Here is a 144,179-nt window from a genome sequence, read left to right on the forward strand (position 1 = left end):
AGGTAGGCTGAGAAAGATTAGGATCTCACCAGCAGACTCACTCACGTAAGTGTTGTGGGTGCATGTTGTGCCTGATGTCATAGCACTGGCTTCCTCTGTTGGGAGATAATATAATCATTCACCAAGAGTGGCCTTCAGGTTTTTAAAGAATCTTCTGGCTTTTCTTGTCCCACCCACTGGGCATGAATAGATGCCTTCACCCACCAGAAAGTTTATATCATGACACCAGGAAGATGAGGGGGTTGGACTACACAGTCTCTGAGGTCCCATTCAGCTTTGGAATCATGAGAGCCTTGAAGTGTATGAATATACTCACTAGGCTTGTTCCATGGAACTCAACATGTGTAGGAAGACAAAAAGATGAAAGAGAGACAGAGATGTATAGATAGACAGACAGATAAGACCAACAGATAGAGAGGTCTTGATAGATAGCCAGACAGAGAGATGAGAGTAAAATAGAGACAGAAAAACAGAAATGAATGGATAGATGGATAAATAGATGAAACTAACAGAGGCAGGGATAGACAGATGAGACATGGTCATGGAGATGGGATGTCCGTAAGTCAATTAGCCCTTACTATGTGCTAGGCACTGTACTAATGGATGGGGATACCGCTCCCCCAGCCAAAAAGAGGCCCCCCAAATCTCAACAACAAGGGCCCAGGCCTTACCCTGGAAGAGCTTACAACCTCACGGATGAAATGACTCACAGCACAACTGGGTTGAGACCATATTAGGCCTCTTGGCCACTGAGATGACCTGCTTCTCCCTTAGACAAAACTGTCACAAATACTCGTTATTCTGATTTCACAAGCATTCCCACCAGGTGTCTTTTAAAAATAAATAGATAAATTAGTGTCCTCTGATTCCGGAGAATTGCCAGGTTTTGCGGAAGTGTTTAAAGCCCCCGTGAAAATCTGGTTTACACTGGGCCATCAGGTTCTGAGCTAAGAGGGAGAATCCAAGCGAGGGATAAGACCTAGAAGCCCCTCCTGTGCTGCCCCTGACCCAGAGGTGTGAACTGTGGCTCCCTCCGATCTTCCCTGGCCAGGCTCAGTTCCAGCCAAGCCAAAGGCAAAGAGATGGAGTTGAGGAGCTCAACCTCAGAGCGATTGACACCCACAGGAAAGGGGTGGGGGGACACCAAAACAGAGGGTGTCATCGCTGCAGCAGCGGCTGACGGAGCTGATAAAAGGAGGAAGGAAGCTGACAGATGTTGCATAGAAGCTCAACAGGAAAAAAAAAGCAAAACATGAAAAAAAAAAAACTGAGGACAAGTTGCAGCAGTGTGAAGAAGGCCTGTTTGGGGGGAGGAGGGGAAAGTGAGACAGAGACAGAGATAGAGACTGACTCACAGGTAAAGGAAGCCCCGCTATCCATCACTTGGACAATTTCAGAACCACTGTCAGAGTGGGGACTGGGCACAGTGGGTTCAAATTCTCACAGTGAAACATCCTTTCCTTCATTAACTATTGAAGAGGAAGACTTTTTTTTTTCTTGGATGAGGCAATGGGGGTTAAGTGACTTGCCCAGGGTCACACAGCTAGTAAGTGTCAAGTGTCTAAGGTCAGATTTGAACTCAGGTATTCCTGACTCCAGGGCTGGTGCTTTATCCACTGTGCCACCTAGCTGCCCTGAGGAGGAAGACTCTTAATTGGGCTCCCTGCCTCCTGATGCTTTCCTTTCCAGACTATTCTCCCATAACTGTCCATATATGAAGGGATGGCCTTCAGGGGCACCTGATCAACGTAATGAACATCTTAATGAGCTCAATAAGCTTAATGAACCTACTGTGATTCTCCATCAAACCCCCTCCCTGCATATATGTATCAAGGGTTTTTTTTTGTTTGTTCATTTGTCTAGTTCCCTCTTACTCCCAGAATAAAACAGACCCCCTTCTGTTTAATTTTCAAAGCTCTTCACAGTCTAGTTTCAGCCTCCCATTCCACTTAATTGATGAAGACATGTTCCTCTAGAACTCAAAAGATAAAAACAATAACAGTAACAACAACCACAACCACATCCTATTTTAAACCGCTTTGAGGTTTGCAAAGCACTTTACATCATTATCTCATTTGATCCTGGGGGGGAGGGGTAAACGCTATTGTATTGTATTGTATCGTGCATTTTATAGATGAAAAAAACGAGGGAGGGAGATAGACAGACGGACAGACTTGCCTAAGGTCACTAGATAATGTCTGAGGCAGAATTGGAACCTGGGTCTTCCTAACTATTCAGTAACTCACTGAGCACTGTGCCCAGGCAAATTAAGGACTGCTTTCAGGGGATTTAAAAAAATGTTTTAACATTCTCTTTTTTAGGTAGAAATGTGGGGTGTCCTGGATAAGGACACCTTGGGTCTAAGTCTTGGCTGCCACAATGTGTTATGTGCTCCTGGGTAAGTTACTTCATATCTTTGGGTGTCAGTTTTCTCTTCTGGAAAATGAGAGGGTTAGATGAAATGACCTCCAAGATGCCTTATAGGTCTAAACCCCCTGATCATTCGAAAGGTCAAGGAGGCAGGAAGGAAGCTGGACTTTGAGCCTATTTTTTTTAAAATAAAAAACATAGGAACATTTTCATGGAAAGTGCAAAATTCTGGTCATCTGGAGCCCCACCTTAGACTGTGGCACACTGTGTTGGACCCAAGGGCTCTCTCTAGGTGGTTAGAGTTAACATCATGATGACTGCAGCTGAAAAAGAGGCAAAGGTATAATGAGAATCAAAGGAGAAAATGGATGTAAAGCACTTTGTAATCCTTAAATCAATTTGATTGAACAAACATTTATTAAGCACCTACTATGTGCCAGGCACCGAGCTAAACGCTAGGACTACGAAAAGAGGCAAAAGACAAGACCTGCCCTCAAGGAGTTTACAATCTTATGGGGGAGACAATGTGCAAACCGATATAAACAAAGCTGTCTAATACAGGATGAACAGGAAGTAATTAAGAGAGAGAGAGAAAGAGGGGCAGCTAGATGGCACAGTGGATAAAGCACTGGCCCTGGATTCAGGAGGACCTGAGTTCAAATCCAGCCTCAGACACTTGACACTAACTAGCTGTGTGACCTTGGGCAAGTCACTTAACCCTCACTTAACCCAACAAAAACAAACAAAAAGAGAGAGAGAGAGAAAGCATTGGAACTAAGAGGTGTTGGGAAAGGCTTCCTGTAAGGGGGGAAGGGGGAATTTTAGTTGGGACTTAAAGGGATGGGGGGCAGCCAGAGAGAATACTCAGAGCCGAGAGATGGAGGCTCTTGTTTGTAGAGCAGTCAGGAAACCAGTTTCACTGGATCAAAGATGACCTGTTGGGGAGTGAGGTTTAAGAAGACTGGAAAGGGAGGAGGGGTTAGGTTACCAAGGGCTTTTACTCTACAAATTATCATCATCATCCGACCATCACTAGGCCTCTAGTCTGGTGATGACTTCTTTCCCTGTTCTCGTCTTACTCCTGTTAAGTTCAGTCAGTGTTTATAGATCAATACAGGGCTATGCTGGTAAATGCTTAACAACTGGATTTTCCCAGGGGGGGTGGAAATGTTATGTGCATGCACGTTTTTTAAATTCAATCTGAATTATTAAGTCTTTCTTAAGTCTAGACAATCAACAGACCAATCAATCAAGCCCTGATTTGTAGTGACTGCAGATTTCCATCTGAGGCCTGAGTCAGTGTTCACATTTAACAAGCCAGTTAGAGCTGGCTCCAGCATACTCGTGAAGGGAGGGGACCTTAGAGATCATGCTATGTGGAGATGTTTTGCATGACTGCACATGTGTAACTTATATTGAATTGCTTGATTTCTTAGGAAAGGAGGGAGGAAGAAAATTTGGAACACAAAGTTTTAAAAAATCAGTGTGGAGGGGGCAGCTAGATGGCATAGTGGATAGAGCACCGGCCGGGGATTTGGGAGGACCTGAGTTCAAATCCGACCTCAGACACTTGACACTTACTAGCTGTGTGACCTTGGGCAAGTCACTTAATCCCAACTGCCTCACCCCCCCCCCCAAAAAAAAAAAATCAGTGTGGAAAAGAAAAAAGAAGAAAAAAAATCACTGTGAAAAAATTTGTTTTTTACATGAAACTTGGGGGAAATTATGAATGAATGAATAAAAGAGAGATCATGCTTAGGGAGCTGGCCTTGAGGAGTTTCATTCATTTGGCCACATTCAAGAAATATTTATAAGGGGGCAGCCAGGTGGCCCAGTGGATAGAACACTGGCCCTGGAGTCAGGAGGACCTGAGTTCAAATTCGGCTTCAGACACTTGACACTTACTAGCTGTGTGACCCTGGGCAACTTAACCCCAATTGCTTCACCAAAAAAAAGAGAAATATTTATAAAAGCACCTACCTACTCTTAGAAGCAGGGTCCTGTGATGGCTTCAGATGGAAGAACCAAATCATGATTAAATAATCAACCCCACCCCCCAACCCCACCCCCGACTCCTGGGTGGGTGGTGACCATCTAGTAGAGGCCATGAGATAAGGTTAGACTCAGATACAGGGATGGCTCTAGAGTTGGGATTTCAGTGGGAAATACTGGAGGAGGAAACTCCCACCCCCCAAGGTAGATCATCTACACCTTCTCTGAAGCTGAAAGCTGTGAGAGTTGCCTGGGGGCCCCCAAAATCTAAGAGGCCCAGGGTCCAGAGTTTATTGATTAATTGAGAAGGCATATCCTCAAGCTTCACTAGACTGCCCATGAGGTCCAAGGCTCTTGGGCATGTGTATGCACACATGGTAAAATGCTCCTGATTTAGCCTAACCCTGGTCATTTTTTGATTTGGTTATTTTCCCAATTAAGCATTTATTTTCTTTCTCTCTTACTTGTCCCCCAATTGAGCAAATTATTTTAAAGTAAAATAAAGTCCTCATAACAAAAATACATCAACAAGAAAAAAAATTTCCCTCATTGGCCAAGTACAAAACATACGTCTCCTTTCACACCTTGAGTCTGTCACCTGGCTGGCAGGAGACAGGTAGCCGGCTTCGTCTTCTGGAGTCATGGCTGGTCATTGCAACCGTGTTCTAAGTCATGTTTTAAGACGTGTTCACAGTTGTTTTTCTTTCCTTTTTTTCTTTTTTTTTTTTGCAGGGCAATGGGGGTTAAGTGACTTGCCCAGGGTCACACAGCTAGTAAGTGTCAAGTGTCTGAGGTCGGATTTGAACTCAGGTACTCCTGACTCCAGAGCCGGTGCTTTATCCACTTCGCCACCTAGCCACCCCTGTTTTTCTTTATTGTGTTGTTACTGATGTCCTAATATAATGTGGTCTATTGGGATACAGACTATTCTAGCTCTGCTCACTTCACTCCACATCAGTGCACTGAGGCCTTCCCAGTTGCCTCCAACGCTGTCCATTTCTCAGGGTGGATAATGTTGTATTACATTCATATACCATACTTTTATTGTTATTGTTTGTTTTCAAAGAGGGCTGGTGGCATCATGGGTGACATCTTGACTTGGATTTAAGGGAGGCAGAGCTGCACAAAGTCGTCAGCCTTACTCTCTTCCTGAGTCATCAGAAGTCCAGTGACAAGACAAAAGTCAGAATGACTGGTGATGGCTCAAGATGCATTGGGTGACCTTGGCATTTCCATGTCTGACCTAGTTCTAAGGCTTCACAATGCTTAAATCAGCCCCTTCATGGGAAGGGGTGGGGAGAGACAGAGACAGAGAGAGTGTGTGTGTGTGTGTGTATGTGTGTGTGTGTGTGTGTGTGTGTGTGTGTGTGTGTGTGTGTGTGTAGGAGCTATGAGATAAAAACTAGAAAGGACAGGAGGCCCAAGACTATGAAGAGACTTGAACGTTATCCTAGAGTTTGTACAACAAGGCCAGTGACAGAGGAGGCCAAGTAACAACACCTGACGCCCTAGTTTCAAATCCTGCTCTGCCACTCTCTAGCTCTATGTTCTGGAGAAAGTTAGCTACGAGCTCTGAGCCTCAGTTTACTGATTTTGAGGGGCCTGGACTCCTCGTCCTTCTATCTCTAAATCTGTTTGCTTTGTTCTAAAACAGAGGAGTGGTATGATTGCATTTGCTAGACTCTGAGGACTGGGTCTTACTCAGATAAGCCTGATGCCACTTCTAGTCATCATCTCCCACCCGCTCCCCACAGGGGCTCTGCCCCTCAAGCCACCCTGCTCTCTCATTGGTGAGGCCCTTCCCTGGCCAGCTTCCAGCCAGGCCGCCCCGTGCTTCACCCATTTAGCTTCAGCTACTCTGATCAATTCAATGATCCAAGACAAATCCAAAGGACTCCCAATGAAAAAATGCTCTCCACCTTCAGAGAGAACTGATAAACACTGAGTACAAATTGAACTATTACTTTCTCACTTCCTTAATTTTTCTTCCCTTTTGTGACATGGCTAATGTGGAAATATGTTTTGTATGATTTCACATGTATAATTGCTATCATACTGCTTGCCTTCTCAGCTGGTGGGAGAGGGGCTAGAGGAAGGGAGAGAACTGGGAATGAAACATTTTAATAAAGAATGTTAAAAATAAATAATCATTTTTTTTGCTTTTTTTTTTGCAGGGCAATGAGGGTTAAGTGACTTGCCCAGGGTCACACAACTAGTAAGTGTCAAGTGTCTGAGGCTGGATTTGAACTCAGGTCCTCCTGAATCCAGGGCCGGTGCTTTATCCACTGCACCATCTAGCTGCCCTCAGAAATAATAATTTAAAAAAAGAAATTATAGGTCTAACCCCTTCTTCCTGGTAATATATATGTGTGTATATATATATAATATACATATGTTATATAATTATGTAACATATTAGCATATACATATCTGAATTATATTATCCTATATTATAGATACAACTATATAAACAAATATACATTATATAAACATGTATACACATACACACACACACACACACACACATATATATATATAAAAACTTAAAAGCATATTCTCCTATAAGGTTAAGCAGGAGTTTGGTGGATTTTCCTTATAAATAGATATTTGTTCAATGAATGAATGAATGGATGAGGGCTGAGTTCATGGGCTTTACGGGCATGTGAGTTGGCCGCCTCAGATTTCACTCTCTAGTTATAAGAAAACTCCATGACAGAAACCCCTATAGAAAGCCCTTCAGATCAGATCATTCTATGAGTCAGATCACAAGCTAGGTATATCACAACAAATAATACCTCTCCCTCACCCTAACGCACAGAGCTGCAGTGTAGAAGAATGTGTTAGAACAAGGCTCCAAAGGATAATTAATTGAAATTTTCCTAGGTCCCATCTCACGGAAGCTGTGACCCCAAGCTTTATTTTCAGAAAGAGAAAAAGAAAACTCAACCAAGCGGGAAGTCATTAAGAAATCGGTTTTAGGGTTTCCATGGCCTAATTAATATGATGATAGCTTTTGGCTACCACTGTACTTTAATTTCTATGCACAAAAGGACCTGCAGGTCTACTAAAACTGCTGCTAATGACGATAGGAACTGAGCTTTAGCAGGAAATCAAGGCCTTTCATCAAGAACGTCACATCATAAACAGGTTTTAAAGCCAAGGGGGAACAAAGATGCTGAGGCTGCAAGTGAAATATCCATCACAATGATTAAGGGAGATTAGTTCTTAGCACCAAAGTAAAATATAATTATTCAGAACCAAACCCTCTTGGAAAACAGACTTTCCATCCTAGAAGCCAAATTCTATTAACAAATTAGAAGTGATCACTGCCCCCGGCCCCAACACCTCGACCAGGCTGGGCCCAGCTTCTTGTCTCATTCCAATGCCGTAGGCTAACAATGGACAGATTCATTAGGTTTAATTAGAACAACGCCACGTCCGGAGGAGCATGGTTAATCTTGATTAACTGGTAAATTAAACTCAAGGGATCGAGGACAGGCGCTTCCCAGGCCTAGCACAAGGCCTTATCCAAAGGAGGTGCCCATTGGTTGAAATACTATATTAAAATCGATGACCATCCCTGGAAAGGTGCTTGCAGATCAGCCATGACCAAGGTGTGCAGGGATTCTGGCTCAACATGGGGCAGGGTTCTAGCAGTTCTAGCAGGATGGGCTGCCTGGGAGGTTGGGGAAGACTAAGAAAGTGACTCCCTACTGTTGGATGCAGATGACTTCTTAGGGATTTTGCACCGAGATTCATGCTTAAAGGAGGGATGCCCTCGGAGATCCCTTCCAAGGTAACATCCCATAGTCTATGTAAGGTCTTTTCTACCTCTAAAATGCTATGTTCTCAGGTGCTAAAGTCCCTTCCAGCTCTGACTTTCTGGGCTTCATGGTCCCTTCTAATTCTGACACTCTAGGTTCCAAGGGCCTTTCCAGCTCAGAAATTCTGTGTTCCAAGGTCCCCCATAGCTCTCATGGGATGTTTGAAGGTCCCTCTTGGCTTTGACAATCTGTGTTTGAAAGGCTCTTCCCAGCTCTGACATCCTGTGTTCTAAGGACCCTCCCAGCTCTGACACCCTGTGTTCTAAGGGCCCTCCCAGCTCTGACATTTCTGTGTTCTAAGGTCGCTTCCACCTCTAGAATTCTATGATTCTGTGAACAAGGTTGAATATATTTCTTGTATTCTTGCAGTAAACCAGGAATCAGGGGGCCTAGATTCTAGATAGAGTGTAGTATAGTACAAAGTGTTGGACTTGGGTTCAAATCTTTCTTCTGACTCATACAAATTGTGTAAGCCTGGGTAAGTTACAACCTCTGAGGCTTAGTTTCCTTATCTATAACACGGGCACAATAACCCTTGCACTAACTACCTCATGGGGATGCAATGAGGAAAGTGTTTTGTGAACCTTCAGGTCCTATTAAAATGTGAGTAACTATTCTTGGCTGGTGACTGTTTAGCATTGTAGGTACAGTGTTAGAAAGGTCAGAAAGACCTGGGTTCAAAACCTGCTTCTGATATTCACTGTGTGACCATGCCCAAGTCATTTAGCCTCTCTGAGCCTGAGCTGCTACAGGCTGGGGATGCTCTGCCCCAGAGCGCCCCCTCCTGGTGGTGAGGGCAGTGATGCTCTGATGTTGGTCTAGCTGCACCAATGGGCAGAGCAGGCCGAAAGGGGCATGGCTCTGGGTAGAACTTAGAACATAGAACTGGGTAGAATGCAATTTGTTTGCAAATTCCTGGCTGTACTAGGTTCACTTAGGTGGACTGAGGTCCTTCTGCCTGGAGTTGTTTGTTTTTTTTGTTTTGTTTTTTTTTAATGGATCAAATAACCCAAGATCCCAACTCATGCTTCATATGCAGAGAGACAGGGAGGGCACTCCCAGTGTGGAAACTCCCTTCACCCAAGGCAGATCCTCAATTAGCTTAGAAATTAGTCTTGGGGCAGCTAGATGGCACAGTGGATAGAGCACCGGCCCTGGAATCAGGAGTACCTGAGTTCAAATCCGGCCTCAGACACTTAACACTTAACTAGCTGTGTGACCCTGGGCAAGTCACTTAACCCCAATTGCCTCACTAAAAAAAAAAAAAAAAAAAAAAGAAATTAGTCTTAGAGAGTTGCCTTGGACACGAAGAGTTTAAGTGACCTGCTTGTGGTCACACAGCCTGTATATGTCTGGAACCTAGGTCTTCTTGATTCCAAGGCCAGCCCTCCAGCCACTACACCATGCCACCTCCTAGACATTTAGGACCTGGTTAATACTGTCCAGCCAGAATGTATAGTCCCACCTCTTCCCAAATCCGGTGAAATTGTGGGCGCCTTCCTTCTAAGATCCAGGCCATTCCCATGTAATTATGGTGAGGGCTGTCCCTTACCTGTATACAGGTATCCCTATGTGACTCAAAGGGAGGCGGAATACACATCTCTAGCCTCCTCTCCCCTCACCCTTTTCCAAGGGAGACTTTAACTCTTGCCAGGAGGAGAAGCAGGAGGTGGGGTCCGGGATTGAATGTGTTTTCTTTAGAGAGAGGGGATACTAACTAGGCTAAGATCTACTGGCTCCCTTAAATATTATTTGTCTGAGCAGCTAGGTGGCACCGTAGTACATACAGCATCAGGCCTGAAGTCAGGAAGACCTGAGTTCAAATCCAGTGTCAGACTCTTCCTAGCTTTGAGATCCTGGGCAAGTCACTTGACTTTTGTTTCCCTTGGTTTTCTCAACTATAAAATGGGGATAATCACAGCACCTCCCAGAGTTGTTATGAGGATCAAATGAGATAATAATGGTAAATTGTTTAGCACAATGCCTGGCACAAGGTAAGTCCTATATAAATGTTAGCTATTATTATAGGGGGATGTGATTTTCAGGTTTAATCTAACCGCTAGTCACTGTTTCATTCACTGATTCAGTAAGCTTTTATTAAGGGCCTGCTGTGTGCCAAGCACTATGCTAAGTGCTGGGAATTCACAAATTGGCAAAAGATGTTCCTGCCTTCAAGGAGCTTACAGTCTAATGGGGAAGACAATGTGCAAACAAATATATACAAAGTAAGCCATATACAGGATAAATAGGAAACAATTAAAGGAGAGAAAGCACTAGAGTTAAGAGGGGTTAGGGAAGGCTTCCTGTAGAATATGGGATTTTAGCTGTTATTTCAAGGAAGCCAGGGAGGTCAGCAGTTGGAGAGGAAGAGGGAGAGTGTTCCCAGGCATGGGCTAACTCCTCTGCTGGTTCAAGAGATCCCACTCCATCCCATCTCCTCTAACAGATTGCTCTTTCTGGCTTCTCCAGTCTTTCACTTATTTTCAATCTCCCCTTCCACCGGCTCACTCTCTCCTGCCTACAAACATGCCCTATCTCCCCTATCCTGAAAACACCCTCTCTTGATCCTTCCATTCCTGCTATCATCCCATATCTCTTCTGCCCTTTGCAGTCAAACGCCTCGAAAAGGCTACAATAGACTGTCCCACTTTTCTCCTCTCATTCTCACCTCAACCTCTTACAATCTGGCTTCCAACCTTGTCACTCTACTGAAACACAAGTGGCTGAGGAGAGTGGCAGAGGTGTATAAGTGATAGGAGATGAGGAAGAGGGGAGAAGAGGGAGTTCACAGCAAATGGCTTGAATGTTTTCTGTAAAATAGGAGGCAAGGTTCTCAGTGCTGGGGGGAGGAGGAACCATGACAGGTTGGAGGAAGGATGGAAGGGTTTGGAAGAGCTGCTGTGGAGAGGGAGCTGAGAAGGGAGGTATGGTGGGACTGCCTAGCAGCAGTGAGGGCCCAGGCGAGGTTGTGTCACCTAAATTTGGAGTGGACTCAATCACAACAATTTTGTGGTTTTTCTCCTTTTGGTGGTGTGTATGTAGGGGCAAAGGCAGCAAATGGTGGGAGTGATTCAGGGATGAGCCTTGGTAGGGCATAGTTGGTAAGGGAAATGATAAGGGCTAGGGATTGAAGAGAGGGGCACAGCGTAGAGGTGAATGTGGGACCAAACGTGGAAGAGAGGAGAAAGTGGCTAGTGCAGGGGAGGTGGCTTAGGAGAGAATTGAGAGGGCAAGGTATTGGAGGTCACAGTGTGGACAAAGAATAGGGTTTTGTAAAGGAGGCAAACTGGTGAAATCTAATAGGTTTTGTTTGGATAAGGGGATTTTGGAATTCTTGAACGGGGAAGGTGGTAGATTTGTGGGGGGTGGCAAGATCAAGGGTATGACGATCTTGTGTGTGGCTGATATGGAGAGGTGGAATGGGAGCCCCCTGTGGGGCTCATGGGAAGTGAGTCGGTTGAGGAATTGAGTGGTCAGGGCGTTTGAAGCTGAGTCAGCATGTATCATGAGTCCCCTAGTATGAGGGCAGGAGTTAGGGAAGGGAAAACAATTGTGGGTCAGGTATCAAATTCATTGAGAAAGGAAGGAAGGGGGCAGCTAGGTGGCACAGTGGATAAAGCACCAGCCCTGGATTCAGGAGGACCTGAGTTCAAATCCAGCCTCAGACACTTGTCACTAGCTGTATGACCCTGGGCAAGTCACTTAACCCTCACTGCCCCGCAAAAAAGAGGAGGGGGGGGAAATGACCTTAGGATCTATAGACAGTAGCTGCCAGGGTTGTGATTGGGTGGTATCTATATGAATAGCAATGAACCTCAAAAGAAGAGAGGTTATGAGTGATGGAGGAAAGGGGAGGACCTGGAAGTGGCAATGGGCAGCAAAGAGTATTCTAACTCCTTTGCCTGGCCCAGTGAGCTGAGCAGAATGAGGGAGGGTGCAGCCAGTTCTAGGTGGCCAGGGAGGCTATGTCATCAGGGGAAAGCCCGGTTTCAGTAAGAGCTAGTAGATGGACGGAGTGGGAAAAGGAATGGATTTAAGATGACAGGACGTTTGTTGCCTGTGGAACTGGCATATTAGGGGCCACAGTGGAAGGTCTGGGTGGAGTTAGGTTGAAACTTCAGGGTAAAATTGTTGAAGGAGATGGGAATGAGGAATTAGGTGGTAAGGGGGTGTAATGAGATTTGAATGATGATCTAGAGTTCAGAGTTCCTGGGAGGTAAAGGGTATGACCAGGTGTGAGAATGTTCATCACCCTGTGCAAGGTGCTACTCCTCTACCCTCGAAGCCTGAAGCCAGAGGAAGGGTTGCTCATCTTTTCATTGGTGGTTCTCTACATCTCTGCTGGGAGACTGGACTGGCAGCAGGAGGTGGGAGGTTCCTTGTGCTGGGACAGATGGAAGATGACCAGCCTGACCCTAAACAGCCTTTCCTCAGGGAACATGCTGCACCAAGCAGGAGATGGAAGCACATTATTGGGGAAGGAGGACCCCAACTTTTATATCCACAGCTTTACCCTTTTCCCCACTGAATACCAGTTCCACAATGAATGCATACAGCAATTAGCCAAGAAACATATTTATCCAAATCAGTAGCAAAGCAGGAATCAGAGAAAGTAAACCTAGGACAATCTATACCAGACAATACAGAACAAAGGAGCTCTCCCCCTGGGAGCGAGATGATCAGCTCTACCAAGATAGTCCTGGATCTCACCCAAGGGGACGCTCCAGAAAGCCTCTAGTGTAGCAAGCTGGGGATGGGGACGTGATAGAGGCTGCCCTCTATTCTCATGTCGGTTTCTTTTCCAGAGTCTGATTCTCCCTTCAGTAACATAAAGTGAGGTTAGCAGCTTCCATCTTCTCTCTTGAAGCTTGAAGAGAACCCCAAACTCTCTTCTCTCTCCTCCCCTCACCAACTCTGGGAGCATAGACCTAGTCGTGATATTTATGGATCCAAAAGTATACAGTTCAGTAACTTTCTGGGCATAGTTCCAAATTGTTTTCTAGAATGGCTGGACCAATTCACAGCTCCATCAACAGTGCATTAATGAACATGTATTCTTGACACCTCTTCAGAACCTGTGCTTTTACTTTTTTGTCGACTTTGCCAATCTAATGGATGTGAGGAACCTCAGTTGTTTTCCTTTGCATTTATCTAATTATTAGTGATTTGGAATACTTTTTCATATTGCTTGGATTTCTTCCTCTGAAAGCTACCTATTTGTAACCTCTGAATGTTTATCAATTAGGAAATGGCTCTCATCTTTATACTTAAATCAATTACCTATGTATCTTGAAATGAGACTTTTATCAGAGAAACTTGCTACAAAGATTTCCCCCCCAGTTACCTGCTTCCTTTCTAATTTTAGCTGCACTGGCTTTGTGTAAAACCTTTTTATTGAGTATCATCAAAATTGCCCATTTTATTTTCTGCAATCTTCTCTACCCTTTGTTTGGTCTTGAATTCCTCCCTTATTCATAGATCTGAAAGGCATTTTTCTTCCTTGTTCTTCTTTGGCATCAGATTTTATATCCAAGTCATGTACACATTTGGAACTTATCTTGTTCTACAATGTGAGATCTTATTACTAGTTTCTGCCAGACTACTTTCCCAATAGCTGAGTTTTATCAAGCACTAATCTACTATGCTTGTGTGGCTCTGTATATTGTATATCTAATGTATTCCACTCATGTATCTATTTCTTAACTACATTCAAATCATTTTTAGTGACTGTTGCTTTGTAGTCATTTGAAATCTGGTCTTAGATCTGTGCTAGTTGGTGCACTAGGCCTGCAGCTGGAAAGATCTGAGTTCAAATCGCACCTCAAACACTTACCAACCATGTGACCCTGAACAAGTCAATTGTCTGACAGTTTCTTCATCTGTCAAGTTGAGATAAGAATAGAACCTATCTCCCAGGGTTGTTGTAAGAAATCAACTGAGATATTTATAAAGTGCTCGGAAAATAGTAGGCTTGATATAAATATTAGCTATTGCTCTTTTTTGTGATGGCAAGGAATTGGAAATTGAGGCAATGCCCATCAATTGGGGAATGGCTGAACAGGTTGTGGTATATGAATGTAATGGAATACTATTGTACTGTAAGAAACAAGGAGCAGGCAGGTTTCAGAGAAACCTGGAAGGACTTACATGAACTGATGCTGAGTGAGATGAGCAGAACCAGGAGAACATTGTACACAGTATCAACCACATTGTGTTTTGATCAACTGTGATAGACTTGACTCTTCTCAGCAATACAATGGTCCAAGATAGTTCCAAAGGACCCATGATGGAAAATGCTCTCCAAATCCAGGGGGAAAAAAGAATCGTGGAATATAAATGCAGATTGAACTATTTCTACTTTTTTTGTTTTCCTTTTTTTTCCCTTTTGTTCTGATTCTTCTTTCACAGTATGACTAATACAGAAATACGTTTAATGTGATTGTACATATGTAACCTATATCAGATTACTTGCTGTCTTGGGGAGGGGAGAGGGAGAAAAATTTGGAACTAGAAATCTTATAAAAACAAATGTTGAGGGGCAGCTAGGTGGTGCAGAGGATAGAGCACCGGCTCTGGAGTCAGGAGTACCTGAGTTCAAATCCGGCCTCAAACACTTAACACTTACTAGCTGTGTGACCTTAGGCAAGTCACTTGGCCCCAACTGCCTTACTAAAAAAAGAAAAAGAAAAACAAACAAAAAAACAAATGTTGAAAACTATCTCTCATGTAACTAGAAAATAACAAATACTTTTATGATTTAAAAAAAGGTCATTGTAGATGAAAAAATAAATACTAGTTATTATCATTTGCTACCTCTACTATTGGGGGGGGGGTCCATTTTTTTTTCCTTTACAAAAAGTAAAATAATTTTATTTTTTTCAGCTCTATGAAGTCCTTTGGTAGCTTGATTGACAAAATTGACTCATTGAGTGCTGTGCCAATTTTCTTATGATGATGTGGCCTACCCATGGGCACCTGCTATTCTTCCAATTATTCTGGTTCGTCTTTATTTGTGTAAAGAGCTTTTTGTAGCTGTATTCATATAATACCCATTCTGTCTTGGCAGGCAGACTCCCAAGCATTTTGTTCATTCTGCAGCTATCTTAAATGGAATTTTTCCATCTTCTCCTGCTGGGTTCCTGTTTTGACTTGTTTTTGTGTTGCTCCTCCCTCTCCCCCACTCCAGAATGTCAACTCCTCGATGATAGAAAGAACGGTTTCATTTGTCTTTGTCTCTCCAGTGCCTGGCGTATTCGTATCAAGCACTTAAAAAATTCACATTGATTGGAGTGTAAATGGAGTGAAAATCTTAAGCATTACATGAATATAAGATTATTGTTGGTCCAATGCAAATTCATGACTGAATTTGGGTTATTTGGGGTTCATAGGATTTTTCTTAAAGTGAAAACTATCAATTCAAGTTCTCCCTATTGTAGTAAATGCTTCTCTAAATGAATGTGTGTGTTATGTGTGTGTGGGTGGGGTAAACCAGTAGTCACAGCAGGAAAGAAAACCAACACTCCAAGCACAGAACTCATCACATCCTAAAACATTGAAGGACATTGTTTACAAGCAACCAAAGCCTCAGGAGGCTTAGAAGAAAGGGATGTTCTAAATCTTCAGGTCTCCTTCTTGAAGCATGCCTCGACCTTATGCTTTTATTTTTATTATTTGTGTGTGGGGGAGGTGGCAATGAGGGTTAAGTGACTTGCCCAGGGTCACACAGCTAGTAAGTGTCAAGTGTCTGAGGCTGGATTTGAACTCAGGTCCTCCTGAATCCAGGGCCAGTGCTTTATCCACTGCACCACCTAGTTGCCCCATGCCTCTATCTTCTGGGCAGACAGACGCAATGTTGAATCTGCTCATGGGGATGCAGCAACGAAGCTAGCTTCCTAGATTTCTCTTTTCTTACAGGAAGGGTCCCTGATTGACATCAGTGATGTCTCACCAGTCTTCCTCATTTCCCATAGGAGTGATTAGTGGGGGAGTGAGGTATTATCTGTAAGCTCTGCACCAAAACCTATGCTTTGGCATTTGAGGACTGCCATTAGAATGAAGGATGTATAAAAGGAAGTGGGGGTGGGAAGGCTGGCTCTCCTCATGAATAACTAGAAAGTTATCGGGTCTGTTCTTGTGGTCTTTTCTGGACTCTGAAAACAATTACTTGTCAATTTTCCAGAGTCCAGAGACTTATCCCTCCACGGACAGAGCTATAGTTTCTTAGATAAGGGGTTTCAGGGAATTCAACATGAGAAGAGGAAAAAAAAGCATCCTGAGCCTGCCTCCAAACTGTACAACATGGCAGGGTGGGGTAAACAAGCCCAGAGTTCACTCACAGATGTCTCCCCAGCTTCGGCCATCATCTGCACCAGAGCCTCGGCTCCCTGGCCCCTCCGATCGATTGCCCCGAGCTCTGAGAAGCGACCTTTTTTTGCCTTCTTTTGCCCAGAACCAAGTCTCCACCTCCCTTCTGGGATACCAGCTCTGAACCATGCTGGCCCGTGTGGCCCACCAGCCACACTGGCTTCTTTCCCCGAGAATGTAAGTTCCTGGGGGGCAGGAACCGTCTTGATTTCTCTGTCCTTGTTTCCCCAGAACTTGGCCCCTTCACTGCACAGGGTGCAGCAAATGCTTATTAAATGCTCCCTCTGCTCCTCTTTTCAGTCCTTCCCATCCTGGGCTACCCTGCCTCTAGGAGATGGAGCCAGAGACAGTTACTGAGGGTTGGGACTGCCCCCAGTACAACCTCCCTGCGGGGCCTCTCCAGATACTTGGGCATTACCCTCCCTTCTTAGAGCAGTGACACTGCTTTAGGGGATTATTCCAACACGTTGCTTTAACATCCCAATTGTAAAATGTCACTTGTTACTCCATGAAATGTCCCAGAATCAGCCACTGAGCTGGGCGAGGACCTCAGCCTGCCCTTGGCTGGTCCCCGTCACCACTAATTACAAAGGGTATCCCCAGCTGACTGGATCTTTCTCCCACATTTGCTCTTGACACAAAACAACAACGTCTTAAAAGATGTAGATGTTTTGCGGGGGTTTCCTCTGGCCACAGAGGGAAGAAAAAGGAGAGCCTTTTTTTGGTAGTGAAAATATAATTTTTATTTTTTCAACAATAGCTGCCAGCAGTACACTGGTATATCTGTAAAAGAAGTTCCAGAGAGAAAGGAAGACAGAGGCCTACTTACTACAATACATTTTTCATTGAACTGTTCAAGTAATTCTGCAGAAAATACTCCAATTCTGTCCAATGCTATGGCTGCAGGAGCTGAGACATGAGCCTGTTGGCAGGAGCCTCACTCAGCCATGGAGGGGCTGACGCACACACACGACCTAGCAAACCGGCCGCTTTGAATTAAATGCTGATTATAAATAGCACAAAAATGGCTTCATCAGCACACTTAACCACAAGATGAGATGGGGATCAAAATAGGTATAAAACAAAATAAACATCTTTGCTCTAAATTTTGCTTTTTTCTTGCTAGTTTCTAAACGGATATGAACCATGTGGAAATAAATGATCCAACGACTGCCTTAACTCTGGGGACACTTGACAACAGCAGGGATGGAACAAGGAGAAGAGGAGGAGGAGGCCCTGCCTCAAACGGGACCATTTTCATGTTTCAGGGACAGAGGGTAGGCTGCCCGGGGCATTCACCCCTAAGTGGCATCACCGAGGTGGGGAGAGCCTGCAGGTGCACTCCATGTCTGCACTCTCTCCTGAGGCTCTGCACTTGTCGGGGGACCAGTAAGGGGGGAGTCTGGCAGCCACATCCTACGCCATTGGGCCAGTCTATGCTGTCTGAGCCAATGAAGCCAATTTTCACTCAGGGCTGATCCTTTCCAGACAACAAGGTACAGGCTCTGCTCCCATCCTCCAGGCACTTAGCCACAGACCTCTGGTGACAGAGATGGGCCACAAGCACAACAGAAGCGGATGACAGACAACAGTCCTGGAACATTCCATTTTTCAGCTTGAATCCATTTGCACAGACTCAAGTTTCCTGGACTATTTAATATCCTTGTTTAGATGGAGAGCTAAGTGGGGAAACCCATGTTCTTCCATAGAGAAATCTGGCTCCAGCTGAAGTCGTGTTGGGTCAGTTCTCACAAAGAAGGGAGAGAAGAGCTGATGAAAAAGGCCGGGGTGGAGCCACTCAAGACGAGGCATTAGGAGGCTCTCTTTCCCTGTCTGCGCTCCCTTATTCTGCAGGACCAAAGTGACCCTGGGCTCTCCAATGCTGCGCCAGGGGGACACAAGCCCCGGCCAGTGTTACGCTAAGCTGGGCAGGCTTCTCTATGGCCATGGGCCACAGGCTGAGCGCATCTGCGGGAGTCCAAGGATCAGTTTACCAAAGTACGTTCAAAGAACTCACAGCTTCTGGCCCGGGCAGCCAGGACACCACTTCTCTCCCTTTATCAGCTCTCAGCTTGGACGACTCCTCCTCTCCCTCTCTCTCTCCTTTCCTCCACCCCCTATGACTCATGGGAAGGGAAATGCCACAGCTTACAAGGGGAGGTGATGGTTTGTGGGCATGCCCTGGTACAAATGCAGATGCAGCCCTCTGACCAAGGAACATGGGAAGGACAGGGGTCCTGCTGGTTCTTCTGGAACTATAAGAGTCTCTGTGCATGGACAGGGAGACAGGGAAAAACCCAAGCCTATTTGCCAACGTTCGATCTGCAATGGGGCTAATAACAAAAGCGAGACCAAGGCATCTTCCTGAGCCAGCTGGACATGAGACAGACCTTTTGTTGTTGGTATTTTCCTATGCTGAGTTAACTTCACGGTATGTAAAGTAGCACAAAACAAACCCTGAAAAGGCAGGATACTCAGAAGAGTCAGGCTGTTTCCATGAAGCCCAAGCTTATGAGACGTTAGCATATAAAAAGGTGTGAGTGTGGCCATTTTAAGCAGTATGTTGGAACCCCCCCCCACCCCCCAATCTAGCCTAGGAGAAGTAGCGCTTCAAAGGTTTATAAAATACAAAAGGCCATGACCAAATCTTTTATAAACATAGTCATATTCTCTGGAGCAGAACTCAGACCAGCTTTAATTGGGCTAATAAACACTGCAAATGTTCCCTGGCCCCCAACCCACTTGCTCTCCATCCCTCAGGAAGACTTGGAAGAAAGGCGATTCGCTCTGGTGGCGTGCTCTCTCTGGGTGGCTGTCCGAGACAATTCACAGAAGAGCCATGATCATGATCACATCAGGCTTCTATGCACACCAACAGTGGCTATGATAATGTCCCCAGAGCCATGACTAGGCCTCTCTCCCATCAAGGACTCCACTAGCCTAGGCCCAGGGCTGGGAGGTCTGTTGCAGAGTTTCAGGCAAGGTCCCCTACAGCCAGGATGCTCCCCAAACCAAACTAAATACAAGACTCCCTTGGGTCCCTCTGAGCTTCTACTGCTCAGTCTCACGTTGCTGATCACTGCACTTCTATCACCACACAGAGTATCTATATCTGTGTCACCTAGATTATAGTTTCCAAGTGAATCTACTCACAGAAATTTTCATCAAGGACCTATAAAGAGCAAAGGTTCTTTGCCCCTTTTGATTCACACCAAACTGGACAATCCAGTCCTGTTTCCAAACCAATGGCATCAGGTTCTGTTGTTGGGACTAAAAATGCAAAGTTAGAATTTGCTACAGGAAGCCTGATGAAGCATTGCTTTGGGAAGGCCTGGCACCACCAGCTCTCCCTGCAAACAGTCGGTGTATACCATAGTGGCAGAGGGCTTACAACTGGAATAAAGACATTAATCAATGCTCTTGGTGGGGAGAAGAACAACGATGTCTCTACAAAACAAAGTCTGGAAAAAGCTACTCTGGGAACAGCTCTTTTTCTCTGGGAGCAAGTATTTCCATACACACACAGGGAGCCGAGATGGGCCCAGCTGGGTGCTACCTTTCTGCACAATCTGGGTAACAGTAGAAAAGCCCAAATCTACACAGATTCTGTGCAGCACACATCAAGGGTTCAATGGTTTGGGGCTGAGCTGTGGAGTTCCCATCACCACTTTAACAAAAGTAAATCCAATTCTTTATCACTCTGTGTCACCACAGGGGACAGGCACAAGAGCGAGGGCCATGGAAAGATGATGAACACCTACAGATGAATACATTGTTGTGATGGAGTGTCTCCAAACTCATCAGAATTTGGAGGGGGCAGGAAAAAAAAGGGGTTAAAAACACACACCAAAAAAGACCACTTCAACACTTCGTAGGAGTGTATATTTTTGATAGCTACTGTACCTGGTCTACCCTTTATCCTAATTTTGAGTAACTGCATATTCATGCAAAATATGACCTCTACATGATAGGAAGAGGAGCGGTATTCTGTTAAGAAGCGTGTTCTGTTAACAGGGGAGGGCAGGAAGCCATCCCTCTCCCAAAGCTGCTTTACTTAGTGAGTCTTTTGGCTACATCACTATATGCTATCTCCACCTCCTTATCACTAGGACAGGTGTTGGTGAACTCATCCCGGCTGTATGCGTTGGTCAAGTAGCGCCAGATGCCAGTCATGTCCTTCGGGATAAGGAAGTTGCGATACTTTTTGGCCACCACCTAAAACACAAAAATACACAGACACCCCAAGTGAGCAGATTTGCTTTTCCCATGTTCTGTATAAGACCACTGAAGCCCTCCTCCAGTGACCGCCCCCCTATGGAGGGACCACGCCAGGGCGGCACAAGCTCTGGCTGGCCAGGCCAAGTGAAAAAGGCGTACAGAGGTGGGTGAGCCCCAAATCAGGGAGCCAGCCCCTGAGCTCATGTCCTTGAAGTATTGAAGGATCAGCACATAACCACTTTTCTGTTGCTCCTCCCTGTCTAGTACTGAGTCTACGGACCCTGCAGACTTGATTCTGCCAGTCACGGGTAAGCACAAATGAGGGCCCTGAACATCTAACTGTAGGGTGAGGCACAGATGCAGCTTGAATGCTGGCTCGTAACAGTTACTACCTCACCACTTTTTCTGCCCAAATCCAGATTTACTCCTGTGGCTCATAGGAGAACATGTACAGAAATAGCTAAAATGCATCCCCGATCTTGAGGAAGCCCAAGGCACGGGACCTCCAACCCCGCCACCCCCCCGTCTGGAGGCTGAGGAGTCCAAGACCCAGGTTAGTCGAGTCAAGCTCTGTCTTAAACCACACAGCCATTGGGAGGGGGCCGGGCCTCCATTTCATGCTCCCCTGTCCACAAGTTCATCCCCAGCCCTCACGGATAGGGCTGGAGGGCCATCCAATGCTATCCCCTCCTTTTACAGAGGAGGGTCAAAGTCCAGAAAGGTAAGCAACTTGGTCATCCTGTAGCAGAGCCAGAATTTGAATCCAGGTCCTCTGACTCAAGGTTCAGGGCCTTTTGACCACCTCCTGCCATAACTCAAACTCTCTACATCATGGCAGTAAGTACCAGAAAATGACTATGGTGACCTTTCCTTTGCTCAACTCCATCCACCAGGGGCAGCGCCCTAGCATTGCCAACAACAACAGTGATGAGTACAAGGATTCAGCCCGGAACACTTCTTGGGGCCTCCTGACTGAGGGATACCCAGCTTTTCCTGAAGGGCCTCCAGGGGGTGGGGAAGGTATTGGAAGGGGGCGGGAGGGGCCCCAGCTCTGAGCCAGTTATCCAAACTGTCTGTAACTGGGCTTTCTCGTCTATGAAATGGAGACAAGACCTGGATTTGGTGTGCCTTACTCCAACCTTTACACCTTTAGACAAGGCTAATCCTTAGGAGATTTTCGTCACTGGGTTCTCTGGATAGACAATGTCTGACAGAGGGAGATGGGGGCCCAGCCCAGCACCAGCATGGGATGGAGCAGGCTCACCTTGACAATGTGCAGCTTGGGCAGCAGGTTGCAGTCAGCTAATGTCATCTCGTTGCCATCCAGGAATTTACGGGTGGAAAACTTAATGTCTTCCATGCTGTTCTCGTCGATCTCATCAGGAAGGGGAGAATTCAGGTAGTCATCCAGTTTCTGCAGTGTTTTCAGGAGACTCCGTTCCAATGCTGTAAGGGGGAAGGGAACAGTGTGATTTTAGACCATTACTCTGTAGCTAATCACACCATGGCCTGATGCCACGCTGCTCAGCCTGGGAGAGGGGACTGCCAGTGCATGAAGAGTGGAATGAGTGCGAACATGTGGCATCTAAAAGCATGCTGGGCTCACTCTCGCTTCATGTTCTTGCAAAATAAACGACTTTATAAAAAAGAATATAAAAAATGCATGATACAAAACACAAACAACCCACATATGCAATGTAAAAAAATCAGAGTAGAATCATAGATTGGTAGAGCTAGAAGTGGACACAAGGTGGCGCCATATTGCATAGCTTCTTAAACTGGATCTCAATCCCACATGGGGTCATGTAACTGAATGTGGGGTTCTCGAAAAATTTGGCAACAGTGAAACCTTATGTATATATATATATACCTATACATCCAGGTTTATGTAGAAACATCTCAGGTGGGGCAGCTAGGTGGTATAGTGGATAAAGCACCAGACCTAAATTTGGAAGGACCTGAGTTCAAATCCAGCCTCAGACACTTGACACTTACTAGTTTTGTGACCCTGTGTAAATCACTTAACCCTCATTGCCCCGCAAAAGAAAGAAAAACAAAACAACAACAACAAAAAACAAAAAACTTCTCAGGCAAAAGGGGGTCGCAAGTAGAAAAAGTTTAAGAAGCCCTGGGCTAGAACACTGGGCCTGGATTCAGGATGACCTTAAATTCAAATCAAATTCAAATCTGACTTCAGACACTTCCTGTGTGACCCTGGGCAAGTCACTACACCCTGTCTGCCTCAGTTTCCTCATCTGTAAAATGAGCTGGAAAAGGAAATGGCAAAACACTCTAGTATCTCTGCCAAGAAAACCCCAAATGTGATTATGAGGAGTAAGACAGGACTGAAATGACTGAACAACATAGAGCTAAAGATGTTAGAATCTAGTTCAGAGTCCCCTGGCTTGGTCCCCTTGGAGTCCCCTCGACTCCTTGGCCAGTGCTATTGCTGAGAGGCTGGGTCTGGCTGACAACACTGCCCCCAAAGTGACCTGAGTCACCTCTAGAACTTACAACAGGCCAATCACTTCTTCCAAAGCTGAGGAACCTGAGGCCACCCCCACTTGGGCAGCAGAAGGGTATGTGGGAGCGGTTCAGCCTTCAGGAAAGTGACCGGCGTGAGGAAGCTTTCCTGTCCAAAGGCAGCAGAGGGCGCTAGAGATCACCAAATCAACCAACCCTCACTCTCCCAGCGCAAAGTACAGGGCGGTTGGGCTGGGGTGATGGGGACTGCTCAGTGTTGTTCTTCCCTCTGCCTGGGCTCCTCCTCCCCCTTCACTGCTGCTACCCTCCGGTCCCGCCCGCCATAGGGCTTACAAGTGGAATAAAGAAATTAATCAATGCTCTGAGGGGTGCAATGCTCTGGGCACTAGGGATTAAAGGGACTAAGGGAGACACCAGGTACTAGAAAGAGCAGGACTCTAAGACTCGCCTTGGACTCGGGACATTTCATGAAGTGGGCAGCTGGGATGGGGGTGCAGGACGATCTGGACTTGGGATTTCCAAATTGACAACTATCTATGACTTGAAAGTCTCAGGGAGCTGTGGATAACCACACAGACAGGCTGGACAGGCTGTGTCCGAGGCAGGCCTGGGTCGCGGGGCCTGATTCCAGGGCCGCCTTCTATCCCCTGCAGCCCACAGCTTCACAAGTGGGCACTCTAGAGGCCGGCCAGTGTGAGAAGCCTTCAGAGCTATAGTGATCCACAGGATCACTTGCCAACAGCCACCAGTCCATGAGAATCCTCACATAAATATAAATCCTAACAAACAGAAGCACTTGGAAAACAAGGCTCCCCCCACCCACTTCACCAGCATTCGATTTTGTTTTGAAGAATGAAGGGCAAGGATGGACCACCTTTTTAAAGGCCAGGCATCACAATGGTGGGAACACTGCGTATGGCTGCTTCCCCAGCTGCCCGGGCAGTGCCACGTCCCTCCAGAAGAAGCTACCTCAAAAGTTGGAGGGGAGGAGTTGTGGCCCCTACATGCAGTGCCACACCTACTTCAGGCAGGTTTCCTGACTAAAGAGCCTCCCAAACAGTGGCCAACGTCCCAGGGGGCAGCCAGAGGCCTCCCAAGTAGGAGACAGAGCCTGAGTGACCAGTCAGCTCCCTGAGTAGTGCCCTCTGCCTTTCTTGGTATCCTCAGAGCTCGGCATCGAGTCTGGCTCAGAGGGAGTGCCTAGTCATGTGGCGGAAGTGAGAGGACACGGATTCAAATCTTGGACCTACCATTTATTACCTGGTGACTTGGTCACTTTACCTTCTCTAGACGAGTTTTCTCCTCTGTAAAATAAGGGGGTGCTAAATAAACCCCAGTATCTATTCCTAAATCATAACATTGGTACTTTTCCTTGCTTCCAGGCAAAGACACATCTAAACCAGCCCAGAGAGGGCTTACCCTTCAATAAGATTCCATGATCTCGTTTCAAAACTCTTCTCCAACAAACATTTATTAAGCACCTAGTATATACAAGGCATCATGCTCGGTTGCAGAGATACAATACAAAACTAAGGCAGTCCTTGCCCTCAGGGAGCTTACATTCTACTTGTTGGGATACATGTAATCTCAAGATAATCAAAAGTTGAGAAAGATGAGGGCCAAGGAGAAAGCCAAGAAAACCATTGTAGCAACGATATCTAAGGAGAGGAGACTTTCCCAGGAACCAGGGGATAGGGGAAGGTCAGGAAAAGCTGGACAAAGGCAACAACAGGAAGGAAGAAAAGTGTTCAGAAAATCTGAACCAATAATATGACAACAAAGGAAAATAATAAATGTTGGAGGTGTGGAAAAACTGGAACACTAATACATTGCTGGTGGAGTTGTGAACTGCTCCAACCATTCTGGAGAGCAATTTGGAACAATGCCCAAAGGGCTATGGGGCTGTGCATACCCTTTGACCCAGTAATACCACTACTAGGTCTGTATCCCAAAGAGATCATAAAAAAGGGAAAAGGACCCACATGTACAAAAATATTTATAGCAGCTCTCTTTGTGGTGGCAAAGAATTGGAAATAGAGGGAATGCCCATCAATTGGGGAATGGTTGAACAAGTTGTGGTATATGAATGTAATGGAATACTATTGTGCTGTAAGAAATGATTAGCAGGCAGATTTCAGGAAAACCCAGAAAACTTAAGTGGGCCGATGCTGAGTGAAGTGAGCAGAACCAGGAGAACATTGTGTGATGATCAACTGTGATAGACTTGTCTCTTCTCAGCAGTGCAATGATCCAAGACAATTCCAAAGGACTCATGATGGAAAACGTTCTCCACATCCAGAAAAAAAGAACCGTGGAATCTGAATGCAGATTGAACCATAGTGTTTCTACTTTTGTTTTGTTTTGTTTTTTGAGGTTTTCCCCTTTTGTTCTGATTCTTCTTTCACAACACGGCTAATGCAGAAATATGTTTAATGTGATTGTACATATATAACCTATATCAGATTGCTTTCTGTCTTGGGGAGGGAAGGGAGGGAGGAAGAAAAATTTGGAACTCCAAATCTTATAAAAACAAATGTTGAAAACTATCTTACATGTAACTGGAAAATAATAAAATACTTTTATGATTTAAAAACAAACAAAAAAAACCACCTGAGCCAAGGAAGGAGAGTATTCAAGAACGAATCTGGGCCAAGGCATGGAGGGGGAATGTCAAGTTGGAACAACAGCTTCTAATTCACTGGGGCTGGAAGACAGAGAGCATGAAGCAGGGTTGTGTGGCATAAGACAAGACATGGGGCAGAGGGGAGGGGAAATGTAGAAAGAAAGCCTTGAATGTTAGACCCAAGAGGTCTGTTTTTCTCTAACACCCAGGCAACCTGTGGGCATGATGAACCATCATAAGACATTTGTTTGATTGAGTTTTTCCTAAGTCCTGTCACTTCTGTTTCTGCCTCAGGAGCCCATTGGCCCAGGGGCATATAGTAACAAGTCACTGACCCTCCCGGGCCTGGTAAATATCTACTAAATCACTCAGAGTTGGGCCTCGTGTGAGAAGAGCTACTTGGTGCCACGGCCGAGGGGCCCAGGATCGTGTCCTAGAGTCCCTGCCCTGGAGTCAGAAGCTCAGGGGTGAAGCCCTAGGTCTGCTGTGTCTTGGGGTAACCAGGCAGGGCACTCCATAGGAAGACAGCCTCCTTGGGTTGGAACCCAGATGTCCCTCCAAGGCCCTCCAGTCTGATACCTTCATTTTACAGATGATGAACATCGAGAGGTGAAAGGGCCAGAGGCAGGATTTGAACCCAGGAGGGAAGCCCTTTACTAGTTTACAGAGCATCCTACAAAAGCTAGGCATCTTTCTCTGAGGCACAGACAAGGCTTCATGTGTTAAGGTCTTAGGGTCTCTTTGTGTGTGTGTGTGTGGGGGGCAATTGGGGTTAAGTGACTTGCCCAGGGTCACATAGCCAGTAAGTGTTAAGTGTCTGAGGCCGGATTTGAACTCAGGTCCTCCTGACTCCAGGGCCAGTGCTCTATCCACTGTGCCACCTAGCTGCCCCTTAGGGTCTCTTTTCAGGACAGCTCTCCAGGACACCCTCAGGCTCTACGGACATGCAGGGCATCCTTCAGATGGTGCTTGGTGAAGGGGGGTGGCTCTGGGAAATCCTGGATCGCCCAGCTCATAAAAGGATCTTAATTGCATTTTAGAGAAGAGAGGCCTCCAAACAAAAGTCCACCAGGGAGACCCATACACTCCAGAGTGAGCTGGCAGATTGTTTGCTCAAGTCTCCCTGCACTTAACAGGTCCCCACGGTGGGCTGTTACTTAGCAACGGGCACTCTTACTTACCAATAGGTAATTTAATATACAGGTCTCTAAAGCCCGCACTGGGCGGCCCATTGTGCTGGCTCTCCATGCACTCATGGCCGTGAGGCCAGCCAAGGTGGCCCATCTACTTCAGGTAGCAGCAAATTAATAAGAAAGTACAGTCACACGGGTCACTTCCTGCCACCTTCCCCCAAAGACACACAAAAAGACAATTGTTTCTAAAGAGGGGAAAAGGCTTTCTTCGTCAGTATCAGCTGAAATTCAACTACCCTCCAAACCATAAATACTGTTTTAAAATTCCAGTGGTCAGAGAAAGTAATTAAGATGTGAAAAAGGGAAGGCTGAACAGTGGGAATTTCAACCAAGAACGAACAGAATCATAGAAATTTTTTTAACTCAAGGTCATCTTAGCAAAGCCTCCTCCTGGAAATGGAGGTCCCATGTATGTGCTCCCAAGTTCTAGTCAGTAACAATGCTGGGAATGAGAGCCAGGTCCCCTGCCTTGGAGTCTAACAGAAGAGAAGGGGACAGCGGCTACAGGGAAACCAGCTCTGGATCTTTTGCCAAGCCCACGCAAGGGGCCTGACATGGTAGCAGCACGGTGGGTGAGCCCAGTGAGCGGGAGAAGGCTCACAGAGGTGGCTGCTGGATCGTCAGCACACGCTAGTCAACAAATGAGTCAAACCCAAACTGCTATTAGAGCAAGTTTAGTGAGTGGGAATGAGGCCTGGCCTCCAGAAGCACCTTCCTTTTCTTCTAATTGCAGGAAAACATTTCACAAAATAGATGTCTTAAATCCCAGATAAAAAAGGTTGAGCTTCAATCCCCCAACTGAGAAGTCCTAAAATGAATGGCCCCTACTTAATAATCAGGACAAGAAGTGTCCAGCTCCCCTAGATGTCTGCCTACCCACAGAGTGGCCTAGGGCCCAATACTGCCAAGTGGCAGGGCCAACTTTACTTTAAAAAGCAGCCCTTCACTCCTGGGGGTCAGCCCTGATGTTTTCTGTGGACCCTCTCCAGCATCCCACCAGAAGCTTGCACTGAGGGCCCTTAATTAGCGCATCCTCTGGATGGAGCCAAGTATTTATAGCCTAAGACAAAAAGAGCTGATCTGAGTCTGTTCTGACCAACAACATTTCCCATGCCAGGGGCCTTAGAAGAAGAATGGGAGGTAAAATCAGGAAACTGAGGTTTAAGAACCAATATATTAAGATGGGACCTATTTTTTCTGCGCCCAGAATTTAGAGCTGGAAGGACCTTGGAAATCAGCTGGTCCGACTCCCGCATTTTACAGAGGAAGAAACTGAGGCTCTGGGAGGAGGAGTGACTCAGCCAAGGCACCACAGGTGAGCTGGGGCTGTCACCTAGGTCTCCTGACTCCCAAGACCATGGCCTGCCCACTCTACTGCAGACTGCCCTGCCTACCTCATTAACCCCTTCTAACCAAATTCTACTGACATGTTCTTAATCTTTCCCATGACACTGGTTCTAGAGAACTAGTACTTTGGAAGAACCAGTTACCCTTAGGCAGGAGAAGCCCATATGTTAAAACTGAGGAAAGGGAGGAGACCACAACAGCCGGGCTCTACATGACCAAGCACTGACCTGGGAAGCGGAAAGGCCCAGGGCTATCCTCAGAGGCCAGAGAAGGGACCACCCTCTCAGGGCCTCAGTTTCTTCTCCTGTAAATGAAAGGGTCCAATATGAAGTTGCCTGAGCCCCCTTCTGATACTAACTGGAGACTCTCACATTCAATAATACTGACTTCCTGTACAAACCCTCTTATAAAAAGATACCGTGTTTGGGGGCAGCTAGGTGGCGCAGTGGATAGAGCACTGGCCCTGGAGTCAGGAGGACCTGAGTTCAAATCCGGCCTCAGACACTTAACACTTACTAGCTGTGTAACCCTGGGCAAGTCACTTAACCCCAATTGCCTCACTAAAAAAAAAAAAAAAAGATACCGTGTTTGGCATTTTAACCCAAGAAACTGTCATAAACAGGCGGCCTTTCATACGGGTGAGAGACTGAGCAGGCTAACCACTGCTCTGGCTCTGCTGGGAGTCAGTCACCAGTCAGCTTGGGCTGGGAGGTGACCCCCCGGGAGCCTAGCGCCAAGGGCAGTCCCAACCAGATCCATCTGTGGGTTGGCAGTACACTAACGGTGCTACTCATTCTAATTCAGGGAATGCTGTGGGGTTTTGTGCAGTCTTTCCATTTCAAATACAGCCTGATTTAAGAACACTGTGAGCTGGGAGGGAAGAGAGCAGGGCAGCTGGCTCCCAGGCCAGGGCCATTTCCACTGAATCCCAGGTTTTCTGCACTGGCTTCACTTTTATAGAAGCTTCCTATGGAAAGCTCACGGTCAGTTCACAGAAGGAGAAAGGGGGCATATCTCTATTAACGATCCTCTTAGAGCCAGATTTTAATAATCATATGGGCACACTGGATCATCAGCATCGCCATCACTGGCACAACAGTCAGTGTTCTTACCTTCATTAGCTTCTGGCCTTGAATTCTTAATAAATGCAGAAAATTTGGCAAAGATGTCCATCCCAGCAGTGTTTGACTCTGGATGCTTTGGTGCAAGCTTTAGGTATCTGCACAGGAAAACAAGGATCAGGGTTCACACAAGGGCCAGAGAAGCTCGGGCTCTGTATTTCTGGAAGCAGATCATTTCAGTCACAAACACACCCTGTGCTTTCCATCCTTGGTTACTTTTTCACCCAAGTACAGTCCAACTCTCACCTTCCCCACGAAGCTTTTCCTAATTTCCCTCCCCAGATGACAGTGACCTCATCTGATTTCTTTTTAATTCTGAACTTAAAAACAAAAAAAAAGAACATTTCCATATCCACAGAAAACCACAACAGAGATTATATGTTAAAGTGTGAATTTCCGTTTCACATTGCTTACTTTTAAAAACCACATATAATTCATTCCATGTGTTACTTTCAGAACTGCCCTCCTTGCTGTAGCTGGTAGAACAGTGGATAGAACACTAGGCTTGGAGGCAGGAAGCCCTGAGTTCAAATGTGACCTCAGATGAGCCTTAAATAGTTCAAAGGAAAGAGAGTGGTAGTCACAGCTGGCTATCAGTAGGGGAACTCTCATTACTAGTAATAAAGACACCCAACCCCTCAAGGGTGCCCCTAGAGCCCTGAGGGGGACGTGTACAAAGCTTTGTTCTAGGGGCATAGTGAGCTCAGACCACAATGACTACACTAAAAATAAAGGGAAAAGGGCCTACTGAGCCTTAGAACTCCATTTAAATGTGAATTCTGTCCATCAAAGTAAGAAGGGTCTCTGCTACCCTGGGTAAATTGGGAGAGGACAGGGGGTGCTAAGAGGTATAAGGGACCTTCAAGATCAAGTCTAATCCCATAAATTAAAACAATGATGCAATGAAGGCTCCAAGAGGGCAAGTACCTTGGGCAAGGCCATACGAAGGCTTCTCCCCCTCCAGCCCTGCTCCTCTTTCCAGAATTCATGGAAACCTCTGATAAATGGTGAGTGTGCTGTGGCCAATCTACAGGTGTTCCACTGAACTGAAGGGAAGGGGCAGGGAACAAGTATTAATTAAGCACTATATGCCAGGCACCGTGCTAAGCACTTAGCAAATGTTATCTCATTTGATCTTTGCAATAACCCTGGGAGGTAGGTGTTATTATTATCCCAGTTTAACAGCTGAGGAAACTGAGGCAGGCATCAGAGAAGTGACTTGCCCAGGGTCACATAGCCAGATTCAAATCCAGGACTTCTGGCTCTAGGCCCAGTGCTCCATCCACTGCACCACCCAGTGCCACCAGTTATAAGAGTTCAAGTCCTGCCTCTGTTGTTGACTGAGAGGCCTTGGATAGGTCACTGAGGCTTTTCATTTATAAAATGAATACTTCCAAAGCCTCCTGTTTCACCAGGTTGTAAGAATCACAGCTTAGATTTATAAAGTGTTTTTAGGATTCTCTAGACGGTACCATCAAGCTTACCAGCCTCATTTTACCAAAGAGGAAGTTGAGGCTCAAAAAGGACCAAGGGACCTTTCCCCTAGTCATATGCATCTGGTAAGGGTTGCAGGCAGGATTTGAACCCAGGGCTCTCCTGACTCCTTGTCTGGGGTTCTTCCTACTATGCCATGCTACGCTCTTAATGTGTCATGTGGATCTCAAGCTCAGAGGATAGGTAGGGATGGAAATCAACACCGGGGCATCACTTACTGAGAGGTGACAGCTGAGAATGTAGAAGTGAATGGGAAAGAACAACACCCATCTGTGTGGAAGAACTCTGGCCACAAAGAGCGGGGCACCACCCTAGCGGCCTGAGCTGTGCCAACTCTCAGGACAACAGGCCACAATGACCAGGCCCTTTCCGGCCTATCTACCCCAGCAGGCTATACGTGAACCAAACATCCTTTGTGGTGCCCTCCTTGGGCACTAACGTGGGCGTGGCCAGAGCAAAGGGATGACCCGGCCGGCAGGGTCAGCCTGTCCCCCCCAGCTCCCCTCTGGCCCTGTGGCCAGGAGTCGGGGCCAGGGAACTGGCAGATACCGTCATCGAAGACGGGCCAGCTCCAGGGCCGGCACCAACACAGTGGATGGAGCTCTGAGGCTCCCCCAGATGCCTGGGTGATGACAGCTGCTTCTTCCCAGTGACGTTACCAAAGATTAGCCTCTGAAGCTCTTTATATTAAAAATGGGAGCCAGGAGTTTCTGAGTGAGAGTATGACTTCAGCTCGGCCATCAGGAGATCCACGGGGAGGAGACGTGACCAGCCCAGGCCTCAAGCTCAGTGTGGTCACTGTGCTATATCCTTCAGGCCCTGGAGATTCCATCTCCATGAATGTTCCCCAGCTCACACTACTGTATATTCACTGTGTCCTTGTCCCTGCAAGTCATCTCCCAGCTCCACCCTTCCCCAGCAGACTTATCTCCCTCCCCTGCACCGAGCAGAGTACCTGCAGGCACACAGCAGGTGCTTAATAAATGCTTACTGACTTTAATTGAGCCTTTCCCGTACTCCCAGCCTCAGGCATTCTACCATGAGGAAAGCACTTTGTAAAACACAAATCTAGCACAAGAGAAAAATGAATTCTTACTAATAAGACTTGCCCACAGTGCTGTTAACATGCTCAGGTCTCCTGATTCCTAGTGCCGATCTCTCTAGTACTGAGAGATGGAATGAGGTCAGACTGGGGGCGGGGGGGGGGGACCCAAAGGGGTTTGTTGTAGAGATGATTCCTGATCAGGTTTGGGGTTGGACTAACCCAACTCAAAGATTCTATAATTCTATAAAATCACAAGTCAACAAACCCTCTAATTTGTCTTTATCTTAAATTCCTCTAGAGAGTTTCACTCTTCTCTAGAGAAGAGGCCTCTGTTATCAGATCACACAGCCAATGAGGAACTGATCGATGAGTATATTCACCAGGCAACTTCCCTTCCTCTTATGTTCCCAGTCTCTTGACTTTTTGCTAAGGAAAGGGGGGAAGAGAAGAGCGAGGGAAGAAGCTAATCAATCCCATTCCCTTAGACTGTGAGGCTGATCCCCCCACTTCGTGAGGAAATAGCTGGCTTTCAGTTGAACTGCTTTGATCAGTGACTGGATAATGTAGCTACTGACTCGTTCCAAACAGGGAATGGCACGGATGATGTCAAGGACATAGGTGTCTCAACACATCTGCAATTGTCTCCTGCCAAGACTCCACATCACTCCTCCCCTCCTCTCCCACCAACATTTTGCTCTGTTTCACTTTCTCAGACTGGTAAGATCTCATTCATTCAGAATAACTGAGAAGGAAAGCCAGCTTGATAATGTGACATGATACTGAATTCAAACATTTATCAAGCACTTCCCATGTGCCGCACAGTGTGCTCAGTCCTGGAAGAGATACAACAAAAGTATACGTGATCAGTGCTCTTCACTGGCATGGTTAGTGCACCGAACAGTTATAGAGGGTGGGGAGGGGGGTACTTAAGAGAGCCTAAGAAATGCTTCTTTGGTCGATTCGTGGAGGTGGCACCTGAGCTGGGCACCAATAGCTGGGCAGGCTGCTGAGGTGCCTGAGGCAGCTGTGACTTTCAAGAACATACCTGGGACTCTAAGCAGGGTGTCTTAGGCCTTACCTGAATGACTAGATAAGTGTTTCCGGAAGGCAGGGCTATAGCTCAGAGACCTCAGAGCCCAAGCATCCACCTGCTCATCTTATAGACAAGGAACTGAGGCCCAGGATGGCTAAATGGCTGGCACACTGCCATTTGGGAAACAAGTGTAAGAGGCAGGATCTGAACCCAGGTTCTCCAACTCCAGAGTTGGGGCTCTTTTTACTCTGCTGTTCGCCTTTCCTCTATTGATCATACCCCAAGAACCTACTCTAAGTATTCTTTGAATAAAGTGGGGAAGGGGCAGAAGAGAATGAGCTATGGTAGAGGGTGACCTTCTATGACCTGTATGACCCACTGCTCCCAGCTCCCCCATACACACACACCTTGAACAGTGGGAGATGGTGTAAATGTTCAGCTGAAATGGGAGATTCTGGGGTGGATCAGTCTACTTGGCTTCAGGGGTCAGGCAGGATCAGGCCATCCAGGGACAAACACAACACAAGAACCCTGGCTCTTCCACTGACCTGTATGACCTTGGGCAAGTTACTTAACTAACTCAGGTCTGTTTCCTCATGTGTAAAATGGGAGGGTAGGACCAGACAGCCAGAAGACCCTTCCAGCTTGAAGTCCATGATCTATGGCCTGGGTTTCTGTACCACAACAGGCACTAGCATCCAAGCATTCTGGCATTCCCTCACAGACCATTCATGTTAGGTTAGCAAGTCTTCCCTCACCCTTTCTGCCTGCTAAAGGCCTGTGACTGTGAGTTAGCATGCCTGGTTACCTGAGGAGCACTGACCAAGTAGGCTAGAACTGCTAATACAAGTGTCCTGGGGCTCACAGCCATTTTCAGGGCATTAGCCACTATAATCACATTCTCTTTGGAAAAGCAAACACTGGCCAGACGTGGAGCCAAACCAGTTCTGTCCCTCATTAGCGAGGCAACCTTGGATGGCTTGCTTCCCCTCCCTCAGTTTCCTCTTCTGTACAATGAGGAGCTGAGCTAACATCAGGCTCTCCAATACTACTGGAGACCACCTCCCTTCTCAGCCTCCCACCAGAGGGAAGGCGGGGGATGTGGCCTTAAAGACCAGTGTTGGCCATCCTGCTTCCCTTGTCTTTCTATCCACAGACCCAGCAGAAAATCCAGCCTCAGCCGTCTTCTAACCTTGGCCCACTCCTGCGGCCCCAAACCCAAGTCACAAACCTTCTCTGAATCAGCTGGGGCAGAGAGGAAGGCCTTGCCCCAGAGCAGAGAACTCACTGTAGTGACAAAGAAAGTCTGTGGTCAAGCCTGTAATGACACAGCCTGGGAGAAGTTGGCTCTTCCACCCAGGGCCCGAATCCCGACCCTTCTCTAGACAGAGAACACTTGGAGTAGAGCCTTTCAGCAGCCTCTTAAACTGCTTCAGAGCCTTGGTTTCCTGCCCTGACCCTTCTGCCTGCTGCCATCAGCGGTCATGACGAAACAAACACGAGTTGTGTCGAGTACACGCTTCAAACCGTGATCAAACACCCCCATCTCAGCCACCGGCAGCCGCTGATGGGCACCAGCGCCTTCCTCCCTCAGCCTCTCCTTTGTTCCTAAGGGAAAGGCCAGAACACTGGGGCAGGACGGTCCAGAGACGGTGGCCCCAGAAATGCCTCCTCTTCCTGGAACTCTCCAAGGAGAAGGAGCTGGGCAGGACAGAGATCACCGCTGTTTGCTCTGCTCTCCGCACGAACGGCTGCAGGCCAGGCACAGGCGATGCCTCCTCGACCCCAACGTGCTTTCTAGAAACCATCTCTTTTGTTGAATTCAGGACACAAATCCCATTTCGGAAGTTCAGTCCCATCCTGCCTCACTATTTCCTCCTTCTGCACCGTCCTCCATCTCTGGGATTCCGTTTAATTCTACCTCAACAGCTATCAAGCACCTATCACGTGGGACTGGGCTTCTGCCTGTGAGTCGGCTGCAACAATGACCGATGAAGAGTGCATAGAAGGAACACTGGGTGTGTAGGAAGAGGCTCGGACTCTGCTGCTAAGAGGTCAGTCACTCTGGCCAAGTGACTGGCCTGTCTTGACCCTCAGGACCTCATCTGTAAAGATGACAAGATGGCGTGCCGGTCATCTAGTGAGACAGACAGTACACACGGTCCCCTGCTACCCACATGATGTTGAACAGGCCAGACAAGGCTCCCAGAAGGCTGGGGGAAGAGCACACAGATTGGGAAGGTGTGGAGAGGATGAAATCTGCGCTGTTGCAGGATGTCCCCAAATCAATGAGATCACAGGTTCATCAGGGCACTGAGGGAGGCCCTGTGGGACAGGCTGTGGGATCCCAACATAGTTAAGTTAACAAGGAGTCCTGGGAAAGGATGATATGCAGTTGCTATGAGAAATCTGAGGAGAGAAAAAGAAGGGAGGGAGGGAGAAAGGCTTCAAGAAGAGACAGTACAAAAGCTGGGTCTTGAACAGGAATCATGAATGTGAATGACAGTAGACATTTATACAGTGTTCTAAGATTTACAAAGCACTTTTTGGGGAGGAGGCCTAGAGCAAGCACAATTATTCCCATTTCAAAGATGAGAAAGCTGCCTTGTCCAGGGTCACCAGGCTGGTATTATTCAGACACAAGCACCAAGTCATGCTGTAGTGCCTCCGCTTGAAGAAAGGAGGCATCTGGGCCTGGGAAGTCTTTGGGAAGGAAGCAGCTCCTGAGCTGGCCCTTGATTGAAGGCACAGAGACTGGCAAGAGCAGGTAAGGGGGGAAGATTTATTCCAGCCGAGACGGCAACAGTGAGCTAGGACTAGGAGACGGAATAGAAGAGCAAGAAAACAGAACTGAGAACTGTCTCATTTGGTCGGAACAAAGAATACGTAAAGGAGAAAGGCACACGGGAACCAGGAATCACCCAGGCCCTGAAGTGCCAGGATCATTTTCTTGGGAAGCTGGCAGGGAAGGACTGAAGTTTTCTGAGTAAAAGACTGTAGACCAGAAGTAAGATTACTCCCAGCAGTGGTGGGAAAGAGGCTGGAGAGGGGATCGGAGCCTCTAAATGGGCTTCTAGCTTTGATTCTAGTCTACCTGTCTACGCCAGTGCTCTCCATCTTTTTCTGAGTGCATAACCCTACCAGCACAAAAGGATTTTAGCATCCACTCCTAATATATGTGGATTTATAGATTATGTGCATGTACCACTTTATTAATATAGTTAATTATATTTGAATCTATTATAATTATATGGTTAATTCTATTAGAATCTATTACAAACATTAAAATTGACATTTTAAAGGATGATAAAATATTTAAAAATTTTATTAATAATACAGAAGGCCTTTTTGTTCTCACTAAAATATTTTTAATAGTGAGAACATGACTGAATATACTTCATTTGTTTCCAAAAGTCCCTAATTATGTCCTAGGGGATAAAGTAGATTCACAAATAGTATTTATTAGTTATTAATCCAATTGATTTGATTACTGTAACTACCATACAAGTCAATACCTTTTAAATGTTATTGAAAGATAAATATATAACCATTAAATAAGAGGCCCAGAACAGCTTTTTAGCAGGAGGCTGGTTTCACCTTGCATGGGTATTTACCACACACTATACAAAAAGAAGCCAGAGTTCTCTGCTCTGAACTCTGCAGAAAGAAGTGGCCAATAAAAATCGGCTCCTCTTCATTTAAGAGGCTCTGTTTAATGGGTGATAGATTTGGCTGTGTGGGAAAGGGAGAACAGGAATTTCAGGTCCCCTTGCTGCCTGGCATACCTCACTGCTCTAGGGCAAACACATTTCCAGGCCTGCCCCAAAGGCCAGATCTTTTTACTTGAGGAGTCTTCTCTGGAGCTGGTGTCAGAGAACTGAAAAGTCAAGGACAGGACAAGATCTACCTACTCAACAAGACCCTGGAACAGAAGTGCCCATTAGATGCTGTGGTCAAGGGAACACCCTCTGACTTGGAGGTAGTTGTGAAGTGAATAGTTCTGACCTGAAACTAAGGGATAAATGTGGAGACCAGACTCCAGGTAGCACCAAGTTCAGTCTAGAAATTAATCAATGCACTGAAAGCCTCTGTCCATAGCCTCTGGCCGAGCAATGCCAGCAGGAGGCCTGTGCCTCCCAGCCTCCCCAGAGATCAAAGAGAGAGGCCGAAGAGCCACATAAATAAAAGCAAGGCAGTTCTTGGTGGCTGCAGAGATCTACAAATGAAGGGGGCCTTCCTCTCCCGAACAAAAGCTGGTATGTGGAGGTCATGGAATATTCCTGCACTGCAGGAAATGTTGCGAGCCCGGGAAGATATGGATGAGTGAAGGCAGAGTGAAGAGAGCAGAAACAAGGGGAACAACGTATACAATAAGAACATTGTTAAGACAAAACATTTTGGAAGGCTCAGGAACTCTGATTATTGCAATCACCAACCATGATTCCAGAGGACCAATCATGAAGCACACTGGTGATTGTAATGATCAGAGCACCTCTGGACAAAGAGAGGATGGACTCAAGATACAGAATAAGACATCTCTCTAGTGATGGCCAATGCAGAAATCTGTTTGTTTCTTCTTTTTTTTTAAGTATCCAAAGTTGTTAAAAAGGACTTTGTTTCTCTTTTATTAAGGGGGTATAAAAGAAGGAAGGAGAGAAAATAATCGTTAATTAAAAAACAGTAAAATAGGGGCCAGCTAGGTGGCACAGTAGATAAAGCACCAGCTCTGGATTCAGGAGGACCTGAGTTCAAATCCGACCTCAAGACACTTGACACTTACTAGCTATGTGACCCTAGACAAGTCACTTAACCCTCATTGCCCTGCAAAAACAAAAAACAAAAAACCCACAGTAAAATACAAAACTTTTTTTAAAAGCCTATGCTAATAAGTGCACATTAAGGAGGGGCCCCCTGAACTTGTTTTCTTGAGTTGCCTTATTTTCCAGCCCCATCCCCACTCCCACCCCCCCACCCCCAGGTTACATAATTTGCTACTTTCACCCCTATATCAAATTCTTGCTGTCTTAGGGAGGGGAGTGGGGAGGACAAGAGAGAATTTGGAAGTTAAAATTTTAAACAACTAATGTTAAAAATTATTTTTTAAGTAACTGGGGGAAAAATAAGATTTGTTTGTTTGCTCGTTGGCTGACTTATTTATTTATTTTTAAGGACCTATGCTAAGAACTGGCCAGTAACTCTATAACGGTATGTTTCAGCTGAGCGATGAGGTCAGAAGCCCCGCTGCAAAAGCCTGAGGATCAAGTGAGAAAAGAGGAAGCTGAAGCAGAAAGTGAAGATAAGGAAGAGCAGGTATAAAGCAACAAGTACCTAAGGGAGAAGGCGATGTCTGGAGGTCATTTTTAAGGTTGCTTGAAGGCCTTAGGGAAGATGTCAGTTGGTAGAGAGTGGATAAAGAACAGAACTTGTGTTCTTCCCTTAAACTCTCCCCTCCCCAACCTTCCCAGTTACTGCAGAGCAAAGCTTCTTAAACTTGGGGTTGTGACCCCCATGGGGCCAGGTGACTGAATGTGGAGGTGGGGAAATCTGGCAACAGCCTATGGTTATACACACCTCTTTGACATACCCATATACCTGGGGTCATGGGAAGATTTCTCAGGCGAAAAGGGGTTGCGAGTGGACAAAGTTTAAGAAGCCCCGCTGGAAAGGCCACCATCTCCTCCCCATCCCTCAGGCTCCTGAGCCAGGAGTCATCCTGAATCCTTGCTCTCTCTTACCTCCCACAGCCAGGCTGTTGCCTAGGTCTGCTGATTCCCCCTTTGCACCATCTCTCCAGGACACCCCCTGCCCTCCACTCCTCTGACACTGCCAGCACTCTGGTGCTGACCCTCATCACCTCCCACCTGGAATAGGTCTGCCTGCTTTAAGTCTCTCCCCAATACCATCCATCCTCCTGTTCAGCCACGAACGTGAATTTCCTAAAGCACAGGTCTGATAACATGTCCCCACCACCACCAGCACAACTCCAGCAGCTCCCTACGGGCTCCAGGATCCCATACGAAGTGCTCTGCTTGGCATTCAAAGCCCTTCCTAACCTAGCCCCCTCCCACTGTGGGAAGGAGGGGTGTAGGGGAAGATGGCAGGAGGGTGCCGGAGGGCTTGAGGAGAGGTTTGGAGTTGGGCCCCTCCCAGCTCTGCCTTCTATGACACTATTTGTCAGTGGCACTAGTAAAAGACCTGTTAGAGGACGCCAAAGCTATGGCCTAAATTAAGTCTGAAATGATCTTCAGATTTAAATTATCCAGCTGAACATTAAGTACTTCTATACTAGGCAAGGGAGATTCTGACATAACTAAATTTCAGTCCCTACCTCCCAGAGCTTATATTCTAGTAGGGGAAAGAGAAGACTAAGATAAAATATAAACGTGTGCATATAAAAAAGGGGTAAAAGCTGAGATGAGGAAACAACCAATTCCAGTTAGAATGAATTATCCAACAAGAAGAACTAACTACAGATAAAACAGGGATCATAACACGTACATGACCTCATTAAAGGGCAGTGGTGGGCAAGGCACTTCCCAAGTCATTGCTGCTGTCTGACGGGCATCATCCAACCGTCTGCTTCTGCTCGGCCCTCACTGGGCCCCTCCTGGGTCTCTGGCTAATGGCACCGGTGGGTGCCACAACTGCTCCCTTCCCCTTGGACTCTGTTTTGAACCAACCTTTAACTCGTGCTTCTCCATGTTCCTTCCTCAAACCCACCCAGGCTTTCTTCACCTGTCCTGACACTTTAGGCCCTTTTCTCTCTGGGCCCTCTCTTGGATCCAGCCAACCCTCCTTGATGTGGCTCATCCTACCCCATCTACACCTCAGCTCAGACTGCCACTCAGTTATATTTAACTCAAAGTCCATATTCCTAATATGACTACTGTTCAACTTAAAATAATTTGACATTTGCACATTAACCAGAAGTTGTCTGTTTAATGTGTCAGGAGACAGGCTTCTTCTCTTTTTCAAAGACCAGTTGTTCCATCTATCCAATCAGGAGAAAAGGGAAATTCAACAGTGGCACTATTTCCATGCATCATTTTTATTTGCTACTCACTTGGGTGGGCATAAGATTTCCTCAAGGAACTCCTCAATCTTGTTCACATCCGTTTTGACTTCACTGTTGAAAGTTATAAAGGGTGGGTGAGTCCCTGGAGCCAAGTTCTGCAGGTCTGCAGGCTTCCTAGTGGACCAAAAAAGGAAAACAGAAAGTGTCAAAACTGAATCATTCCTTCTCTTAGTCGAGAATTTGAATGTTCTCCAGCTCCCCAGGAAATGGCTTTTGCAAAGAAAACTGATTACACTATAGACAATGAAAAGGCAAAATTTACTTCTTTAATTACGTGAGCCGCCTCCAACTTCACTCGGATGAAAAACAAATTTACATTACACTAAATAAAGTTCATGATGAAGGTGTGATATTTTTCATTATAGTAAATTCTCAGAACTGAATTGATTGTCCTGATGAATTAATTCCCCCAAAGCACTTTATTGCACAGTCCCATAAATTACATTTCAGGTCCTGTTTACCCTTCATCACTCCACCATTAAGTCTAGCAGTACAATCGTACATGCATGTATAACCCACATCTGTTTGTTTGCCACCTTGGAGAGGGGGGATGGGAGGGAGGGAAAGAGGGATAAAAATTGGAACTCAAAACTATAAATAATAATGTTTATCATAAGCCTAGTGGTGCCTCATCTTTTAGGATCCCTTAGGAGGCAATAAGAAAAATGAGTGAATTCAGTCCCCTACTTATGCTGTGCTGTCCGTATCCCTTCCCAAATCAAGAAAACACATTTTACAGCAGATTTTATAGAATCTAGTCTTCAGTTACTTTTTCAAAAATTGAAAATTCTATCATTTTCTTTGACTTTCCATTCGCCTCCTTTAACCATGACTTCAATTATGCACTGTTTGAAATATTATGTGTGTGTACATAGAGTAGTGTGTCTGTGTATTTCTACATATGGGGGGGAGGGAGGAAGGGAGGGAAGGTGGGGTAGAGAAGGAGAGAGAGACAGAAACAGTGACAGGCAGAGACACAGAGAGAAAGGGGGTTTAAAGTTAAAAGGGTACCTGAAAGTTAAAAGCATACCTGTCAAGTTTAAGGTACCCTTTTAACTTTAAACCCCCTTTCTCTCTGTGTCTGTTTCTCTTTCTCTCCCCCCTTCTCTCCCTCCCTCCCTCCCCCCTCTGTATATAGAAATACACAGACACTCTACACACTACTCTATGCACACACACATAATATTTCAAACTGCATAATTGAAGTCATGGTTAAAGGAGGTGAATGGAAAGTCAAAGAAAATGACAGAATTTTCCATTTTTAAAAAAGTAACTGAAGACTAGATTCTATAAAATCTGCTATAAAACGTGTGTTTTCTTGATTTGGGAAGGGGTATGGACAGCACAGCATAAGTAGGGGACTGAATTACTATATACAGGTTATAATGAACAGGATACTATCAGAAAAACCTGGAAAGACCTACATGAACTGAAGCAGAGTGAAATGTACTGTATACAAAATAACAGCAATAGTAGGGGATGATCTGCTGGGAAGCATGTGGTTATTTTCAGCGAGGCAATGATCCAATATAACCCTGAAGGACTTATGAAAATTGCAACCCATCTACAGAGAAAGAACTGATAGTATCTGAAAACAAATGGAAACACATTTTTTTAAATTTTTTTGCCTCTTTTGACAATTCCTTAATCTGAAGTTTGGGGGGGTTTTGACTGTTTTCTCTCACAACCTAGCTAATGGAATGTTTTCCATGACTACTCATGTATAACTTATTTTGAATTGCTTAAGTTCTTGGGGGTGGGGGGTACGGAGGGAGGAAGAGAAGTTGGAACACAAAGTTTTTAAAAATTGATGTTAAAATTTGTTTTTACATATATTTTGGAAAATAAAATTCTATTCAAGAATAAAAAATTAAAAAGAAAAGTTAAAGGGGGCCTTAGAACACAAAATGTTTTAACTAGAAGGGACCTCAAAAAAAGCATCCACTCTAAACTTCTTTATTTTACAGACCAGGAAACTGAGGCTCATGGTGGTTAAATGGCTTGCCTAAGGTCACGCAGGTAAGTAACCAGCAGAAGTGGTATAACAAATACAAAAAAATATAATGCAAAATTATGGGAAAACAGGAATCTTGGATTTAGAAAAGAGAAATGAGTCTTCCAGGCATGCTACTGGGGGAAATAGTAGTACATGAAATAGTAGACAGAATACTAGACTCAGCCACTAGGAGACATGATGATTTCCATCCCCAAACGCTGCCACTTAATGATATGGGCACAGTCACTTCATCTTTCTGATCGACATAATGGAAGAAGCACTGGACTTGAAATCCAGAAGGCATGAAGTACAGTGGGGATAATAACACACCACAGGATTTTTGTGCACTGTACCAGGAGCCATTTATTTTTCATCTAAATTATGTCTTAAAAAAGTTTTTTTCTGACTGTAGACCCTCTTGTTCTAGGAAAATGGAGATGATGCTTATGGCAGCCACCTTTAGGAGCTGATGGACCAAAAGACAGGAGATATGGGAAATGCCTTGTAATAATAAAGCACCACATAAATGCAAACTTATACTTACCTGGTGGGGAGGGGTGTAGAAAACCCCAGGCACTCTAAAGAGGAATCACTTTGCTCCTAATCAGGCCTTTGCAATTTGTTACTCCCTTTCACTTATCACTGAGACCACCTGTTTTCCCTTCCCTTGATCACTATAGGGTGGCAGCGTGTGAAATGACAGCCCAGACGTCATGTGCATGTTAGTTTACTTGCATTGCTTGTTGCTCCCTTGGCTCTGGGAGTGCTCAGGCACTGATCAAAATAGTGCAGAGACTCAAACACTTTAAGCTTTTAACTTTCGTTTTACTCAATATTCAAAAGTGAGAGGGTCTTTTTTTTAAAAGGGAAGAGGAAGGGGATGATGAAAAGAAAGGAGAACGGTGCCTGAATAAAACCAAGGGGCTGTTCACCGTGCTTCATTCACATAAAATTAAAAGACACAGAAAGCAGAAATCCCATTCATGGAGGTGACGGTCTAGAACGGTCCAAGAAGTCTTGCTTTTGAATCTGAGGTAGGAAGGCTAACTTCATTTCTCACATACAAACTGGGATTCCCTCAAAATCCTTTATCATTACTTGTTCAGTCCAAATCATAACAAGTTATAGCTGTCCCTCATTTTATGACAAACTGAAAGGTCAGTAAAACTCAGAAAGCCAGAAGGCAAAACATGAAGCCCAACAATCCCTGTGTTCAAACAGTAACACGCCAAATTCTTTTGAGTAAGCTTCAAGGCAGGTAAATGCATGTTTTAGCCTCATTCTACACAACTCAACTCATTACCTTTTCCCCAAAGCCCTCCCAACTTCCCTCTTCCTCTCCAGGGCACCACCGGGCCAAAGCCCAGGCGTCACCCTCAACTTCTCATTCTCTCTCACCACCACATCCAATCTGTAGCCAACACCGGTCCAATTCACGTCCATCAGACCTCCTGTATACGGCTCCTTCTCTCCTCTAACATTGCTGTCACCCCGGGATGGGTTCTTACCACCTCACCAGGGGACTATTGCCAAAGCCTCCTGGTTGCTCTTCCTGCCTGTTCCCGCTCCAATCCATCCTCCAATCATCTGTCAAAATAATCTTGCCAGAGCACAGATGTAACTATATCCCCCCCACACACACCCCCCACACCCCCCAGGATCAAATACAACGTCCTTGGCTTGGCTCCTCCTCCCCTCGCCCCAGCCTGCCCCGCCTCCCTTTCCAGTCTTCTCCCATGCCCCTCCCTTCAGGGTCCCCTCCTGGCTCCTCCTCAGACAAGGTTCTCCATCTCTTGGCCCCAGGAGTGTTCACAGGCAGCTGTCCTTCACATCTGGATCCCTCTTCCCCTCCTTGGCTGCCCTACCTTCCTTCGAGTCCCAGCTAAAATCCTATCTTCAAGAAGCGATTCCTGACTCTCCTCAATGGCAGCGCCTGCCTTCTCCTGATTATCTCCCATCCACCCGGGCTGGACCTTTGTCCTTAGCAGTTTTCATGCTGTCTCCCCCCTAAGACTGTGACCTCTTTGTCTATGCATCCCCAGCACTCAGCACAGTGCCTGCCATGTAGTAGGTGCCTCACGAATGCCTCCTGACGAAAATGCATGGAAGAAGACCCTCGGGGTAAGAGATGTTACTTCTCTGGTGGCCCATTTGCTCATGGGCAAAATGAGGGTAAGGATGCCCCCACTATGTGTCAGCAAGCTAAGGGACCTCTATTCTGTGGAAAGTAGTGGCCAGGCCCGGCACGATTGCATGGAGTTGGAAGGACCCTGAGTGGCAACTCCTGCCACCACAACTGACCTCCCAGCCTCCGCCGAAGCTCCCCAGGAGCATCGCCATCACTCCTTGAGGCGGCCCATTGGGTTTTCAGACAGAGCTCGTGGTTAGGGAAGGTTTCCTGGCCTCAAGTCTAACTCGGCCTCTATTATTTCCACCTATTCCTTTAAGCCCCACAGACACTGTGAAGACAGCAGCTCACCTGCATTCCCATCACCTGGCCAGCCCCAAGTGTACCTTCTCTAGGTTAAATGCTCCCACGCCCCCTCTACAGGCATAGACTAAAAGGCCATTCACTATCTTGGCTACCCTGGGGGTTGTTGTTGTTGAGTCATTTCAGTCATGTCTGACTCTCTGTCACCCCCTTTGGGATTTTCTTGGCAGAGATCCTGGAGTGGTTTGCCACTTCTTTCTCCAGCTCATTTTACAGATGAGGAGACTGAGGCAAACAGGGTGAAGTGACTTGCCCACAGTCACACAGCTAGAGAGTGTCTGAGGTCAGATTTGAACTCAGGTCTTTCTGACTCCTAGCCCAGCACTCTATCCACTGGACCACCTAGCCACCCCTTATCCTGGTTATCCAGATTATCAATGTCCTTCTTAAGCTGGGCAGTCAGAATTGAACCTGACATCCCAGATGTTGTCTGACCATGGCAGAAGACAGAGAGGCCATGCCCTCTTTGTTTCTGGAAGCTGTATGTGCCCCTTAATGCAGACCCAGCTTACTAGGACAAGGCATGTGTACAGATAAGTAAATCTGAATAGGAAGTGCAATCACAAGTGGGGGAATCAAGGAAGGCTTCATGGTAGGGGAAGATTGTCAAGGTCAAGGGAAAGCACTCTGTAATCCTTAAAGTGATATCCATGTGTGAGTTATTGTTATTAGTGTCTCAACTATTAAATACGCAGGGAGCAGAACTCAAGGCTTGAAGTAAGAGCACAGCTCCTTCCCATGGTCTGGTTGTTTTTGTTTTCAAATTTCAGCAGGGGTGGTGGTGCAGCTAGGTGGTTCAGTGGATAAAGCATCAGCCCTGGATTCAGGATGACCTGAGTTCAAATTCAGCCTCAAACACTTGCCACTTACTAGCTGTGTGACCCTGGGCAAGTCACTTAACCCTCAATTGCCCTGCCCCCTCCCCAAAGAATATAAAATTCTAGAAGGGCTAAATTATTCTTTTCCTTCTGTTTTGGTTCTGAAATAGAAGAAAGGGGAGATTTGGCGCGGGGGGGGGGGGGGAGAGAATAGCCAGGGAAGGAGAAAGGAAGGAAGGTCAAGAAAAGTCAATAGGAGAGGAAAAAGAGTATAAAGGATGGGGGAGGGGAGAGCAAAATTGGAAAGGAAGAAAAAGATAGTGGGGAAGGGGAGGAGGAAGAGGAGAAGGAAGGTGAGGCGAGGGGAGAAATGGGGAAGAAAATGGCCATCGAAGCAGTGTCAACTCAATTAAAAATTAGCTCGGTGTGTTTCTGGCAATCCCAAGAAGTTGCTGTGGGGGTGACCCGCTTCCAGGGGTCTGTTTCAACCAATCCAGTTCCAAGCTTTCTAATGAAAGCCTAGCTGTACAGTTGGAGGACTAATAGTGCTCCAAGTGGAAAAGGCACACACTTAACATGATGTCATGGGGACGTTTTCAACCCTAATTCTTTCACATCTTAAAAGCAAACCCATTCAAACAAGAGAGGTACAAAACAAGAGTTAACAGAGCCCTAGATTCAAGGACTAGTGAGCAAAACCATCTATTTCTATTGCTTGAGTCATCCTTCCAACATTCTGATTCCAGTGAGGACTCTGGTAAGTGACCGTACTGAAAAGAGGTCTGTCTCAAAGGGACCAAGATAACATCTAAAGGTGTTAGCTGATTTTAACCGGATTTAGTGCACAGCTGCAAATGCACCTCTAAAGACTGAATTCCAACTCAGTTTAACAAGCATTTATTAAACGCCACTGTAAAGATGGCAGTTCCCCTCCAGAGGCTGGGAATCTATTGGAGCATGACCACGGATAAGCAGGAGATGCTCTAGAATGTGACAAAGAAAGGTGGACCTGGACAAAAGTGATGAAGGAGAAAGGAAGAAGGAGGCTTCGTGGCAGAGGTAACATCTAAAGAAAGGATTTCTGTAGGCAGAAGTGAGGAAGAAGAGCCCTCCAAGAACCTGTGACAGCCTATGGAAAAACAGAGCTGGAGAAATGGCGAGTAGTGCATTTGGCTGGAAATAGAGCTGAAGGGCTGTGACTACAGAGGCCCTCAGAGGAAACTGCCTCCCACCACAGGTGAGCGCCACACCTGGGAGGCAGCAGACATCCCAGGCACAGCTCACGCGCTGATGTGCTTTTTGGACTTGACTTACTTCAAACAGATGAGGTTCTGTTTGGGGGCAGAGTGTCAGTGGGAAGGGACAGAAATGTGAGCAAGGAAAGAGAACCGAGAGAGCAGGAAAGGAAAAGCCTAAAAAGGTATGGAGAGGCTTAAAAGCTGGGCTCGGTTTCCTTTCAACCTATGAAGAGAAAGCCAGTGGATGTTCTAAAGTAGGGGAGGGACGCACAGCAGGAACGAGGCCGGAGAGGGCGATGTCAGGAGACCTTTCAGGAAGCCACAGCAACACTTGGGCATCAGCCTCACATCCTAAAAGAGCCTCCAATGAACCGCTGATCGAGCATGCTGCTCTAGTCTTAGTGGGTGACAGCCTCAAAGCTATAGCTTTCACCAACATTCATTCGCCAACATTTCATGGAGACTTTCATCAACATTCAGCTTTCATTCAAATAAAGGCGACAGCATTTCTACTAAAAAGCAAGGTTCCTGGCCCATCGTGGGGGCAGGGGTGGGACAGTAGAGGCCCCTCCTGGGAGGATCGAGACTTGTTCTCTTTGGGCCCAGGAGGCAGGACCAGGAACAAGATGGGGAAGCTTCAGAGAAGTCATCATCGGCTGGATACCGAGAGAGACCGGCTGTCCCTGAGAGTCGCCCAGCGGGAGAGGGCTGCCTCAAGGCTCCCCTGCCTGGGGACCCCCTGTCAAGCATGTCACAGTGGGGATTCCTTCTGTGGATGGGCCGGAACCAATCCCTTCCAACTCTCCAACTCTATGATTCTGATGGAAACAACTCTGGTTGATGGAGAAGCCATGTTATATAACAGAGGACAGCCCGCCTGCCACCTCATCAGGTCATTTGGCTTCTTTTCTCCTGTGTTACTTCTAACAAAGAGGGGGCTGCACACCCCTTAGGGAATGGGCAGTGACTTTGCTTTAAGCATTTAAGCAATGATGAAAGAGGAAACCAGAAGGACCTGAGCAGAAGCCTAACAGTTTATAACCAAAGACGCCTCACAGGTCCTTCTCTCTGGCCAGCCCTGCCTGTCAAGAACACAAGCGCTCAGCTCAGAGAATGGGAATCCCAATTCCCTCTCCCCGCAACAGGGAGGGCCCCACACTCCAGTCCCATAATCTGGAGTGAACTGCACTTGTTCACCATCACCGTTAACTAGGTGAGAAATCCCCCTCTGAAGAATCACGGAGAGGCTTGAGAGTTGTAGAGCACCTTCTATGAGCTCTTTCTTTTCCCCCTCAAAACAACCCTATCTAGTTCAGGGATGATTGTCCCCATTATACAAATGAGTCAAATGAGTCTCAAAGTGAGTGATATATATCCAGGGTCAAGGTGCTAAAAAGCAGCAGAGCTGGACTGAAGGCCCTGGTCTTCTCTTCCCTCTCCATCACGCTACCTCCCCCTGGACTCTGGTGGCCTTCTGGAGACATCACTTGTTCAGGCCACAAGGAGATGCCCGTGAAAAACTGTCCATTGAGAAAAGGAATCTGTGGAGTGTCCCGTCCCCGCCCCCCCCACCCCTGCAGCATCCCAGGCACCTCTGGGGGACAGGACTGGGAGGAGGTGAAAGCACAATGCAGACACTGTGGAAGCTGCCTACTCAAACTGGACGGCGACTTCCAACCTGGTTAAGAAGCGTGTTTGCTGGGATTTTGTGCCTGAGGAGAATGGAACCTGTGTGCCGCCTAGCTCAAATCTCTGCAAGGCTGCCATGTTTCATCTCACGGGCTCTCCCTGTAGGGTTCACTCAAGAGAAAGGAATGCAACAGGCTTTCCTATTTGTCGCAGGAGTTCTGGGCACCTCAAGTCATGAGATGATCAGCAGGCAAACACCTCAAGTAGCTCTTCACATCCTCCTCAATGAGCTAAGAACTCTTGATCCTGACATTCAAGGCCCTATGCAATCTGGCTCCCATTTCCCCTTGAGCCTTATGCTCATATCTCATACTTCTTCCCATACCAGACATACTAGAGCTTTCTGCCCCTTATTTTCAAGCTGCCCTCCCTGTCTCTGTCCCTCTGCTTGTCCCCACTCCTCACACTCCCACCCCCAGTGACACTTTACCAGCTCTCTCCCCAGACCACCCCACTGTCCTCTGTTATCATGTCTCACCAGCCCCTTAGACCGCAAGGTCCTCAAGAATAGGGTCCAGTGTTCACCACTGATCAAAGAAACTCTGAGGTATCGCCTCACACCTATCAGAGTGGCAAATATAACAAAAATGGAAATTTGGGATGTTGGAGGGGATGTGGGAAAGCTGGGATGATAATCTGCTGTTAGTGGAGTTGTGAACAGATCCAACCATTCTGGAGAGCAATGGGGAACTATGCCCCAAGGGCTATAGAACTGTGCATCCCCTTTGACCCAGCAATACCACTGCGAGGTTTATATCCCAAAGACATCCCCCAAAAGAGAAAAAGACCTATTTGTACAAAAATATTTCTAGCAGCTCTTTTTGTGGTGGCTAAGAATTGGACATTGAGGGGATGCCCATCAATGGGGAAATGGCTGAATAAGCTGGTGATGGACTATTATTGTGCTACAAGAAATGATAAGCAGGATGATTTCAGAAAGGCCTAGGAAAAGTTTGTATGAACTGATGTATAGTGAAGTGAGCAGAACCAAGAGAACGTTGTGCACAGAGACAGCAATATTGTTTGATGAAGAACTGTGAATGACCTAACTATTCCCCCCCTTTTTTTTTGGTGAGGCAACTGGGGTTAAGTGACTTGCTCAGGGTCACACAGCTAGTGTCAAATGTCTGAGTCCGGATTTAAATTCAGGTCCTCCTGAATCCAGGGCCAGTGCTTTATCTACTGCACCACCTAGTTGCCCCATGACCTAACTATTCTCAACAATACAATGATCCAAGACAATCACAAAGGGCTATTGATGAAACACACTATCCACCACCAAACAAAGAACTGATATTGAAGGAACACAGACTGAAGCAGGCTGTTTTTCACTTTCTTTATTTCATTCTTTTTTCTCTTATTCATTTTCTTATACAAAATTACTCATATGGTAATGCTTTACATAATTGCACATGTATAACCCCCCCACCAAAAAAATAATAGGATCCAGTGCCTCTATCTTTGCATCCCCAGTAGCCAGCACAGCAGATGCTTCCCCAAGGCTCAGTGGAAAGCATCCTTCTTTGTGCCTCAGTTCCTGAATTCGGCCTCTACCCACCAGAGAACCACTTGGAATGACAGCAGAGGCAACAAACCCTAAGAGAAGCCCTTAAAGTGATTGCCATTTAGGGTACACGAATGACCTTTCAAACAAGCCAACTGGAACCTGACCCCCCCTCCTGCAGAGACATCGGCACATGCACTGATGAGTCACTAACCGGATGTTTGGTTTTGGACAGGAAGGAACTCTGAGGGACAGCAAAGGGATGAGATCACTTCTCCCTCTGGCCTCTCCCACTCCCAGTGCACTGCCCTTGCAAAGAGGTAACACTCAAAGAGGAGCCCTTTGCCAACTTTGTTTCTGATTCTGAACTAGAAAAACACCCCCAAACCAAACCAAACAACCCTATTACTTCTTCCCTTATTCATCCCCAGTAATCTTGGACAGCAGAAGACATCTTCTCTTTAGTGATGCTGTTCACATCAATAATTCTGAAAAAGGATGGGCTGCTTGTACACACGCCATTTGCCATTCTAATCCTCGTTTCTCCAGACCAGAGTAATGGATCCCTCTACCACGTCCCAGCAGCTCTTCCCTGGGCCTTCACACCCCCCATCCCCTAGCCTTCGGAGTGAGAAAGCCTGGATACAAATCCAGTTCTGCCTCCCTTATGCACCTGGCCCTGACTCTCTAACTGTTGGAAGTGAGTAGTATTAGCAGACACACTCTGAGGGATCCAGGAACACTGGTGTGAATCTTCTTCCAGAGGCAGTTCCTGGCCCACACAGTCTTTGCACTTCTGCCATCCCTGCTCTTTCTCCTGAGGCCTCCCTTCTGGGCTGGGGCCCAGTCCCATTGCTTTTCTCCTGCTATGTATCCTGAGCATCATTCTCCATACACAAACCCTCCCCGTAACACACCACAGCCTAGCACACATCAACCTTTGGAGCCACCAACAATTCTGCTGCTTCTTAGATCCCAGCACTCTGTGCTCACCAAAGCCCACCAGCACTGGGAGGTGCCTGGGCTGGCAGTGGAGGGCAGCTTTACCCTTTATCCCTCAGCCAAGGGCAGTCCGAGTCTTTGACCATGTCAGTGGAACTCTAAGTTCTCTATGTGCAGTATGAACAGAAAATGAGGCTGAGATTTGGTTTTCTTCTTTTCCATAGAAACAACTCCCACAAAAGCACTCAAGGTACCAGCCATGTTTATACTGGCAATCAAGCTAAGGAAACCAATTCAAAGACTCCATAGGGTTCTATGAATGCCAGCAGTCATTAGGTACAGACGGCAACTGGAAAAGGATGTCCCACAGGGCCAAGCATGGCTGGGAATGACTTGTTCTTATGGATAAGATGTCATGTGACAATCATCTTATTCACATGTAGAATGGGTTTCTAAGAGCCCCTTCACTCCCCATTGGTCTCTTTAGGGGACTGTTTTTATCTCAAACCCTCTAGAATCAAGCACTTATCCTTAAAGGCAGAAAATGGAGTGCACCATAGGCCTTTTTTCACCCACACACGAAACAAAAAAATCATCATTTTTTTTTAACCTAAGACATTTTACAAAAGACATTTCAGGCTCTTTATGCAACACTGTTAATAACCCCAAAGCCTTACTGATACAAAAGTTCATCTTTTTAAAACCAGTATTCTCTCCTGGCTGGAAATCACGGCCCACCATGATCTCAGAAAGCCAAAGGGCCATACTGGTAACATTACCAATGATGCATTGTACATGAGACGTGATGTAAAGGGCTTATCAAAGATATGTCTGCTCAGAAAAGGCCAGTCATGTGTCGAAAACAAGGGGATAATGAGTGAACAGCTACTCTGCTCCTCCCCTATTAAAGAACGAGAAGGCCCAATGGGTAGACTCCTTATGAAGGGCTGATAGGACATGGGTAAGACCTGCAGGAAAATATGAGAAAAAGGAACCCCAAGGGATGAGCTCAGGGTCTCATTGATATACTAGAGCATTTTAGGCTACGAAATATTTTTTCTCTCAAATGATTTCACTGAATATGGGTTTTAAAAGCAATGCAGTGCATGTGTCAATTCTGTTGGCCTCTTCACTTTTCCCATGTAAACTACAGTGTGCTTTAAGAGCTATTTTGTGAGTGTGTTGGGAGAAAAAAAGATTTCTAAAGCCAAGAATTTAAAGGAAAAAATGAAGCTAGAAAACTCTACTTGCTCCAATACAGTGTTCTCTAGTGTTAGAGGTGTTTGTGCAAGTTCCTCAGCACACAAATATGTCCCTATTTTAGTGTCAACCAAATGGAGAATGCAAAGGCAAATACAGCATTATTCAAATGCCGGGGTAGGTCTGCGGCCTTTCTGGAGCTGGATTTCCATAGTTCATTTTAGAATTCCTGGGGAGAGTGTCACAATCGAGCAGTGTCCTGAGTAAAGCAGCTCATTCAGAGGACAGCCCACCCACTCGCTCCAGGCCAAGAATGGGATAGGAAAAAGTGGAGTATTTTCAGACCAAGCCAGGGCGTGTGCCTGGTGGCAGAGTCTATTCTTAGGAGTTGTACTGGGATGTTTCCTTTTGGGGCTGGGATCCATCCAGTTCCAACCTGGGTCTCCCTGAAGAGATCTCAATGGGTAGGAAACTCTCTCCAAATGTCAGGGCGGCCACATTGGTAACTGCCTCCCTCCAGGAGCTTGCTAGGGAGGTCATCCCCCTCTGGAGGTGTGTAGTTAACACTTGCTCTGGCACACAGAGTGTAGCACAGACCCCTGCACACAGAGCCTAGGCTAAGAGCTGCTGCTGCTGCTCAGAGAGGTGTGACTTCAGCCAAAGCACTTCATTTCCTGGAGGATCCAAACTTCACAAACAAGGTTGGGAAGAGGAGAGTTCTTTGTGAGTCTGGCCATTCACCACATGCCCTAGCTGTGAGGAGGGATCATTTCATTAGGGTTTTCTCTGGTGCACCTCACAAGTTGCCCACAGTCTCATGCTGTAGCTGCCTATTATAAAAACCCCTTGGGGTCCTCCTCTGTTCCTACAACCCAAGTTTGCCTTCCAGTGAAAGGAGAACTAACAACAGCCAGGAGAGATTTCTTTCCAGGATTCCCACCAGCAGCAGCAGGAAAGAGAATTAGACAAATCAGGGCAACTGGGCCACAAAAATCACTCAGAGGAAAATATCTTCCCCTGTCTGCTTTAAACAAAATTCCACGTTTGGGAAACATGAGGGAAGGAAGACAACTGTGGAGGACAGCTTGAGACAAAGATTCTGGATGACACCAGGACAGTTGGGAATGAGATAGGCCACCTGCTGGCCGCTCTGAGCACAACGCCATCAGAACACCACCCATACAGCAAGAACAAGAGTGAACCAGACGGAAGCCACCAGACACATGGACGATGTCTCGGTGGGCATTACTGCATTCATCATTCACCATCCTTCCTAAAGCTAGCTGACACGAATGCAGAACCTCCCACGCCCAGCCCTCTGGAGACAATCCCCGATGCTCTAGTGGTCTTGGCTGGTCGTTTCTGCCAGCATTCCTGCCTCGGGTTTGTTTGCTACACAAGCTCATACCAGGCCAAGCACTGTTCAATGGGCTGCACGTGCCTCCTGACCATCTCCCAAGACCTCTTCCTGGAGGCTAGAAATAGCTCCCTCCACAGGAATGGTGAGCTCATGGACAAGGACTCTTATTTTAACATGACATAGAAGCCAAATCTCTTTCAAGTCCCAGGGCAGATAATTCTGGCTATGCTCTACCCAGTCCTTAGAAGCAGCCATTTTCTCCATCTGCACATTTTAGAAATGGAGTCGACCCAAGAAATTCCTCAAGCCCCTCCCTTTTGAAGATGAAAAAAGGTGGGCCCCGGGCGGGGGTGAGGGGATGGGGGTGTGACTCAGCCAAAGTTGAGGGAGACCCCAGTCCAGTACCTCTCCCACTACACCAAATGGCCTCTGTTCCATGGTAGGGAGCTAAGGGGACACAAAAGCGATGTACCAGAAGCTCAGCCTGTCCCACCCACTGCTGGTGTCCAGACAGCCTGGCAAGAAAGCAGCCTTCTTCTTATGGGCTCCCTGCTCTCCTTGGAAAGTATCCTCAAAAAGATTTCATGGTCTTCAAGCTAAAACTCAGCTCCCAGGAGTGCTCAGTAAGACTCTGCTATAACTGGAAGAAGCTTCTGGCAGGAGCATTTGGGAGGGATGATTTATAAGTGGAGGATTCTAGAGACTGAATCAGGTTACGTCCAAGTGGCTCCAATCCACCCTTAGTGTTCCTGCTGTGATGTTTACAGATAAGAAAATACCCAAGCAATGTTTGTGAAACAACTCAGGAGAGGTGGAGTTTATTGGAGAGAAGTTCGCTCTTCCTTACCTTTTCAGATCAACAGTCGTGACACTGAACACCACACCTTTCAGCCAAAGGATCATGAAGAGCCTCTGGGAGAAGGGACAGTTCCCTATGCTCTCACCATCACTGCCAGCCTGAAAAACACAAGGGACCAGGGTTAGGTCAAAAATTAATGCAGTGTGAAGGGGAAAGGAGGTAGGCCAATTGGAGCAATGACAATTCAATCAGATTATTCATTATGAATCTACTGCCATGCATTCCAGACGCTGCACTAGGTGTTGAGAAGGATCAAACACAGAACCTCAGAATTCAGAGCAACCTCAGGGCTCGCTGATCCAACCCACACCTGAACAAGGACTCTCTCTACAATATACCCTTGTCCCCAGGGAGAGTCTACTCTACTGGGAGGAGAGAAAATGCATCCACAGATAGAGAGGACACAATTGAGAACAATTACCACTTAAATGGAGTGCAGTGCCACGAGATCAGGAGTCAGAAGTTTGAGGCAGGAGGAGCAGGAACAGAGATAGCACTCTGGACATGGCAACTGGGGAGATGAGGGGCATCTCGATAGGCCAAGATGGTTGGGAGAGGGGGCTGGGGAGAAGAGGGCACCGTGGCTGGCACAGGGACTAGCAGGAGCAGAGACATGGAGATGGAAAAGACTCACAGGACTCACAAAGTCAAAGTCAGACCCCAGGTTCTTAACCCCGGGGTCTGTGAACTTGTTTTTGGAAAAATTTTGATCACTGGATTTCAAGAGAATGGGTTTTCTTTGTGCTCCCATGTTTTATTTTATGCATTAAAAACATGATTCTGTTATGAGGCCCACAGGTTCTGCTGGACTACTAAGAGGTCTTAGGCTAAGAACCCCTGAATCTGAGGTGGAAGGGGCACTCAGCAAACATCTAGTCCAAGCCTCTCCTTCTACAGATAAGGCTGCTGAGGTCTGAAGAGGCTAAGGGACTTGCCCAGCGTCACAGAACTATGAAAAGTCAGAGACAAGATTAAAACTCAGGCCTTAGTTCAAAACTTTTCCCATCATACCAATCCAGCATATGGAAGGGAATAGAAAAGGCAAAGCGGACCCAGATAAGAATGCCTCAAATGCCAGGCTATGAAATAAGAACTTCGTTTGTTAGACAACAAGGAACCATTGAGTGTTGCTTACTAAGAGTCCTACTGTCCTCCATGAAGTCTAGGGAAGGTCACCTGGACAGTATTTTTTTGTGTGGTATACAAGAAAAGGAAAGGAAAAGAAACCAGAAGGAAAGACCTGCATCACGAGGCAATTCCACAGGCCAGGAAAGAGGCCGGGGTTTTTGTTCTGTGATGTGCAGGGTGCCCAGGTGGGGAGCTGCCTCTACCAATGCTATCTGAGCTTCTGGTCCGAGCGAGCCGCCTGGAGCACTCTCCAGAGCCACAGAACCAATACTTGTCAGGTCTTCCTGACTCCACGGCCAGCTTTCTCTCCATTATGCCACTCCATGCTGCCTCTTGATAAGTTTAATCAAGTTTAAAGGAACAGTAGCAAACAGAGAGAAGCCAAGAGGAAGGAAGGGTGGGGAGATCCAGGCCATTCTTCTTCCCATTCCCCAGTCATGAGAGGTGTAAATGAGGAGGAGAATTGGCCCCTTTGGGGAAGCTTTGGGTCTGCCTATGGGCAAGAACTATATTTTTAAGCTTTATGAAGCAACATGCAATTGCACATACCACATAAAGACTAAGTGCTGAGATAACAACAACAAAGAACTCATTTGTACTTTAAAATGTCATAAAGCACCTTCCCCATTCTGGGTGGAAGTGTTATTATGCCCCTGCTTAAAGGCTTGGCTGTGAGGGTCCTCCCTCCATCTGTGTGGCTCCATCATCCCTAGGCCTTATCAGGTGATCTCAGCCTGAGCTGCTCAGGCTGGAAGCTCTGGCGTCCCACAGGCAGCCCAGTGATGGGCCTTCCTGGCCTTAGCTAGGCTGAGCCAGGGCTCCATGTCCCACACCCTCAGGAGACCCCTACAGGAATGGCCAGGGCTTACAATCCACTTGGGACAGGCCTTTGGCAGGGTATTCTTATCCTCATTTAATTATTACAGGCAAGGAAACAGATGCAAAGAGGTTGTGTGCCTTTGGTCAGTGGCAGGGTTTAAATCTGTGTTTAAACACTGTCTCCAGACTGCAATTCTGGAATTCTTTGCACTACACCAATGAAGAGGATGCCTTTTCAATATAAAAAAGTGGGGGCCCTGTCAAAATAACACTTGTGCTGTTAGCATCCCTTGTGACAGAAAATACCTAACAACAAAAAGCTGCTTTGATAACTGGGGACTTGCTTTCTCCTGCTGCAAAACTACTCTTGGCATTCAATGCCGCCTCACTAACGTAGTAGTGATGGCAGTGGCAGTGGCTCAGCAGAGGGCAGCGGCCCCATGAAAACAGTCCCTTGACATCACAACTGAGTCACGAACATAAGAAAATTAGTGAAACGTGAGCCACTGTGATGTTTAGGAAATTTCCCCCAAGTTGAGTTGAAGGAAAACAGCTGATCCTTAGTAGATTTCTTGCAAATGAAGGTTGTGGGCATTTGCAACTCCATCTCACTAAGCCCTCTGGAGTAAATCACTTTTTCAAGCTTGTCTTCAGTCTAGCCACATGCTCTAGAAATATGCAAATTCACTGCTAAGGATGAATCAAAGTCCTTGCAGAGAATCTGAACCTCTTGGGGCACAAAAGGAGAAAAGCAGGCTGGGAATAACTATGAACAGCTAAGTTATTCTAAGTATTATAAATACTCAAATCAACTACAATGGACCTATGAAGGAAGATGCTATTCACCTTTACAGGAAAAAACCCCGATAAATAGAAGTATGCATAGTATGGCTTTACATGTGTATTTATAAATCTGTGTCAAGTGGTGGCCTCCTCCAGTGCAGGGTGGGGAGGGAGACAGGGAGACAGGGAGACAGTTTGGACCTTAAAGTACAACAAAAATAAATAAATAAGTTTTTAAAAAAGGAAGAAATCCCATGACAAACTACAACGAGCGACTTTTCCTAGGCCAGAACTGCATAACAAGTCAACCATGTGCTCACAAGCAATAGAAAATCAAGCCACCAAGGCTGGCACCTACCCAGGCAAAGCAGACTCCTATCTCCTAACATGTCCAGGGACAGGTCTGGGGACCTTGGATATCCTGAGGAGTGGCAGGGAGCTGTCATGGCAGCGCTCAGACTTGGACAGGACAGGTCCCCAGAGTCTTTAAGGTCACTACCATTCCATCCTGAGAGACTATAAAGGATCCTGAAGATCCAGCACTCAACCTTGAAGATGCAATGATAACCCAGCCCAGAGGGTGGAGGTCGGCTGGTGAGTCAGGAGGGGCAAGCAGGTCACCCAAAACAAATCAGATGATAGAGCCTGGCCCTGGCACAAAGCACCAACTCAGGCACTAATGATGGAGAGAGGAGTAAACAGACTCCAATCAGCATTTTTTTAAAGTATTGCAAATCTAAAGAGCCCAAAGAGAAAAAGCAGATTTTCCACAAGGACAACATAAATACTTGGACTCAACTAAGAGACTAAAAATAAAATAAAAGGAAAGAAGTAGGACACAAACTGATTGAAAATATGGTGTCTGAGAATGGGGGATTTGGATGGCTGGAACAAGGCTTAAAATACAAAAGTAAGTGGCTTCTGGCCAGTGATGGAGGGCACCTAACAAATGCTGGGAATGACATTATTTAAATAGATGAAACTGAATATTCTCAAATTATAATAACCAAGCACGCACCCAAAGAAAGAGGTGTGAAAAAGCACCTTCCTCCCTTTTTTGCAGAGGGGGTAGGGGGAAAGGGGAATGACTGTGTGTAACAAGGCAGATAAATGTCCAGCTTCCTTGATGCATTGGTCAGTTTTGCTCAAACGTTTTCTTTTCTCTTTTTTGTTAAAAGAGATAGATTTCTGGGAGGAATAAGAGAGGGACAAATTGGAAAACATAGATGATGCGAAAGCAAAGACAATTTTTTTTTTATTAGTGAGGCAATTAGGGTTAAGTGACTTGCCCAGGGTCACACAGCTAGTAAGTGTTAAGTGTCTGAGGCCGGATTTGAACTCAGGTACTCCTGACTCCAGAGCCAGTGCTTTTTATCCACTGCACCACCTAGCTGCCCCAAATTTTTTATTTTAAATACTCCTATTGCCCAGAGTTTTGCACATCTAACCAAAAGGGCTTTAAACTAAAAAGATGGGAGGAGGCAGGCAATTGTCTATGAATAGCCAACAAGCAAGATAAGATAGTAAATAGCTACACTGGACATATAATAGCAGCTCCTGTTCTCCAATGCATTTAAGAACTCTGGTGGCAAGTGAGCCATTGCTGTCCTCATTATTAATAATACTTTAGTAGCAAAGTAGGAATATACAACTATTTCCCCAAGATAATTCATTTTCGTTATCTGAGTATGTCTTAGCCCCTTCCAGATGATAACCATGAAACATAGGCCAGCTGCAAATGAGATGGGGCAGGAAAAGCTTCTAACCTCTTTCTAAAGCGCGTCTTTCAGTGTCCACAAAATACTGGGATGAGCGGCTTGGCTAGGCTCCCCTCACAGCTAGAATTCTTCTCCAAAGCTCGGCCCCCACTTCTCCTAGCCACTGGGGATTTCCTCCACGGTCCCTTTTCCTTATTCTTGCCCTGCTACACAGAACACAGCAACCACTTGCTGTCCACCTTGACGAGCAGCCCATCAATTTGGATCAAAAGAATAAAAATTGTTAGAGACCTAGATCTCTTCCAACCCCCGCCGCCCCCCCTCCCACACACACCATCTTACAGTAAACCACAGCCCAAAAAAGTGAAGGGGCTTGCCTCCAGTCACGCAGCTGGGCACACTTCTCCAGCTCAGCCATCTCCTAACTGAGCTAGGCTGCTCTTCAGAGGGGGAGCCATACAGCCTGTCACAGGTCCACACTCTGCCTCTGCAACCTGGTAGGGAATGCCCAACACTGCACTCTGCTGCCACAGCCTTGCTGACAAGCCATTGGAAAGTGCTTTTAGGGGAGGGAAGTGTGCTTTATGTGTCTAAAAGGAAAGGGTGGCTTCCACTGTCTTGTTTTCTACCAGGTTTTCCCCCTCCAAATAGCAAAATAGACAGTATTCATTGAGCTCCACGAAGGCTTACAAACTAGCCTTTGTGGGCTAGGCTGGGAATCTAGCCACCATTTAGAAGGCCATTTGTGGAAATGTGTTCAGGATTCCAAACACCTAACTTACAAGTGAACCTGAAGAACAGAGTTCATTTGTCAGCTGGAGCTGCCTGTGAATCATATTAACAATCGGCAATACCACTGGCACACAATTCCATACCTAATTACATTTAGTCAGTCGACAGTCATCTCAAACTCATCATGCCCAAAATAGAACTCATTTCCTTCTCCCCAACCATGCTCCCAAGCCCTGACTTCTTTGAGGGAACCACCTTCCTCCTCATGACCCAGGCTCACAACCTGAAAGTCACTCTTGATGCCTCATTCTTACTCATCCTGTCTGCTCTGTTGCCAAATTTTGTCATTTTTACCTTTACAATATCTCTCTTGCACATCCCCTTTGCTCCATTCACAAAGCAATCACCCTTGTACAATAACCTCCCATCAAGCTCAGCTGCCTTTGCAACCTGGGAGATCCCTTTCACCCCAAGGGCCCCACCCCATCACTGGTAAGCTCCTAATGGAACCACCATTTGGAGGAAATGCCAAGGCCAGCCATGCTTGCTCCACACTCCTCTCGCAGCTCTGCTCCCCACAGTCCAGACTTCTCCAGCATGGCCCTGGGGCCCTTCTCCTCTCTCTTCTTCCCTTTTATGTGTCATCCTTTCCCACTGGAATGTAAGCTTCCTGAAAGCAAAAATGATTGTTCTCTTTGCTCAATTTGTGTTCCCAGCACTTTGCACAGTGCTGGCACATAGTAAGTACTTAGCAAACACTTCGGGATGACTAAACGTCTAGACTCTCCCTACTCTAACATAGCCTCTAGCCAGCTGTCAAAGTGATCTTCAGAGGGCACAGGTCAAACCAGGGAACATCCCCTCCACTCAATAAACTCCAGTGGCCCCTCTTATCTCCAGCATCAAATCCAACGTCCTCTTTGGGGCATTTAAGGTCCTTCACAACCTGGCCTCTTCTATCTTTCTAGACTTGTTACAACTAACTCCCTACACCACTGGCCTACTTAGAGCTTCCCAAACATGACACCCTGTCTCTGCCCTGGCTGTCCCTGCGTCTGGCAGCTCTCCCCTCTTCACCTCTGGTTCCTGGCTTTCTTCAAGACTTGGCTCAAATCTTAATTTCAGCTAGTGCTTTCTCTCTGAGATTACCCCCCCCATTATACATACACACATACACATATATCTTATGTATATCCTATATATCACATATGCATATCTTGTATGTTACCATTTTTATGTTGTCTCCCCATTAGAATGGAAGCCCCTCGAGGTCAGAGACTGTTTTTGCCTTTCTTGGTATCCTCAGTGCTTTGCACAGTGCCTGGCACATAGTAGGTGCTTCATAAAGGTTCGTGGACTGACTTCATTACAGTTAATCAGTATAGAGGACCTACTTTGTGACAGGGGATGTGCTAGCCACGTTGCTACACATTGTGTTTTTTTCTTAAGTGTAATATGCTCTATTATTTCATGAGGGCAAGGACCATCAGATTTCCCCCTAAACTTGCTCCCTATCTTCATCAATGGCAGTATCAATATCCCTCTTACACATGCCTACCACCTCAGTCATCTCCTGGCTCCTCCTCCTCCTTCATCAGTAGCCAAGTCCTGTCAATTCTATTTAAACAATCTCTAATTTTCCCTCCTTATCACTCTTATGCCACCAACTTCAGCCCGGGACCAAGTCCTAGGTCATTTTTCTTCCCACCAACCTTCCAATCTATTCTACATAATTAATTTTTCCCATTGTCTATAGCTGGTCACACAACAATTAAAGTAAAACCCAGGCATCTCATCTCCAAGTCCAGTGGTTTTTCCACTATATCACACTGCCACTTACTCTGTCTATCTTCTAGAATTGTTTCCCAAATAATGCAGATGGATAACTGCATCTTACCCTGAAATTGATTACCAGGAGATGATGGCCTGAAACCATCCATTGGTAGTTTGGACCATACCCCCTGCATAGGTGCTCAGTTCTCTTTGGCTGACTGAAAGATCATTCTGTGTAACAAGCTCTACGTAAGACAAGGCTCCCAAAGCTGCTGTTCCCCATCCACCACAGGCAGTCCTAGTGATCTGAGTAATTTAATAAGCCATGGAAGAAAAAAATGGGTGCACCAGTTTAGCAGTCATTCCACCTGAGCTGGCCAGTCACTGAACTAGGAAGCCAAATGTTCTTCTCACACTACTTTGTAGTTCTCAGAGATACAAATGCTTCATTCTGGTTTATCGCTTAATTGTGCAAATACAACACACACAGAAGTATTCCAAAGTTTAAGTACCAAAGCTGCTCTCCCAAAAAGCCTTACAAAAATTATTCTATATGATGTGTGATACTTTCCCTGAAGGGGCATACTCAGTCACTGGCAAAAAAGGAACTGGATAATATCAATTCCTGTTCCATAATTTTCCAGATGACTCGAGGTTATTACGATTCATATATACAAATAACATCTGCCTGTTCCACCATGACACAACAGTGCAGAACTGTTCGAATTGGGAAGGAGTTTGGAGGCATGATTCAAAAGAGGATCATAAAAAAGCAATCCTCTCACTGTACAGACAAGGAAACTGACACCCAGGGAGGTGAGTGACTCACCCAAGGCCATGCCGCTGTGTGAGCAGCTGACCAGTCTCTATCCAGATTCAGGTATCTGATCTCTACATACTGTGCATTTGCACACACCTCTCAGAGTTGTGAAAGGACGTGGTATTATTCCTACCCCAAACTATACATTTCACTCCACCTATTAAACTTCTCCCCATTCATCTACCATAGAAACACACTCCTGTTCCTAAAAGAGAGCTGAAATTATGAAGCTATGAATGGACTCACTGTCCATAGGATTAATCGGGATTATTAAAACAATGCTTTGGACCAGATGTGCCGCCAGCAATGACAGATTCCACAGATAAGAAACAGTGGATATTATAGCATATGGATGTATCCCATGCTGGGATACGTGAAATTTTTCACTTGAGGAGATGTTCACAGATTCAGAAACATCTAAGCACTGAAAGGGACAGTAAATAGGGTCAGACTTGTCTGCTTTGGATCCAGGAGAATCTTCCAAAATTTTTTTGCTAAAAATGCTACAGCATGGGGCAACTAGGTGACGCAGTGGATAGAGCACCGGCCCTGGAGTCAGGAGGACCTGAGTTCAAATGCAGCTTCAGACACTTAACACTTACTAGCTGTGTGACCCTGGGCAAGTCACTTAACCCCAAGTACCTCACCCCCCCCCAAAAAAAAGCTACAGCTATTAATACTGTTTAACGTTTTAACAAGGACAAAGCATTTTTCATACCACACACTCAGAATGTTACCTCTCTACAACAGGGTCTGGTACTTCCAAGTTCTCTACAGACACATCAGCATGGTGATGAACTAGAGTTCAAACCACAGTTGTACCAGCAACTTTGAAATAGTCTTGGGGATTGTAATAGTTTTCAAAAGAAGATATGCAAGCTATTAGCAACAGTATGAAAAATGCCCCAAATAAAAAATAAAAGAAACACAAACTCCAACAACTCTGTGGTTCCACTGCTCAGATTGGTGAAGAGGACAAAAAGGAAAATGGACAACTGGTGCTGGAGCTGTGGGGGAGCAGCACAGTGATGCACTTCTGGCAGGGCTGTGAATTGGTTCCGCCATCATGCAAAGCAATTTGGAATTAATTATGCCTCCAAAGTCACTAAATTGTGCCTATGTTTTGACTAGCTCTATATCCTAAAAAAAAAAAAAAATCAGAAAAGGAGGAAAAGGACCCATATGTAGAAAAAAAAAATTAGAGGAGTTCTTTCTGTCATAGCAGTGGACTAGAAACCAAGAGAGTGAAAGGGAAGTGGGAAGGAGACCAAACCTATGGTTTCATTGGCACAGTAATAATGCTTACATTACATTATTAAAAATACAAGAAAATAAAAAGAAAAAAGAAAAGTGTCAATGAAACAGAAGAGAGAATTAAGTTCAGAAAGAGAAAAGCAGAGCAGTGTCAGTCCTTTCATGTCAAATTTAATATATAATTTAAGACAAAAAATATATACATAACAGATTCACAGTTTCATATATACTCCTTTTTCTATTATTCTTTGTATATGGAAATTTTTACTTATTAATGTTTCTTAAATTCATTAAAAAAATTAAAAATAAAACAAACTGATCTTGGAAACAAATGATCAAACCATATTCAATTTCACAAAATAATTACAAAATAGCATTCACTGCATGAATGAGGAAATGAATTTGTCAAAACAGTTCAAATATCTTGACGGTAAGATGAAGAAATGAATGAAGAAGAATTTACTAAGGGTTTCTCATATACCAAGAATTGTGCTAAGAGAGCTATGAAAGTGATGAGCACTGTGTAGCAGACAAGAAAGGGACATCTGGGTCACATTGTAGAGGGGAGACTGTGTCACCATGTCCCTGTCCAAAATTTCTCAGGTTTTGTTCAAGATCCTTGGGCAAGAAATATGACATCTCCAGAAGGTATCAAGTGCCCTCTAAATTGTTAAGTATACTTTTAACAATCCATTCTGTCTCCTATCATCCTTTATGCTGAGAGGGATCAAATTTCCCTAGACTCTTTTCTAAAAGTACAGCCGCTGGAAGAAAACTTGAACATTAGAAAAGTAACTCTAACAACATACTCAAGCAAAGGTAGCTGAGTAGGTCAGCCCTCTCTTCACATGTACAGATATGACTAATAAAAGCAAAACAAAAAGTATGTCCTAGTGTTGGCCTCTGGTTTGTGTATACACATGTGTACACACACACACACACACACACCATGTGACCACACAGCATCAACTTTTTTACTGTATGTTCTCACCAAGAGAAAACAAGCTCTCTAACAACTTTTCATCTAAAAAATTTCTCAACCCAACAAAAAGATATCCTTGTCCTATCAGTTCCTTGTATCTAAGTCAACAAGGAGCCCGAGGCTTTCCCTTTCTACTGAATGTGTGCAATGATAACTCTCTCTCATTTCATTAGTGCTTTAAAAATTCTAAAGTGGGGGCAGCTAGGTGGCGCAGTGGATAGAGCACTGGCCCTGGATTCAGGAGGACCTGAGTTCAAATCCGGCCTCAGACCCTTGACACTTACTAGCTGTGTGACCCTGGGCAAGTCACTTAACCCCCATTGCTCTGCAAAACAAACAAACAAACAACAACAAAAACCAAAACAAAACAAAAAAATGTTAAAAAAAAATTCTAAAGTGCTTTTCTCACCCCCAAGACTCTATGAGGTTGGAAACTGAGGAGTAGTTTGTCACCCCCATTTTAGAGAATAAGGAAACTGAGGTTCAAAGTAGTGAAGCCACAGAGCTGGGAAGGGTCCGTGCTCGCACCAGGTCTCCTGGTGCCAAGTCCAGCACACTCTCCATTCCACCCCACTGCCTACCAGGGAAAGAAGGAAGGAACGAGGAATGGACACGTAGACTAAAGTGCAAGTCCAGGATGAGCCATTTAATAAACACTGCTCACTCCTCCTCTCCCTGGCTCCCTTCCCCAAAGGGCTGGGATGAAACCACTGTGCCAATTGTTAAGGGCCAAGGACACATACTCCCTATTCTCTTCTAAACCAGGAAACTTGTCTAGGAATGAGGTGGAGGTAGACCGGATAGAAGAGAAAGGGCAGCAATGTTCTCCTCAGACATAGGACAGGAGCTCCAAGGTGACCTGGAGGAATAAGCCAAATCCCTTCAGAAAGCTTTGGTTCCCCCAACAATGTAGGAGAACTCCCCCCTCTTAGCTCGACTGAATTCAGTGGGTTACCCGTGTTAACAGCTTCTTGACCTAAAAGGATGTTTTCAATTTAGTTACCCTCCTTGAAAAAGCAGCCACGTAGCTGGAGTTGCAATGTAGTGGTAACAAAGGTGTCTTATGTTTGTTTCTGCTATTTGAGACCTTTATCAGAGGAATTTACTGGAAAGATTTTTGTTCTCAGTTTCCTGATTTTCTTCTAATTTTACATGCACTGGTTTTGTTTGTGCAAAAACCTTTTAGTTTTATGTAATCACAATAATTAATTTTATTTCCTGTGAATATTTTCTCTAGGTTGATCAAGAACTCTTTCTTTATCCATAGACATGACAGATAATTTCTTTCACATTCCACTAATTTGCTTATGATATCAGCCCTTATGCCTAAATCATGTACCCATCCTGAACTTATTTTGGTATATAGTGTCAGCTGTTGGTCTATGCCCAACTTCTGCCAGACTATTAGATTTTGTTGATTAGTGAGTTCTTGCCCTGATAGGTGGGATCTGGGGGTTTATCAAACACTAGGTGGCTGTGCTCATTTGTTTCTATGTACTGTGTACATGATCTGCTCTACTAAGCAACCTCTCTATTTCTTACTCAGTACTAAAAAGTTTTTATGATTACAGCATTATAAAACTGTAGTATAATTTTTAAGTGTTTAAGTATTTATTAAAGAGCATTAGGATCAGAGAGAAAGATAAAAATCTAACTATTTCTAAGAGCCATCATCCCACTCACCATGGCAAGGTCAGGAACCAAAAGAGCCAGAATCCCTCCGTCAGTGTCTGCTTCCTACTTTGTGTCCTCCTCCCAGAAATGGGAGGCTCCTCAAGTTGAATGACTGGTAGCCTTGATAGACAGTACCCCCGAGCAAATGTCACTTCCTGACTCCAAGGACCTTGACCACATGGCTTGCCCTCAGAGGCCTTCTCCTCATGGCGGAGCTTTTCTACAGTAAATTGTAGTATAATTTGAGATCTGGTACTCTTCCTTCCTATTTTTAAAAATTAATATGCTTGAACATTTGTTCCACTAGATGAATTTTGTTATTTTTTCTAGCTCTATAAAGTAATTCATTGGTAGAGCACCGAATAAATAAATTAACATGGACAGTATTGTCATTTTTATGACATTGGCTTGGCCTAAGCATAAGCACTTTATATTTCCTGAATCTAAGCCTATAGCCTTTGCCTTCTGAAATACCGTTTTCCAAGCCCTGAGCTCCTATATAATGGTGGGTGATAAATCTTGTGTGGTCCAGACAATGATTCTGCAGTACTTGGATTCTTCCTGACTACTTACAGTATTTTTCCTTTACCTGGGAGCTCTGGATGCTGGCTATGATATTCCCGAGAGTTTTCATTTCAGAGTTTCTTTCAGAAGATGACCAATAGATTCTTTCCATTTCTACTTTGCTCTCCAGTGCCAAGATGTTGGGATAGTTTTCTTTTATGATTTCCTGGAATATGATATGGTATCCAGTGATTCTTAAATTAGCTCTCCTCAATCTGTTTTCCAATTCAATTGTCTTTCCTATGAGACATTTCCCATCTTCTTCTATTTTTTCAGTCTTTTGATTTTGTTTTATTATTTCTTAATGTCTTGGAGTCATTAGCTTCCATTTGACCAATTCTAATTTTCAAGTAGTTATTTTCTTCAGTAAGGTTTTGTACCTCTTTTACCAAGTTCTCTTTTCTTTCAGGAGAGCAAGGGACCTGGTCACAGTTCCAAGGCCAAGAGGAATGCTAGCGCTTGAGACTGCAGGAGAGCAAGGGTCCTTCCTAACTAGAGACCAGAACACAGACTAGGAGAGCAGTGACCATGCCTCTCCTTGGATCATACCACCTTGGAAGCACTAAAAACTTTAGACACTCAGAACTAGTTCTGAAAATAGTAGCACACAAAAAAGCCTTAAGACTGGGACAGTGCCTGTCCAACCCCAGGTAAGCAAAGCCCAACTTTAACATAAAGTTGAAAGAAGTTGAAAGTCTTAAAAAAAAAAAAAAAGGCTTGAAAAAAATGAACATACAACAAAAAAAGGATTTGACCACAAAAAGTTACTACGGTGGCAAAGATGACCAAGACATAAACTCAGAAGACATCAAAGGGGAAACAGCCATAAGCAAACCTAAAATAAAAAGTGCTAACAGAACCCAAGCCCAACAAGAATACCTGGAAGATTTCAAGAAAGAAAGGAAAAGTTGGGAAAATAAATGAGAGTGGTGCATGAAAATTATGAAGAAAGTCAACAGCTTGTTAAAAGAAGCACAAAAAATATTGAAGAAAATAACACCTTTAAAAACAGAATTGTTCTGATGGCAAAAGAGGCACAAAATTTCACTAAAGTAAAGAACTTAAAAACCAGAATAGGTCAAGTGGAAAAGGAAGTACAAAAATTCACTGAAGAAAATAATTACTTAAAAATCAGAATTGGGTAAGTGGTAGCTAGTGACTCTTATACTTCAAGATACAATTTTTAATAAAAAGTCAAAAGAATTAAATAATAGAATAAAATATGAACTATCTCACTAGATAAACATCTGACGTAGAAAACAGATCAAGGAGAGATAATTTAAGAATTACTGGGGGCAGCTAGGTGGTGCAGTGGATAAAGTGTAGGCCCTGGATTCAGGAGTACCTGAGTTCAAATCCGGCCTCAGACACTTGACACTTACTACCTGTGTGACCCTGGACAAGTCACTTAACCCCCATTGCCCGCCAAAAAAAAAAAAAAAAAAAAGAATTACTGAATTAAGAATTACTGAAAGCCATAATTATAAAAAAGAACCTAGACATCATATTTCAAGGAATTATAAAGGAAAACTGCCCCAATATTTTATATCCAGAAGATAAAATAGAAATTTTAAAAATACACCAATTACTTCCTGAAAGAGATCTCAGAATGAAAACTCCTAAGAATATTAAAGCCAAATTCTCAGGTCAAGAAGAAACATTGCAAGCATCCAGAAAGAAACAATTAAAATATCATGGTGCCACAATCAGAATCACACAAGATTTAGCAGCTTCTACATTAAAGAAGCAAAGAATTTAGAATATGATATTCCAGAAAGCAAAAGAGCAAGGATTACAACCAAGAATCACCTACCCAATATGGTTATTTAATGAAAGAGAACTTTCAAATGTTCCTGATGAAAAGACTAGAGCTGAATAGAGAATATGACATTCAAACAGAATACTCAAGAAAAGAATAGAAAGGTAAACATAAAAAGAGTAATAATAAGGTACTCAAAGTTAAAACGTTTACATTCCTATATGGGATGATGATGATACATGTAACTTCAAAGAACTTGTATCATTATTAAGGCAGTTAGAAGGAATCTACATAGAGAGCATGGGTATGAAATGATTATGTTAGAATGACCTCCAAAAAAATGAAAAGGTGAGAAGGAGGGATGTGCTGGAAGACAGGGAAGGGAGAGGCAGAATGATGAAAATTTATTCACATATAAGAGGAATACAAGGAAAAAAGGAAAATGGGAAGAGGTGGCTACTGAACCTCATTCTCATCTAAATTGGTTCAAAGAAGAATGATATGTGCACACACTCAGTTGGGCATAGAAATCTATCTTACCCAACACGGATATAGAAGGGGAAGAAGATGGGATATAGAAGGGGAAGAAGATAACATATGGTGGGGCACAAGAGGGGTAATATAAGGGGCAGATTAAGGGAGTGTCAAGTGTCTGAGGCCGGATTTGAACTCAGGTACTCCTGAATCCAGGGCCAGTGCTTTACCCACTGCGCCACCTAGTTGCCCCTAGACACATTCTTGAAACAAAAAGATATACACAGAGTTAAAAGAAAGGGCTGGAGAAGAATCTATTATTCTTCAACTGGGGTAACACTCATGATCTCAGACAAAGCAAAAGCAAAAATAGAACCAATTAAAAGAGATAATCAGGGAAACTACATTTTGATAAAAGGTACTATAGACAATAGAGTAATATAAAAACATTTTACACCAAGTTTCTCTGATAAAGCCCTCATTTCTCAAATGTATAGAGAACTGAGAAAAATGTATAAAAATAAGAGCCATTCCCCAACTGATAAATGGTCAAAGGATATGAAGAGGAAGTTTTCAGATTTAAAAAAATAAAATTTATCTACTATATGAAAAAATGCTCTAAATCACTACTTATTAGAGAAATGCAAATTAAAACAACTCTGAAGTACCAGTTCACACTTATCAGAAATGACAAATGTTGGAGAGGATGAAGAAAAAACTGCTACACTAATAAACTGTTGGTAGAGTTGTGATCTGGTCCAATCATTCTGGAAAACAATTGAACTATGCCCAAAGAGCTATAAAAATGTGTATACCCTTTGACCCAGCAATACCACCACTAGGTTGGTACCCCTGAAAAGATCAAAGAAGAAGCAAAAGGACCTATATGTACAAAAATTTATAGTGGCTCTTTTTGTACTGACAAAGAATTTAAAATTGAAGAGATGCACATCCATTGAGGAATGGTTGAACAAGTTGGGGCATCAGATTGTGATAGAACACTATGGTGCTATAAAAAATGATGAGGGTGGTCTTAGAAAAACATAGCATGAATTAATGCAAAGTCAAGCTAGAAGAACTGGAAGATCTCTGTGCACAGTAATGGTAATGTTGTAAGGATGATCAACTGTGAGATTTGGCTACTCTGATCAATACAATGATCCAAGGCAATTCCAAAGGACCCTCAATGAAAAAATGCTATCCACCTAAAGGGAACTGACAAACGCTGAGTGCAAACTGAAGTGTAATTTTCTTGTTTTGTCTTCTTGCTTTTCTTGTGATGTGACTAATTATGGAAATGTTTTGAATGATTTCACATAAATTGATATAATTTTGGTTGCCTTCTCAGTGGGTAGCAAAGGGCTGTGAGGAAGGGACAAAATTTGGAACCCAAAATTTAAAAAATAAAAGAATGTTAAAAATAAATAACACACACATCTATGAATGCATACTACTGTGCTATAAAAAAGGATGAACAGGATGCTTTCAGGAAAACCTGAAAAGATTTACAGAAAACCTGAAAAGACCTGAAAAATGAAATAAGCAGAACCAGAAGCACACAGTGCATAGTAACAGCAAAATATTGTATGATGATCAACTCTGAATGACTAAGCTCTTCTCAGCAATACAATGATCTAAGAGAGTTCCAAAGGACTTTTGATGAAAAATGCTATCCACATCCAGAGAAAGAACTGATGAAGTCGGATGTAGATCAGAACATACTATTTTTTCCATTTTGGGGGGGGGTCTGTGTTTTCTTTAACAACATGATGAAATAAAAATGTGTTCTGCATGACTGCATGTATATAAGCTATATCAAAATGCTAGCCATCTCAGGGAAGGGAGGGGGAAAGAAAAGAGGATGATAATTTAGAATGCAAAATTTTTTTAAATGGACGTTAAAATTTTGTTTTTACATGTAATTGGAAATTTTAAAACACAGAGAGAGAGAGAGAGAGAGAGAGAGAGAGAGAAAGTAATAAACCAGCCCCAAAAGGATCTTCCCCAACAGAGCAGGACTTTTTATTTATAAAGCTCAATGATACTATATCAGCAAAGCAGTCCTTACCAGAGGCTGGCTGGCTGCTGAGCCCTGGAAATAATGTTCTTAAACAAAAATCTATATCATAAATGTCATTCATTAAAATGAAATTTTACCCATTTAATTATATGGGAAAGAAGTCCATTAAGGGAACAACTGTGCTTAAGAATTTGTAGAACAATTCTTTGGTTGCAACATTCTGCTTTAGGAGACTTCTAGCTCAAATAAACATCCATTTTCTGAAATACTGCCCAGGACCCAAAGTTCTATTTCCGGGCAAAGGAAAGTTGCCACTTCTGAAGTCAAGTTTCGGAGCCCTAAGAAGGGCCCTTGTTTTAATGATCTGGATTTGTCACATGCCTGACCAGCACTAGGAAAGGGTGAGTTTAAGGACATGAGCAGGTGAGGATTGAAAGCAAAGCCGAAAGAAAAACAAACCCCTTCAAACACTGTTTTGCTGGGTCCCCAGGGTCAGGATAGTGCAGGGAAAAGAGATCTGGACTGGGCTGAGAGTAAGTCTGGAAACAAGCTCCAGCTCCCCATTCCCAGATGCCCAGAGAAAAGAGCATCGTCCTCCAGGCTGCAGACCTGGCTTTGAGACTAGCATGTGACTAAGGACCAGGTTCTCTAAGTTCCACTTTCTCATTCATAAAACAAATCTGAATCCTCTGGGCAGCACCCAGAGCTACAGTGGTGGAGAACACTCTATCTTTGCTCAGGACGTCCCTTCTCTCATGCAGAGTCTGACCCAGCCCTGCTTTCTCCTACTGGTAATTCCTGTCCTTGGATACCCTTGAATCCTCCATCGAAGGCTAGACCTATGACCCTGACATGACCCAGCCACCTCCTTTTCTCAGCAGGCAGTTGTGAAGAAAATCACTGGCATAGTGAGTGTGAAGCACTACAAGTCTGATCTACTGCTAGTCTTACTATCAACACACTTTGAAATCAAAATTTACTGATGGAGGTGTTTTATTTTCTTTTTGAAATAGTATTTTATGGATGTAAAATTATGTGCAAAAAAAGCACTTAAAAACACTTTCTGATTTAAGGCAACTTTGTTACTACTTATTCAAATATTTAAAAGATTTTGTAAGGGAAAAATAGCATCTTCAACATAGCCAGAATTTACCAAAAACAAACAAACAAAAAAACCCCAAAAGAACTTCAGCAGACTAGAATGATAGGTTGACTCTCTAATAAATCATAATTAAAGAGAAATAGGCATCTACTCCTACACTTGGGTTCAAACAAGCAACTGCACTTATATAGGATAAACCAGATAGAAACCTGGACTTCATCAGTTCATCAATCAGCATTTATTAAAGGCCTACTGTATGCTGGAACAAGGAAGTTGATGACCAAAAAAAAAAAGCCCCATAAATTCCAAGATATTTACTTACAGTGACACTAATTGCAGTAACTAACAACAAGAAAGATGCCCATCAACTGTGGAATGGTTAAACAAACTGTTGTCAACAAATGTAACTGAATACTGTTATTTTGTAAGAAACCAAGAATGTGATGAATACAGAGAAGCAGAGGAAGACATTAACTGATATAAAGTGAAGTAGACAAAAACAGGAAAACATACCCATGACTACTACAACAATGTAAATGCAAAGAACCACCACCTCAAAACAACTGAGACGGAATGCTGTCAAATTGTAATAAAAACCCTTGCTCCCAAAGTCACCTCTCCCTGCTTCTTTACAGAAGTGGGGGACCACAACTGTGAAACACACCTACAATGTTAGAGGTTAGCTTGGCTGAACTCTGGTTTCTTCCTTTTAAAAATTCTTCCTTAGAAGGGAGGGCTCTCTGGGGGCCAGAAGAGAGAAGCAGTGGGAAATGTGAACACTGTAAAAAAAAAAAGTCATCAATAATTGTTTATAGCTAAACAGAAGACCTTATATTTCATTCTAGATCCAAGAGGGAGCCATTGGAGTTTAAGTATGCAAGTGATACAACCAGACCTGATTATAATTTTGGACAATCATTTTGGCAGCTGTGTGCAAAAGGGATTATTTGAGAGGGGAGAGATCTCAGATAGAGTCACCAATTAGGAGATGTGGACTAGTCCAGGGAAGAGGTGATGAGAACTGAGGGTAGTGATTGTGTTACTAGAGAGAAGGGACAAATGCTAGAAATGTTGTGGAGGTAGAAACAATAAAACCTGGCAGTTGATTAGATATGGGGGGGGGGGTCAAGATTGGCACCAAGATTGTAGGGATATTAGAAAGATGGCAGTACTCTTGACAGAAATAGCAAAGTTTGGGAAGGGAAAGAGGGTGGGAGGAGGGCAGATGAATTTAGTTCTGTATACACTGATTTTAAGATCCCTATAAGACATACAGTTTGAAATATCCAATCGGTTGTTGTAGATGTGGTTCTGTGGCTCAGAGAAGAGACTGGGGCTGGATACAGAGATCTAGGATTTATAATAATTAATGCCAATGGGATGGAAGAGGGCCCAAGGCAGAGTTGGGAGAGGAGCAGACTGGTAGCAGAGCCAAGAGACAGCAGTGTGATAAAAACTCAGAAACCCAGGATTAGAGTGATTGACAGTTACAAGTGCTACAGAAAAAGCCAAGAAGGATGAGAGAAGCTCATTGCATTTGGCGATTAAAAGACCAGTGGTAACTTTGGAGGGAGCAGCTTCAGTTGAATGGGAAGGTTGGAAATCAGCAAAGGGTTGAGCAGAGGAAGAAAACCTGAATACCGGCTCTATGACAATAAGCAAATCATTCAACCTCCCATATTATTGGTTTCTTGTAAAATAGGAGTGACACCTATCTCTTAGGATTGCTGTGAGGAAAACACTTTCTGTTAAAAACAAAAAAAAAGACCTCTCAGTTTGAATAGGCAACAAGTCCAATGTGTAAAAAGTGTAGCCTGGCAGGTAAAAATGAGATATTACCCCAAATAAAAAAGTAAAGGGTCCAGAACAAGGGTGGCAATCTCTGACCTGGTCGGACCGTGTTTCTGGGCATCACATTTTAGGAAGGACAATGACAAATGAGCTGGTACCTAGAACAATGTCCAGGACAGTGAGAGAGCTAGAAACTGTGCCCTAAGAATTATCTGCAGGAGCTGGGAACATTTCGCCTGGAAAAGAAGACCATGTGGTGGGGGTCTGGAAGCTGAATTAGAACAGCCAAATGGAAGTTCAGTGTGGCATGGCCCCAGAGGCCACAGGAGAAGCAGGTTTTAGACCTACAGAGAGAACAATTTCCTAACAATCACCAATGTCCAAATGTGGACTGGGGAATGCCACTAGAGGTAACTGACTGCCCGTAACTAGAGAAAGCTTCGAATTGAGGACCCACTCTCAAGCATGCTGTCCCCAGGAGTCCTTTTCATGTAAGGACCAGATAGTTTCTAAAGTCTCTTTCAACTCTGAGATTCTATTACTCTTTTAGTCTTCCAGGATTTAAAGAAGGGTTTTAAAAATCTTTCCATATGGGCTTCCTCTTTGAAAGTCACTGACTATCAGAGTCAGAGTCCTAACCCTAACCATGCTCCACAAAAGATGTTGTAATACCTACTGGAATTTGCACAACACTCCAATGGGCCCAAAGGCCAACGGATTAACTCAAGCACTGCCCAGGGTAGAGAGGGGGCTACTAGCTGATGCCATAAATATTTTAATGTTTCACTCATTCAAGGTTAAAGGATTGCTCATTTGGAAAACTGAGCTTAAACCATCAAGGAAGGTTAAAACATTGGGGCAGAGAGGTGAAAGGAGGAAAAAGAGGCTCAGAACTGGACAGGAGAATGAAGTACCTCGGCAGTTAGATTAGCTTTCTCAAAAGAGGACAGGGGGCAGCTAGGTGGAGCAGTGGATAGAGCACTGGCCCTGGATTCAGGAGGACCTGAGTTCAAGTCTGGCCTCAGACACTTAACACTAGCTGTGTGACCCTGGGCAAGTCATTTAACCCTCATTGCCCCGCAAAAAAAAAAAAAAAAAAAAAAAAAAGAGGACAAACAATTGTGGGATTGTGAGATTTAAAATTGAAAGGACTTTAAAGACAGTAGAACTGCAGATGAAAAGATGGAGTCCTAAAATGGCAATGTGAATTGACCAAGATCACATACAATCTTTTTCTTTTCCATTCTATACTAGGATTGTAGTACAGTAAAAAAAAAAAAGTAAGTTTAGAACCAAAATATCTGAGGCCAAATCCCAGCTCTGCCCCTGACCAATGGAGAGATAAAGATGACACAAATTACTAAGAGGACCATTAACTCCCTTGGCCAAGACTATTGAGCTGTGTGGGCAGTGTCTCCCATCTTGATTTCAGATAACCTAGAAAGGCCAGTCCACTCTACCCACCATGGCAAAAAAGCAGCTGAGCTCTTTTCAGTTGCCAATGGGTAGAAGCTCCAAAGAGGCAAGTTTAGAATGGACACAAGGAAAAGCTTCCTAACAATTTTTGTTGTTGTTCAATCATTTCAGTGGTGTCCGATTCTTCGTGACCCCATTTGGGGTTTTCTTGTCAGAGATACTGGACTGGTTTGCCATTTCCTTCCGAGGCAAAGAGGGTTAAGTGACTTGCCCGGGGTCACACAGCTAGTAGGTGTCTGAGGCCCAATTTGAACTCAGGAAGCCTATTGCTCTCTCCACTGCACCCCCACCTTGCTGACCTAACAATTAGAGGAATCCAGAACCGGAGAGGGCTGCCTCAGAAGGGAATGGTTTCCCTCTTACTGGAAGTCTTTGAGCAAATGACTGACCCCTTGTCAAGTACATGGTAAAGGAAATCCATTTTCAAGTCCAGGTCTTAGGTGCCCTCATCTCAGAAATCCTGTGGTCCTATCTTTGCAGAATCGGAGTTTCAATCACCTGCTGCAGTGAATTTATTACTGCAATAGGGACTTCAGTAGTTATCCACCATCATTAATTATACCTCATGGATCAGAGGTAAGAAGGGGGCAACTCCAGGTCCTTTCTTTCCTTTTTTGGCCTTGCACATACTAAGTACTCAATAAATATTTGTCGAATTAAAAGAGGGTTTCAGTGACTGCCCTGTTAGAACACTTTAAAAAACTGAACTGAGGCACTATGCTTTGAGAAAAAAATAACTCTCTTGTGTGAGATTACCCAGACTCATGGAGGAAGGAAAGGGCAGCCCTTATCTTGCCTGGAACTGTATTCCTCTCTGACACAAAGGAGGAACTGTCTTCCTTCCATAAGCACATCATAAACCGTAACCAAGAAATAGTCAAGAAGTCCAAGGGCGTGCATAGGATGAAGGATTCCCATGTCCCAGGCCTTGCTGTGTAAATGACATCCAGCCAGGGGCAGGACACTTACAAAGCCTCCCTAACAAACAGCCTGCCAGATAAGAGAGGCAAGACAGAGGACCTCTTGAGTGAAATGCAGGTGAGCCTTCTGATCAGTTTGGAATGGCATGGGGGAAAACAGATCAGTGTGGATAATGAGACTTTAGGTGCCAAAGACAGGAGCCGTGATATGGGGGGTGGAGCACACTGGGGGTATGAATGGGATGAGCAAGAATATAAAGTTGGTCTTACTTCCCCAAGTCTTAGAGTACTTAAGGGGCTGCTACTAGAAATTGGGAATGGCTTTGTTCTACCCAGAGAGCAGAACAAGGTACAACTAGGGGAAAGGAAAACCCTAACAGTTAGGAACAACACCAGAATGGGCTTCCCCTTAGTGGATAAGAAGGGTGGGGGCTGGGCTCAATGGCGTCTCAGACCCTTCCAATGGGGGGTTCTGTGCTTCCCCTTCTTCCAGGTCAGATGGGCTCTGACGAGCAGGCTCTCATGGCTGGAAGTATGAATACAGGAAAGTCAAAGAATTCCGATTTATTTCCAAAGCCCTTTCCACAACACAACTCTGAGAGGAAACAAAAAGCTCAATTCTTCTTTGCCCCAAATCTAGATTAGAAAAGTACAGTGGGGGGCAGCTAAGTGGTACAGTGTATAGAGCACTGGCCCTGGATTCAGGAGGACCTGAGTTCAAATCCGGCCTCAGACACTTAACACTTACTAGCTGTGTGACCCTGGGCAAGTCACTTAACCCCAACTGCCTCACCAAAAAGAGAAAAGAAAAGTACAGTGGGAAAAACACCACACTTGGGAACAGAAACCCTAGTCTCAAGTCCCATCTCCACCAATTACTGACCACAACCTCGGACAAGTTATTTTAACCATGCCGAGACTAGGTTTTTCATGTGTAAAATGAGACTAAAACCCACAACTCTTACAAGGCTGTTGTGAAGAAAGTGCTTTGAAAACTTTAAAGAATTATGTAAAAATTCATTTTAAAATCATCTTAATCATCAACAACAACACCCTCTGGAACCAAACGCAAACAATGTCCCTAAAGCACCCGTCACATGGCAGGCTCTGCACTGGGTACAAAGGGAGGCTGTCCATCCCACCTTAGAGGTCACAGACATAGGAGTGACCATGAAGCTGAGAGAAGGCGCCTGTGTACAACAGTAGTGCATGGTTAAGTAAATACAACATGCAAACAAAGTAAATTTGAAATAGACAGGGAAGTAGGGAGGGCCCTACCCAGTTGGGAGGATCACGAACAGCCTCGGATACACTTAAGCCCCTAAAAGGTGAGGCAGAAGTCAAGAGAGACAGGCTCTCTGCAAGAGAACAGGCTGCATGTGCAGAGGCAGAGAGAAGAGAAATTGCCAGGTCTGGGAGCAGCAAGCAGGCTACTTCTGCAGGACTTTAGGGAGCATGAAGGAAGCTCTGCCCAACGCACCCAGAACCTGGCTGTGAAGGAAGGGCTTTAAATATTCAGCACAGGAGTATACATTTTATGTGGGATGCAATAGGGAGCCACTGGAGCTTCTTGAGCATGGGAGCAGCACGGCTGGAGCTGGGCTTTAGGAAGAAAGAGGCTGTGGGGTAACGTGGCAGATGTTCCAAAGGGCAGAAGGGTGATGGAGGCATATTTAAGGAAGAAAATGCAACAAAGGCATTTAAAATGGGGAAGAGTTTACTCATTAACTCTGAATTCCTTGTGACACCATTTGGACTCTGCTCTGTTGTCCAGTGACCTGAATATTTTCCTTCCTTCATATTAGCTTTTCTCAAACTAAGGCCAGCCAGGAGAAAACTATCTAAGTTCTAAGCCCAAACGTGAAGGCATCATGGTCTGAGCCAGGACAAGTAAAAAGGGAGATGGATGTCCAAGTAACAACATACACTGGAGTTACAACAAGGAACATATTTAAGTGTTATCTTTAAAAAAATGAATCCACAAGCATTTAATACTAAAAAACTATTTTCTCCAAGCTATGTATGCAGGCATTTATCTTGTGAAGTGTCAAGTTGTATTCCATGATAAAATTTTCCTCCAAAACTTCATTAACGCTTGGAGGCAACATGGTTTTCAAAAGGTTTGTGTCAATGGAGCCCAAGCTCTGGCAGGGCCCTGGTGCCTGTCACCTGCAGACCAGTTGGGCTGAGCTAAGCTCAGAGAGGCTCATCACCAAGCTGCCTGCAGGGGAACACCATTTTTTCAGCTCCAGCATCCTAGGAAGGCTAGTTTCTAAGGTCCAGATGATGATCATTGCTGAGAGTAGCACAGCTAACTTCAATTTAGAGCAGGTGCGAGGGGGAACCACTCAAAGCCTCCAATGCCCAGCCCAACAGTGTGCCTCTTCCTCCTCTGGCCAGAGGAAGAGAAATGCCTTATTTTGCTGCCATCCTGAGGGCACTCCCCTCAAACTGAAATCACAGGTGAAAACCTTCAGAAGCAAAATGAACAGTAGCAGATCCTGCTAAGAGTTGAGCACAACACACAAGCCATCTCAGTAAACCCAAGAGGATCCCAGATATCCACTGACAAACATGTCAAGTGTGATGGTGTGATCATTCTAGTCTGCAGCTCCCACAATACAGGCCACTGATAACAGAGTTTAAGAAACCCAGCTATGTATGGGGGCAGCTAGGTGGTGCAGTGGATAGAGCACTGGCCCTGGAATCAGGAGTACCCGAGTTCAAATCCAGCCTCATACACTTAACACTTACTAGCTGTGTGACCCTGGGCAAGTCACTTAACCCCAACTGCCTCACACAGAAAAAAAAGAAAAAGGTAAAAAAAAAAAAAAAAAGAAACTCAGCTATGACAAGATAAAAAAAAAAAACAGAGACCCAGAAAAATAACATGGAGAGGGTGGAGGCATGGGAGCAGGGCTTCTACCCACCCTGTCTGTTCAACAGACCTGCAATATCATTCTGAGTGTTTTAGGACAACTACAAGTAAAAAAACAAACAAAATAAACCATGGTCTTCACTTACCTTTCTCATAAAAGTGCCTTTAAACAGAGTATCACCATATCTTAAATCAATATTCAAAGACATCAGAAAATAGAAATATTTTCTAATCAAACTGAAATTGGGGCAGCCTTATAAGCTTTTCTAAAAAGCTTATTAATGAGCTAGGTAACACAAAGCAGAGAGCTGTCTTAGGTAACCAGCCTTGTAGGTTTTCATCTTGTTGCTACAAGAGCATATAAGATGCATCTCGGATAAACACAGGGATCAAAAAACAGTTTATATAAGATTATTGTTGGCACAGATAAAAGGGATCCAAGAATTCATAGGACAAGTGGGGAAACTGAGGCCCCGAGAGACTTTAGTAACTTCCCAGAAATCACAGTGAGCAAGATAGCCAAAATTTTATCCCAGGTCTTCTAATTCCAAATCTAACACTTTTTTAAGTACCGCACCGACTTCCTCAGAGAAATATCGAGCAATATGGTACTGAAATAACACCTGATTCAATCCACTCGTTCTGATTGGCATTTAAATCCAAACCTTCATTGAAAGCTTCACCCCCTGCCTTGGAGTTAGCAAACCAGAAGACGCACATGAATATTGTTCAGAGCATTTCTTGATAAATGCCTACCACTGATGAAAATGAAGAATAAGGAAAATACGAGAAAGTAATTGAAAACCCAACCAATTCCTCATTTTCCACCCCCAAAGGGTCACTTTTCTACTCAATCGATTTTGGCCATAAGAGTTTTCCACATGATGCTGTGAGACTTTGCTCTCTGATGTTTGTAACCTCAGTAATATCCAAAAGAACCAGATTCCAAGATGTGTGCACACTCCCCCTTTCCTTGTTCAAATATCGCTCTGGGGTCAGCTTGGCCCCTGTACTGAGGCCCAGCTCCCTGACACTCCAGGCTGATAACGGAGGTTCTCATGGTTAATAAGCTAGCATTTTAACCTCACGCTGGCTAACAATCAATCTTTCCTGTAATCACCTCTGACTTCTGCACACACAGTGATGGGCAGACAACCTGTCAGAGTGAGGAGAGGCCCAGCCATGGAGTCAGGAGGACCTAGGTTCTCAGGCCCTACCTCTGACTCCAATAATCAGTAGGGCCCTGGGCAAGTCACTTAAGCTCTCACTGCCCCTGGTTTCTCCCAGGCCTGGAACATTTTTCCCTCCTTGTCTCTGCCTTTTGGCTTCCCTGGCTTCTTCCAAGTCCCAGCTAAAGCGTCACCTTCTTCCAGAAGCCCATCCTGATGCCTCTCGATGCTCTTGCCTTCCCTCTGTGATTACCTCCAATTCATCCTGTCTGTATAACTCGCAGGTACATGGGGCTTTGCATGCTGTCTCCCCCATTAGACAGAGAGGCCCTCGAAGTCAGGGACTGTTTTTGTCTCTTTAGCTTCTCAGTGCTTAGCATAGGGCCTGGAACATAATTAATGCTTGATGACTCAACCTAAGTTACAATTCAGTTGCAGATTTACATGAGTATAGAAAGTTTCCAAAACAGGAGCTCCCCACAGTGATAAAATCCCAAGTCCAGACAAAACAAAAGGCCCGAGCCCCCTGTGCTATGTGCTTTATTACACGCTGTCTCCACTTTCTTTGTTGTAATGTTACTGCCGTGGGAGGACAGGGCTGTGCTGATCTGCTCTTCCTGGTTTTCTACAGTTGTCACTGGCCCCACCACACTCCCTCCGCCCCCCCATCCTGCAGCTGAGGTGGCTGGCTCTCTCCCTTGTCTTCACATCTCATCGGTGCCAAGTGCTACTTTATCTAGAGAATCCCCATCGTCCTCTCTTGCCATCATCCTCTCTTGCCATCATCCTTGGCCTTCTCGTGCCAGCCCACCAGCCTGCCTTCTCTAGACCAGGCTCCCCTCACAGGCAGGCACCATTCTACTTCTGCTTGCGTTTCCAGTGCCCACGTCCAAAACCTCCTACACTGACCCACCACACTGTAGGTGCCTTTTAAAAAAGCATTTGGGGAGTGGCATTGAATGTCACTTACTGCCTTTATAACAATGTTAAGCACAAAAAAAGTCAAGAAGTACTTACTGTAATGGAAAATTAATGACACCAGAGGCCAATACCATTGAGAGCTTGAAAGAATTCTACACCATTTGGGGAAGATGCTAAAGATCAATACAAGAAAAGAACCCAATCCACATTTAAAACAAAAAACAAAAACAAAAACACGACCCAAACAATCTGAAAGGCTTTAACCAGGAACATTTTTAAAAGCAAAAATTCCAGTTTTATAATATCGTAACAGCTGAAAGACTGCAATCCATAACATCACCTCAACAGCCAGACTAGCAGGGCCCAAATCATCGTCATTATGTTTTCTGAGGAGGATCCAAATCGCATAATTAAACATCTCTATGGTTAATGAGGGCCTCTGCCCCTCATTCCCGCCCTACCCCCATCCCCATGTAATTGCCCTTCCTTGATAACTCTGCTTCACTCCATCAACACGTCTCCAATATGGTCTGGGAGCCAATTCATGTAATCCTGGAATGAGCCCTGGAGATGGAGGCTCCCTGTAGTAGCTACTACCTCTCCTGAGTAGGGCTGTTGGGCCTCAGGAATGATCTCCAATCATAAATGCCAGAGGAAAAATAGTGCCTACACACAAACCGCTCTGAAGGGGAGGTTGGAAGAGGGGTAAGTTCTCAAATTCTAGTGGTCCCTAAATCAATATGTAGAAAAAGAAAGGAACAAGGATTCTTAACAACAATATAATAACAATGCCTGTCTTTGAGGGGCAGGATTTATAAAGCAATTTCACTGAGCTGGAACAGCCCAGACCCTCTGAGTGGCCAACCTCGATGTCACCAAACCCAGGCACCAAAGCTCCTAAAATTCCCTCAAGCCCTAACAATGTATTTCATCTTAATCAGAAATAACAAATTAAAAGGGGAGGGAGGCTGGAAGATGACACCCTGACGATCGGGACAGAAAAATCTGCTAGAACTCCAGAAGCCGAATGCCTGTCCATCACCAGACCACCCCATGGCCTAACAGCCACGCTGACCCCAAGCCATCCAAGAAAGCCCCCGAAGGCACCGACTGATCTGCCCCACATCCTGGGGTACAAAATGGCTGGCCCCCTTTACACCCCACTGCTCTGGCGCAGGGCACCCACCATGAGCCCATTCCTTAGATATCTTCTCCCAAAGATAACACCCCCATTAACTAACCACGCCTTCCCTTGTTTACTTGAGGAAGCCTCCACAGCAGGAAAGATCCAAAGGCTGACTTTCTCTTCTATCGGAGGAAGCTTCTAAGGCCCATTTCTAGCTGTTCATTGTGTTAGACAGTCCATGAGAAAGATGCTGGGCCTGGTGCTGACCACTGAGGTCTATAGAGACAAAAGCCACCAGCTGCATCTACTGCAGCTCCCAGGCTTTGTGGGTGAGCCTGTGCTCACCCGATTCATGGGGCTTTCTACCCCACCAAAGGTTCTAACCAGAAAGTCCCCTGAGCCCTCTCCCTGAGAAGAGAGTTCAAGGTGGGGCCCTCCCTCTTCACCCAAAGGCGACAAGCAATCCAAACTTCAGGCCCATCAGAAAACATTTCCATACATTCACTGGATTTATAACATCCTGCAAAAACATCTGTCTCAAGCACTCACAGGGGTACTTCTGGCAGGTAAAGGACAAAGGGCGCATGTGTAGATGGAAAGACCAGTAGCTGTGAAAAGCCTGTGGTCATCTTAGCTGGACTATGCCCAACTTGGGCTCTCCTGTTTGGCGCCCCATAGCACTTGTATTAGAATTTTCTATTCAGCATTTCAATTCACAGACCCCTCAAAACAAGATAAAGACAAGTACTAATACAGATTTTTTTTTTAATCTTTTGGAACTACATGAATTAACTGGGAAAATATAACCATGTCTTCTGGGCAAAAATAAGTCTTGAAACATCTTTTCTATGAGAAATGTCCCACCAATCCATTAACAAGCAAGAAGTGTGCTAACAAATAATATTTATCCCCAAATAGCAGGCATCTAATAATGAAAGGCAGTATAATAACGGAAAGGAAAGAAAACTTAACATTAGAAGTCCTGTGTTCAGATCCTGACTTTAGGCAATATGCCTTTGGACAAGTCACTTAACTAATACTTTTATCACCTAGCTGAGAAACTTGTGGGGAAAATACTTGGCAAATCTTAAAGGACTATACAAACATGAGCTATTATTAATGACAATTTTATTTTCTGGATCTAAATCCTTCAAGCTCAGGTCTCTACTCTTAGTTAGCAAGCATTCATTAAAATAATCGATACATTTTAGAGTCTGTGCTAGGCACCAGGGATACAAAGAAAGGCAAAAACAGTCCTTGCACTCCATCAGCTTATGGGATGTTAGGTGGGTACAAATGGAAAGCCACCTAATGGGGAAAGGATTTTTGCTAGAGGTGAGATCTGAACCGAGTCTTGAAGAAAGTTAGGAAAACTGAGACGAAGATGAGAAGGTAGAGCACTCCAGGAAGGGGGAAAGCTGTGCAAAGGCCAAGGGTAGGAGGACCACAGCAGGTCAGTGGTGCTGGAGCTGCTCAAGTGATGGAGAGCTGTCCATACCCAACCCAGTCAGACATACATCCCTCTTAAGAAAATCATCTGAACAGTCAAGTGGGACAAAAGGCAGTGGTGGTGAGCCTGAGCCAGGACTCTGGCTCTGGATGGAGCAGACCTGGGGGGACTTTAGAACATGACACTTTTAGAATAAGAAGATCATCTGTTTGAGCCTAATTTTCTCAGGAGAAAACTGAGGCCCAGAAGAACCCCAAGTAGTGTGGTCAGGACCTGAGACAGATTCCTGACTCCCAAGGCTCTCTCTTCTCTCTACATCACATGGCCTCCTGGCAATTTTGCTTTTGTACATAAATTAAAGACAACATTATTACATGATCATCTATCATCCAATGACAGAAAAACACATTCAATATTACTCTATAGAATGGAGGAGAAACTAAAGGGAGAGCAGTAATGGTTGAAAGGGCTGCCCAATATACACTGATGCCAAAGCAGTGGCTAGGAAGCTAATCAGAAAACCCAAATTACATGGCTTCTAGGTCCGATGAACCAAATCGTACTCCTTCCTTGGGCCCTAATCCATTCAAAGGCCACAAGGTTGAAATGAAGAATTCCCAACACTGATCTATGTCCTCCACCTTTTGAAAATAAGAACATGACCATCAGAAACCACCACCATCCCCTCACATTACATAAAGGCTACTCTGAGGGGTCGGGTGGAATTTATCAGTGGTCCCCAGGAAGTCCTTAAAGGAAGATTTAGTCAGTCACTCAACAAATACCTTTAAGCACCTGTGTGCAAAGTACTGTGCTAAATGCTTGGGAAGTAGGCCAGATCACAGCTAAAGGCTTCTTCAGGTTGATATACATCTTGCAAATCAGCCACAATAAGCTGTGACATTTCCCAGAATCCCATTCACAGCTAACACTTGTAAGCACTCTAGAGACTGATGGATTGATTCTCCAGTGCTCTCCCCACAAATGCCCTGCGAGTAGGAAGTGCAGGAATTATTAATCCTGTGGCACAAAATCAAGCAGAGTTGGAAGGAACCTTTGAGAACCATCTGAGGTAACTCCCTCACTTTATAGATGAAGAGACCAAGGCAGAAATAGAACTACTGGCCCAAGCTCCTGCTCACTTACTCAGTGGCAGTGGCCACAGGTCCTGTATGACCCCCTGACCCTCCCCCCAGCTTGGCTACTCTTCAGATAACACCAGCTAACTCCTGCAGCTTCCAGCAAGCTTCTAAAAGTGTGAGGGCTTTGGGGGTGGGGGGCTCAGTAACGGAATGAGTTGTGCCAGACAGGAGGCCCACCACCTTTCTGCTCCAGCAGAATTTCTCATTATAGCTAATGGATCAACCAGCCACAGCAGAACCACCCTGCTTCCACTCACCAACATCGCGGGCCTACTCCTGAAGTGGTGAAAGCTGAACAAGTCAAGAGTATGGCTGAGCAACACAGATGGTGCTTGCTCAAAACAGGAGTGCCCAAGCTGGCAGGAAACCCAACTGCCAAGAAAGTCAACCAAGTTAAAGGGGATACAGATCCAAACCTCAGCTATACCACCTATCCCAATAGCCTGCATTTCACAGAGGAGGAAACAGAGCCTTTTAGAAAGGAAGTGGCTTTGAATAAGGTCCAATCAAAAGTGAGAGAGTGCCCACATTGGCACCTAGGTTTCCTGACTGCCACACTAATGATCTTGCCCCTGGACCAGGCACACATGCACTTCCAAGAAAGTGGAAGTTCTTAGTCTTTTCCCATCATTCAAAGCTGCTAAAATAAATCTACTCTTGATTTTCTCTCTTTTAATTCCTCTCTTTCTTTTATTCTCCCCAAATAAGGGACAAAAGGAAACGGACTCTAGAACTTGTCAAGTTGGTGAAGTTTTCAATGAGCCAAAAGTGAGACAAAAATCTGAAGCTGACCCAAAAGTACCCACTGATCTCACTAGCCAAGCACAAGAAACTTCCCAGATGTGACTTCACCCTGGATTACACTCCTCTATTTAGTTTATACCTAATATGGATATTTAAAGTCCAAAACTGATAGGCATTTCCTCCAGCCAAAAAAAGAAACTGCTTGGCTCTTTGTCAACAATAAAAGGATTAAGCTTGAGCTCCTCAGAAGAACACCCTGCAGAGAAGACTGCCAAACGATAAACAAGCAGCTCCCTCAGACAGCAAGACCCCCACATCTCAAGTCCGAAAGACAGTCCCCCTGACCACCAAATGAAAATCCCACACCGAGGCAGGAGCTACTAGCCAGTCTCTTTAGAAGTACTGAAAAGGCCTTTACAAAACCCTAATTAACCAGGCCTTGGGAGCACACAGGCAAAGTAATGGAATTTTCCAGTTGGCTTCCTTAGCCACCAAAGAAGAACCCAACTCATCCGGCGCCTCCTCTGCCTGAGCCAGCAAACGCTGTAACACTCTCCTGACTTGTTTGCACAGGGCCTTAGTGCTTTGTTCCTGGCTTTATCCTTCACCAAAGTCTTCCTCTGATGCTTCACTGTGGATCTGCCAGCAGGACACAAGTTATAGGGAAGAGCTGGACAGACTTGGACCATAGACCTAACAAAGAATATACATGTATCGCCCTTTAGCCGTCCATCAGCTGGGTTCAGAAAGGCTCATCCCCAGACCAGCCATAGGAACTCCGAAGAAAACTGACCAGCACTTGGCAAAAGGAGCACTTCTACCAACAAAATCACACGACCTCAAAATACAATTTGCAATGATCCAGAAAGGGAGAGCACCAGTGAGGTGGAAATTCAAGATTCAAACAAATATTTAGAGAAAAACAATTCACACACACACACACACACACACACACACACACACACACACACACATACATACACGACAATGGGGGAAGGGAGGACAGCCTGGCCCAGCCTTTGACTGGATAAACAATCCAATTAGCCAGCAAGCACTGATCAAGTGCCTACTATGTGCCAGAACTATGCTACGTGCTGGGAATACAAGGACAAAAACAGAGCTGACACCATGCTCTCAGGAACAGATACATGTTCCATGGGCACATAAACAAAAAGTCACATGAGGATGAAGAGTTGTACTAACAATAACTATAGGGGTCTTCAGCTAGAGTCCAAGAACGGAGGGGAAGAAGGGGGGCATTGCAAGGACGGCCCAGAGAACACCATGGAATGCTGTGTGCTAGAAACAGGCTGACTGAGACAGTTTGAGTGTGCTGCAGGGTATATGCTAGGGAAGCAGGGGAAATCAGACTAGAAATGTCTGTGGGAGCTAGACTGTGCAGGGAGTCATGGAAGGCAGAATTCTGGCAGAGGTAATGGTGACCTTTGTTTTAGTAACATAAAGATGACAGATGTTGAAGAAGGTGGTGCAGAGAAGGGAGAGACTGGAAGCAAGGATACCACTTAGCAAGCTATTTCAGTAGTGAGTGATGAGTGATGAGAACCAGTAGGGGAGTAACTGTACTGATGGAGAGAATGGGACAGATCCAAGAGATTTGGGGGAGGGACACTAGGCAAGACTTGGCAAGGGATAGCTAGGGAGAAGAAAGAGTCAAGGATGACAATCAGGCTGTAAACTAAAGGGACAGAAAGAGAGAAGTTTGGAAGGGAAACATGATGAGTTCTGATCTTCAGATGCTGATAAACATCCAGGCAGAGATTTGCAGCAGGCCACTGCTGGAAATATGGAAATAGAGTTGAGGGGAAAGAGAAAAGATGGATATGGAGATTTGGGAGGCATCTGCACATAGGCTACTGAATTAACAGGCACTAAGATCATTACCAAAAGAACACAGAGAAGTAGAACTCCTAAGGAGAGATCCTTCAAGGATCCCTAAAAACTGACGGATAGGAAAAGGATGAGGAGCAAAGAAATCTGAGAAAAAAACAAACTGGTAGGAACAGCCAAAATCCAGATCTCGAGTGTGAAAGAAAAAAATATTGTTAAGTATTTTTAAAGTGGGGGAGGGGAAGTGAAGTACCAAAGAATTACAGCCAGGCTCACACAAGTCCTGTCAGCTACTTCTTATAAATAAGAGGGAATCCTTGAATGTAATATTCCAAAAAACAAAAGAAACGGGTTTGTGTCTTACAACCAAAAATAACTTACCCCACAAACCAGAGACAAATTTTACAGTGGGAAAATGGATTTTTAGTGGAATATAGGACTTAGAAGCATTTCTGATACAGGAAGGAAACTATGTGCCAGGCACTGTGTCAAGCATTTAACAAATAGTATCTCAATTTGATCTTCACAACAATAATGGGAAATATCCCCAATTCGTGTCTGAATATTATCTCTATTTTACAGTTGAGGAAACTGGGGCAAAGATTAAGTGATTTTCCCCAGGGTCACACAGCTGGTAAGAGTTTGAGACCAGAACTGATGCTGAGCGAGACCAGCAGAACCAGGAGAGCATTGTACACCGTATCAACAACATTGTGTGTTGATCATCTGTGATAGACTTGACTCTTCACAGCAATACCATGGTCCAAGATAGTTTCAAAGGACTCATGAGGGAAAATGCTCTCCAAATCCAGAAAAAAAGAACTGTGGAATCCAGGTGCAGATTACGCCATACTATTTCTACTTTTTTTGTTTTCCTTTTATGAGGTTTTCTCCTTTTGCTCTGATTCTTTCACAGCATGACTAATGCAGAAATATGTCTGATGTGATCGTACATATATAACCTATATCAGATTGCTTGCTTCTTGGGAAGTGGGGAGGGAGGGGAGGAAGGGAGAAAGATTTGAAACTAGAAATCTTATAGAAACAAATGTTGAAAACTATCTCTACATGTTAACTAGAAAACAATACTATATTAAAGAGGAAAAAAAAAGTTTGAGACCAGATTTGAACTCAGATCCTCCTGACTCTAGACCCAGGGTGCTATCCACTGTACCAACTAAGTGCTAAATGCAAACACAAGAGTCTAGAGAAATCTAGAAAGCTGCAAGAAGCCAGGCACGGACGGGACTGAAACACAAGTAAAGGTTAGTCATTAAAACTCATGAAAGAAGAACCTATTTTCTGGTAAAGACACGAGATCAGGAGATGGGGGCAGGGGAAAGTCTGGAATAACAGCAGTTGGAAAGCCAGTCAGGAAAGAAAGGCCGGACCCACAACAAAACTGACATGAAAATATTTGTAATGGACAAAGTCATCCCCATTTCACGACCAGGATTCAGTTACACAGTAAATTAAACAAGAGAAGGTGGGAGGATGGGGATAAAGCCAGGTTTGACTTCCTGGGGACTGGGGAGGGCAGAGAGGGGGAGAACAGCTGAACTGGTCTATAAGGACAAGACTATAAGGCAGGAAAGTGAGAGCAGAGGAGGGATGAACGCCAAGAAGAACATGGGGTGGGGGGCAGGGGAAGTGGAGACTGTGATGATCCTAAAAAGTCGTTTTATGAGAAAGAAGGCAGAGGAGGAAACTGAAAGATAAAAGGTTCTGATCAGGAAGAGAATTTCAGAATCCTGGCTAAGAGAATCTGACCTGGCCCTAACACGGGATGATATTAAGAATGGGGGGTGGGGGCAGCTAGATGGCACAGTGAATAAAGCACTGGCCCTGGAGTCAGGAGTACCTGAGTTCAAGTCTGGCCTCAGACACTTAACACTTACTATCTGTGTGACCCTGGGCAAGTCACTTAACCCTCATTGCCCCGCAAAAAAACAAAAACAAAACAAAAAACAAGAATGAAGGAAGAGAAGCATTAGGCAAATCCAGGTGATTACCAGGGGATCCTCAGGTTCCTAAGTAGACTCAATAGATTCCAAGGTTTTATCCCGAGAGCCAGAGCCACCACGGGTATCATGGTGATACTCCCTTTGCTATGGCATGACAGCATTTACAAAATGCTTTCAGTAGATGTGGCCCTACTAAGAAGTCTGGGAGCTAAGTCTTACTGATGAGGACGGGGAAGCTCAGAGAAGGGACTAAGAAACAGATGAGCCAGAACTCAAGTGCACATCTCCTGGCTCCAAAGGCAGGGCTTCCAGGAGGGCACAGGGCACAGCCGCTGGAGGAGCTGCTCCAGGAGAGGCAGCCCTCATGTAAAAGGTCACAAGGCCTCCAGGTACTTCCTCTCCCCAAGCCTCAGCTTCTCCACCTGATCCCCTCAGAAGGGGTCAGAATGCTCTTCTGTGAGCTCTCCAGTCCGACAGGCAGCGCGTGAGCTACTATTCCTCCCACGTGCCACAAGCAAGCCACTGGACAGGCCTGAACATGCCCCGTCTCTGGTAACTGCCATCGCCTGCCTAACAGTGATGTTTCATCTCTTGCTACAAGGTCTGAAGGACCGTGCAGCTGCCCCAGGAGACAGAGGCTGCAGACTCCAACCTCACTGTGCTTTCCCAAGCAACCTAGTAAGCAAGGGACGGGCCACGGTTTACAAACCACATGTCACCAACGTGTACAAGACTAAACCAGGAATTTATCTGTGCTGAGCCTTCAAATCTGTTCCAATCCAGAGCAGAGGAAGCTCCCTACTCATTTCTAGTCGCAGCCCAAAAGAACCCACAGGGCTGTGATACAACAACAAAAATATCCTCTCTCAGGAACCTTCTGGTCCCTCACACAAAATACAGGTAAAGTGGGCCCCATGCTTCACTTGGGACACTCTCCTCCAGGCCTGTGATAGCCTCAGCAGATCTAGTCTGTCACAGAAAGGAGCAATCTGTAAGTTTGTGGAATAATTCTCCATGTAGGGATCCCTACTCTTGACAATGTAAGGACTTGATACAGGGACCACAGACGTTGCTTCACATCAGAAGCACCTGACTCTGTATCTCCCCTCTCTACATGCAGCCCACCTGTAAAGCCATTGGGTAGGCCTTCAAACTCCAAGTACACCACAAGCTTTTTTACTCCACAAGTCACTCCTCCTCTGGTTTTTCCTAGTTTTCTCAAAATCAACAACATTCACCTGCTCATATCTGATGTACCTTTGGCTCCCTGCTCTTCCTCACCTCCCACTCCAAGCAGGCCATGGTGATCCCAATGTCTGAAAATGTTCTCCCTCACACATCCCTCCTCCTCCTTTCTAGCTCAACTTAGCCCATCATTGTCCAGACCACTCGACTACCAAAAAAGCTTCCTAACCAGTCATCCTGCCCCACCCCAGTCTCTCCTTCATGCCAATGCAGGCTTCATACCACCACCAGATTTCTGTTTCTTATTCTTATTTCTGAACAATAACTTCTTAAGCTCCATCTCAGACCTTCCCCAATCTAGTGCCCCGCCTTGCATGGTCTATCTCACTCACAGTTCCCCTCCACACTACATCACGTACCTCATGCTTCAGCTAGACTCAACTACTTGCTATCTGTTCCCCCCATAGCCTATGCTTTCCTGCCACCAAACCTTGGCTTATATTATTTAGCTATGCTTGGAATGTCCACCTTCCAATTCTCTTAAACTGTGCTCATTCTTAAGACTTAACTCAATGCTACCTCCTCCATGAAGAATGCTCTGATTCCCTTGGTTGAGAATGATCCCTTTTGGGGGCAGCTAGGTGGCTCAGTGGATAGAGCACCTCCCTGGATTCAGAAGGACCTGAGTTCAAATCTGGCCTCAGACACTTGACACTTACTAGCTGGTGTGACCCTGGGCAAGTCGCTTAACTCCAATTGCCTCACTAAAAAAAAATACTTGTTGAGAATGATCCTTTTCTTAGAATTCATGGACTGCTTTTCGTGCTCTTCCTTAAACAAGAAATTCTGGCATCCATCAGGTTGTTAGTCCTAAAAAAAAAGGCATGTTCTAGGACCAGGATGCTCCACTTGACCATATGGAGGAAGCTGCTACCATTATAATCCCTCCTGCCAGAAAGAAGTCAGATCTCAGACTTGGAAGGGAGCTGGGAGTTCCCCTAGTTTATATAGAAGCAGACAGAGCTATACACATACATGTGCACATGTAACATTACATAGCATGTGCATATTACACACACATACACACCACTGTGTGTCACACATACAGATGTGTGTCTATCTCAGTAGGTGAGGTGCCCGGCTTCCCACACCTGATGGTCCTTCCCTGCTCTTCGCTGCCATCTTACTTTAGGTCAGCTCTAACTGTCAGAAGGGCCTGCTGGTTCTTCCCTCTACACCGAGCTCACGTCTGCCTCTCTTCGGCTCCCATCCAGAGGTTTTAACCTCTGGAGCCAAGCAGAATGAGCTGAAGTTAACCCTTCTCCAGCACAGTAGCAGTTCAAACAGCTGAAGACAACAATCTTGCCCCCCTTCAAGGCTGAACATTCCCAGAGTCCCACGATCTCCCTCTGGAATGCCGTTTCAAATGTCCTCCAGATCCCAGCCATCCTTTGTACAACTGACATGGTCTGGAAACTTTGCTCCCAGGGAGGTCGGCCCTGGCCCATCGCCTCCCTCATTCCACCTGCACTAAGGCAGGGGAAGATCATGCCAACTTTGGGCTCTCTGGGCTTAGAAGAAAAAGGGGGCAGGAACAGGGCCCAAGTGAGCAGTTCAGTCACTTGCTTATCATTCACCCACACTCCTTCCCCTCAAAGGTTGGAGGATTAATCTGAATAAGGAGAAAAGGAGACTCCCCTCCCCCACCCTTTGGGCTAGAATCAAGACCTGTTAATATGAACATTCATCCATCACTTAAACTGTATAAACCCCCCCCCCCCCCCCCCCCCCCCCCCCCCCCCCCCCCCCCCCCCCCCCCCCCCCCCCCCCCCGCGAGATTCCTGCTCAGCTGTTGTCTTTGGCTTCCAATACAAAATGAAGTTAATGGGCACATTCAAGCAGTGATTCTCAAACAATCATACGATTTCTCCCTTTCTCCCAACCCCCACTGGAAAGATGCCATTAAAGAACCTCTGCTCTAACCCCCCCTGGCTCACACTAGTCACAAATATGGTGAAAATATACAAGCTCAAGTGGAATCCGCCCATTCTAAATAAAGCAGGCAGGCTGGAGAAAAGATATCCCCTTCTGCAAACTTCCAGGAGGTTCAGTGTACTAATAATTAATTGGAAAGTAGAAATGCAGCCTGAGGCAGCATGATGCAGGAGAAACAGTAGAAAGCACACCAGATCTGGAGTCCAAGGGCCTGGGTTCAAGAGCTGGCTCTGACACTTCTAGGGATAAATAGCTATGTGACCTTGACCAAGGTCTGGCTTCTGGACCAGAACAGAATCCAGCTGGCTCACATCTTCTGGGTTCAAGATTCAATCTGCTCTCCCAGAAGTCCTAGAACACCACAATGAACCTTCGGTCCACTCAGATGGACACATCTTTTTCAGATGACCTACTGTCCCCTGCCACATCTTCCCCACCTTGTACTTGGAGAGCTGGTTTTATGAACACAACTGCGTATCCACATTTCTCTCTATCGGGTTCAGGCCAGCATTCAAACCTGTTGAGATTTTGAGGGGTCAACTTTTCTCTGTTCCAGCTCCATGCCCACGGATTGGTCACTGAAAAAGGAATCTCCCATTGAGAAGAGCAAGTGCAAAGCTAACATGGTGCAGAGGCTCCATAGCACACTAAGCCATTCTTGGCACGTCCTGCCTCCTCTTCTGCCCTTTCGACAGAAGCCAACAATGGCCATGCAGGGCTGGAAGCCATTCTGGATTTCTTTTCATTTCCCGAGTGGACACAGCCAAAGGTAAGATGTCTCTCTGTATTGAGCTAGGCTGGTATAATCTGGTAATACGTCCATACTCAAAGGGACAACTAAATGGTGCAGCAGACAAAATTCTGGACCTGAAGTGAGAAGACTGAGTTCAGATCCGGTCTCAGACACTTACTTGCTGTGTGACCCTGGGCAAGTCACTTAACCTCCATCTGCCTCAGTTTCCTCAACTGTAAAGTGGGTATAATAAGAACACCTACCTCCCAGGGTCATTATGAGGATCAAATTATATTTGTTTAAAAAATTTTAGGGGGCAGCTAGGTGGCGCAGTGGATAAAGCACTGGCCCTGGATTCAGGAGGACCTGAGTTCAAATCCAACCTCAGACACTTGACACTTACTAGCTGTGTGACCCTGGGCAAGTCACTTAACCCTCACTGCCCCAAGAAAAAAAAAGAAATTGTAAGCATTTAGCACAGTGCCTGGCACATAGTAGGCACTATATAAATCCTTATTCCCTTCCCTTTCCTATGATAAAACCTGCCAGAGCTTCAATTTTGTTAGCATAGCCTTCAATAACCCGAGGTAACAAAAGGACCCTTCCCATTCCCAGTTTTTCAAGGATCACCAAGAGTGAGTGACTCAGAAATCAGATGCACCAGTTCTTTCAGTCTAGTTCACCTGGACCACATAACTTCAATGCATCAGAGGCTATTAGATCTCCCCGATCAGCCATTTGTTTTGCGCTTTCTGGTCCAAAGATCATTCTCCTTGGCAAAGGAGCCAGACTCAGAGGAAGAGGTCAGCAGATGGGCCTCGATTCTGTTGGCAGCTCTCTGCTCTTCCTTCTGTGGTCCTCTGGCCCTGGGCAGAGCCGTGGAAAGTCCTTCTTTGCCCTCCTGAGCTCTCTTCCCCAGCCTCCTGACTCAGCACTCTCAGAGGATTCAACTAGATTTTTAGAGAAGAGCCTTGAGGGCAGGAGCTGGTGCCTATCACGGTGCCTGGCATCTAGGAGCTAAAGAATGCTCAGTGAGTTGAATGAACTGTCTTCAGCATCTGTTCCCTGCCCCTGTGTCCCAATCTCATGCGCATCTTGTTGGGTTTAAGAGGCAGGCAGAGTTCCCCATAAATCCAAATCAAGTGAGCCCCAAGGTCTCCTCCAGCTCAGCTGGTATCTCCAAGGAAATTCGTGGGGAAAGATGATGATCACCATTTCTCTAGGGCTCTCGAAACAAGGCTTGGTGCAACCACCACTTGTGTTCTGCTGGGCCAATCACTCCGTTTCTCTGACGGGAGGGGCTCAGAAGGGGGTGGACCAGGGGATGGAGGGTAGGTTTGGTCAGTAGTTTGGGGCACCCAAACTTTGACTTTGGGTCAAATTGATGACCTCTCTGTGAATCTGAAAGCACTGTAGAATGACGGACTATGAGGAAAGGAGGCAGGAAGAATGGGCACCCAGAAACCTCAGAAGTCTTCCAAGGAAGGCACGTCAGTTTCATTTCACCCATGACCAAGTGTCACTTCTGAAGTGCAGAAGACGTCATTCTTAGAAGATTATCCTTCAGCTAAGAGCCTTCTCCAGAGATAAGCTTATCTTCAAGAGCAGAGCCAGGCCTGGGCTTCAGGGGAGAGCTCACAGCTCTGGAAGGAGCGCTTCCTAGAGCAGCAGCTGAGTGGAAGAGGTGATCAGGCCCAGCTTTCAAGAACAATGAAACAAAGTTAATAAGTGAGTTCTGTCTCTGGGTAGTGAGGGCTCAAGCAGCACTAGGCCAGGATATCACCTCTGATACAGGCTAAGAATACAGCAGATCATTAGGCCACAATGGCCTTTCCTCTCCAGTCAACAGGCAAGTTTGGTCAGCTGTTTTTGGCACAACAGCCAAACTTTGACTTTGGGGCTTCCTGCAATTTAAACTGATAACCTCTGTTGAAATTCTCCTTCTGTGTCCATCAATTGGGGAGTGGCTAAACAAGCAAGCTAGGGTATATGATGGTGATGGAATATCATTGTACTATAAGAAATGACAAGCAGGATGATTTCAGAAATGCCTGGAAAGATTTGTATGAACTCATATATAGTAAAGAGAGCAGAACCAAGAGAACATTGTGCACAGTGACAGCAATATTGTTCAATGAAGAACGTAAATGACAACTATTCTCACCAATACAATGATCCAAGACAATCCCAAAGGACTAATGATGAAGCATTTTATCTGCCTCCAAAGAAAGAACTAATATTGATTGAACACAGACTGAAGCATGCTGTGGGTTTTTTTTCACTTTCTTTAATTTTTTCCCTTTTATTCAAGTTTTCTTGTACAAAATGACTAATAAGGTAGTGTTTTACATAATTGCACATGTATAACCTATATCTGATTGCTTTTGACCTCAGGGAGGGGAAAGGGGAGTGAGAGAAGGAGGGATAAAATTTGAAACTCAAAACTATAAGTAAAAATGTTTATTATTAGGGAAAATAAATAGATAAATACACAAAAAAATTTAAAAAAGAAATTCTCATTCTGTTACTTGCTACTACCTCTGTAGCCTTGGATAAGTCATTTCTCATCCAGTTGATGTTCTCTATTTCCCCTTTTCAGTTACCATGTCCTTCACTGGTCCAATGTGAAGGGGCAATGCTGGGCACAGAATCAGGAAAAATAAGTGTGAGTACCCTTTCATGGACTATCTGGAAATGCAGGGATTGAGGCCTAAACAATCCCCATCTCACCTGAGAGCAAACAAAAAAGGAAATAAGCTTTCTCTTCAGAGGAAAAAAATGGAGTCTTAACAGAGAGAATGAGCCTTCCCAACTCTGAGCTCAAGGAAACCCTTGAAAAGGGAAATAAGACAGGTTGGCAAGTTCAAAACACCTCAATAGCACTACATAGCAGCCAAAAGAGCTAGGAAGTCTTAGATTTCATTCAAAGTTCCTACCTCTGATTCAATCTAGAAGTTTGGGTATGCCACACTCTAAGAAAAGGAACACCAGAAGCTGGAATGAAGGAAGAGGGTAATCCTGCATCTTGCCTTGTTCAGGTCAACAGAACTGAGGACATCAACAAGGTGGATCATGTCAAAATGAGGGAAACCAGGAAGGGCAGAGGCCTGGAGACCGGGCCATTAAAAGGATCGGCTGAAGAAAATGGGGTTATTCAGGGTTAGCCTGAAGTAGAAAATAATTTCCGGGGGGGGGGGGGTCGGTCGGAAATGATAGCAATAGTTCAGTATCTGGAGAGCTGGCCTGCAGAGGATAAGAAGCGTCGCACTCTGTTCTGCTTGGTCTCAGAACCTGAGGAGAGGAGTCAAGAGAATTCTGGCTCAAAACAAAAACTTTCTAGATATTAGGAATGGTCCCCATACCTGGGTTCCCTTCCTCCTCCTTTCCCGACCTGATACGGCTATATGAGAGTGTCAGCTCCAGCAGGCCTCTGAGGCAGGAAGAGATGGGCTGAAGCTCTGGCTCATACACATACTAGGGTTGTAAGCAGCTCAACCTTTGGTGCCCAGACAACTCCACAAACAACAACTGATAGATGGCAAAGGAGATTCTGGGCTCCACTGGCAGAGACTTCTAGAGTCAGAAGGAGTCTGGCAGATGTGAGCCTAGTCCGTCAGAACTCCAAGGGCTCCAGGCTCTCCTCAGGGTGAGTGCCTCCCCCCACCATTGTAAACCACTCAACTGTTCTCATCCTTGCGGGGGAGGCAGAGGAGGCCAGGCAGGGGCAATTCCTTACTGAATGCTCCCTACAAGGAGGAAATCACCAAGAGATTCAAGTGCAGACTCTTTCAAATGGCAAAGTAAGTTCCAATCATCATTGGCAGAGGCTGAGCCTCCTTACTCAAAGTCTCAAGCTGGGTCCATCTCCTCTCCCTCCTTCTCCTCCCCCCAAAATAAAACAAAAGAAAAGGGCATGGGTAGGAAAGATGAGAACACTAGGGTGGCTTCCCATCTCTGCCATGGGGGAGTATCCATAGTGACATCCATGAGCAGCCCCTGGATGCCTGAAGCATATAGGCCCACATGCACCAGAATTCACTTCACCAGTGTGGGCAACTCCTTAGACTTGGCAGATCACAACCCTCAATTCATGGCCAGAGAAGAGCATGGAGACGATCCTGGATTGATTTTCAAAGACTTTCAGTAAAGCCTGAGCTCTAGGCAATCCTACCGGAAGGAAAGGACCCAACTATGTGTCCAGACACTGTTATCTGAGAACGTGATGGAGAAGTTCATCCACGATGAGGATTTATTAATCATCTAATAACAGCCAGGAACTCTGGGGCACACAAAAAAGGGCAAAAACAGCCCCTACTGCTATAAGGGCAGACACCATGGAGATAAATAGGCAGGTCATTCAAGATATAGGCAGAGTAGATGGAAGGTGATCTCAGAAAGGCCGGTCTGCTACAGAAGGCAGAACTGAGCTGAGCCAAAAAACTGGCCACCTGGAAATTTGTGGTTTTTTGCACGGCAACCCATAAAACACATGCCTGGTAGACCAAAGTAGGTTTAAATAGAAATCAGAGCCTGTCACTTGGCCCGACACCACTGAAGGAAAAGCGTTTTCCACTGTAAAATGAAGGGGTTGGACCCAGTGGTCTCTGAAGTCCCTCCAGCTCGAATCTGGGATCTTGCAAAGCTGGACATTTATGGTCGGTACATTCGGACTAGCCATTAGGCCATCTTTTTTTTTAAGGACATCATGTGCTTTGTTTTTCATGGAGTGAAACTGTGCTGCCCCAAGAAAGAAGAGCATGCCTGTAAATGCCTTAACTAAATCCATCCTGAACTGCTTTAACTCTCCTTTCTCCTGAACAATGAGAAAAGATGTCAATCCTCTTCCAGGCTGTTATTTCCATGTTCCCAGCCAGTTGGACATGAGAAAAGCAAGGTGTTTTAGTTCTGTTGGAAAAGAACAGAGACCTGGGAGGTCTTCAAGACAAAAGTTGGAGGGCCACTGGTCAGGCCATGACAAGCAGCCAACCAGACTGGCTAAGACAGCCTAGAAAGTCCCTGCCAACCCAAAGAACCACACCCAACCACACTGTAACTCCACCTCAATTTCATATGCAGTCTTCATCTTTAAACCAGAGACTGTTACATGTGTGGTGGAATAATCATCTGATTGGATAAAGAAGGAAAATGGCTGCTTAAAGTTACTTGAGAAATGAGACTTTTCTTGATCTCATCTAGCCCCAAATTTCCTGTTCACTGGCTGAACTCTCAGGTCTACAAATAATTCAAGAAGCATCTATTAAGCACCTACTGTGTGCCAGTGTGTGTGTGTGATTCCCTGTGATTGCTGGTTCTATCACACAGATGTTCAAATGAAATCCAAACACTTATTAATCACCCACTGTGTACAGAAGAAACAAAAATGGGAACCACGGGCACTGTCCTTGCTGAAAAGAGCAAATCACACAAGGACCTTTCTGGCTTGTGAGAACATCCAACTGACAAAATATCAAAGTCTACTGCACAAAAACCAGAGTAGTGAGCGAGGTGCCTGAGTGGGCCTCCATGCCCCTCCTCCTGGGTGCTGGCTGCTTTTCTCCATTCACTCCCACTCAGAGAAGCCTTCAAATATTCTGAGTAAATTCTCAATCAAATAAGACACACCTGCTCCCAGGCTAGAAAGTAGAGGGGAACACATCATGACTGTTCCAGGGAAAGCCAATATGTAACTCGGTAATTAAAAGGCGAGTCAGCCCAACTGCCAAGAGGCATGGGTGGGTTGGGGGGTGGGGGCCTTCTGATACATCCTGGCTGCAGCATCCTGGGAAGGTCACTTAACCTGCTGGGAGTCCTTGGGCAACCCTAGCTTCTCAGGCCTGTCCAGAGAAGAGCCTCCTCTATACCAATGAAATTGAAGAGTGGGGCCCAAAATATTTTTAAATTAAGGCTCCCCATAATTAAATTAGAGGGAAAAAACAAGATGGTTTGTTGACCATCATGGATTCTTATAACAGTACAGGCAGCCATGCTGGGCATCCCTTCTGCATTTCTGACACCACTAGCTTAGAACTGTCATTCAATTCCCTCATTTAGACACAAGGAAACTGAAGCTGAGGGGGTAGGGGAGAATAAAGTGCACTGACGTTTTAGAGTCAGAGACCTGGAGTGAGAATCTCAGCTGTCAGTCTCTCTTACCTCGCATGAGTCACTTGAGGCTAGGCCTCAATTTCCTAACCTGTAAAATAAAGGCCTATTTAGAGGATGGTCTCTGTGATCCCTCTTCTTGCAACTGACCAGTGACCAGGATTCACACCCAGGTCTCTGGACTCCTAGGCCAGCCCTTTTTCCGTGGGTTAACTTGGGGGTCAAAAAAATCACAATATTATGACTTTGTTTTTTTAATACAATCCAAACAAAGCACATACTAAGTACTGACTATGGACAAAACCCTGGGGCTGGACTCTGGAAACACAAGGACAGAAAACCAGTCCCTGCTCTCAAGGAGTAAAGCCCTATTCCAATAAAATCCCTTGTTAAGCTTGTTCTCCTCACCCACCCTCCCAAAACAGACTCCCCAGTTCAAAGCCTAGTGTGGCTCCTGGCTAACGCCTGGCATTGGGGATCACTGGAGCACTCTGAGCCTAAGGCTTTCATCCACAGAACTCCAGGGCTTGGCTAATCAACCTTTTATGCTCCTTACAGCTGTGAATCTATGACCCTCCGATAGATGCCCCTTAAACATATTCAGTTACTGCAGCATCTACCCAGTTATCTGATTTTACATTGTAAGGGGCTAAAATTCTAGCTATACTATTTAAAATCTAATGAGTGGTCGCCAATAAATTATAACCTTTAGCAAGAGTCAGACTTTTAAGCATTTATTAAGGAGAATAAGAATTTGGTGAAGAGAGAGAAAGAGGCCTAGATTCAGTTATGTATCTCGGGGAGCTCTCCACAAGAGTCCTGGCGAAAGAGAGTGAGAGAGCCAGCCTCACCCCTTCTTCCTCCCACAAGCAAACGTCACTTCCTGATGCCAAAGAAAAGCTGCATGGCTTGCCCTCAGAGGCCTTCTCCTCATGGCAGAGCTTTCCTGCAGTAAGTCTCCAGCAGGTGGCGTCATTCCAATCGTTACAACATACACTGTGCAGACTCTTCCCTCCTACCCCCCCATATTTATTATGCCCCCCAGTGACAGATTTCCCACACCACTGCACCTCCTAGTCAGAGGTCCCTCCAAGTATAAATCATCCCTGAGTAAGAATCCAAGCATCTAGCCTCTGCAGAAAGTCTTCCAAGGACAGGGAAGGCAGTGAGATTGAGTGAAAAGAATATATGCGGGTCCTGGAAAGTGGCCTTTGCAAAGAGCCTCTCCTTTGATCTTCCCAAGCCTGTGGGGTGGATGCCATGATGCTTCAGAAGAGGTAGCTGAGGCTGGGAAAGGTTACTTTGCCCGGTCACACAGGTAAGAGTCAAACTCAGGATAACATCCACACTTCTTCCTCACGGGAGAGCTGTGGGGCAAATGCGTGGTAAACCTAACACTTCAATCACTGTTCTCTCCCAGCTCCCCTTGAAAAGTGCTTCCAAATAACAAGAAGTGATAAAGTCCTTTCATACTGACTTTATCAGTGGCCCCGGCAGCCTGCACCCCTGGTGCCCTCTGCGCGCCCAAACCTAAGGGACTACAGAGCCGCAGCAATTAATGATGCACAATCAACAGCCTGTGGGGGGCGGGGCAGCTAATGCTCACCCCATGGATGTAGATAAATGTGCTCCCTCAGCTCTAGGCATCTCTGTAACTGGAGCCATTTGCAGGCCCCTCAGAAGAGGGGGCGAGGCCCCAGGAGCCGCTCCCCAGGTTGGAGCCTGTATTCGGGGAAGGTGGGGCAGCACTAAGGCCCCACCTGAGCTCCACCAGGCCTCCCCAATACCACAGCTTCCCTTCTCAGGAGGTTTCTTTGTTACCAGTGAGTGGTGCTCTCTCAAGGCTGCAATTAGACGAGCTGTGCTTTTAAAAAACACCACCAGAAGAGAAAAGGGGAACGAAGGAAGAGCATAAAGAGGACCCAAATAGGGCTAATTGCTATCCCCACTACCAGTGCCTAGGGCTGGGATCCTCAGATCCACTTAGATTGGTTAGTTAACCAGTTAGAGCTCATTTTCAGATTGAAAAAATGAAGACAAGGTACAAAAGTAAGATTTAGGACTAGCTCCTAAGTACACAGCTCCATGACCCCATTTAGGGTTTTCTTGGCAGAGATACTGGAGACGTTTGCCATTTCCTTCTCCAGCTCATTTTACAGATGAGGAAACTGAGGCAAACAGGGTGAAGTGATTTGCCCAGGGTCACACAGCTAGCAAGCATCTGAGGCCAGATTTGAACTCAGGAAGAGGAGTTTTCTTGCTCCAGGCCCAGTGCTCTATCCACTGCAACACCTACTTAATGACATGTAGGTAGTTTATAGTTAGAAACCAAGGCAATCGTGACCTGGCTGCTGGCTGCTGTTTTCCACCAGCTATTTCCAATTCTTTGCAAGGCTGCTTAGTGGTTCAGTTCTAGAACTGCCAAACCCATCCTGACTTTCCCCCTACTTGGAAGAAATTTTTATTCATGTCTTAATCACTTCCTGTCCTGCCTAATGCAATTCCCTTTTATGGCCTTTCTAAGTCCCTCCTCAAGAAAATCCAAGCCACCGTGGCTCCACAGCTCCACAGCTCCGACAGCACAGGAAGTAGGCAGGTCAGTCCTCGCCCTCCCAAGTCTGTCAGCGCACTATATCCAGGTTTTCCTCTCACCTCTACTAGAAATGTTCAACAGGATTGCGAGGTGGGGCAGAATTTTTCATTTATCATTTTGCCTCCAAGACTCAGAGTGAACTTCCCACTTTATGCAAGCCGATCTGGGCCTCAATTTCCTCATCTGTAAAGTGATCGCAACAGACTGGATGACCTCTAATGGTCAGTCTAATGCTGAGATTCTGTAATTTAACTGAGATTCTGTAATACCGTGAATTCATAATTCACTGTAAACTGAATTAGAAAAAGCCAACTGAGTTTAGAACCTTTCTTCTCCATTAAATTCTCTCATCTTGGGGGGGAAAAAAAACCAAGCCATACCTTTGCTCCATTAAAAGAACCCACTGATAAACCTTCAAAGATAGTCTAGGCAAAAGGAAAAAAGGTGAAGATCCTTGCCATTCTGGCAAGGGGAGCAAGAACTTCAAAGCTTGGAAGCCTGAGTTTTCCCTCAAGAAGCCAACAACTTGCCAAACTCTCTAGACCCACGATAACATTCTCTCCAACTGAGCTAGTGTTTTCCATTCAGTTATGTCACTACCTTCTCACAGAAGAGTTCTCCCCCTCGTCACTGAGGTAGGATCTTGTCTGCTCTGGCCACTTGTTCAGTCCTGGCTGCTACTGACAGGACAGTCTAAGACGCAGAAAGAAGGCTGTGCCCTGACAATGGAGCTGAGAGGTTTTTCCGAGCCTTGTCGGCACCGTGGCTTTATACACAGCCTCGCCGGCACCACAAGTTTGAATCGTTCCCATCCTCAGCCTTCTTCCTTCCAAGGCTATCAATCTAGCAACAGTTTCCTGCCCCTACATGATGTCAAGAGCCAGCCCCCGGGCCATTCTTGGCTTTTCCTCTTTCTATTGAATAGTTTGCCCCCTCCTGTGCACTCGGTACAGTTTAGTTCAACAAACATCTCTGAAGCACATATAGTACATAAGATCCATAAATGCACCACACACTGACCTCATAAAGACAAAAAACCTGAAGGAGCTGACACTTCACTGGTGGAGGAAAATCCTATGGAATCACATACATAAATAGGAAATCAAGGGGGCAGCAAGGTGGCACCAGCCCTGGATTCAGGAAGACCTGAGTTCAAGTCCAGCCTCAGACACTTGACACTTACCAGCTGTGTGACCCTGGGCAAGTCACTTAACCCTCACTGCCCCACTTTAAAAAAAAATAGAAAATTGTTTGTGGAAGGAGAATGCAGGAGAAAGTCCCCCCTGACAGAGGGGAAAGGTTCTCCTCAGGGGATGGTTTCTAAGCTGAGCCCAGAATGCATGGGAGGAGGAAGAAATGGGGGAGGCAGCTGAAACAGAATGGGGAGTTTGGGGGACAGCAGTTAGGATAGCTGGGTTGGAATGCAGTGTATGCAGGGGAAATATGGATTGCATTTAGAAAGGCAAGTTGGAAGCGGCTCTGGAGAGCTTCAACAACAAGCTGAGGAGTCTGTCTGGTCCTAGGCACCATGGGGCAGGGGAGTGATATGAAAGAGCTGGGTCCTAGGAAAGTTATTCTGGAAGCAGTGTCAAGGATGAACTGGGTAGCGAGAAGGCCAATTAGAAGATAACTACAATAACCCTGGGAAGAGGGAATGAGGACCTGAACTGTTCACAATTACAGAAGGCTAGTGAGAGGAAGATTTAAAAGTACCTCCAAGCCTGCAAACCTGAGGTTGGGACTGGAAAGAAGGTTTCTGCTGGTAGGGCCCTAAAGCTCAGGGTTTGGCCCTGTGCTGTTTATTGCTTTTACCAATAACCTGGATAGGCTCAGACAGCATGCATTCCAAATCAGCAAATGCCACAAAGCTGAAGACACACAGATTTACAGCCAGCAGCCAAAGAGCCAACATTAACTGATTAAGATGAAATTCAACAGGGATAAATGTAAAATCCAACACTCAGGAACTCAATTTCACAAGTAAAAGATGGGGAAATGTGGTTAGAAAGCAGCTAAGCTGCAGTTAAAGGACCGGGGATCTTAGTGGACCAAAAGCTTGGGAGAAGTCAAGCAAGTGTTACGGCAGCACAAAAAGCCAACATGATCTTGGGGTGCCATAGGAGACACATGGCTTCCAGGCAAGGACCCCCACTGTACTCAGACCCCAGCTGGAGTCCTGTGGCCAGTGGTGGGCACAGGAAGTTGATAAACTGGAGAATGTTTGTAGCAGGGCAAACAGGAAGGTGAAAGGCCTTGAGTCCATGCAGGCCTAGAGAATTTCACTTAACAAGTGTGAGCTAGGCAGGCCCCAAAGGTCATCCCTAGTGACTTACATGTCTCCAGGCCCATGCAGTGCTGGGGATTTGTCTGTGGTAGAGGAAGGCCCACACTCATGCGCACTCCCTCTCCTCAGTACTGTGCATGATGCACATGACATACTCAATGGCAGTGGTACTGACTGTTCTGGGCTGGAGGAAGCTTGGAGGCTCTTGGGCACACGAGAGCTGTTTGGAAGGATTTGAAGGGCTGTCTCATTCGACAGGAATAGAGAGATGTGTTCTGTTTAGCCTCCCAAAGGAAAGGCTGGGAGTGGCATCAGGGGGCTTGACATGAGGAAAACCTTCCTGATGGTTGGAGAGAGGGCGGGCTTCCTTGGGAGACAGCAGGTTTGCTTCAAGGGATACCTGTTTTTAAAATGTCTCATTTTTAAAATGAGAAATGCCCACATCCTCCTTAGGATGGACCTCCATAAGTCCTACTATAATGACCATCTCTCCACAATCTGTGTGGTCTTCTATTAGAATGTAAGTTGCTAGAGGGCAGGAACTGTCATTTGCTTCAATTAGCAAAATGCCTGATTGCCATGTTTTTTCACGTGAAAAAAAATGCTCTAAATCTCTATGTGTTTCAATTTCCTTCTCTGTAAAAGTAAGGGGCTTGGAGTAGATGAGCTCTGAATTCTTTTCTAGCTCTATACCTAGGTGGCACTTACAATAGCAGTTCACAGAACTAACTCAGTGACTCCTCAACAAGCTACAGGATGAGATATAGAAAGTATAAAATAGCTATTTTAAACAAGCTACAGGATAGATGGGACAGTTATGAGTATTCCTTATTTTATGGATAAAGAAGCTAGGGCTCAGAAAAGTATCCTGGCCAAGCTCATAAGAAGCAAAGAACTGGGATTGGAACCCAAATTTTCTGTCTCCAAGTCCAGTGTCCTTCACTGTCTTATACAGGTTATTCAAACATCTTTCCTCTTTCTCCAAAAGACATTCTTTTCAATCCTTTGATCCAGGTTAGATGCTTTCAGTATAACAATCACGTTCTGCTACAAATTCAGAATAGAACAAGTCTGTAAACACTACCGCTGGCTAATATAAGGACAACAGCAATCTCCCTCTACCCTCATTGTCCTAAAATGTACTATACTGACTTGAACAGTCCCACTATTATCACCTCAAACATTTCCCGGGGCAGCTAGATGCTGCAGTGGTTAAAGCACTGGCCCTGGATTCAGGAGGACCTGAGTTCAAATCCGACCTCAGACACTTGACACTTACGAGCTGTGTGACCCTGGGGAAGTCACTTAACCCTCATTGCCTCCAAAACAAACAAACAAAAAACATTTCCCGCAGGAGAATCTGAGAAAAGTAACACGCCCGCCGTGGCTCCCCGGGTTTTTTAACTGTTCCTGACGGCTGTCACATACAGAAGCTTGCCTGGCATGCTCTCTCCCCATCTCTACACCTCCTGACTTCCTTCAAGCCTTCTGCAAGAAGCCTCCCCAACCTGGTAGACATCTTGTATGTTCAGGGTTGTTTGCATATAATCTCAGGAATCAGAACGTGAGGGCGGGCATTGTCTTTTGCCTTTCTTTGTATTCCCAGACACAGTAATGCAGTCTGACTGACAAAACAATGAAAGATAATTGGCCCCTATCAAGGTGATTCAAGTGTGATCAAGTTAGTCTCTCCACACTGCACCGTCTTTCCTTTTTCATTCAAATTAAATATGAATTTAACGAGAGATGGCAAACTGAAGAGGAGGCTTTTGGCACTCAAGGAGAGAAAAGGTTCAGAACCTGCCCCTGCCCTCCGAATACTCCCTTCTCTCCTAATTTCAAAGGTTTGGTTTTGTTTGTTTGTTTGTTTGTTTTTGCAGGGCGATGAGGGTTGTGACTTGCCCAGAGTCACGCAGCTAGTAAATTCTGAGGCTGAATTTGAACTCAGGCCCTCCTGAATCCAGGGCCAGTGCTTTATCCACTGCATCACCTAGCTGCCCTCTTCAGATGCTTCTGAAGGGAAGATTTGCCACCCGAATACCTTTGAAACCTGGAGCTGCTTAACTGGCTGGTTCTTCTCTAACCAAAACCTTCCATTTGGGAACCTTAATATCACTTGCAAAACAGCAGGCTCTCTCCCAAACCAACCCCTAGGCCCTGCCTCTTGCTCAGAAAATTCCTAAGAGGAGAAATATGAATTCAAAACTTCAAATTACATTGTTATTGGAATGATAATGGCCAACTTCCATAAACTCTCCCCTAGCCATCCTCTCATACATCACACTTGTTTTGAATTTCTTTGTCATGTAACATCATATATTACAGTGTCTATGCCTTATGAGGGTGGAAATCGTTATCTCAATGTTTCATCTCCCTCCTAAGGTGGCCCAAAGCACAACTTGATATTCAACTGATCGTCATTAATAAAAGTTTGCTGAATGAGTGAATGTTGAACCAATTGCTTTAACGTCTACGTGAAATCTCCGTTCTTTAACAAACCAGGCTAAGAATCTCAAAGAATAACTTAAAGAGGCTGACCACAGACCTGGATACTTGTTAAATTTCTCTCCCTCTCCCATTTTAGAGTAAAAATATCAAGAACTTTAAAAAAAAAAAGGAAAGCTGTTTTGAGTAATTATTCTGATAGTCTAGAAACTGCAAAAGTTGTGAAGCAACAAGGGGAAAAAGAATAGCAGTATAAAGCCCCCATCCACATCAGCTACGAATGTTTTTGTCATCCCAATCTCTCAGCTAAAACAAAAGACAACATACAATTGGTCCTGTGACAGCAACACATGCTACAGTGGCCAAAATGTTGAATCATGCAAATACTCGATGTTTGAGAAAGAAGAAAACCAGATGGTCAAAGAATTAACTAGGAAAGTTCTACTATCTTTTCCAGAGGCTAGGGAATTGATACATTTTTATAGCAATTTTCCAAAAAGTTCTATTTTAATCCCAGCCAGCCAAATTAGCTCAAGAAGAGAGATACAGAAGCTACTGGGGTTTTTTCCTAATGCTATGAATCACAAGGTATATTTATACAGAACTTTAAGGTCAACAAAATTCTGAATATACTTTATCTCATTTGAGCCTCACAATAGCCCCATGAAGTAGACACCTGAGGTATCATTTATACCCATTAATCAGATAAGGAAACTGAGGTTCAGAAAAGTAAAATGACTTAGCCCAATCACATAACTGTGAAATGTCAGAAGCAGAATTAGAACTCAGCTCTCTCCGGACTAAACCCAGAAATATTTCCACTAGATTGCCATTTCCTAAAATGTTCTGTTCTCAAAAAACATTTCTCTCCTCACGAGTGCCGCGGATGGTCCATCTTAAGCTCCCACGGTTCCCTGACCAAAGGTGCTGTCAATAAGACACTTTGGTGACTTCTGCCACAGCTGAGAAGAAGCCGAGTGGGTTAAGGACCACAGGGAATCCCCAAACGAGAGGAGAAGGAGGCAAGCCAGGGAAGAACTCTGCACAGAAGGGTTCTTGGAAAAATAGAGGGAAGGGAGAGGAGGGAAGCAACCATGTATTAAGAACCTGCTATGTGCCAGGCACCGTGCTAGGCACTTTACAGAGATCTCATCTGAACTGAACACAACCACCCTGGGAGGAAGGTGCGGTTATTATCCTCATTTTGCAGTTGAGCAAACTGAGGCTGACAGAGGTATAATAATAACTTGCCCATGATTTCAGAGCTTTAAGTGTCTGAGGCTGGACTTGAATTTAGGGTCTTCCTGACTCCAGGCCCAGCTGCCTCTGGAGAGGCTGGAGGAGTTTTATCACAGCAATTTTTCACATCTCCATAGGGTACTCCCAATAGAATCTCCTTTAAAGACTCTAATTTGGGAAAAGATCCTTACCCACGGGCAAACCTCCCTCACAACCCAGTCATAGTGGAAAGAGCTTAGAACTTCAAGTCAAAAGACCAGTTTGAATCTCACTTTCACCCATTAGTTGTGTGACTTTGGGAAAAGTCACTGATCAATCACTCTGCTGTCCCGAAGTTATCATGGGCAAAATGGGAGAAGAGGGAAAGGTGGCCCTTCTACTTCTAACACTCTAAGCTCTAAGGTCTCACACACTGACAAGTTCTCACTCAGCTCTAAGCCTACAGCTTCCTGCCAACTCCAGCTGCTAGCTTCCGTGTGCTGAGCTCTCCTTCCACCCCTGAAGTTCTATGTTCTAAAGGCTATTCAAACTCTAATATGATGCTTTGAAGGCCTTCTCAGCTTTGGCATTCCCTCTTCTAAGAGTTCTCCCAGCTCTGACAGCCCATATACTAAGAGTCCTCCAGTTCTGATATCCCATGTTCTAAGATCTCTCCCAACTCTGACATTCTAGGTTCTAGGGGGCCCTCCCAGCTCTGACATCCCACGTTCTAAGGTCCCTCCCAGCTCTGACGTTCCCTCTTCTAAGAGTACTCCAGCTGATATCCCATGTTCTATATAACCTCCTGGTTCTGACGTCCCGTGTTCTAGGATCTCTCCCAACTCTGACATTCTGTGTTCTAGGGAGCCCTCCCAGCTCTGCCATCCCATGTTCTAAGGGTCCTCCCAACTGACATTCTGAGCCCCGAAAACAAATACTCACTCACTCACACACTCTCTCTCCCCCCCCCCGCCCCCGCCCCACGTTCTAACAAAGGTTCCCTCCAGCCCACGAGTCCAGGGGTGCCCGGCGGTCTCAGTCGGACAAGATCCTTCACTGGGGAAGGCTGGCGGGACGAGGCCCCGGGGGCGGGCACAGGGGCCGCACTCTCGGAGGCGGGACGCGGGGCCAGGCTGGGTTTTCGGGGGCAGCGCGGGGCGGGCCGCCCGGCACAGACAATGGGCCGGCAAGGCGGGTGAGCGGGTGGACTCGGAAGGGGCCACGCCGGTCCCCGTTCCGCGCTCCCCGAGGGTCCCTCCCGTCGGGTCCCAGGCGCCCCTCACCTTGACGAAGAGCTCGATGACCGGCTCTTTGTCCTCCTCCTTCAGCCCGTTCACCGGCATCGACAGCGCCATGGCCGGGCTCGGGCTACTCAAGATCCTCGGGCTCCGCGGACTACTAGCTACTGGTCCGGCCGCGCCTCCGCCCGCTCGAGCTCCCGCGCTCGCACTCGCTCTCGGTCTCGCTCTCGCGCTCGCGCTCCCTACGGCCAGCTACAGCTCCCTCCGGGACCGACCCGCAGCTCTGCCTGCTCCGCGCGACTGAAAGGAGGCGGCGGCCGGCGCTCGTGCCCACTCTAACGGCCGTCGGGGGCGGGGCCAGAGTTCCTCGTGCCGCCCGCCCCTCCGCCTATCCCCGAGCCGAACTTGCTCCAAGTCCCGCCCCATTCTCCTTCTGATCCCGCCTACGTCCTCTGCGGGCCCCGCCCACATCCTTCTTGCTCCACACCGCTCCTCCTTCCCTCTCCCCCTCCCTCTCCGCCTTTCCGCTCCCCTTGCCCCTCCATATTCCCCTCTACACTCTTCCTTTCCCCTGTCCATCTTCGTTCTCTTCGCTCTTCCTCCTCCCCAATCTCCCCCCTCTCCCTTTCGTTTCCAACCCCCTTACCACTTTGCCCTTATGCCCGTCCTCTCTCCTTCCTCTCTCTACTCCACCCGCCTCTTCATTCTCTTTTTGTCAGGCAACAAGCACTAAGTGCTTACTTACTACCTGCCACGCACTGTGCTAAGCGCCGGGAATCGTTATACAAGCTCAAAGAAAGCCTGGACTGCCTTCTCTCTCTCTCTCTCTCTCTCTCTCTCTCTCTCTCTCTCTCTCTCTCTCTCTCTCTCTCCCTCCTCCTCCTCCTCCTCCTCCTCCTCCTCCTCTCTCTCCCCCCCCCTTCAGAGCAGGGACTCTTTTTTGGCCTTTCTGTGTATCCCCATCGCTTTGTCTGTGCCTGCCACATAGTAGGGCGCTTAATTAATGTGTGTTTCCTTCCTCAGCACATTGCCTGGCCCATACTAGACTTTTTTTTTCCATACTAGACTCTTAATAAATGTTTGTTTCCTTCCTTAGCACAATGCCTGGAACATAGTAGGCACTTAATAAATGCTTGTTGGCTGACTGACAGGAAAGGGTACACTTTGTACACTGCTGGGTATATAGTATGAGTAGGGTAGGGTGGGAGAAATAAGGACAAAATGCTCCAGGAAAAGGGGAGAGATCACTTGGAGCTGGGGAACTGGGGGCGATTTCCTCCGTTCTTTAACCATCCTCTCTTTTCATTCCCCTTCTCCCGTCCCTCCCGGCTCCCTCCTCCCTTAGGAGAAGGGGAGTGGCCTCTCGAAGTAGAGGCGGGAGCCTGCGCCGGTCCTTCTCCCCATCCCCATCCCCATCCCCATCCCCATCCCCATCCCCGTTATAGGAGAGGAAGGGGTGGGGCCGACGCTCCAGCGCTATTGTTCTTCGGGGCCAAGCTGGCTCCCAGGAGCTGCCCGGAGCATCTGCTCCCCTTTCCCTTCCTTAGGGGTGTGCCCTCTTCCTAACTGAGGGGTGGGCAATGCTTTCGGGGTAGGAGGGGCAGTCTTCGGGCCAGTTCTTGGAGTCCCCATCCCGCCTCTCCCCCGGGAGTAGAAGGGAAATTCCCCAAACGGCCTGGAGCCTAACAGCCCTGAGCTGCAACGCCCGCCCTTTCTTCGGCAGCTGCTGCTGGGGCTGTGCCCGGTGACCTCATGTCTGAGGAGGCCCTTCCTGGCCGGGGAAGAAGAAGCTGCTCCCCCCCCACCCCCCACCTTTCCTTCCGCCACCGCCCGCTGGACCTGAGACCCTAGGAATTCTTGAAGCCCGGTAACCCCAGCCTCCCCCCTTCCCGTCTGTGGCTTTTTGCCTGCGGAGTCATCATGCCCTTCTCCACCCTTCCTTTTTCAGAGAGTATCGCCCTCGGCCAGCTAGCACTACCCTCAGTCCTCCTTAGGCTGGACAGGCATCCTGGGAAGGAGAAAGAAAGCCAGGTCGGTCACAGGCTGTCATCCCACGGGCCTGAAATGTACTAGCTCCCCACCTCTGCCTCTTGGAATACTTCAATTCGTCAAGGCTCAGCTCAGGCATCGCCTCTTCTTGGAAGCCTTGCTGGATTTCCCTAACTGGGGATGCTCTCTCCCTCCCTAAATCCTGATCCTGCCCTCCCAGCATTCCCTTCCGAAAACTGGAACTGTCCGGGTTTGGTTTTCATCTTCGTACCCCCAGCCTTGTACGCAATACTTGCTTAATCAGTGTTCACCGAATTGGGACTGATCCTTTGCTTTTTTTTTTTTTTTAACATGGGAAGAAACTGAGGTCCAGAGGGAGGCTCAAACTAGAACTCAGGTCTCTGGAACTCTGGCTGAAACCCTTTCAGTCATAACCCAGGAATCCTTAAGAACTTGTTTAAATTCAATTCATCAAATATTTATTTAGGGCCTGGGACACACAGAAGAAAGCAACAAAATCCCAGCCCTGAAGGCACTGAAAATTGTTCTTTACTTTCTACTGGGGAAGAAAGGGGAGGTGGAAATCTTGGGGCAAGAATACAGCCCATTTACAAGTAACTCCAAGATATTCTGTTGTTCTAAGGCCATTTCCATCTCTTCCATTCCATGGTTTTTTTTGGGGGGGGGGGTGGCAAGGCAATGAGGGTTGAGTGACTTGCCCAAGGTCACACAGCTAGTGTCAAGTGTCTGGGGTCAAATTTGAACTCAAGTCCTCCTGAATCCAGAGCCAGCGCTTTATCCATTGCGACACCTGAGCCCCATTCCATGTTCTAAAGCCCCTTCTAGCTCCTCTAATACTCTATATTGTAGGTCTTGCCCAGCTCTGATATTTTGTGTTCTAAGTTACTTTCCGGGGCTGATACTCTATGATTGTTCGGAAAATTCTCAGGAAAGGGTGCTCTAGGCACTCTCTCCTTCCTAGAGTCTGACCCCTTACCTTTCCTTGGGCAGCCCTCCTGGAAGTGTCTGTCTTGGGTCCCACAGCTATCCTTACCTCACTTTAGTTTCCAGGCAAGGCTTACAGGGTGTCCAATTAAATCAGGCCCCCAAGTGAAGGCAAAATGCCTTTCAGACAAGGCCTTGAACCAAAGTGAACTGTGAACAAAAACAAACCACCACCACCAACAAAAAAATCTCAGAATAAACTGCCCTAATTGACTAAGCCCTGAATTGACCCCAAATGTTAATTTTTTACTGAACCAAAGTTTAAAAGAAAATGGGCAAACCAGTTCAAACCGGCACAAGGCCTTTCTATTTTCTTAAGCTAATGAATCCAATGAGTTTGGACTGACATAAGAGTCTTCCAAGCTGACCTGAGCCTAAGTGATATTTCTCTTATTGTCCTGCTTTGAAAGAGAGTTGGGAGGGGGCTGCTAGGTGGCACAGTGGATAAAGCACCGGCCCTGGATTCAGGAGTACCTGAGTTCGAATCCAACTTCAGACACTTGACACTTACCAGCTGTGTGACCCTGGGCAAGTCACTTAACCCCCATTGCCCCGCCAAAAAAAAAAAAGTGAGGGGGGTGGGTGGGAAGAAAGGAGCAGGCCTGACTAACCCAGGTGTGCCTGGGGACTCATAGCAAATGAGTCTGAAGAGATTGCTTAAACATACCTTATTGATGAAACAATCGCAGGAATGCAGGGGATGCTGGGCCATTCCCCTCCAGATGCATCTTCCCTCCTCTCACATCCGGCAGGTTTGCTCCAGAGAGCCCCCAGGGGACTGCTGGTTTCCAGGGGACCCTACAACCTGGAGGGAACCTTGAGCCTGTCTGGAGTCTCCCAGTCCCAGATGGAGTCACAAACTGGGTGGTAGAAAGCTTGGCACAGATTGGTTTGGGGCTTTGGAAATGATGAAGCCCTTCCCGGAAACTTTACCAGATATTGGGTGTGCCAAAATACCCCAGCCTATATACTGCCTTCTCTGTGTCTGAAGGAGACTGCCTGTCTCATCTGCTTCTCTGTCTATCTGTTTATCTCCTGTCTTCTGAACTATGTATACTTACTGTTTGCAAGCTCCCCTGACTGTTGGGGAGATAGGAACCTCAGAGATCAAGTTTTCCCCCTTCCTATCTCTCCCACTCCTTAGATTTGAGGCAGGAACTGTGCCATTTTCTCTCTCTTATTTTTTTTGTCTTTATGTCTCCAGAGCCTAACACAATACCACCTGGCATATCATAAGTGCTCATTAAATTGAATTCAATCTAATATAACACCTTTTTTTTTGGTGAGGCAACTGGGGTTAAGTGACTTGCCCAGGGATTTGAACACAGGTCCTCCTGAATCCAGGGCCGATGCTCTGTCCAATGCACCACCTAGCTGCCCCCTTAACACCTTCATTTTTTAAAAATACATTTTATTGATCTTTTATTTTAACATCACCTACATTTTCCCAATATCTCACCTTTTCTTTCTCCCAAAGAATCATCCCATATGACAAAGAATTTTTTAAAAGTAAAAGAGGAAGGGGAAGCTAGGTGATGCAGTGGATAGAGCACAGGCCCTGGATTCGGGAGGACCTGAGTTCAAATCTAGCCTCAGACACTTAACAATTAATAGCTGTGTGACCCAGGGCAAGTCACTTAACCCCAATTGCCTCACCAAAAATAAATAAAATAAAAGACGAAGAAGAGGCGGGGAATCAATATATTGGGAAAATATGACAATATAAGGGGCAGCTAGGTGGCACAGTAGATAAAGCACCGATCCTGGATTCAGGAGGACCTGAGTTCAAATCTGGCCTCAGACACTTGACACTAGCTATGTGACCCTGGGCAAGTCACTTAACCCTCACTGCTCTGCAAAAAAACAAAAAAACACACACAAAAAAAAATTTCATGGGCAATGGAAAGATGGGGGGGGTGGAGTCAGTAGGCTGCAAGTTGTTATCAACAATGACTTGAGAAGTAGCTTGAAAGACAAAATTAAAGACCTGTGACTGAAAACAGAAGTGAGCAGGTCATGTCTATAGAAAAGACTAATCTTCACTGTTCTCTCAGTTTTACACGGGCTGATTAAGCAGTGAGATTGAGAGACAAGTATTGCATTGATTACATTGGTCCCCCAGAAATCTGAAAAGAAGCAGAGCAAGGCTTCCTGTGTAGTGAGTGAATCTTCTATGGAAGATCTTTTTTAGAAAGATATGCATTTAAAATCACATAGGATAAGTAAAGGAAAGGTGGTGGGCTATACTGGTAGAAGAAGGGTTCACATCCAGGAGACTGAATATTCATCTAAGCAGAAGTATAAATAGAAATGCTTTCACCTAGGTCCAAAAAGGAAAGGAAAGAAACATTTATTAAGCTTCTATCACATGTCTGGCAGTGTACTAGGCCCTGGGGATACAAATATAAGCAAAAAGAAATGCAAGCCATGCCCTCAAGGAGCTTACATTTTAACACCAAAGGGAGCTAAAAGAAAAGGGGGGAGGAAGCAAAATCTTCAAAGTCAGAAACAGAGCTGGAAGGAGAATGAAACAAAACAGAGGCCTGCAGAAGAACTCCTCAAGAGAAGAAAGAGATATTCCTTCAGGCACTGAGGGAAGTTTCAGAATGAGAGGACCCCCAAGGTGTAGTGTTGAAGTTTTGAGGTGGGGGAAGGGGAGGCGGCTACAGCAGTGCTGAAAAGGAAGGGGGGGATAGTGAGGGAGTTGGAGGATATGACAACACAAAGTCTGACCACAGGTAACTTGACCCATTCCTTAATCTCGACCTCTTTAGTCTCTTGTTTTTCCTCCCCTGCATCTGTGGAGGAAAGGGGAATGGGGAGGTGGCACAGGTTGGTGGAAGATTTCAAGGCATAAGGACATTAGTCTTCAAACCACAATGAGGAAGACGTGTGCTCCTTTCTCAGCCTGGGACAAAGCTCTGGCAACACCTGCCTAGTTACGGCTCCATATATAAGTAACGACATATCTATGTCCCCAGTTAGATCATCAAATCCTAAAGTTCCTCTTGGAATCCCTGCTTTCCCAGTGCTTCCCCTGCCATAAAATGACTTCATCATTTACTTTTTATATATTTTGCCCTCACTCATCTTGTGACTGACTTCACATTCATGAACATTCCCTCCCCTGTTCACATGGCCCCATCCTCTCCAGAACACAAGATCCCAGAGGGCAGGCTGGTTCAGTTTTATCTCTGTATCCCCACTACTTGACTCTTGATAAGTGCCTGGTGAATGAACGATTGGCTTAATTAGTTAATTAATTAAACAAGTGGCAGGTAGTGGGGAGGCATGCCAGGTGTAAGATGTGTAACATCTCAGGCTATAGCACAGAGTTAGAAGAAAGGAGAAATATGAGCTACTGATGGGAAGACACATAGTGGGCCTTGAATGACAGGCTAATAAAGCCTGGGCTTTATTTAGGAGGCAATAGGTAATTTCTTCATTCTTCATATTCTTCAGGACCTCCCAAACAGGAGGTCTTCACTTGCCCCTGCAGCTTAGAGTGGAGTCTGGGAAATAGCAGCTGTGCACTGTCCCTGTGAATTAGCATCCCTTTTTTTCACTGTGCTAATTGTGGCTTAATGGAGGTTTGACTAATGTTTAACCTGAAAGTTGTTTCTACAAAACAGCTCTGGTGTGTCCTGATCTGTGAAATGAAAACATCTGCTGCTGAAACCTTGGGTCTCGGGTTTCCCTGGATTTCTCTGGGTCTTGGAAAGCCCAAGAAAGCACTGAGCAACCCTGGCTGAGTCCAAGTCACCCTGCCCAGGTGAATGACATCTTTGCAGATTGAAAGCACTGGCAGATCCGGTTGCTGAGCCATTGTCAGTATCTTGGAGAATAGGAAGATAACCCGGGACTAAAAAAGGGCAGCTGTCGTCCTGGTTTTCCAAAAGGGAACATAAATGGGATCTGACAAACTTTAGGCTGGTAAATTTGACTTTGGTTGGTGGCAAAATCTAGAATATATGATTAAAGGGGTGGTTAGCAAACACCTAGGCCATTTGGAGCGGTGGAATTGGGCCAGAAACCAGGGTTAGGTTCCTGTCTCTGCCTCTGGGCAAACCACTTAATTCATGGTCTCAGTTTCCTTATCTGTTAGGTGGTCACAATAATACACAGGGTTGTTGTGAGGACTGAAGGAGATAATGTTCAGAAAGCACTTTGCAGACCAGGGAGGCTCAAATAATAGATGTTAATGGATCAACTAATAACATGGAAAGGTCTCTAGTGAAATGTCTCAGAGAGATCCATACTTGGTCCTGTGCTGATTAACATTTTTATCAATCACTTGGTCAGAGGTAAAGACAGCAAGATTGTCAAATTGAATCAGAGAATTCAAACTTGGGAGGGATAACTAACATCAATGGATAGGTCAGGTTTCAGAACAATCTGGACAGGCTACAACAGGAAGCTGCATCTAACTATGAAATGTAAATACTTTGGTCCAAAATATCCATTTCACAAGTATAAGATGAGGGAAGTGAGGACGCATAAGGGTTCTCTGAAAAAGATCTTGGAGTCTTAGTGGATTATGACTTTAATATGAGTATAATAGAGCAGGTAGAAAACTACCTTCCTCTGTGTTGAGAGAATCATGGTTCTCAGGACTAAGAAGATGACAGCCTCCCCTGGTCAGACCATAGCTGGCCCATTGTTTCCCTAACGTGGAGGGAGTTGTAACCCCTTATGACTTCCATGTTTCCTCCTACATGAAGTCATTTCTGATTTCCTCCCCCCACCCAAGTTATTAGGATTTTCTTTTTTTTAATTACTGTCTTTTTACTTATCAGAGCACATGTCATATCTCCCCAAGAGAAGGTTTGCTCCTTACAGATAGAAACGGTTTTATATTTGTCTTTATCTCCAGTACAATGAGCTTTTTTCTTTTTTTTGCCTGCTGATTTCATCCATATGGGAAACTCCAATGTGTAGAAGTTCCAGTCTCTGATGTAGATGGACAACTCTTTAACGTACAGTACATTACAGCCATGGGGGCTGCCATGGGATTAGTCATGTGTCAGAGACAGGGTCTGAACTAAGGGACCCCAAGGCCATCTCTCTCCACTTTCCCACGCTGCTTTTCCTCTTTTACATTAGGTAGGACCTTCATAAGTGTTTGATGAAATGAGATAGGGGTCCCTTTCTACCTTTTCTAGTCATCTTATTTGTGTTACCCCCAACTACACTCTGCAATACTCTGTAATACAGTGGTACTGATCTCATCACTGTCCCTCGTACAAGATGCCACATCCCCATCTGACTCTGGGCATTTTCCCTGGCTGTCTCCATGACTGAAAAGTTCTCTGTCCTCATCTTCACCTCCTGGCCTTGCTGGCTTCTTTCAGTCTCAGCTAAAATCCTACCTCCCACAAGAAGCTTTCTCCAGCCTCCCATAATCCTAGTGCCTTCCTTCTGGGATTGCCTCCAATTTATGCATATGTCTTGTCTGCACATGGTTGTTTTCATATTGTCTCCCCATTATAATGTCTGTTGTCCCTCTTGGTATCCCATTCCTTAGCATGGTGTCTGGCACATAGTAGGTACTTAATCATTTCTTATTAACTGATTGCCTAAATATATGACCAATAGTCAGAGATGCTGTGGAGACAATGCTTTTTCAGCCATGAATTAGACTAGGTGGCCTCTGATGTGTCAGCTATCTCTTAGCGTATGTGACTCCATGACGTGGCCTTGTGCTGAAACAGGTAAAATCATAGAACCAGGGGATGTTAGAATCGGGAGGGGCTTTGGAATAGAGAACACTGGAGCTGGGAGGGCTCTTAGAACACAGAATGTCAGTGTTGGGAAGGCCTTTAGAACACAGAATGTCAGAGCCATGAGGACCCTTAGAACCCAGAGTGTCAGAGCTGGGAGGGCCCTTAGAACACAGGATGTCAGAGCTAGGAGGCCATTAGAACCTGGGATGCCAGAGCTGGGAGGGACAGTAGCCAAATAGTCCAATACTCTCATTTTACAGATAAGAAAACTGAGACCCAGAGAGGTTACATGACTTGTCCAGGGTCACACAGTGTCTAGAGGGGAATTTGAACTCTTGCTCTGTCTTCAAGTCTAGAATGTACAGGAAGTACTATTAGTGTGATTAATCAGTACTAACAGTAATAGCAAAATTATTAACAACTATTATTATAGCATGTTAAGGTTCGCAAAGTGCAACAGAAGCCCCAATCTTCAGAATGAAAGATTTCTCAGTAGCAACAAGAAGGGTCTCTCCCCAATCACCCCTGCCATAACCTAATGAAACCTGGCACCCCTAGCATCTTCCTGCCTGTCTGTTCCTGATCCAAGCAGATACCATTTTCTGTGCATCTCTGGCCTCTTCAGTCTCTTGCATAAGCAGCCAAGGGAGCCCAAAGGAGCTCTGCTGAATGCAGGAGGAGAGAAGCCCTGCCTGCCAGCTGCTGCAGAGACTCCAGCTGGAGGGCGGAGGGAGGGGGCAGGGGAGCCCCTTCCTGGGCCCTGAGCTCCCCTGGTGAGGTCCAGCCCCTGGCTGAGGAGGCATCCCCCACCAGGCTCAGGTGGTGTCACTAAGAACAGAGCAGATCCACAAAGCCTTCCTGTAGCAGGTAACCTGAGCTGGGTCTTGAAGGGCAATAGGGAGTCTTAGAGGCAGAAGGGAAGAAGGTGGGCATTCATGGCCCTGGTGCAAAGACAGAGGCTGGAGAGGAATGGCCAAAAGGAAGCAGCAGGCCGGCCGGCTCGACAAGAAGCGAGAGAGATCTAGGAAATACAGTACTGTGAAATCAGCCTGGAAAGACAGGTTGGGGCTAAACTGTGAAGGCCTTTAAATGTCAGAGTTTGTGTCGGAGCCTAGAACAGCTTCTTAGCTCTTGGCCTGTGACACAGATGCCTTTGACAATTCGGTAAAGCCTTATTGTGGTTGACTGCCTACCTTCTTTTTTTTTTTTTTGGTGAGGCAATTGGAGTTAAGTGACTTGCCTAGGGTCTCAAGTAAAGCTCAGTGAAGATAAAGCGGTAATCCCCCCTGCATTCTAGCCCCCTCCCCGAAATCTATCTATGGATCCCAGGTTAGGAGCCCCTGCCCTAGAAATAAGAAGGAGCCTCCTGAACAGGGAAGTGATTGTCAAACCAATCAATCTGGCAGCTGTGTGGAGGATGGAGTAGAGAGACACTGGAAGACCAACAGAGAAGCCATTGCTATAGTCCAGGTGAGAGGTGGTGAGGGCCCAGTTTAGATGGGGTCTATGAGGCATCCAATGGAGATGTCCAACAGGCAGTGCATCCCACTGATCGAGTACTGAGGCAGGTAATGGGGGCTGGCTATGTAGATCTGGAAGTCATCTATATAGATGATATGGCATCTTAGAGCCAGAGCTGGGAGGGACCTCAGAGATCATCTAGTTAAAACCCTTCCTTTTACAAATGAGGAACTTGGTACCCAGGAAAATTGACTTACTCATGGCACATGAGCTATTCCATTTCTGAGGGGGAATTTGAATCCAGGTCTTTCTGACCCCAAGACCCTGATAGTTGAATCCAGAGGAACTTATGAGATCCCAGAGCGATTACAGGGAGAGAAAAGAAGAGGGGAGAGCACCCAAGACCAAGCTCTGGGGTTGCACTCATACGTATAGGATAGGAGGTGGACAATGAGGGGCTGACGTACAATGATGAGAGGCTGACGTACAATGATATATAGGAGGAGAACCAGGAGGGGGAAATTTCATGAAAACCTGCAGAGGAGAAAATAATCAGGAGGAAGACGGGGCGGTCAGCGTCCAACACAGCAGAAAGGCCAAGAAGGATAAGCACTCGGCCTAGGCCATTGGAAATCCCAACTCTACCACTCTCAAAGGAGGGAAGGAGAAAGAAAGAGAGACTGAGATGGAGAGACACACACAAAGAGAGACACAGAAAGATAGAGACCCGAAAGGGGGAGTGGGGATGCAGGCAAGGGAAGGGAAGAGATGAGAGTTTGTTCTTTAAAAAAAAATGATCATATCCCAAAGATAAATGAGAGAGGTCAGAATCAGAATCAAGGGTATTTAAAGAGTTGACGTTGGCAAGGAAGAGGGGAACCACTTCATCAGGGGCTAGAGCATAAGAGGGAATAGAAGATGATGTTAACGGAATATTAAGTGTCACTCTGGGGGAAAAGAGGGCGTTCATTCTAGGTAGTCTCAATTTTCTCCCTAAAGGATGGGGTGAAGCCTTCTGCTGAGGGGGGAGGGGAGCATTGGTCATAGTAATGGCTCACATTTATATAGCACTTTATGGTTTGCACGTTCTTACAACACCTCTGAGGTGAAGAGAACAAGTGTTCTTATCCCCATCTTAGAGATGAGAAAAACAAGGCACAGTGACTTCCAGAAGGTCACAGAGCTGACAAGTATCTGAGCAGAGATTTTTAAAATAGGTTTAAAAAAAAAAAAAGGTTTTCCTGCCTTTGGATCCTACCTTCTCTCCACTACACTGTGTTACTTATAGGTGACCCGAGAAGCAAAGGTTTGGAACAGACGAGTACAGACAAGGGTTTCCATTTTTCCTTCTCTCTCCCCATGACCTCTCAGGCAGTAAGTGGTTTCAGGACATGGGTAGGAGCACAGAGCCACTGCTCACCTCCCAACGTGGCTCAGAGGCCTCAGTCTGTGCTCCAGGGGAGATTCCTAAAGGAGGGAGAAGGGCCAGGAGACAGAGGCTGGTCCCTTTCCAGCTAGGCCAGGGGCTGACGTGGGCCCAGGTGCCTGACTCCTCCTTAGCCAGGAGACTCTGGCTGGGACTCTTCTTGCAAACCTCAGAGCTGAGGGTGAAAGGAGAGGCCCCCACCCCCTGCTCCCAGCAGAGCCAGTGAGCGCTCACCAGGGCAAGGGTTCCCTCCCCAAAGACTGGCCTTTTGTTGATGAGCTCAGGAAGAGGGGGAGCAGGGCCTGGCTTCAGTACCTGGGTCTCCCTTGCCCTAAGCTGCTCCTGAGCCCAAACAATGAGGCTGGGCCCCTGTGGTAGCAAGAATAAAGGGCTGCTTCCTCCCATTGTTGGAGGCTGCTCTCACAGCTGGCCTGATGTGTCCTCAACACCACCATCTGCACTGACTCATCATGACTTAATAGCCTGGTTCCTACTGTTCACTGTTTCCTAAGTCTCCCCTGTCCACCTGCTAGCTCCCCTGGAAGCTCCCAAATCCTTCTGCCTCCCTTGGGGACAGGCCAGGAGGCAGGTATGACCACTCTCTCATCCTCCACCTGCTCAGGAGGGAGCAGAGCCCCTGGTACTGGGTGGAACACCCTGGTTCTGAGAAGCCCAGGAAGGAGCCCCAGGCCAAAATCTCCACCCCATTCCACCATTAGAGACTCATCCTTTTGGAGCCACAGAACTAGAGTGATTACACTCAAGACTTCCATTGAGTGAATGGGGGAAAGCCCTTAGATTCCAGCCTGGCTGCATTTGGAGAGGACCTGGCCTGGGTTTGAATTCAGTTCTGCCACTTACTATTAGTAAGACCTTGGGAGGGGGCAGCTAGGTGGTGCAGTGGATAGAGCACCAGCCCTGGAGTCAGGAGTACCTGAGTTCAAATCCAGCCTTAGACACTTAAACACTTACTAGCTGTGTGACCCTGGGCAAGTCACTTAACCCCAATTGCCTCACTAAAATAAATTAATTAATCAATGAATGAATGAATGAATAAATAAATAAGACTGAGTGAGGCCTTTCTAATTTTATGTGCTCGACATTTCTCTATTTCCCCCAGTAGCTCCCATTTAGCCCCCTCCATAGGGATTTGCTGAATAGGGGGATCCCATTTGTTCAGTGGAAGCAGAGTGTCTTCTTGCTACCTACCCTGCTGCTGCTCCCTGCTCCAAACCAGTCCAGAAATGATGTCCTGGAGTCACTAAGCCACACCACTCTGTAATTCCCTCCCTAGGGCTAGGCTGTCCAGACTGGTAAGAAGCCACTAGATCCCTGGCCTTGCTTCCCCTCCCCCCCTCCACCTGCTGTGTCCACTGACCCTCCATCCAGCCCCCTTTCTATCTCTTGTTCCGCAGCTTAGCATGGTGACTAGCACAAAGCAGATGCCACTTTGCTTCTGGTAAAAGGGTGTCAATCAACTGCCCCATTGCTCCACTCATTGTCCCTAGGTCTTCCCAAAGCAAAACACTCATCCCTGGACATCACTCCCCTATCTATGTCATCTCCCCTATTGGAATGAAATCTCCTTCAGGCAAGGATTCTTTGCGTTTTGTATTTATATCTCTAGGGTTTAGCAAGTGCTTGGCATGTTGTAAGCACATGATTTTTAAAATTCATTCATTCACTGATTCATGGTAAAAAGCTGCCGAGAGGTGATTTGCCCTGCATAAGAAAACTAACAATGAGGGCTATTTAAATTGTTTTTAAATTTTAAAATTTTTATTATTGATTTATTATTATTTTTCTTTCTTTCTTTTTTTTTTTTAGTGAGGCAATTGGGGTTAAGTGACTTGCCCAGGGTCACACAGCTAGTAAGTGTTAAGTGTCTGAGGCCAGATTTGAACTCAGGTACTCCTGACTCCAAGGTCGGTGCTCTATCCACTGAGCCACCTAGCTTCCCCCTATTGATTTATTTTTAATGCTCTTTTTTTGAAGGGATGATATCTTTATTTGTTTATCATAAAAGTATTTGATTATCTTCCAGTTACATGTAAAGATAGTTTTCAACATTTGTTTCCGTAAGATTTTTAGTTCCAAATTTTTTTCTCCCTCCCTCCCTTTCCTCTCCCCTCCCCAAGACAGAAAGCAATCTGATATAGGTTATATATTAACATTCTTTTCTTTTAAAATTTTGAGTTCCAAATTCTCTCCCTCCCTCCCATCCCTCTCCCACAACCACTGAGAAAGAAGGCAAGCAATATGATATCAATTATACATATGAAGTCATGCAAAATATTGCCATATTAGACATATTTTGAAAAAATCAAGAAAAATCAAGAAAACAAGAAAATTATACTTCAATTTTCATTCAGAGTTCATCAGGTTTCTCTCTGAAGGTGGACAGCATTTTTTCATCATAAATCCTTTGAAATGATCTTGGGCCGTTGTATTAATTAGGGTGACCAAGTCTTTCATAGTTGATCATCATTACAGCTTTGCTGTTGATGTGCAAACGATCTCCTAGTTCTTCTCACTTTGTTTTGTATGTGTTCATATAAATCTTCCCAAGTTTTTCTGAAACCATCCCCCTCATCATTTTTTTTACAGCACAACAGTATTCCATCACAATCATATGCCCCAACTTATTCAGCCATTCCCTATTTGATGGGTATCCCCTCAATTTCCAATTCTTTGCCACCACAAAAAGAGCAGCTATAAATATTTTTGCACATATGGGTCCTTTACCCTCTTTATGAGTACTACTGGGTCAGAGGGTATGCACAATATTTTTGTTTTGTTTTTTGGTGAGGCAACTGGGGTTAAGTGACTTGTCCAGGGTCACACAGCTAGTAAGTGTCAAGTGTCTGAGGCCCCATTTGAAATCAGGTCCTTCTGAACCCAAGGCCAGTGCTTTATCCACTGTGCCACCTAGCTGCCCCAGGTATGTTATATTATATTATATTATATTATAGCTTTTGGGGCATAGTTCCAAATTGTTCCTCAGAATGGCTGAACCAATTCACAACTCCACTGACAATGCTTCAGTATATCCATTTCCCCTTCAATGTGGGCTATCTAACAATAATAATAATATCCAGCATTTATAGAGCTATTTAAGGGTTGCTAAGCACTTTACGAATATTATTTCATTTGGTCCTTACAACAACTGGATTTGAACTCCAGTCTTTTTTTTTTTTTTTGTGAGGCAATTGGGGTTAAGTGACTTGCCCAGGGTCACACAGCTAGTAAGTGTTAAGTGTCTGAGGCTGGATTTGAACTCCAGTCCTCCTGAATCCAGGGCCGGTGCTTTATTTACTGCACCACCTAGCTACCTATAACTGATGGCTAGTTGTTTTGGGAAGAAGTGAGTTACTCATCACAATGTCTCCAGGTAGAAGCTGGGTGCCCCCCTTGTTGGAATGCTGACTGCTCAGTTATCTCGGGGGCTGGATTGGCCGCTCAGGTCCCTTCTAGCTCTAATATCCCATGAGGCAGGGGAGGGGACAGGCCTGGAGTCATACTTCAAGTCACTGGCTGAAGCAGAAATGGAACCCGCACCTCCTGACTTCCGGCTCCCATTTCTTTTTCCACTTGAATTCCCATTTTCTCCTAGCTAGGAGGGCCAGAGAGGCCAGAGAGCACTAGAAGCCTGGCTGGGAGTGGGGAGGCCTGAAAGCAGGAGGAGGGGGGAAAAGAAAGGGGAGTTATTGTGGACTTGCCCACATTTTTGCCTACAGAGAACTCCAGCTGGCTTGTGGAAAACATTCAAGAGTTTCTCCGCCGTAAAGAGCCCTATCCCCCATCTCCCTCCTCCTCTTTCCCAACATCCACTCCTTCACTCCCCTCTAAGGGGGATCCGGGGGAAGCCTGGAAACAAGCTCCGAAAGGCTCTGGCCGGGCTCAGTAGGGTCATGGGACACTTTCGAACAGTTGCTGGCCAGCATTAAGCTACCCAGGGCTGTGGAGTTGCCAACTCCCGCTGGATTCAGAGCCCTAGAAAGTCTGGCCTTTTTCCAAGGCTCCCAGGCTCCAGAGGGGTGGGGGAAGGTGTCTGTCTGTCTGTCCCTCTCCCCTCAGGCCAATGAGCAGGATCATTTCACCCCAAGTTCAGGCTTATCCTCTTCCTCTGCTAACCCTACCATTGCCTCCAATAGGGCTGGTGGGTTTTAGTAGTTCAAAAGATATAGAAAAGGAAAGGGAGGAGGAAGAATATGGGGGGAGGGAGAAATATATGGATGGAGATATAGAGATGAGAAGATGAGAGAAAAGAGAGAGGAGAAGAGAAAAAGGAGGCGGGGACGGAAGAAGAAAGATAGAGAGAATTTATAGAAAGAGCAGAGAGAAACAGAAAAGAGACAGGAATATAGAAATCTCAATAGAGAGGGAGACAGAAAAGAGTGATTTTTGAAGGAATAGGAAGGGGAAAGAATGGGTATGGAATATAAAGACCAAGAAAGAGGGACAGCTAGGTGGCACAGTGGATGAAGCACCAGCCTTGGATTCAGAAGGACCTGAGTTCAAATCTGGCCTCAGACACTTGACACTTACTAGCTGTGTGACCCTATTCAAGTAACTTATCCCCCATAGCCCTGGGGGAAAAAAAGCCAAGAGAGAAAATGAGAATAAGAAAGAGAGAGGAGAGCAAAACAGGGGAGAAGAAAGAAGGGGAGAGGTTGAGGGGATAGTAGAGAGAAAAGGAGACACCCTTTCCCTATGTAGGGGCTCAGGCAGAAGACCTCATCCGACTATCAAGTGAAATTTTCTGCTTCCCCTCTGAGACAAAAGCAGAAGCAGCAGGGTTCACGCCCAGAGCCAGCCCCTTCCAATGCCCACAGCCTTGGCCTGCAGAGACCTCGGAATTTCTACTGGCTCCCTTGGAGAACACTCAGGCCCGGCCCAGAGGCCTGGCCACTGCACCCTGGCCCTGCTAGCACTCCCGCCCTGCTGATCTCACAATAGCTCGATTCACCAAGAAAGATCCCAGCCTTCCCTGGGCCCTGCATTGTATGGCCACAGACCTCAGCAGGAAGAGGGAGGAGAGGAAGAACCGGGGCCAGGGGGAAACTCAAGGGAAGCGGGCACCCAGGATCTGTTGCCCAGATCTGTAGAAAAGAACAAGAGAAAACTCCTGTTTCCTCAGGAGCAAAGATGGGGGCATCAGAAGGGATCAGAGTGTAAGCCATTGCAATGGGTTAGATTCCTGGGGGCGGGGCAGGGGCAGGATGGGAAAGGGGTTAGTCATGGGTTGGGAGGTGATGAGTGAGCTGGTGCCCCTCAGCCCACGCTCTCTGAAGCAATCCTCATAGCAATCGAGTGACGTGATCCTCCCCTCAGACCAGCCCCCCGAAGGAACATCCTGCCCCCCCTCACCCCTTCCCACACATATACCCAGCTCTCCTGAACCAGCATTCTCCATCAGCCCTCTGCTCAAGGGCTAGGGATAGAGGAACTGTGGAAAGAGTTTGGGATCATCTATTAAATCCAAGAGGAGCCATCCTAATGGTCCTCTCTCATTTACAGTGAAGGAAACTGAGGTCCAGGAAGATGAAATAACCAAATGCCACACAGGTAGTGAGCATCTGAGTCAGGGATTTGAACCCAGGTCCTTCCTCTGATTCCAGAGTCAAGGAGGGAAGAAAACAAGCATTTATTAAATGCCTACTGTGTGCCAGGAACTACGCTAATCACTTTAAAAATATTCTCTTATTTGATCCTCACATCAACCCTGGGAAATAAATGTTGTCATTATTTCCAGTTAAGGAGACTGAGGCAGACAGAGGTGAAGGGACTTGCCCAGGGTTGCACAGCTCATAAGTGTCTGAGGCCAAATATGAACCCAGGCCTTTTTGATTATAGGCTTAGTCTGCTATCCACTGGACCTTCTTGCTTTAAGGTAGAATAAGAGTCAGAAAACTTCACTTGCCTCATCTGTGAAATAGGGAGAATAACCCCTGCCCTGTCTCTTGGTACTGGGAAATAATGTGGTTAAATGTATGTTTAAGAATTTAACTGGGGGGGTAGCATCTAGGTGGCACAGTGGACAAAACACTGGCCCTGGATTCAGGAGGACCTGAGTTCAAATCCAGCCTTAGACACTTGACATGTACTAGCTGTGTGACCCTGGGCAAGTCATTTAGCCCTCATTGCCCCGAAAAAAAAAAAGAAGGAAAAAAATGAATTTAACTGAGGTTACAGACCCTAGGGAAGCTGGGGTATAAGGTTATTTGCATATACATGTGTGCATACAAACATGTATATATAAATGCATGCATACATGCATATACACATATCATTTGCCCCATCTCACTTCCAAAGAAGACTGCAATTTTCACTCTTGTGGAAAATAGGAAGATGTACGTAACTCAGTAATCCTACTTTCAGAAAGAGAATTGGGCTAAAATTTTACCTGTTACAAAGCAGATATTTGTAGTCTAGAGACATGGTGCTTTTAGGGAATTCAGAATATAAGCCACTTTCCTTGATCCCTCCAGGTGAGAAGTAGTCCACTATCATGAGGGGAACAGCTTAAACTGAAGGGAGCCATCCTAGCCCCCCTCCTACCAAATGTTTTTTACACAAGAGACAGCCACAGATGACAAGCAAATATTTATCAAAGTAAGCAGTAAATGGAGAAATTATACAGATTAGGTTGGTTGGTAAGACACACAAAAGTCAGAAAGCTCCGAGATGAGAGAGAGTGATTTCATCTGAGGGTTACTCTTCGCAGATCATGGGGGTACAGGTACTGGCAGCCAAGGGATATGTGAGACACCAACTTTACCTACTATTAGATGTTAAAAGTCTGTCTCAGGGCAGCTAGGTGGTGCAGTGGATAGAGCACCGGCCCTGGAGTCAGGAGTACCTGAGTTCAAATCCGGCCTCAGACACTTAACACTTACTAGCTGTGTGACCCTGGGCAAGTCACTTAACCCCAATTGCCTCACTAAAAAAAAAAAAAGTCTGTCCCTTGGGGCAGCTGGGTGGTGCAATGGCTAGAACACTGGCCCTGAAGTCAGGAAGACCTGAGTTCAAATTTGACCTCAGGTATTTACTAGCTGTGTGACTCTGGGCAATTCACCTAACCCTAGTTGCCTAAAAAAAAAAAAAAGAATTGTAAAAGTCTGTCTCTTGACTCTTTTGGGGGGGGGCAGGGCAATGAGGGTTAAGTGACTTGCCCAGGGTCACACAGCTAGTAAGTGTCAAGTGTCTGAGGTCAAATTTGAACTCAGTCCCTCCTGAATCCAGGGCCGGTGCTCTATCCACTGCGCCACCTAGCTGTTCTGTCTCTTGACTCTTTACCTTATGTCTCTTCCTGTCTCTCAGAAGTCTCTCAGTCAATCAGGAGTTATATCTCCCTTCAAGTATGTAGTATGCAAAGTTATAGGCTGTCTTTCCGGGAACTGACCCAGCCCAGTTGATCAGGTTGTTCTGTATGTGAAATTGCTTTGTCAAACCCAAAGCAAAACATTGTGAGAAGGGATCATGTGTGCTCCTGGGCACCTGTAATTCCTTCTCTGGTCTTTAATTTCCTCATCTCTAACATTCTAGAGGAAGCATACTTTAGGGCAGTGCTGGGCATGGAGTAGGGGGACACAAGATGTGAAACAGAAGGCTGATTAAGTCATTGAACTGTACACAATGAATAATGATCCCATGCAACAGTACAAGAGATATCACAAGGTGGTACATGGGGGCATTGCCAAGAGAGTGATGCAGACATTAAGAGCTATTAGAGTTCAGCTGAAGGAAGGAGAGATCAGTGTGGATGGAGAAGGCAAGGAAGGCTTCCCAGAGGAGTTGGAGCTTGGTCTTGGTTAGGTAAACAAGTGCTTTTAGGGGACGTTAGACTTGAGCAAAATGTGTTCATGAGACCATCACTAGACAAATAATTGGGATCAGAGAATCAGAAAAAATAAATTTGGATGTGAGGGTCTGTCGTCCCCACTGTTTTATATCCCCACTTCTGTGCTAAGTAAGGCTCATACTGTTCCCTGCTCCTTGAATGCCTTTCTTCCAGTCTCCCTCTAAAGAAGTCCATCTCTCAAGGCCCAGAAAAAAAAAAATGTCCTCTTCCCTAATTCTCCTAGCAGGAAGTGAGGGATTCTGATTTCTCCAGCTGGAAGGGATGTCTCCCTCCTCTGAATCCTGAGAGCTCGGTTGTCCAGGCCACCCACATGGGCATGGTACCATAACTGATCAGGCTGACTGTGGTTCAGTACTCCAAAGATCTGTGCTTTCTTCCATGCGGGTGTTCCCTCTACCTCCCCTCTTACAGGGGTATCTCCATGGGTCTGTAGGATTGTGGTGCTGGAGCTGAATGAGATCCCCAAAGTCCTCTTATTTTGCAAATGAAGTCGTTGAGACCCCAAGAGGTTAACAGGCTCAGGTAGGTAGAAGAACTGGGATCTGAACCCAATGAATCAACTGATCAACAAACTATTTCTTAATCTCATACTAGGTACCAGGCACTGTGCCAGGCACTGTGCCAGGTGCTGAGAATCCAGTCACAGAAAGGAAACAGTCCTTACCCTCAAAAAGCTCATGTTCCATGGAAAGACACAACATAGTGCAGTAAGTGGCTCTGGGGGTCCTTGTCTCATGCTCACACTAAGTGAGACTGGCTCTATCTCCCCTTCATGGCTATGGGGCTTAACCCCACAGGGTGGTGGTGATTTTTCTAAAGCCCCCATTCCAGTGGATCCTCTTTAATATCATTTATCAGTTATAGTTATCATCTCCCTTATGTTATTGATTGGCCCAGTAATTAGTGCCCCAATATCAGTTAACATCAATTATTATTACAAAGGGATGCTTAGTGAAAAGAGATAGTGAGGGGGCAGTTAGGTGGTGAAGTGGATAAAGCACCGGTCCTGGATTCAGGAGGACCTGAATTCAAATCTAGCCTCAGACACTTGATACTTACTTGGACAAGTCAACTTTCATTGCCCTGCAGAAAAGAAGAGAAGAGAAGAGAAGAGAAGAGAAGAGAAGAGAAGAGAAGAGAAGAGAAGAGAAGAGAAGAGAAGAGAAGAGAAGAGAAGAGAAGAGAAGAGAAGAGAAGAAGAGAAGAGAAGAGAAGAGAAGAGAAGAAGAGAAGAGAAGAGAAGAGATAAAGTGAGAACCACTGCATAAAAATGTGCTCCCAAATAGGGTGTTCGATCTCCCCTCTACCAACTTGCTACCTGGTGAGAATGGGTTCAAGCTTACCTCTGTTGCTACAAAGCATTGGCCTCACCAAGATCACTTCCCAATTCATCAAAGTGGCTTGTAGCTAGCTAACGCTGCCAGGCTGCATACTCTGCTGGCATACTCTGATGTGGACCCCCCCCCACCACCATCCTTGGACATCTGTCCTGCTGACTCTTACGAAGTCTCACAAAGCTCTGTATCAATGGCCCTGTTGTTTATTTCCTAAAGCACAGGTCTGACTATGTCACCCCCACACACACACACACACCATTCAATAACCTCCAGAAGCTCCTTATCACCTCCATAATCAAATACAAAATTCTCTGTTTTGGCATTCAAAGCCCTTTCTAACACGTCCCCCTCCTACCTTCCCAGTCTTCTTACATCTTACTTCCTCCCCATCACATACTCCTCCATCCAGTGACACTAGTCTACCTACTGCCAATGAGACGCTCCAGTGGAGTGGAATCCTACCATATCTGGACTTGAATGTGATAGGACCTTATGTAGAAACTGCTAAGAGTAAGCCCCCTCTCCTCAGTCTGCAGTGATTAGGAGAGAGGATGTATCCAGGAACTGCTGCTGCTGGAGAAAACATTTGTGCTTTTGTTATTGCTATATACTCAAAGGAAACAACTTTTTGTAAAAGCTAATTGATCTTAAGAGGCTAAATGGAACTCAGGTACTAGCTAGTCACTGACACCTCTCAGTGAAGGAAATGCAACACGTGGGGGCTTGAAACCATGGCAGTAAAGAAGAAATATCCTGCAACTTCTTGGGTTACCCCTAAAACCAAGAGGGGAAAATGGAGCAGATTCATTCTGGCTCACTCTCCCAGAGCCAGGCCAGCTACCGGAGAGGGCCCAGGGTCTCTTCCCTTACCTATCATCTTGCACTGGATGCCAGTGGCGCATCCAAGAGAAAATGGATGAGGCTCTGGATCATTAGTGCCCCTTTGAAGGCCCTGCTGCTTCTTCTGGCCATGCCACCAATGGACAAGGCTTCTCCTAACCGTGTGTTTAGTAGACTGTAATCAGTTGCAGAATGTCTATATATGTTCCAATGTCCTTCCAAGATATTTCTATCCCATTTCATCACATTTCTCCCAGGCCCAGACTCTCTAGCTCATCCACATGGGGAGATGCCACCAGAGGGGCCAATCCCTGTTCCATACCCAAAGAAGGTCAGTGACAAAAATAAAGGCCCCATATATACCAAAATATTTATAGCAGCCCTTTTTGGGGGGTGGCCAAGAACTAGAAACAAAGTAGTTGTCCCCTGATTAGGGCACGACTAAACAAGTGGCTGGACATGAATAGCATGCAATGTTATTGTTCTGTAAGAGGTGCTGACTACGATGAGTACAAAGACGCATTGGGAGGCTTACGTGACCTGATGCGATGTGAAGTAAATACATCCAGGAAAAGAATATCCGTAATGAAAATGGAAAAAAAAAAAAAAGAATGTGAATTTGTAATGACTGAGTTTGTCCCCAGTGGTGGGAGAAGACACCTTCTCTTGCTTCTTTATGGCGGGGAGGGCTGGGGGTATGGGAAGTTTTTGTTCTTTGGCCTTCTTCTTCTTCTTCTTTTTTTTTTTTTGCCGGGCAATGAGGGTTAAGTGACTTGCCCAGGGTCACACAGCTCACAAGTGTCAAGTGTCTGAGGCTGGATTTGAACTCAGGTCCTCCTGAATCCAAGGCCAGTGCTTTATCCACTGCACCACCCAGCTGCCCCCTTGGCCTTCATTTTTGAAGAGCACCATGACATCAGGGCAATGTCATGGCATGTGACAGTGGATTGGATTGAGGTGAGGCAGGGCTTGGCGGTGGGAGACCGCGGTTATATAACGCTTCGTTCAGCATCAGACTTTTTGGATGTGCTGGTTAGTTTGAATGACATTTCTTCTTTTCTTCTTCTTGGTTCTCCAGATGGCTCCCTGGGAGGGGGAGTGAGGAGGGACATGTAGGTGATGGAAAAACAAAAGATATTAATCAAATTTTATTTTAAAAACAAGAAAATTTAAAGATGTAAATCAATTTACATTTCAAAAGTAATAAATAAAATTAATAAAAATTTAGTTTGAAAAATAATACAAAGGTTCCTATGGTCAAGGACTTAGTGTGACTTCCATCCTCCCTCCCAACTTAGAAGCTGTTAGGTGGTACAGTGGATAGAGTTCTGGGCCTGGAGTTAGGAAGACCTGAGTTCCAATCTGGTCTCATATGTTTATTAGTTGTGTGACTCTGGGCAAGTCACTTTAAAAAACCCTCTATTTGCCTCAGTTTCCACAATTGTAAAATGGGAATGATAACAGCATCCACCTCCCAGGGTTCCTGTGAGGATGGAATAAGATATTTGTAAATATTTGTAAAGCACTTAGTACAGTGCCTGCCACATAGTAGGTCCTATATAAATATTTATTCCCCTAATTCGGGATGAAATCCAAGTCACCCAGGCCCTTGGTAGGGACAGTAAGCATTTATTAAACCCCTATTGTTTATCAAGCATTTTTTTTTTTGGTGAGGCAATTGGGGTTAAGTGACTTGCCCAGGGTCACACAGTTAGTATTTATCAAGCATTTATTAAGCACTTACTTTGTGCTAGGCACTGCGCTTAGCACTGGGAATACAAGGAAAGGAAAAAGACTGAAGGAGCTCATAGGTTAAGGAGGGAGACCACAAATTGCAGAGGTAATTTTAGGTTTGATGTCAAAAGGAAATTTCCCAGGAATTAGAACAATGAGAGAGGCATCGTGGACAGAGATTTGGCCTTGGAGCCAGGAAGATCTGAGTTCAAGTCTTGCCTTCAAAGCATATTAGCTATGTGACCCTGGGCCCATTAGCACTCTAGAGAATGGGTGATGGAGAGGGTGGTGACCTGCATTGGTAGAGGATGTTCCCTCACCTGGGAGTTCTCTAGGCCAGAAACCATAGATCTGGTCCCCATCCCAAAGAGGATGGGCTGCCTGGGGCTGGCTGTCTTCAAGCAAAGGCTGCAGAAGTATGTTGTAATGGGAATCCTTGGCCTGGGACCAGTTGGATTGTAGGACCTTGGAGGTTCTTTTCAAGACTGGAATCCTGCTGTTCTGTGAGTCCCCTCCTCTCGGAACCCCTCTTCCTTGCCCTCTCTCTGCCTTTCCCAACTCCCGGACTTTCCCAACACCTCCCTCTAGCCTCCTCCCACCCCTATCAACACATGCCTGACCCTGTTCTCTCAGGCCCCAGAGGAGTCATTGAGTAATCCATTAAACTACTTCCTGCCGTCAGCCATGAGGCTATGGAAGGTCAGGAGTAGATGCCCTTCTAAAAATGCCTCTTATGTCTGGAAGGCCAGATATTGGGGACGCAGGAACTCTTCACATCACATTCCACTCCTATGTGGGGCCAACAAAAGGTCCCCAACTCACCTTTGAATTGTACCAGAGGTTCAAACGCCCGGGGTTGTTGTTGTTGTTTGTCCTTTGTTCTCGAAGAGGACAATGACACTGGGGTGATGGACTTGCACTGAATTGGATTGAAGTGAGGGAGGGCTATGCGAGGTCACCAACCTCACCCCTCCAGAGTCATCTGGGTCCAGTGGCAAGATATACATCAGGACGGGCAGCTAGGTGGCTCAGTGGATAAAGCACCGGCCCTGGATTCAGGAGGACCTGAGTTCAAATCCGGCCTCAGACACTTGACACTTACTAGCTGTGTGACCCTGGGCAAATCACTTAACCCACATTGCCCTGCCAAAAACCAAAAAAAACAAACAAACAAACAAAAAAAAAGATATACATCAGGACGACTGGAGATGACCACAGATGTTTAAGGCAGTTGGAGTTAAGTGACTTGCCCAGGGTCACACAGGTAGTAAGGGTCCGAGGTGAGATTTGAACTCAGGTCCTCCTGACTCCAGAGCCAGTGCTCTATCCACTGTGCCACCTAGAATGCCTGTAAAAGAGGAAACCAGGGGAAGGAGAGGGTATTATGGGGAAAGTGACCAGCTGTTCTTCCCTCCACTGAGACTAGGACTTCTTTCATACTTTAGTGCAATTAGTGCAACATTGGGGTGATATTATGGTCCTCTCTGAGAACAAATGACCAACAACTTTAGTGCAATTAAACATGCATTGATTAAGCACTTACTGGATATAAGGTCCTATACTGGACAGTGGGTAATACAAAGGCAGAATTTTTTTTTCTGATAATAAACATTTTTATTTAAAGTTTTGAGTTCCAAATTCTATCCCACCTGCCTCCCTCCCCTACTCCCTCCCTGGGGTGGTAAGCAATCAGATATAGGTTATACATGTGCAATTATGTAAAACATGACCATATGAGTCATTTTATATAAGAAAACTTGAATAACTAGCTGTGTGACCCTGGGCAAGTCACTTAACTGTCATTGCCCCGCGCAAAAAAAAAAAAAGTAAACTTTCAATAAAAGAAAAAAATGAAAGAAAGTGAAAAATAGCATGCTTCAGTCTGTGTTCCATCAATATCAGTTCTTTCTCTGGAGGTGGATGGTATACCTCATCATTAGTCCTTTGGGATTATCTTGGATCACTATATTGCTGAGAATAGTTAAGTCATTCACAGTTCTTCATCAAACAATATTGCTATCTCGGTGCACAACGTTCTCCAAAAGCAGAAATTTAATAGTCCTGCCTCCAGGGAGCTTAAATCCTAGATGGTGAGGGTGGTTGGAATACAACAGATATGCAAATAAGCAAATACAATGCAATTTCGAGAGGGAGAGTTATAATTACCAGAGGAAGAGAAACATAATATCAAAGGGAATGCCTGAACTGTACTTCGAGAGAAGCCAGGAACTGGGGCGGGGGGGGGGGGGGGGGGGGGCGCGGGGCGCGGTGAGGAAGAAGTGATTTCCAGACAGGGGAGACCATTGTGCCAAGGTATGAAGATGGGAGTGAGTTGCCACGAGTGAGCTGGTAGGTCAGGTCACTCTGACTGGAGAACATGTAAAAGGGAATAAAATGGAATTAGACTAGAAAGTAGCTGGAATAGGAAAGCCTTAAATGCCAGGGCAGATTTCATAATCGATCCTTGAGGCGGGAATAGAGATGGTATAGAGAAAGGGAGGGGGGGGCTAGGAAAGACCCTTAGGGGAGGCCCCACAGTGGGTGGAAAAAGGGAGGTCACCCAGCAGAGACTGAGAAGTCAGGTAATATCAATAAGCATTTATTAAATGCTTAATATATGCCAGATACCGTCCTAACCACAGGGAATACAAAGATACTCCTTGGAGCTAATATTCTAATGAGGGAAGTTTGTCATTCAGTGGAGTCTCATGACCCAATTTGGGGTTTTCTTGGCAAAGATACTGGAGCGGTTTGTCATTTCCTTCTCCAGTTCATTTTATTATTATTTTTTTTGATGAGGCAATTGGGGTTAAGTGACTTGCCCAGGGTCACACAGCTAGTCCAGTTCATTTTATAAATGAGAAGACTGAGGCAAACAGGTTTAAGTGACTGGCCCAGGGTCACACAGCTAGGAAGAGTCTGAGGCTGGATTTGAACTCGGGTCTTCCTGACCTCAGGCCAGGCACTCTATCCACTGTGCCACCACCTACATGAGTTATTATAAAAACCCCTTCATTCATTCAGTATTTTAAAATACCTAAGTACAAGAGACATTGTGCTTAGAACTGGGGGAACAGAGTTATAGTCTTTTGGCTTCAGAGACTGACCTGAGAAGCAGATCCTAATTGGAAATCTCAAGTTGTTTGTTTTTTCTGAGGGCTGGGTCCCTGTCCTCTAAGGGGCTTCATGATCAAAAATAAATAAAAGAGGGGCAGCTACGTGGTGCAGTGGATAGAGCACAGGCCCTGGAGTCAGTCGGACCTAAGTTCAAATCTGGCCTCAGACACTTGACAACTTACTAGCTGTGTGACCCTGGGCAAGTCACTTAACCACAATTGCCTCACAAAAAGAAAAGAAAGGAAGAAAGAAAGAAAGAAAGAAAGAAAGAAAGAAAGAAAGAAACAAAGAACGAAACACAGAAAGAAAGAAAGAAAGAAACAAAGAAAGAAAGAAAGAAAGAAAGAAAGAAAGAAAGAAAGAAAGAAAGAAAGAAAAACCGAGGGGCAAGAGAGTTGGGGAGGGGGGAGTAGAGAGAAGGTGATGGTCCAAGATGCATCTGAAAAGTTAAACCCAAGTCCAAGTTCAAGTCGAAGAGCCTGTCTGCCTGGGTGCACAAAGCCAAAGAGGTCTGGGCAGCAGCTGGGAAACACAAACCAGGAGCAGCTGTCTAAATGCTTTAGGAGTGTTGGCAAATGAAGTACCAGGCATTGGCAAATGCCAGCTGCCTCATACAGAGCCTCCGTTCAAGATGGCATCCTTTTATGGTAGTCTTGCATCGGCCCTGCCCCGCCCCCCACCCCACCCCTGTGGGCCGTAGGCATCAGGCTGCCTGGGTCCAAGCAGCCTCCTCAATGAGCTCACTGTGACAGCCAGGCCCTCAGTCTGCAGCAAAGCCTTCTTTGCCAGGAACAAGCTCATTGTTCAAAGAGGGCATTGTTTCCTTCTTCCCTGGGGATCTAGAGAAGGAGATGGGGGAGGGTGAGCTACCTCTGGAGTCACTTCTGCCTGGTTTTCCTGTGCATCCTTGGCCTGCCCCTCCGGAAGGAAGCCCTTCTTCATTCATTTGTCATCCCTCCCCCCCAATAAACTTCTTGCCTTAAGCTGGGGAAATTTAATAACAATACCTTGTGTTTCTATAGTGATTTTTTTTTCTGGGGGTAGCATTTGGGGCTAAATGACTTCCCCAGGGTCAGACAGCTAGTAGGTGTCCCAGGCTGAATTTGAATTCAGCCCTCCTGACTCCAGGGCCAGTGTTGTTATTGTTTAGTAATTTTCAGTTGTGTCCAACTCTCTGTGATCCCATTTTGGGATTTTCTTGGCAGAGACCCTGGAGTGGTTTGCCATTTCCTTCTCCAGGTCGCTTTGCAGATGAAAGGCAAACAGTGTGAAATGACTTGCGCTGAGTCACACAGCTTGTCAATGTCCCAGACTGGATTTGAACTCATGAAGAGGAGTCTTCCTGATTTCAAGCCCAATGAATTAGAATTAATTTTAATTCGGTTCAGTTCAGCATGATATAGTGGAGAGAGATCCTGGCTTTGGTGTTAGGAAGGCCTGAGTTCAAATTCAGCCTCTGACACATACTGGCTAAATAACCCTGGGCAAAATCATAGGATCTCTAGACAATCAGTTGAAGAAAGAGAAAGTACTAATCTGCTTTGGCAGAGAGAGTTTCTCATTTGGGGGGATGGTTCCCTAATAAATCAATAAAATTATAGGTCCAGTCTCTATTTAATTAGTCAATACGCATTTATTGAGTGCCTACTATGTTCCAGGCATTGCATGAAGCTCTGGGGATAAAAAGAAACGCAAAATACAATTTCTGCTCCCAAGGAGCTAAAGGGGAAACAACATGCAATTAACAAGATACAGACAAGTTGGAGACAGGATAAATTGGAAATAATCAATAGAGAGAAGGCATTAGAATTTAGAGGGATGGGAAAAGCTCTGCTTTAGCAAGACAGCTGGATTTGAACCCCTGGAGTCTCCCTGAATCCAAGTCCCAGAGAAGTGAAATGTTCTTTTTTCATTCTGGGGGGAAGGGGGCAAAGATTGGGCCAAACCCCAAACCCGTCCCTTATCGAGGTTTTTAGTTTCCTCATTCATAAAATGAGGACAATAGCAGTTTCACAGGAGTAAGAAACTAGGAGACTTAAGCTACAGTGGATAAAGCCCTTAAGAAATAGGTAGGGAGGACTGGGTGACTCTGCCAAAGGTTGCAGCCAGTGGTTATGGGAAGAACAGCCCTTGGCTGGGAAGAGGTATGCCGTACATACCTGGGTGTGGAATCAGGGATTTCCCCCCTCCCACCACCCCTGCTCAGCAACAACTGCACCTGTAGGTTGTTCCCTTCTGGCCCTGGGGAAAATAGAGCCTGAGAGAGGGATTTTTCCCCCTAAGCGCCAGCAGCAGGGCAGAGGGTCTCAGAAGACCCCCTTTCAGTGAAAGCTGGGCTTCCAAGTTGCCACTTGGGGGCGGCGATGGCCCTGGGAAAAGGCAAGGAGGCACCATTGCACTGAAACTGATCAGAAGTAGGAGTCGGTCAGGTGAGACTGACCTACTCCAGGAAGCTGAGAACAGAGAGACAGTGGGGGATCTTTGAGATGGTTTCTTAGTCCTCCAGGTGCTGATGCTGGCAGCAAAGGCGCAGCAGGGGCTGATACGGCAGAGCAAGAAGGTCCTGCTGAGGAGGTGGGTGACCCTGGGAGGTGCTGGCCCTGCCCCTTGCCTGAGACTCTGGGGTAGACTGGGATTAAGTGGGATTCTGAGTTAGTCAATAAACATTTATTAAGCGCCAACTATGTGTGTGCTACGGGGTGGCAATACAAAAAAAAAAGAGACAAAAAGCCCCTGTCCTCAAGGAGCTTACAATCTAATGGGGGAAACAACCAAGTTTTATGCAGGATAAATGGGAAATAATTAACAGAAGGAAGACACCGGAATTGAGAGGGGTTGGGAAAGGAAGGCTTCATGGGAAGGTGGGATTTTAGTTGGGACTTGGAAGAAGCCAGGGGAGCCAAGAGATGAGGAGGGAGGGTGCTCTAGGCATGGGGAACAACCAGAGAAAATGCCCAGAGCTGAGAGATAGAGTGTCTTGTTCAACGAATGACCAGGAGGCCAGCGTCAGTGGAGCAAAGAGTTTATGGGGGGGGGGGGCTAAGGAATAAGAAAACTGGAAAGGTAGGATGGGGCTAGATTAGGAAGAGCCGAATGACAGGGGGTTTCACATTTGATCCTGGAGACAATGTACAACTATTGGAGTTTATTGAATAGTGAGGTGGTGGTCAGACCTGAGCTTGAGGAAAATCACTTTGGTGGCTGAATGGGGAGAGACTTGAGGCAGGCAGACTCCAACCCCCACCCCAGCAGCTATTGCAGTAGTGCTAGGTGGACAGTGATGAGGGGCTACGCTGAAAGTGTGGCAGTGTCAGCGGTGAGAAGGGGGCATATTGGAGAGGTGAAATCTACAGGTCTTGGCAACAGCTTGGGTTGAGGATGGCATGGTTACAGTTCTGGGATGTTGGGGGAAAGGGAGCTCGAGGTAAAAGGAGTTACTTCTACCTCCCTCCCCTTTTTGTTAAGTGTCTGTAAAGGCTTACTGCTTGTTGGAAGAAGCGGGGACCAGGACCCTTAGAAATACAAGGTAATGGAGGGTCTTGCATGGGGTGATGATGAGTGAGATGAGCAGAACCAGAAGAACATTGTGCACAGTATCATCAACATTGTGTGTTGATCAACTGTAATAGACTAGATTCTTCTCACCAATCCAATGGTACAAGAAAAGTTCCAAAGGACTCATGATGGAAAAGGCTCTCCAAATCCAGAGAAAATAAATAAATAAAGGAACTGTGGAATACGGATGCTGATTGGACCATACTATTTCTTTTGTTTTTTGGTGCTGTTGTTTTTCTTTTTTGAGGTTTTTCCTTCTTGCTCTGATTCTTCTTGTATAACATGATTAATGCAGAAATATGTTTAATGTTATTTATCAGATTACCTGCTGTCTAGGGGAGGGGGGAGGGAGGGAGAAAAATTTGAAATTTGAAATCTTATCTAAACAAAGGTTGGAAACTTTAATGAATGAATTAATTAATTTTAAAAAGAAGAAATACAAGGTAATTCTTAAAGGGGGACATGGGGTGGGAGAGAATTTGGAACCCAGAGTTTTTTAAATGGCTGTCAAAATTGTTTTTACATGTAATTGGGGAAAAGAAAATGCTAAATTAAAAAAAAGAAGAAACACATGGCAAAATTTAGCCACTGTGAAGGCTTGGAAACCTGTGTGGGTGCTTAAGCATTTACTTAGTTGTTATTAAGACGCCTCCAAAGCTTGGACCCCACCTGTGTGAGCCAAGGGCTGCAGCATCTTTTCATGAACTTCTATCAGCTCTGGGACACAAGAGGATTCTCAGTAGCCAGTTCAGAATCCCAGGCTGCCTTCCTGCTGACACCCACCAGGCTTCTGCTCCTCCCCTGCCTCCCCTCCAGCCCAAATATCTCCTGGGTGCCTCTGAGGCATCCGGCCGGTCTTGTGTAGGAACCAAAGCAAATAAGAAATTAAATAAATGGGAAGCTGAAACCAAGAGGAGGGATCCTGCAGGCTCCCTGTGACTGCTCCCTTGAGGGAACAAGGAAGTTGCGCCCTCACCCTGTCAGGCTCACCACCTGAAGCCTCCCCGAATCTGCTCCTGAGGGTCCTCTGAGGCACAAGTAGCCCAGCGTCCTCCACAGTCATTTCCTGAGCACCTACTCTGGGCAAAGGCCCTGTGATTGCCACTGAGTGGGATACAGAGATGTCTAAGACCAGGGCCCTGCCCCAAGGAGCATCCAGAAGGATGCTAGGAGGACAAGCCAGGTGTGCATGAAAAAGCCAACAGAAGAGTAGTAATAGCAGCAGCTAGTATTTATTATATAGGGCCTCTGATGTGTCATGTATTACACTAAGTACTTTACAGTTATTTCATTTGATCCTCACAAACAGCCCTGTGAGAGTAAGCTCTTGGAACTCATGACACGATCACCCCAAAAAACCTCCAAATAAACAGCCCTGTGAGATGAGTACTATTATTATTCCCATTTTACAGATGAGGAAACTGAGGCAGGCAGAGGTGAAGAGACCTACCCAGGGTCATGCTCGTAAGGGTCTCAGGTTTTTCTGACTCCAGGCCAGGTGCTCCACCTAGACCACTGCTCCACCCAGCTGCCCCAAAGTATATGTGCCTCTCCATGAGCTATGACAAACTCAAACAGAAAGAGATCCCTGGGCTACATATTGACTTAGAAAACCACATACTAACTGTATCTACGCTGTGTTGCCTATTTATTTATTTTGTTAAACATTTCCCAATCACACTTTAAACTAGTTAGGCTGCACTTGGGAGTATGGTGTGGTAGGTAGGCTGGATACTCTGTGTGTGTGTGTGTGTGTGTGTGTGTGTGTGTGTGTGTTTGTGTGAAAGAGACAGAGAGAGAGAGAGACCCTCTCCTCCACCCTAGTCAGACCATCTCTGAGTGCTGTTCATTTCTGGCATCCTTATTTTTTGGGGGGGGGGGTGAGGCAATTGGGGTTAAGTGACTTGCCCAGGGTCACACAGCTAGTGTTAAGTGTCTGAGGCCAGATTTGAACTCAGGTACTCCTGAATCCAGGGCTGGTGCTTTATCCACTGTGCCATCTAGCTGCCCCCTGGCATCCTTATTTTAAGGAGGTTAATAAGTTCAGAACTTGCAGAGAGCAACTTACATTCATTCTTGTTTTCTGTTTTCTGAGCATTGGTTTCAGGAGCTGGGCATCTTTACCTTGGCTAGGAGAGCCATCTTCACATCACTAAAGGGCTCTCTTGTGGGAAAGGGATCAGTCTTGTTCTGCTTGTCCGAAGAGGGCAGAACTAGTAGCCAGGGGTGGACACAGAAAAGAGGTACCTTTAGGCTTAGCCTAAGGAGAACTATCTCCCCAGTGAGGGCTCCCCAAAGTAGAACAAGTCCCCCAGGAAGGAGTGGCTTACCCCTTTCCTGGATGATTTCAAGCAGAGAACAGAAGACCACTCATCATGTTTTTTGGAATGGAAATTCCTTTCAGGTATGGGTTGGCCCAGATGGCTTCCAAGGGCCCTACCAGCTTTCAGATTCTGGGATCCGATTCATTGCCAAATCTTGTCAAATTCTACCTTTGCAATAGCTTGCATTTTTCTCGGTTTATCTCTTCCTATCTTTACTATTCTCATAGCCTCATAATATTACTGTTCTAAAGGGAAGCCCTCTATTTTTTCCTTTCATCTCTAATATATCACTCTCACTGCAACCTGCCACAAGGCAGCTAGTGGCACAGAGGCTAGAGCACTGCACCAGAATCAGGAAGACCTGAGTTCAAATCCAGCCTCAGAAACTTACTAGTTGTATGACCCTGGGCAAGTCACTTAATCTCTGTTTGCCTCAGTTTCCTCACATGTAAAATGAGGATACTCATAGCACCTCCCAGGGTTGATGTGAAGATAAAAAGGAGATATTTGTAAAAAGCACATAGTAGGGGGCAGCTAGGTGGCACAGTAGATAGAGCACCAGCCCTGGATTCAGGAGGACCTGAGTTAAAATCTGACCTCAGACACAACACTTACTAGCTGTGTGACCCTGGGCAAGTCACTTAACCTTCATTGCCCTGCAAAAAAAACAACAACAGATAAACTCCAAAATATTTTTTAAAAGTAAACACAAACAGGGCAGTTTTGCCATTACCTTGTTAGATTTATTATTTTAAAAACTAGGCAACAGAATGCATAGTTTCGTATTCAGTCTTCTTGTGTTTTGCATGTTAAATTTTTATGTTTATAATTTTCAAATTCATAATTTAAAATGAGAGCAATAGAGAGAGAGAAAGAGAGAGAGAAAGAAACAAACAAACAAAGAAAGAAACAAAGAAAGAGAAAGAGAGAGAGAAATCCTTGGTAACTCTAAAAGAGAGAGCAGTTTCAATTGAGCAATAAGGTCAGAAGCCAGATTGCAAAGGGCTTTCAAATAATTAAGAGGATAGGAAGTGGAGGCAGTGAGTGTAAGTAGGTAGCTTTTTCAAGGACTTTCCAGCTTGTTGCTGTAGCTTCAATTCCTCTAAGGATGTTGCTGGGGGGTGGGCAGTATGAGTTATCATAGAACCCCATCTGCACTCACTCTCTTCCCCTCCCTTTTTCCTCCTCCCTTACTGGAACATTGAGTCCCCAGAGGCCAGCTGACTTTCTCCCCTCAGTAGTCTACAGATAACCCTGAAGGTTTGGATTTTTTTTTTTTTGGTGAGGCAATTGGGGTTAAGTGACTTGCCCAGGGTCACACAGCTAGTAAGTGTTAAGTGTCTGAGGCCAGATTTGAACTCAGGTCCTCCTGAATCCAGGGCTGGTGCTTTATCCACTGTGCCACCTAACTGCCCCCTAAGGTTTGGATTTTTAATGCTATTATTCATGAGCCCCCATCTAGTATGTTCTCCTCAATACTTATTAACCAGTTGACATCAAGAGAGATTTACAAGAGAAAAGATATAGCAAGAACAGAAATTACAAAAACATTCCCCAGACCAGAAGTTATCCCCTTATAGACACAAAGTCCCTGGGGAAAGTAGATTCAGGTTTAAAGTATAAAAAAGTAATGAGACATATATATATATATATATATATATATATATATATATATATATGGAGGGAATATGTGTGACTGAGTGGTAGCTTATGATTCCTGGCCCAGAAGTCATTTTCTTTCTTTGAGAAAAGGACCTCACCAAGTTTGCTTCAAGATGGCTTCCTGAACCAACCAGAAAACTCAATACCACCACACTGTCCCTCCTTCACCATGGCTGGAAGAGGCTCATCAAACCTTTGCATGCTTGATTGAAACCAGCATGGGGAATATTACACATGTTTTGTATAACTCACCAGGAAGAGAAAATCCCAGCATGCTCTAAGGACTGGAATGGTGTTGGCCAGTCCCTTCATTACCTCCTCCTCCTCCTTATTATCGTGATGCTGGGCTTTGTGATGTTTTCCAGTGGGGGAAGGGTATAGTAATTACTTAAATAGTAGCTAAGTGCTTGGCAGTGAGGTGGTACAGTGGCCTAGAGTCAGGAAGATAAATGTAGGCTCAAACACTTACTAGTTGTGTGACCCTGGACAAGTCCCTTCACCCCATTTGCCTCAGATTCCTAATCTGTCAGATGAGCTGGAGAAGGAAATGGCAAACTGCTCCAGTACCTTTGCCAAGCAAACTCCAAATGGATTTATGGAGAGTTGGACACAACTGAAATGACTGAACTGCCCATTTAGTAATGAATTCATCAGAGCATTGATGTGTCAGGATAACTCATGATTGGCTAAGGGTAAGTCTGGGATCACAACTTCAGGAGAACTTTTGTCTCTAAAATCACATCCCTTTTGGTCTATATCTGTATTTGTTTATGAGTTAGAATGTAATCTCCTTGAGGGCAGGGAATATTTTTGTGTGTTTGCCTTTCTTTGTATCCCGGTGCTTAGCAACAGTGCCTGGAATATAACAATTGCTTAGTTAAAGCTTCTTGCTTTATTGCTGAACTTTGTCCAGAGAGCCTGACTTTGGCCACTGACGCAAGCCTATGGGGAGAATAGGGAAGGTCTGAAGATGTTGTTGTCATAAACAAAGCTGTCACTGACCTTGTGACAGAGAGTCATTATCTCCCAAACCCT

The 144,179-nt window shown here is 45.6% G+C and overlaps 1 protein-coding gene across 2 annotated transcripts; it reads right to left on the minus strand.

The window, feature by feature from the left end:
• Positions 1 to 19,222: 19,222 nt before the first annotated feature.
• CLIC4 (chloride intracellular channel 4) lies at positions 19,223 to 109,408 on the minus strand. Of its 2 annotated transcripts, none has more exons than XM_043992780.1 (6): positions 109,150 to 109,408; positions 54,269 to 54,378; positions 40,172 to 40,297; positions 29,528 to 29,634; positions 22,033 to 22,214; positions 19,223 to 20,765 (listed from the first exon to the last, which is right to left on the minus strand). In XM_043992780.1, the coding sequence occupies exons 1-6, from the start codon at positions 109,219 to 109,221 to the stop codon at positions 20,601 to 20,603; spliced, it is 762 nt and encodes a 253-aa protein (XP_043848715.1). In that variant the 5' UTR covers positions 109,222 to 109,408; the 3' UTR covers positions 19,223 to 20,600. The 2 variants fall into 2 exon arrangements, with proteins under 2 accessions (XP_043848715.1, XP_043848716.1); XM_043992781.1 differs by lacking the exon at positions 109,150 to 109,408 and adding an exon at positions 58,968 to 58,974.
• Positions 109,409 to 144,179: the final 34,771 nt, after the last annotated feature.

This window comes from Dromiciops gliroides, chromosome 3 (genome assembly GCF_019393635.1).
Source record: "Dromiciops gliroides isolate mDroGli1 chromosome 3, mDroGli1.pri, whole genome shotgun sequence".
Taxonomy (NCBI): domain Eukaryota; kingdom Metazoa; phylum Chordata; class Mammalia; order Microbiotheria; family Microbiotheriidae; genus Dromiciops; species Dromiciops gliroides.

What these genes read in the sequence shown, in the direction of transcription:
- CLIC4 (XM_043992780.1), bottom strand. Translation starts at nt 109,221, where the DNA reads ATGGCGCTGTCGATGCCGGTGAACGGGCTGAAGGAGGAGGACAAAGAG. An exon ending in ACGACTGTTGATCTGAAAAG is followed by an intron (nt 40,298 to 54,268) that starts GTAAGGAAGAGC and finishes TTGGTCCACTAG; the next exon opens with GAAGCCTGCAGACCTGCAGA. An exon ending in CCAAGCTGCACATTGTCAAG is followed by an intron (nt 20,766 to 22,032) that starts GTGAGCCTGCTC and finishes TTTGTGTTTTAG; the next exon opens with GTGGTGGCCAAAAAGTATCG.